The 144,179-nt window shown below is 37.6% G+C and overlaps 3 protein-coding genes and 1 non-coding gene across 5 annotated transcripts; 3 read left to right on the top strand and 1 right to left on the bottom strand.

Annotated features, from left to right (window-relative positions):
• Positions 1-79,139: 79,139 nt before the first annotated feature.
• LOC127108420 (secretory carrier-associated membrane protein 1) lies at positions 79,140-100,590 on the top strand. 2 transcript variants are annotated; one of them, XM_051045880.1, is made up of 13 exons: positions 79,141-79,455; positions 80,423-80,488; positions 82,799-82,900; positions 82,997-83,059; positions 83,501-83,534; positions 83,617-83,739; positions 84,776-84,838; positions 84,922-85,015; positions 99,227-99,272; positions 99,361-99,428; positions 99,837-99,885; positions 100,030-100,095; positions 100,195-100,590. In XM_051045880.1, exons 1-13 carry the CDS (start codon positions 79,396-79,398, stop codon positions 100,279-100,281), a joined length of 921 nt encoding a protein of 306 aa, XP_050901837.1. In that variant the 5' UTR covers positions 79,141-79,395; the 3' UTR covers positions 100,282-100,590. The 2 variants fall into 2 exon arrangements, with proteins under 2 accessions (XP_050901838.1, XP_050901837.1); XM_051045881.1 differs by lacking the exon at positions 82,799-82,900 and having other exon boundaries at positions 79,140-79,455.
• Positions 100,591-106,652: 6,062 nt separating this feature from the next.
• LOC127109499 (small nucleolar RNA R71) lies at positions 106,653-106,757 on the top strand. Its single transcript, XR_007796777.1, has one exon. It is a non-coding gene; the product is annotated as a small nucleolar RNA R71 (small nucleolar RNA).
• Positions 106,758-123,457: 16,700 nt separating this feature from the next.
• LOC127104093 (uncharacterized) lies at positions 123,458-124,095 on the top strand. The gene is made up of 2 exons (XM_051041306.1): positions 123,458-123,740; positions 123,820-124,095. Exons 1-2 carry the CDS (start codon positions 123,600-123,602, stop codon positions 124,093-124,095), a joined length of 417 nt encoding a protein of 138 aa, XP_050897263.1. The 5' UTR covers positions 123,458-123,599.
• Positions 124,096-124,709: 614 nt separating this feature from the next.
• LOC127107042 (uncharacterized) lies at positions 124,710-125,502 on the bottom strand. Its single transcript, XM_051044317.1, has 2 exons — positions 125,239-125,502; positions 124,710-125,131 (listed from the first exon to the last, which is right to left on the bottom strand). The coding sequence occupies exons 1-2, from the start codon at positions 125,452-125,454 to the stop codon at positions 124,760-124,762; spliced, it is 588 nt and encodes a 195-aa protein (XP_050900274.1). The 5' UTR covers positions 125,455-125,502; the 3' UTR covers positions 124,710-124,759.
• Positions 125,503-144,179: the final 18,677 nt, after the last annotated feature.

Genomic DNA, 144,179 nt, shown 5'->3' with positions numbered 1-144,179 from the left:
AAATCTAAGGCTGAAAGTAGTTACACTGGTTGCAAACCTCAAGCTAAATCTAAATGCAGCAATAGTAAGAGCAGTCATAAGATGTCACATCATATGTCACATCATCAGAAGAGAAAACAGCAGAAAGGCAAACACCAAAGATGGAGATGTCATTACTGTGGGAAATTTGGACACTCAAGGCCCTTCTGCTATAAGTTGTATGGTTATCCTACCCCTGTTCATCAACAGACTCACTATCAACCCAGACCCAAACAACACAGGCCTATCAACAAGAAGCAATGGGTTCCTAAGACTAATGTTACAAGTCTAATAGCTCACAAAGAAGAGTGGTATTTTGATAGTGGATGTTCTAGACACATGACTGGAAACTCAGACTTGATAACTGATCTTCACCCTCATGACCTAAGCTATGTAACCTTTGGTGATGGAGCAAAAGGTGAAATAAAGGGGATAGGCAAGCTTAAGTGTCCTAGAGCTCCTAAACTTGACAATATTCTACTGGTCAAGGGCTTGACTTCAAATCTGATAAGCATCAGTCAGCTAGGGGATCAAGGTCTGAATATCATCTTCACTAAAACTGAATGTCTGATTGTTAACAAAAACAGTGAACTGACTATGAAAGGAATCAGGACCAAAAACAACTACTACATATGGAGCTCTCAAATGGATGACCCCTCTAAGATGAGTACAGTTGCGAGAAGAACCTACAAGGGAAAGGAAAAATGTTAGACAAGGATGTTACACCAAAAGCTAAGACCTAACCTCAAGGAAGAGAAAGTCATGATGGCCCAAACACCTGAAAATGTGACTGGTGGTATGAAGTCTGAAGGTAGTGAGAGCTTTGCTGGAACTGAGACACAAGGGACTATGTGTGCAAAGAAAATTGAGATAGAAAAGATATCAGATAAAAGCAACAATGCTCAACCAGGTTGGATGAAATTACTGATAATTATATACAATGTCACACTCGATGCTATGACATTGTATTATGACAACCTGTATGGTACACCTATGTCCAAAGACCATATTCAGTACAGCTGGACCAAGTACATTATTTGATTTCATCACTCATGTAGAAAATATGTGGAAAACAAACTCATAGTTCTACAGCATGAAATGCAACTAACCAACAGGACTGCAAGGGATTTGTATGATGTCCAACTGAAATATGAAAAGGGAAAATTAGGGGCTTGGTTTCTTGAGAAAATATGGCAATTAATGTGGAGTGGAAAATGTAACAAAATATATTGTCTGCCCAATTAAAAGAAAAAGCCACATTAATAATGAATCATCTTCTAGTATTGGAAATAGTATCTATTTCATTTGCACGCTCTGCCTGAACACAATTCTTTCCATCTTCATCAAACTACTCAGAGAACCTCTGCTAGGGCAAAGAAAGTTTTCTCAAAAGTTCAACAACATGTCTCAACATCCATCAATATCTAGCTCAAAACCCTTTCATACTAGAACTTCCTCCATGGAATTTTTAGATGAAGATTTGATGGACGTAACTCCTCTGCGTATGATACCAGGTGACGTTCCAGGCTCCCCTTCCATGGCTGGAGCTAAGCAAGGTAACATTCCTGAAAAATCTCCTGATAAAGAGGACATGCACTCTACTGATCGCATCATAAGAAACCTAGTTACTAGGATACTGAATGAAGAGCATGGAGTCAAGGACATTTTTACCCCTCTGTCCAGAAGGGACCCCTCTCCTGAGGTGGAAACCCAAGCTGAGAAAGATGATGACTCATCTAAAACAGAAAAGGAAGTAGCTGTTGAGGGACTATGTTCTCTTGGAAAAAACTTACCTAGTATGTCCCCTGATACTGCTCAGGACATTGAGGAAGAAAGGTCTGAGGAAGAAGATGACACGTTGGTCAATCTTGTGAAAACAAGTGTAGCTAATAGACTGAGAAAAAGGAAGAGTATGGCTGAGATAAGGACAGGTAGGAAAGAGAAAAGGGTTGCTGGTATAGGTCCTTCCAAATCTTGGAGTAAAGTAGAGGTCAGGAAGAAGAAAGAAAGTGAGAGTTCTGAATCTGATGAGGATGTTGAATACGATGTCTTAGACATCCCCCCTGTTAAAAGGAAGTCTGTAAAGAAGTCTCTAAACAAAGTGGTTGCTGTTCATCTTGACAATATCTCTTTTCACGTAGAAGATGGTGCTGCCAAATGGAAGTTTGTGACTCAAAGAACGGTAGCAGTTGAAAGAGAATTGGGAAAAGAGGCAAGTGAAGTAAAGGAAGCCATGGAGTTAATTAAAGTTGTTGGTCTTATGAAAACTGTGACTGCTCTGCCCCAGTGCTATAAGGGCTTGGTCAAAGAATTCATTGTGAACATCCCTGAGGAGATTTATGAAAAAAATAGCAGGGAGGTCTGCAAAGTTTTTGTAAGGGGTAAGTGTGTGAAACTTTCACCTACCATCATCAACAAGTTCCTAGGGAGAGGAACTGATGAAGGAGTAGATCTAGAGACCACAGACAATGAGGTCTGTAGAATTATTACAGCTGGCCAAGTTAAGGAATGGCCTAGTAGGAAACACCTATCAGCTAGTAAGCTCACAGTTAAATATGCCATTCTGCACAAGATTGGTTCAGCAAATTGGGTACCTACTAATCATGTCTCTACCATCTCCATTGTCCTTGGAAGAATCATTCATGCTATTGGAACCAAGATAAACTATGATTTTGGCAAATTTATATTTGATCAAACCATCAGACATGCTTCTACAATTGCTGTGAAGTTACCTATTGCTTTCCCTTCCCTTATGTGTGGCATTATCCTGAGCCAACAACCAGGCATACTCAATACAAATGACATGCCAAGCAGAAGAAAAACCCCTCTATCCATTCATTATAAGTTGTTTGAGGGAAGTCATATAAATGATGTTGCTATGACATCTGACAGAAGAGAGCCTTCATCTCAAGGAAGCCTAATTGATCAATTGAAAGATACCTGCAAGGAATTGGAGAAGGGTATGAAGGTGGCCAAGGCAAGAAAAGAAGCTTTGGAAGCTCTTATTTATAGGCTGGAAAAAGAGGAGTTAGAGAAGACTGGTAAGGATGAAAAAGCACAATCTAGTGGCAGCTCTGGAAGCTCTGAGTGTTCTGAAGCTGAAGATGAAGGTGAAGGTGATACTTCTTCTTCTGATTAATGGTTCCTGCCTGAATTGAAGACTGGGAGGTGTGGTGGAAGTTGGGTTGCTATTTGGAAGGTTGTTGTCTTGATTTTTTTTATTCTGTATTTTGTGGCAGTCCTTATTGATGCCTGTTATGTAATATTTAGGGCTCTTAATGAGTTCCTTGAATTTGTTCATTATCTCAGCTTTCAGCTGTGTATAATGATGGTGTGTACTTCCTGAATATTTTATTTTAACATGCTTATGTAAGAACAAAAATAGTTCTACAATAGATTCCATGATTTTGATGATAACAAAGGATGAAACCAAAAGTGGTACCCTAACGAAAAGTTTCTAAGTGTGCAGGGTTCTAAAGAAAGAAGAAATAAATCTGATGATGTCATCAGATGCAAAACAAGATCAGATGCAAAATCTCAAGTATCAGAAGCATCTAAAGAGGAATCTCGTTTCAAGAAGCTCTGACTCTGGACAAAACTACAAAGTATCAGAAGCATCTGAACATGAAGCAAAGTCTAGAAGCTCTGACTCTGAACAAATGTCTTCTGTAAACTCTGGAAGTTATCAGCGACATCAGAAGCAAGAATTCTCCAGATACACAAAGACTCTAATCAGAATTGTTAATCATGATGAAGTAACGTTTAAGCCAAGTTAAAGTTCTGCAAATGGATTTCCTCAATTAGAAAGAGACGTTAATCTCCTCTTCCAAGAGAAAAGATACTAATTGTGGTAAGTAGTCACTTCCAAGTGAAAAAGTCTACTGCAGAAGCTATTAATGGAATGGCGTAATTACATCTCAATATCCAACAGACTCAATGCTACTTCAACTCTACTTCAACGCCTATAAATAGAGAAGAAATCTCATTCAGTACACACGAAGAAATCACTAGCCAAAACTATACTGAAATCATATCACGCTCAAGAAAATCATCTTTGTTCTTCAAAGATTTTCACTAAGCTGTTGCTTATCAAGTGAAAAATTTGTTCTTAAGTTTGTAATATTTGCTTTCTTAGAAGCACTCTAGATTACATATCTTGTATCTATTTTTATTTGATTTCCTCAAGTGACTCTTTGTAGTCTGTAGACTTGAGAGGACTAAGAGATTTTCTTCTCTCTTAGGGGTTGTTTGTAATCTTTCAAGATTAGTGGATTAAGTCCTTGTTGAAGGCGAAATCACCTTGGCCGGGTGGACTGGAGTAGCTTTGTGTTATAAGCGAACCAGTATAAAATCATTGTGTGATTTCATTTTGCAAAAGCGCTTATTTTTCAAACAATTCAAACCCCCCTTTCTTGTTTTTCTCACCTTCAATTGGTATCAGAGCTCCGGCTCTGTTATTGATTTTCAAATCAAACACTTAACCGTGTAGAGAGATCCAGTGCGAGAAAAACAAATGGCCCACTCAAATGAGAAAGATTCTTACAATGCCAAGCCTCCTGTTTTTGATGGAGAAAAGTTTGATTACTGGAAAGATAGAATCGAAAGTTTCTTTCTGGGTTATGATGCTGACCTCTGGGACATTGTCACAGATGGATACAAACCTTCAACCTTAAATGGAGCTGAAGTTCCCAGAAGCAAAATGTCAGAAGATCAGAAACGTGAGTTCAAAAATCACCACAAGGCCAGAACAATACTTCTAAATGCTATATCATACAACGAATACGAAAAGATCACCAACAGAGAGACGGCTAAAGATATACTTGACTCTCTGAAGATGACCCATGAAGGAAACTCCCAAGTCAAGGAGACGAAGGCTCTGGCGTTGATCCAGAAATATGAAGCCTTCAAGATGGAAGATGACGAAGCTATAGAAGCTATGTTTTCCAGATTCCAAACTCTTATTGCAGGTCTTAAAGTGCTAGACAAAGGATATACTACTGCAGATCATGTTAAGAAGATTGTCAGAAGTCTGCCAAAGAAATGGAGACCAATGGTTACTGCTCTGAAGTTATCAAAGGATCTGAACAACATCAGCCTTGAAGAACTTGTTAGCTCTCTCAGAAGTCATGAGATAGAACTAGAGGAGGATGAGCCTCAGAAAAGAAACAAGTCAGTGGCGCTGAAGTCCAGATCTGAAAGACGGAAGTCAGACAGAATCAAAGCTCTCCAGGCCGAAACTGCAGATACTGACGACTCTGAACCTGAAGACTCTGATGATGAAGAAGAACTGTCCTTACTAACCAGAAGAGTTAAGCAACTCTGGAAAAGAAGGAACAACAACAACTTCAGAAGATCAAGACCCAGAAGGGATAGATCAGAGTCAACTTCAAAAGGTAAACCTAATAAAGATATTACCTGTTTTGAATGTAAAGAAACAGGTCATTACAGAAATGAATGCCCCAAGCTGAAGAAAGATGACTCTAAGAAAGAAAGCTTCAAGAAAAATGCCTTCAGAACAAAGAAGGGATTAATGGCCACCTGGGACGATAGTGAATCAGGATCATCAGAATCTGACTCTGATGAACAAGCCAACGTAGCATTTATGGCTACCACATCCAGCAGCTCAGATGAAGAATCTGAAGAGGTATTTTCTGAACTTTCTAGATCTGACTTAGAATCATGTTTATCAGAAACTCTTACCTCTCTTCAGAAATTAAAACAAAAAGTTAAAAGCATTAAAGGCCTTCTTAAAGCAAAATCTGAAGAATGTAGTGAACTTGAGACAACAATTCTAGCACATGAAGATACAATCAAATCTTTAACGTTAGAAAGATATGGAGCTAAAACAAAAAGCTTAAAATTAGAAGAAGTGTTGTCTCAAGCACCACAAACTTCAAATGAAATTATTTATAAATATGAAGAAGCCTTTCAACAATTTCTGAAGAATGGGATAAATAGGAGTATTATGGCATCCATGATTTATGGAGTAGGTCAGAATAATAAAAGGGGAATTGGGTATGATTCTGATTCTGATAAAACTTCTATCAGTAACCAAATTAAATCACCTTTTTCATACCACTATACACACACACAAGAACACAAATTTAAAAATGCTAGAAGACCCAAAGTTGTAAGAAACTCTGGGAAGACTAATCTAAAAGGACCCAAGAGATTCTGGGTACCGAAAGATAAGATTATCTATGTTGCAGATATCCTATGCAGCAAAGTTCAGACACCAGTCATGGTACCTGGACTCTGGATGCTCGCGACATATGACGGGAAGAAAGTCTATGTTCCAAAGCCTGGAACTTAAAGACACTGGCTTTGTAGGCTTCGGAGGAGATCAGAAAGGAAGGATCAGAGGCTCCGGAACTATTGGTAATGGTACTCTTCCCTCTATATCTGATGTTCTTTATGTAGAAGGATTAATGCATAACTTGTTATCCATAAGTCAATTAAGTGATAACGGTTATGATGTAATCTTTAATCAAAAAACGTGTAAAGCCATTAGTCAGAACGATGGCTCTGTCCTTTTCACAGGCAAGAGGAAAAACAACATTTATAAAATAAATCTTTCTGATTTAAAAGATCAAAATGTTAAATGTTTAATGTCAGTTCACGAAGAGCAATGGGTATGGCATAGACGCTTAGGCCACATTAGCATGAGGAAACTTTCTCAGCTAACTAAACTTGAGTTAGTCAGAGGCCTACCTAAACTGAAGTTTTCTTCAGATGCTCTGTGTGAAGCTTGTCAGAAAGGAAAGTTTTCAAAAACATCTTTTAAAAAGAAAAATGTTGTTTCTACCTCCAAGCCTCTGGAGCTTCTTCACATTGACTTATTTGGTCCTGTGAAAACAGCATCAGTCAATGGAAAGAAGTATGGACTAGTAATCGTTGATGATTACAGCCGCTGGACATGGGTAAAATTCCTAAGGCACAAGAGTGAGTCTCACTCTGTATTCACCAGTTTCTGTTCTAAAGTGCAAAAAGAATTTGACTCTAAAATTGTTAGAGTCAGAAGTGATCATGGTGGAGAATTTGAAAATAAAGATTTTGAAGAATTATTTGATTCTAATGGAATATCCCATGATTTCTCCTGCCCTAGAACTCCACAACAAAATGGAGTTGTAGAGAGGAAGAATAGGACACTCCAAGAAATGGCCAGAACCATGATCAATGAAACAAATGTAGCAAAGCACTTTTGGGCAGAAGCTGTAAATACAGCGTGTTACATTCAGAATAGAATCTCTATTAGACCTATTCTGGATAAGACTCCCTATGAACTGTGTAAGGGAAGAAAACCCAACATTTCATATTTTCATCCTTTTGGATGCATTTGCTTTATATTAAATACTAAAGAACATCTGAACAAGTTTGATTCCAAAGCACAGAAAGGTATTATGTTAGGATACTCAGAACGCTCTAAAGGCTACAGAGTATACAACACAGAAACCAAAATTGTGGAGGAATCAATTCATGTTAGATTTGATGATAAGCTTGACCCTGAAAAGTCAAAGCTAGTTGAAAAGTTTGCAGATTTAGAGATCACTCTGGTAGAATCTGAGAAAACTCCAGAAGCAACTGTCACTCCAGACTCTGAAGAAATTAAATCTCCAGAAATTCCAAGGAAAGTCAAGAGTCGTAGCAACGTATCTGAAGATTTGATTCTGGGAAACAAAGATGAACCTGTTAGAACCAGATCTACCTTCAGAACTTCTGAAGATATTCCTCTGGGACTAGTGTCTCTGATTGAGCCTACGTCCTGTGATGAAGCTCTTCAAGATAATGATTGGGTGGCAGCTATGCAAGAAGAGTTAGATCAATTCTCCAAGAATGATGTCTGGGATCTTGTTCCTAAACCCAGAGGCACTCATGTCATTGGAACCAGATGGGTTTTCAGAAACAAACTGAACGAGAAAGGAGAAGTTGTCAGAAACAAAGCACGACTGGTAGCTCAAGGTTATAGTCAACAAGAAGGTATTGATTATAATGAAACTTTTGCTCCAGTCGCAAGGTTAGAGTCTATTCGTCTTCTTGTATCATTTGCTATTAATCACTCTATAAAATTATACCAAATGGATGTCAAGAGTGCATTTCTAAATGGTTATATTTCAGAAGAAGTGTATGTTAATCAACCTCCTGGTTTTGAAAACTCAAATTTTCCAGAACATGTTTTCAAACTTAAGAAATCCTTATATGGACTTAAACAAGCTCCCAGAGCTTGGTATGAACGCTTAAGTAATTTTCTTCTGGAACAAAATTTTATCAGAGGGAAAGTTGATTCTACACTCTTCTGTAAAAATCATAAAAATGATCTCATGATATGCCAAATTTATGTTGATGACATTATTTTTGGTTCTGCTAATATCTCTGTTTGCCAAGAATTTTCTAAGTTAATGCAGGCAGAATTTGAAATGAGTCTAATGCAAGAACTAAAGTTCTTTCTGGGAATTCAAATCAATCAAACTCCAGAAGTCACGTACATTCATCAAAGTAAGTACATTAAAGACGTTCTGAAGAAGTTTGATATGTCTGAATGCAATTCTGCAAAGACTCCCATGCATCCAACTTGCATTCTGGAAAAGGAAGAGGTAAGCAACAAGGTTTGTCAGAAGCTCTATCGAGGTATGATAGGCTCTCTTCTCTATCTGACTGCTACTCGTCCTGATATTCTCTTTAGCGTCTGTCTTTGTGCCAGATTCCAATCAGATCCTAGAGAATCTCATTTAACAGCTGTTAAGAGAATTCTTAAGTATCTGAAAGGAACTCCTAACCTGGGCCTGATGTATGAGAAAACATCAGAGTATAGGCTCTCTGGATATTGTGATGCAGATTATGCAGGAGATAGAATAGAACGAAAAGGCACATCTGGAAATTGCCAGCTTCTGGGAAACAACTTAATCTCCTGGGCTAGCAAAAGACAGTCAACAATTGCTCTATCAACTGCAGAAGCAGAATATATCTCAGCGTCACTATGCACAACTCAGATGCTCTGGATGAAACATCAGCTAGAAGATCTACAAATCTTTGAGAGTAACATTCCTATCTTTTGTGATAATACTGCTGCTATTTGTTTAAGTAAGAATCCCATTCTACATTCCAGAGCCAAACACATAGAAATAAAACATCATTTTATTAGAGACTATGTTCAGAAAGGGATAGTAACGCTGAAGTTCATTGATACAGAACATCAATGGGCAGACATCTTTACTAAGCCTCTAGCTGAAGATAGATTTCTTTTCATCTTAGAAAATCTGAACATTAAAAATTGTCCTGAGTAAAATCTGGCTCTGAACATGTAAAATGAGACTCTGATAAAAACAAATACACTTCTACCTCTGACTCTGATACTCCTACCAAGTTAAGAAGAAATCTGAGTTAGAAATCTTCAGAAATCCTTTGGTATTCCTGAAGATCAGATACATCAACACGTGGGGAACATGCGTCTAAACCTTAGAACTTCTAGACAGCTGTCAAGAGAAATCAAAGGTCAGAACGCTTGAAATCTCCTCGAGCAGTGTGCTTACTGTTGGGATTAGACATTCATTTATTAGCTATAATCATTTTTCCTCCCCTAGCGTGCAAATCTTGTGTTCTGTTCCAACGCAATTAAATGTGTCGTTTTGCATGTGTTTTTACCCTTAGTATATAAACACTTTTCTCACATTTCACACACTTATCACTCTCACTCACTCTTAAACCCTAAACCCTCTCTCGAAGTTTTCTCTGCAACCTTCTCAGTTCTTCATCATCTTCATCATGAATCCTCAAGAACAAGCAGTTTTTAACTTCTCCCAACAAATGGAAGCTGCTTCTAACCCCCAAACCTCAAACACTCAAACACCCATGGTTGTAGATGTCACCACGACCCCAGTTTACAAAGAACCTCACATTTTGGAACGCGAACAACACATAAACCTTTCAACTCCCTTTGAAGGTTTGGATGTTCTATGTGAATCGCTGGTAGATTTTGAGAATTTGAGAAGAAATGGCGTTGATTTAACTGAAGATCTTCGCAAGCAAGGTTGGGAAAACTACTTCAACAGATTGTATGGTCCAATCTATCCTCTTCTGGTGAAGGAGTTCTGGAGATGTGCAGATGCTGATGACCAGTTCATCGTTTCCTTTGTTCTGGGTGTGAAGATTGTCATCACTGAAGCATCAATTGCTTCCTTGCTAAACATGGAGAGAACTGGAGGTAAAAGGATTTACAACATTCCTCCAAGGTCCAAGCGCATCACAGAAGTCATTAACCCTACAATCTTCAAAGCAAATGTTGAAGGAAACCCCTCTAAGAACAAGGAGCTTCATCAGAACCTCCGAGTTTGGCTGAAGATTATTCTGGGAACAATCCATCATCGTCCAGCCTCCAACTCTTCAGATTATATCAACGCTGATCAGAAATGCATCCTCTACTGTATTCAGAAGGGTATTCCGATCAACCTCCCTGTTCTCCTCTTCAGATATCTGAGGGATTCAGTCAGAGAAACCAGGAATAATATGAAGCCCAGATCCTACGTTCCTCTGGGAAGATTGCTCTCTGACATCTTCATTGAGCATGGACTGGTAGATGCTCTGGAGAAGACCAGATGTATGGATGATCTGGCAATTGACGTTGGAAAGCCTCTGAATGCCAAAAATCTGAGGAGTATGGGAATCATCAAAGACATCAGAGTCAAGCCCACTATGAATGTGACCTGGGAAGCTCTGAAGGATCAGAGGAAGATGCCTCATGGCCTTGAAAGGTTCTTCAAGAATGAACCCAGAGATGCCATTGCCATCTACCTTCAGGATCGTCTGGATGAAGGCATTGATGTTTCTGATTTCCGCCTAGAAGACTGTCTGGACTCTGTAGAAGATCTGGTCAGATACAAAAGAGGCCTTTCTGAGAAGAAGATAGCTGAGGAAGCAAGGAAGGCAAAGAAACCCAGAATTGGAGAATCCTCTGGAACCAAAGCTCCTCTGAAAGTCTCTTCTTCTTCTGGTAAGTCCATTCCTCCTGTCTCTTCTGAATCTGTAATGGCTTCCTCTAACCCTCTCTCCTCTCAACCAATATATACCATCTCTGAAATACCACCCTCAATCACCAGAACCTCTCAACCTCCACCTGTTCTAAAAATTGCCCGTAACTTCACAACAACCTCTGACCCTAATCAACTATATCACCACAGCTCTTCATCATCCTCTGAGTATGAATCACCCCCTTACCTTTCCCTTCTTCTAACCAAGAGTCCTCTGATCATGAGTCCTCTGATCAAGAACACTCTGACCCAAACTCCCCAACAATAGCTGAAATTTATGCTAAAAATTTCGCCCCACAAACTCAAACACAAACTGAAGTAACCTCTCCCCTCCGAACTTCTATTCCACAACAAACAACCACCATTACCTCTGAAAATCAAACTTCCCTTCCACCACAAACAACCACCACACCCTCTGAAACTCAACCATCTGTAATTCGCCCATCTGAACCTTATATCACTCCACCATTAATTCCCGCTGTACCTAGCCCAGACTCTGACCCATTAGATGTAAACCCACTCTATGCTTCATCCCCCAGTCTTCAACCAGACCCAGATTCTGAACTTCAACCAGAAGCAGAATCTGAACCCCAGCCAGAACCAGAAACTGAACCTCAACCTCTAAATCTCAGCCCTCAAAACTCTCCACCTCATTCACCTGAACCTGAACCTAAAATTATCATACCTACCCTTGAGGAGGCCATTATACAGGTTGCAGAATCCTCAGTCCAGAAGATCAAGTCTCTGGCTAAAAATTCTGAAGTCAGTGATGATCCTAAATCTGTTAGGACACACTGGAACAGAGTTATTAGTTGGATGACCTCTGAGTCTTATAGGCTGAAGAGCATCTCTGAACAAGTCAGAAATGGCTACATCAGAGACTCTGAGGAAAGACTCCAAGAGAGATTGGCTAGAGAAGCTGAGGCCAAAAGATTAGAGGAAGAGAGACTGGCTAGAGAAGCTGAGGCCAAGAGATTAGAAGAAGAAAGGTTGGCTAAGGAAGCTGAAGAAGAAGCTAAGAGGTTGGAAGAAGAACGCCTGGCAAAGGAAGCAGAACTTCTGAGAATTCAGGAAGCTGAAGCCAAGGCTAAGGCAGATGCAGAAGCCCAAGCTGCTACTGAAGCTGAAACTCAGCAGGCTCTGATTCAGGGGGAGTCTTCCTCTGCGATCCCTCTGATTCTTAACACTCTGAAGGAGATCAAGCAAGATCAGAAAGAGATCAAGCAAGATCAGAGTGAGCTCCGGGCAAGGATGGACAAGCAAGACGCTCTGAATGAAAACCTCCAGAATATGTTTGCCATGCTACTACAGAGACTTCCTCCTCCTCCAAACCCTTAGGCACTTAGGATTTCTTTTGTTTGCCTAGTGTTATTGCTTCTGTCTTTTCTTTTTTAGCTCTGATATTTCTTTGAATCTGTTGTTTTTGACTGCTGTTTGCCTTTGTGTTTTTTTAATGAAGTGTTTTTCTCTCTATTATTCTTTTTATGTTTTATGCCTTTTTGATTATGCCAAAAAGGGGGAGAAATTATTAAATAGCTCTGATGAAAATTATTCTAAAACCTTAAGCATTCTGCAACAATTATAGAAATAGTTCTGATAAAATTAGCTCTGATTAAATAATAGCTCTGATTAAATAGTTCTAACATTAAATTAAGAAATTGCAGAAAGTTTTCAGAAACCTAATTACTTGGAAAGCTCTGGTAAGAACTTCTGAACTCCCTAGTACTAACTCAGGGGGAGCTTTTGTCTATCTGATCTAATATTTTTCATGTTTCATCTGATAATTTTTATTTGTTTTGTCATCATCAAAAAGGGGGAGATTGTAAGAACAAAAATAGTTCTACAATAGATTCCATGATTTTGATGATAACAAAGGATGAAACCAAAAGTGGTACCCTAACGAAAAGTTTCTAAGTGTGCAGGGTTCTAAAGAAAGAAGAAATAAATCTGATGATGTCATCAGATGCAAAACAAGATCAGATGCAAAATCTCAAGTATCAGAAGCATCTAAAGAGGAATCTCGTTTCAAGAAGCTCTGACTCTGGACAAAACTACAAAGTATCAGAAGCATCTGAACATGAAGCAAAGTCTAGAAGCTCTGACTCTGAACAAATGTCTTCTGTAAACTCTGGAAGTTATCAGCGACATCAGAAGCAAGAATTCTCCAGATACACAAAGACTCTAATCAGAATTGTTAATCATGATGAAGTAACGTTTAAGCCAAGTTAAAGTTCTGCAAATGGATTTCCTCAATTAGAAAGAGACGTTAATCTCCTCTTCCAAGAGAAAAGATACTAATTGTGGTAAGTAGTCACTTCCAAGTGAAAAAGTCTACTGCAGAAGCTATTAATGGAATGGCGTAATTACATCTCAATATCCAACAGACTCAATGCTACTTCAACTCTACTTCAACGCCTATAAATAGAGAAGAAATCTCATTCAGTACACACGAAGAAATCACTAGCCAAAACTATACTGAAATCATATCACGCTCAAGAAAATCATCTTTGTTCTTCAAAGATTTTCACTAAGCTGTTGCTTATCAAGTGAAAAATTTGTTCTTAAGTTTGTAATATTTGCTTTCTTAGAAGCACTCTAGATTACATATCTTGTATCTATTTTTATTTGATTTCCTCAAGTGACTCTTTGTAGTCTGTAGACTTGAGAGGACTAAGAGATTTTCTTCTCTCTTAGGGGTTGTTTGTAATCTTTCAAGATTAGTGGATTAAGTCCTTGTTGAAGGCGAAATCACCTTGGCCGGGTGGACTGGAGTAGCTTTGTGTTATAAGCGAACCAGTATAAAATCATTGTGTGATTTCATTTTGCAAAAGCGCTTATTTTTCAAACAATTCAAACCCCCCTTTCTTGTTTTTCTCACCTTCAGCTTAATGTTATAACATCTGATCTAATATTCTCTGCTAGGCTAATAGACATTTATTTTGTCTAATTGGTCACCTTTGGTCAATTTTGACTAAAAAGGGGGAGAAGTGCTGATGTGGAAGTTGTATGTGGCTGGAAAGAAGGACAACTATTATTGAAAGAAGTGCACAGGTGTTAAAACAGAATGGTATTCTGTTTACAGATGTCAAAGGGGATGTCTGATATATGGTGTACAGGTGCTGATGTTGAAGCAGATGTCAGAATGACATTCTGGCTGGTACAGGTGCTGGAGTTACAGTAGTTGTTATGTTTGTTATATGCACAAATTTAGGGGGAGAAGAAGTACCCTTGGGCATTGTGCATTTGTGTGTCTTACTAGTTGCATCCATAACTAGTAATTTTGTTGTTTGTGCATAGATTTAGGGGGGGGGAGAAGTACCCTTGTGCATGTGTGTATTACTAGTAGCCATAGCTAGTAATTGTTTTGCTTCTGCTACTGATTAAACTACTGTTATGTGGTTTAACTGCTGATAGTTTACCTTGTGAACAAAAAGGACAGATATATGTTTTAGCCAAAATTTGCCAAAGGGGGAGTTTGTTGATTCTGAGTGTTGGCAGCAATTTTGGTAAAACAAAGAGTGTTCACAAGATGTCATATGTGATGTCTTAACATGAGATATCCTATGTACCTGCTGGAGTTCAAGAACATGTGCAAGCAGGATTGTTTCAGAATGCCACATACAATGCCATGGCTTCTGATATTGGATGTACCTGCTGGAGCTTAAATGAAAGACATGTTCATGCAGGATTGTTTCAGATGACATACACAATATCATGACATCTGATATGGCTGTACCTGCTGGAAGTTATAAAAGGAATTATTGGATTATGCAGGATTTTTCCAGGATGTCAGACCCGATGTCATGACATCCTGTACACAGAACATTCAGTATGAATGTCTGGTGTTTTGTGATTGCACAATTAATGGCAATCTTTGGATGATTGAAGATATGGCTAGCTGGCGCATTCAATCATGGATTACAACCAGATTTACTTATTTTCCAAGGAGATCTATACAGCTGTTATAAAAAGATTTGATTGGAAAATAGATTTAGGGTTTTCAAGATGTCCAAGCCCAGCTGAAAGCTTCTATAAAAAGGGACTTAGAAAACCTGTTTGGACACACAACCAAGACTGAGCGAAATACATAGAGAGAGCTAAGGTTTGTGTCTGTTTAGTCGTAAGACTTGTAGGTCATTCAAGTCATCCATTGATGATTGAATTGGACTGATTTGTGGTTGTAATTTGTCACTCTAAAGCTGTTAAGCAAGAGTGTGTGTCTTCTTGATCAAAGCTGTGAAGCAAGATTAAGAGTGTGTCTTCTTGATTGAAACTGTGAAGTAAAATCAAGAGTGTGTAATTGAAAAGTATTTTCTTTTCTCAAGGGATTGTTGTTTAAAATCACTGGTGTGTGATTGTAAAGAAAGTTAGTGGGTTCTCATATCTAAGAGTGCTTAGGTAGAAGTTGCACGGGTAGAGATTAGGTGATAAAGACTGTAACTTGTTGAAGTGTACGGAGAGTCTTTGAACTAATTCTATTTTAGTGAATTTCCTTCCTGGCTTGGTATCCCCCAGACGTAGGTGAGTTGCACCGAACTGGGTTAACAATTGCTTGTGTTATTCGCTTTACCATTCTGTTTTGTTTATCCATTGTTTATTACCAGATATTAGTGTCGTGACATTACCTTCGACATCTTATATCTGATACCAGAATTTCAATATTATCTACCACTGGTTACTGGGTAGGAAGATAATATACTCAGACAGGGGGACATTCGTTATTGATTAGGGTAAACATATCAAGGATGACTCGCTGAGGAAACCGAGAATATTCATAACCAGTTACTGGGTAAGAATAGTCTGCTGGGGAAAAATGAAACTAAATAGGATTTACAACTACCTTTTCACTGGGTAGAAGACCGAAGAGAGAGTATCCGTCACCTGTTAAAGGGAACATATCAAGGAAAAACTCAAAGGGAAGAATATTTGTCACCGATTAAGATGAACATATCAAGGATAGACTGCCGGGAAAAAAATAGAAATTACAACTATCGGTTACTAGGTAGAATACCAAAGAGAGAGTATCCGTCATCGGTTAAGATGAACATATCAAGGATAGACTCATAGGGGAGAATATGTATATGTATATGTATATGTATGAGTATGTATCTGATTATGATGACAAACGAGTACAAAGGATACAAATATGATGATCTAAATCATCACAACTGGATACTCGGCTAATCTCAACAAGATGGAAACACCAAATGGAGAACCTGCTAGGGACGAAAATAAACCATTGAGAATATAAATCCTAACTCAAAATATATTTAATTCCCGGGGATGGCACACAGCCACAACTCAAGGGAGAATAAGGATACATTAATCCAAATCAAAGCTCAACTCTGGATGGGGAAAGGCATAGATAACATGCGTCCAACCTAAAATGTTGAGGATAAAGAGGGATCTGCTGAGGATCCTTATCAGAGAAATAAGTTATCACTGCGGGGAATTTTAAGTCAACACCATATCAAATGGGAGACAGCCCTGCAGGGGACATCATCAATACTGCTCAGAATTGAATACTTCCTGAAGAAAGAAATCTTCTATCAGAAAATGGAATTTTGTTGGGGTCTCAAGTCACAACAAGAGGTAAAAACTCTGAGTGGGGGAGAACCAGACAATCTACTGAGGATTCCATCCAGATACATCTTTGTGGGGCTTCATTGGGGATACAACAATCTACCAAGAAAAATCAAAGGCCACACGAGGATACAAAGATCAGTCACAACTTCCTCGAAAGGAAAATAATAGTCATCAAACTCTTCTTGGAGATTGAGATATTAAACCAATTCCAAGGTACAAAATATATCAATCGGATATACTGACTCGCATAGGGGAGAAATTGTCACGGCTATGCAATGCATAAATAAAGGCACCGGGGATTTGAAAACCAAATAAAGATTTCACAGAGATCCAGGGTTCATGCAAAGGTACAAAATGCAGACTGAGAATGAAAATCACAGAGTCTCAGTTAGAGACAAATGATGAACTACAAAGAGAATAACAAATCAGCTCTAATGGAGATAAAAAATGAACTATTTGGGGATCAACCCACCAACTCTATTGGGGATAATAAATTGCTTGGGGAGAAACTTATCAATCATGTTGAGGATGAATAGCAAACTGCTGTGGGGATAGAGTCTCCAAACAAACTGCTTGGGGAAAACAACAATGCTTCACACATCAAGACTTACCGCTCTTCAGATTGTTGTTGACATTCCTTTTTGAAATATGTTGTTCTTAAAGCAAATGCCTTATTATTTAATAAAAATGATTGTTCATTGATTTATTTATTTCAAAAATCATCATCATAAAAATACAATTTTAAAAGAGAAACAAATAAGAATATGAAACAATTAGATAAAAGCTCAACTTTATTTAATAGAATGGTAGTCCGCAAATGGAGGGACTCCATGGATCTTTACAAAGTTTGAAGAATGGTAATTTACATGGAAAAGGGTTACATTGAATACAATGACCACTACTCTCCCTACCAACTTTGAAATCCACTATGTACTTGTCTTAAGTTGAGAATGATGAATCATAATCAAATGACTATTCAAAACTGCTTCAAAAATCAGGATCGGTCGGATGTAGTTACTTGCCATAATCCATAATTCTTGCCTAGTTTCCCCAAGGTGGGGTACTCAATCTACCAGGATAATTTTTCTGTTTTATGTCTCTAACTTTTGCCTGGATCGCCCTTTCAGGTTTTCAATCCACCGAGAAGCTCATTTTTGCCTAAGTAGCCCTTTCGAGTTTTCAACTTAACGAGATATTCTTTTTCTTTTATAGGCGAAGTATTTCTTGACTGCATCGACATTCACAGGACGAGTGAACTCTTCACCATCCATAGTTGTAAGAATCAAAGCACCGCTTGAAAATGCTCTCTTAACAACATATGTGCCTTCATAATTACGAGTCCATTTGCCCCTAGAATCAGGTTTGAAAGATAAAATCTTCTACAGCACAAGGTCACCTTCTCGAAACACACGAGGCTTGGCCTTCTTACCAAAAGCTTTCTTCATTCTCTGTTGATATAACTGACCATGACATATGGCAACCAATCTCTTCTCTTCAATCAAATTGAGTTGGTCATATCTGGTTTGACACCATTCAGCTTCTGTCAACTTGACTTCCATCAACGCATGCAATGATGGGATCTCAACCTCTACGGGGAGCATAACTTCCATGCCATAAATAAGAGAGAAACGGGTTTCCCCTATTGAAGTGCAGACACATGTATGGTATCCATGCAAAGCATATATGAGCATCTATCTCATGCCAATCTTTATACGTCACAACCATCTTCTGGATAATCTTCTTGATATTCTTGTTCGCAACTTCAACAACCCCATTCTTCTTAGGTCTATAGGGAGAACAATTATGATGTGCAATCTTGAAGCCTTTGCAAAGAGCTTCCACCATATTATTGTTCAAGTTTGATCCATTATCACTAATGATCTTACCCGGCACACCATAACGGCATATAATTTGATTCTTGATAAACCTTACAACAACTTGCTTGATCACATTTGCATACGATGTCGCTTCAACCCACTTTGTGAAGTAATCAATAGCCACCAAAATGAAATAATGTATGTTCGAAGCTTTGGGCTCAATCATGACAACCATATCAATTCCCCACATGGAGAAGGGCCATGGAAAGGAAATGACGTTCAACAGTGTCAGAGGAAAATTAATATTATCTGCATAAATTTGACATTTATGGCATTTCTTCACAAACTTGCAACAGTGAGATTCCATTATCAGCCAATAGTAACCTGCTCTCAACATCTTCTTTTCCATAACATGTCCATTGGAATGAGTACCAAAGGAACCTTCATGGGCTTCAGTCATCAATAGGTTTGCTTCGTGTCTATCCACGCATCTGAGCAAAACCATATCAAAATTTCTCTTATAAAGCACATCACCATTCAAGTAGAAATTGCCATCTAATCTTCTCAAAGTCTTATTATATTTCAAAGATGCCCCGAACGGGTAAATTTGACTTTGGAGGAAACATTTGATATCATAATACCATGGCTTATCAGCCTTGACTTCTTTAATAAAAAACACATGGGCTGGCCTATCAAGACACATCACGGTCAAATTGGGAACTTCATTCTAATACTTCACCACAATCATGGAAGCTAATGTTGCAAGACCGTCTGCCATCCGGTTTTTATCTCGAGGAATATGATAAAACTTAACCTTTGTAAAGAAAGTTGATATCCTCCCCACATAATCTCTATATGGTATCAAACCGGGTTGATTCATCTCCTATTCACCTTTGATTTGATTCACAACCAAAGTTGAATCTCCATAGACGTCAAGATATTTAATTCTGAGATCAATTACCTCTTCAAGCCCCATAATGTAAGCTTCATACTCAGCTATATTGTTCGTACATTTGAAGGTCAATCTAGCTGTAAACGGAAAATGAGTGCCTCTAGCAGTAATAATCATTGCCCCAATGCCATTACCATACAAATTAACAGCTCCATCAAATAACATGCCCCAACAGGAACCAGGTTCTGGCCCTTCTTTAAGCAATGGTTCATCATAGTCTTTCATCTTCAAATACAATATCTCTTCATCGAGGAAATCAAACTATACTGACTGATAATCATCAATAGGTTGGTGAGCTAAATGGTCAGGCAAGACACTATCTTTAATAGCTTTTTGAGATCGGTATTCAATATCATACTCATATAACAACATCTGCCAACGGGCAATTCTCCCAGTTAAAGCAAGCTTCTCAAAAATGTACTTGATTAGATCCATTTTGGATATCGATCAAGTAGTATGATTCAACATATACTGGTGCAGACGCTTAGCAGCCCAAGTCAATGCACAACATGTCTTCTCAAGCATAAAATACTGAGTCTCACAGTCGGTGAATTTCTTACCGAGGTAGTAGATTGCATATTCTTTCTTTCCAGATTCATCTTGCTGACCAAGAACACAACACATACTCTCTTCAAGCACAATCAAATACATGATCAAAGGTCTTCATTCAACAAGCGGAGACAGAATCAGAGGTTCAAGCAGAAACTCTTTGATACTATCAAAAGCTTTATGGAAATCCTCGATCCAATCACAAGATTGATCTTTCCAAATAAGCTTGAATATTGGCGCACATGTGGCAGTCATATGCGATATAAATCTCGAAATATAGTTCAAGCGGCCGAGAAATCCTCTGACTTGCTTCTAAGTTTTGTGCATAGGAATCTCTTGTATTTCTTTGACCTTGGCAAGATCAACCTCAATACCTTTCTCGCTGACAATAAAGCACATTAACTAACCAGAGCGAACACCAAAAGTACACTTATTGGGATTCAAACGGAGTTTATATTTCCTCAAACGCATGAATAAATTCAATAAATATTCAACATGCTCTTCTTCAATCTTTGATTTGGCAATCATATCATCAACATAGACGTCAATTTATTTATGCATCATGTCATGGAAAAGAGTGGTCATGGCTCTTTGGTATGTTGCACCAGCATTCTTTAAACCAAAAGGCATCACTCGATAACAGAATGATCCCCAAGGTGTAATGAATGTGGTCTTCTCCATATCTTCGGGTTCCATCTTAATCTGATTATAACCGGAAAATTCGTCCATAAACGAAAAGACTTTGAATTTAGCTATATTGTCTACCAACATATTAATGTGTGGCAGAGGGAAATCATCTTTCGAATTGGATTTATTCAAATCTCTATAATCAACACACATACAGACTTTTCCATCTTTCTTAGGAACATGCACAATATTGGCCACCCATTGCGGATACTTTGAGGTAACAAGGAAACCAACATCAATTTGCTTTTTCACTTCCTCTTTGATCTTTACTGCCATATCAGGATGAGTTCTTCTCAACATCTGCTTGACCAACGGGCATTCTGGCTTCAAAGGCAATCTATGCTCCACAATCTCAGAATCCAAACCAGGCATATCTTTATAGGACCAAGCAAACACATCAGAATATTCTCGAAGAAGATCAATCAACCCCTTCACATCATCCTCGAAACCCAAGTTGACTAATTCAATTTGCTCTTCAAATGGCTGCATGGCTTTTTCCTCGTGCTCAAGCAAACGGGATAACTCATCAGACACTTGTTCATCATCATTCTCTTCCTTAGATTCAAACACATGGAAATAAAAGTTTGGAGAGGGAGTAGGATCATTATGTTCAATGGGTTTGAGAACCAACCTGCATAATGATTTGATATTTTAATTTTAGAGAAGTGAAATGCAAATAAATATTATGCAGATGGAAAGATTATTATTTATTTATGTTTTTGTTTTGTGATTACCATTTTCAAAAAAAGAAAAAAGTAAAAACAAATATCATAGATGTGGATGAATAAAATTGTATTTTTATTGATGATAATATTGAAAATGCCCAACAATGTTTCACTTCTCCCTTAGGCATAGGAGAAGGATTTTTCTTAAACAAATTACTTTGAACGGTGCATAACAGGAAGAACGTCTACAGCAATCCAATTGTTACAAGTCTGGCCGTGTGTCACAAAGTTGGAACAAGCTTCGTCTTCATCATTGTCTTCAATAATTGCAACTGAGTGTTGATCATCCTTGTGAATGAACCCTCCACTGCGGAAAACTTCTTGCATAGCCTTGACATTTTTATTGAACGACCCTTGCTGAAATCCCAGACCATCCTTATTCTTGTTCTCAATAATTTCTACAACGCGACCCCACTTGTCGGTGCCACCAGTCTGAATAACCTCTTTTGCATCTTTCAGAGAAGACATGGATGCCCCAGTCTTTCAGAGAAGACGGGTGAATATCCATTACTTGAAAATTACTCTGACCTATCTTAATCGGAAGGTTCACTTTTCTAATGACAATTTTTCAGGAACCGTCAAACGCTTTAACAATCACGCCATTGTACCTCATCGGGGTGCCTTGATAAGACAGTCTTGCTAGAGTTAAACGCTTTAACAATCACGCCAATGAGGAACCAATATCAACCAATACATTGGACAAAGCTTCCTTCTTGTATTTCATTGAAATGTGGAGTGCCAAGTTGTGATTTCTACCTTCCTCGGGAAGTTCTTCATCATAAAAGCTCAAATTATTACGAGAAGTGATATTGGCAACAATGTGGTTGAATTTATCCACAGTAACATTGTGCTCCACATAAGCTTGTTCCAACACTTTCTGCAAAGCCTCTCTATGTGCTTCAAAGTTCATCAACAACGAAAATATAGAAATCTTTGACGGCGTCTGAAGCAACTGCTCCATAACATTAAACTCACTTATCTTGATCAAATGAAGTACCTCATCATCATCATTAGCCTTCAACCCGCTGGATTCACCAGACTGATAAGTTGGAGCACTAACCGGATCAACTGTAGGAACTTCTTCTTTTTTACCAACTGAAATATCTTCCACAACTTTAGAAGATATAAGGCCAAACACATGACCACTACGGGTCACTTTCACGACATCGGCAATGCTCACCACTGAATTTGCAGCGGGAAGCGGAACCTCTTGCCCATTTTCAATCATGGTGGAATTTTACTTATAAGGCACAACTTTATCGGATGAATAGGGGACGGGGCCCGCTAACCGTATAACCAACAGCAATATCAATCTGTTGACATTTCTACTGCTGCTATCAAATTGAATAACCACCCGATTGGGGGTCTTGAATACTGGCACGATAACATTTACATCATTCCCCATATACTTGGATTGCTGAACTTTAATAACATTTTCATCCATCAGATTTTGAATATCCCTCTTAAAAATTACACATCCTCAAGGGTTGACGCTACAAATAACACAACCATCATGGTTATGTTCACAATCACTTACCAAGCACCATGTTCACAGAAGCATTGCCATGAGCAGGCAACGAGTTGGCTTTAACATTAGATGCTTGGTCCTCAAAGGACATCGTACCGCTCTTGATCAACTTTTGAACCTCATACTTCAAAGGATAACAGTTTTCAATGTCATGGCCGGGAGCTCCCTAATGAGAAGCACAGTGCAAATCTGGCTTGAACCACCATGGCAAAGGTTCGGGAGTTTGTGGAGGATTTCTTGGTTGAATCAGATTCTTGACAACCAAAGAAGGATATAATTCTGCATATCTCATAGGAATAGGGTCAAAAGAGACCTTCTTCCTCTCAAAATTCTGATGATGATTGTTGTTGTAGAAGTTGGTACGTTGTTGCAGCTATTGTTGTTGCTGAATAGGAACTGATTGATTTGTTGAATTATTGGTGAAAACGGGAATAACTGATGATACCTGATGATGTTGCTGACGTGGTCTAACATTCTTCCTCACATGAGGCCTCCTCTGCCTCCCTGTGGACACTGCATTAGTTTCTCCTTCCTTCTTTTTGGAGAAATTACCACCATACTTCTTTCTTGAAGACACTTCATCTTTGGACAGTCGACCTTCCCTAACACCTTCTTCCAATTGCATCCCCACGTTCACCATTTCGGTGAAATCATTAGGAGCACTAGCAATCATGTGTTCATAGTAAAATGAACTCAGGGTCTTCAAAAATATCTTGGTCATCTCTTTCTCCTCTAGGGGTGGACTAATTTGAGCAGCCAATTCCCCCCATCTTTGGGCGTACTCCTTGAATGTCTCTTTATCCTTATGGGACATTGATCTCAATTGATCCTGATCTGGAGCCATATCAATATTATACTTATATTTCTTGATGAAAGCCTCACCGAAGTCATTAAAAGTATGAACATTAGCATTGTCCAATCCCATATACCATCTGAGTGTAACACCAGTCTGACTGTCTTGGAAGTAGTGGATGTGCAGTTGATCATTGTCGGTCTGAGTAGACATCTTTTGAGCATACATGACAAGATTACTCGGAGGGCAGGTATTCCCCTTATACTTTTCAAAGTTTGGGACCTTGAACTTGATTGGAATCTTGACATTCGGTACCAAACACAACTCAGTAGCACTCTTACCAAACATATCTTTTCCTCTTCAGGTCTTCAACTCCTCTCTCAGCTCAAGGAATTGGTCTTTCATCTTGTCCGTCTTCTCATAAACACCGAGACCTTTAGACGACCCAGAGTGATAGATGGTATCCTCTACACGGGTCAAAGTATGCATAATGGGAGTAGGCATAGACAGGACCGAGCTAGATGCCGACATAGAAAGAAATGTTGGAGCATACACTTCAGGCACAAAGTTTGGTGGTATTCCCCACGGGAATCCGGCAGGCATGGTAGGCACCGACTGACTAGTAGTAACAACATGCACAGATGTTGAAGCAATCTCTGAAATAACAATTCTATGAGGATGAGAAGTTGCAGGAGGCGGAGATGGTTGGTTCTGAGCACCAATCATAAACTCCATCAAGGTAGTGAGTCTAGCAATCTCATCCTTAAGCTCTCTGTTCTTTTATTAAAGATGCTCCATTCTTCTTTGGCAATTAACTCGGGTGTTATAGTGATGAGTCAACTTGGCTTTTACACAGAAGAAGAACCAATAAGATATCTGGCTAAAGGAACCTGTTATGTAAATGATGCATGAAATGTAATGTTTTTTATTGTTTTTAATTTCAAGGAAAATATGAAGTCTTATTTGCAAATATTTTTAATTAATAATAATAATCAATAATAATAACAATTCAATTGACCACAAAAATCTCTTTTTATTCATAAAATATGGAAGGATTACACTTAGTACAATTTCAAAAACCAAAAATAAATACAAGAGGAAAGGAAACTATCATCCTAAGGATCCCTAGAAACCACATCAGATGAATTGGCCAGGGGAACGTACTTCCTTCAGATGCGTCAAATCTCTGACTTAAAAGTTGTCTACATCTGAGCTTTCTCGAGGACGAGTTGATCAACAATCTTCTTCCAAGCACCGGAAGGTTGAGGCATACTAGAGGAAAATAAATCCTCTTTGTCTCTTTGTCTCTTCATTCACGCTCCTCAAGAACCTAAATAAGTGCATCTTTGTCTTTTGACTCAAGTTGCAACTCCTCATGCTTTCGGTTTAAAGCATGTAACTGCTCTTCCCACAAGTCGCTCTCTTACTTCTTCTTGGCAAGTGCATCTTCCAGATCCTTTATATCTTGGTTAGGGAGAGTTAATGGCTCAACCATAACCATATATACAGGTCTCTCACAAGCGTACGAAATCATGAGCTTTAAAGCTCTCTTCCTCACCCAAATAGTGTAAGCTTCTAAAGCTACACAGTTGCATGGACTGAGCTTGGATCTCCCTTTCCTATGCACATTGTGCCAAGCACGCACCATTCTATTCTTAAAAAGTTGGGGATCTTTACCCTCATGATAGAATAGACCTTCTAACTGAATGTTATTAGGTTTATCTCTCAAGGGGAGCCCAAGCTGACGACGGGCCAATGTTGGGTTGTAGTTGATTCCTCCTTGTGTACCAATGAGAGGCACGTTAGAGAACTCACCACAAATGTCAATAATATCCATGCTACACAATGCATAATCATACCAAACAATATCATCATTAGTGAGAGACATAAGTCTTAGGGACCATCATAGACATTGTCGGTTCTCCAAGAAAGCAGGCGTTTGTGGCAAGTGCGAAATAAACCACTTGTACATAAGAGAAACACATCATACAACAATTCCACCACCTTTAAAATTCCTTAAATGCAAAGAGAAATACGTGTCACCCAACAAAGTCGGAACAAGATTCCTAATTAAGAAGATTCTAATGGTGTTAACATCAACAAAGTTGTCAATGTTAGGGAACAATGCTAAACCAAGATGAGCAAGACAAAGATGGCTTCAAAAGAATCCATACTACCAACTTGAGCAAAAGCGGTAGCTCTACCAATGAGAAACTCATAAGTTAACCCTTGGATTTCTCCTTTCTTCATCATATTAACATTTATCTCAGATTTCTTCAAATGAAGAGCTTCAGATATGACTTGAGATCTTGGGATCTTCTCCAATCCACTGAAGGGTGCCTTGTTAGACACGAGCATACCCAAGATGTGGGCATACTCCTCTAACATGGGCACATGCTGATAATCAGGAAAAGTGAAGCACCGATAGAGAGGGTCATAGAACTGCACCAAGACACTCAAAAGTCCTTCAACCATATCAGTAGATAATACGGACAAGAGCTTCCCATGATGTTGCTTGAAGTCCAAAGGATCTAATACAAAGGATGATAACTTCCTTAGCTCTTTCAAGTCGGAACATCTAAAATTGTACTTCTTAATGTTCCTTCGTCCATAATCCATGGTCTGAAAATATTTGCAAATATGACCTTAGTTCCTTGAAATTTTATTATTGTGATAAATGTTATGCATGAATGCAACAATCATACACAAGGCAAGCACAAACAAAGGTCAAGGGATGTATCAAGTCGTCATCAAGATCAATCATCCATTTTGGTGGGTTCTTCACCTTATCAACACCCAAGTTCCATTGATATTGACGAGACTGATCGGATCAATCAAGAATCAAAGGATTTGTTGCGAGTCACGAGCATGGAGTCGAGTTAAGAACCATCCCAAAGGAGAGTACTAAGGATTAAAACATGTAGACCATGTTCTAAAAAATGTTCCTAAAGTCTTTATCCCATTTATCAGATACTATAGGTTAGGATGACTGACTCATCAACCCATAGTATTCTCAAGAGAAACTCGTCTGAGTGTAGTATCGTGTAACAACTATTATCAAGTCTACACTTGAACAGTTTCCGCACTACGTCCTAAAACAGGCCAAGTTGGGTTAAATGTTCTACGGTCCTCAGCTTCTCGGACCCCCAAATTAGAGAAAGTAATGCATATCCACAACTTACTCGTGTGACATCAGTAACTCCAAAGAGGTTTCCACTGAGTGGGGGATCTCATGTCAACTCTTTTAGGACTACTCCTTCAAAGCCAACATGACTATACCACCCTCTTATCTTAGATTGCACTCAAGTTCGGGTTAGAACTTATCTCACCACACAGAGATCACCAAGCACAACAGGCAGAGTATCTCACAAGCAGTATATACAAACAAACATCAAATATACAAATATACACACAAATAAGTAGGCTAAACCCACTGAGGACTACTCCCCAACAGAGTCGCCACTTAATTTCGGTAGCGGTAAATTCATGACCATCAAGCTATGGATAAACTTGACGTCAATAAAACCAGAGTCGCTACCACGCTTTTATTGTTTCCAAAGGAAAAGGGCAAAAGTACGAATAAAACCCAAAGAAAAGAAGTTTTTAAATCAAAACTAATACAATTTCAGAGATTACAAGTAAGGGGATTGGTTATACAGAGGGAAGGTATTAGCACCCAAAGTGTCCTAGGTACTCCTAGGGAGCCCTTTTTTATGTGCAAGTGTTTTGGTCAAAATGATGTTTGATAAAAAAAAGAATGGGGGGATGAGAAAATAATTCATCAATTATATTTTTGTGTTTGACAAGACCTTCGGTCTTATGCCTACGTACCGACATAAAAAATGAGGGATCAAAACCATGTAGTTCGTGATAAAATTTCAAAGAAGTTTGTGAATTAGTTTTAACGAAAGTTTAAGAGAAAAGGCACCAAAGGCCAAAGACTTAAATGGGATTGTTAGTTATTTTTATCTTTTGAAATTAAAGTTAATATGGTTAAGTTTATTTACAAGTTTGATTTAAGAAAAAGTAAAATTCATTAGCATAAGGCCAAAGTTTCTACTCATTAAAATATGTCGAAGTTTGAAAACACAAGCAAAGAAGGGTTTGAAAATAGGGAGATATTTGAAATTAAAGAAGTGGGAGGAGATGGAGAGACTACCCTAAACAAAAATTAAAAGTTAAGAGTTGAAAAGATCTGACCAATGGGATGCAATCCACAAGACAATAATGTCATATAGAAACCCATTTCTTTTAGACTTTTGAGCAAGAAATAAGTATAAGAAAACATCTAAGAAAATCATATGAAGGCCAAGGCATCAAATAAAGATAGACATAACATCCAAGCAAGCGGTCCAATAGCTAGCAGTCTTCAATGTCTTCCAATGTATCAGATGAAAATATTTCTTCACAAATTCTCAGAAATAATCATCAGATATCAACAATAATAACAGTATGAACCAAGGGAACTCAAGGGTTGCATCAGAAAAAATGCTTAATCAAGGACAACTCAATCTCAGATAATGGCATTAGCCAAGTCCTCAAAGCATAGGGAAGGTTGCTTATGCTAAGTCCAAAAGTTCAGATCAAGCCCAACAGTCCACCAAGATATTTTTTAACCTTTTTTTGTTATTAAGTATTTTAAGGTCCTAAGACCACAAACAGAAAAAAATCACAAACACGCAATATATACAATCATAAGATATGGCTCAAGTGAGCAAAGTGAAAATGACTGAAACATAAATAAGTTGCATGAAATGTAAATGGCAATCAATGATAAAGGTACTGAAATTTAAATCGCATTAAGTAAATAACTTGAAAGTAAAGCAATATTAATAAGAAGTTAGTTAATGTTAGTGAATACTTTAAATTGTTTAAGTCATTCTTTGGAGAACACTCAATCATTCATTCACAAGTATGAATACATGAACCAAGACATCGTCCATGAGAAGGGCTCCAACCATGATAAATTAACAAGTATGCCACTAGCTCTCATGAATGGAAAAAGGTCAAGTTTCCACACAATTCCATGATGAATGGGAGACTTACAATCTCACTTACAAGAATATTATGCCTTATGGGACAGATTTAGCTCTATGTTAAGCAATCGTAATTGGACTTATGTAAAAGTCACAACTATCTGAGGTCGGGCAATAAAGATATTGGTTTTGACGCATGTTATAGACTTGTTATAAAGAACCAAACTCCTAAAACATACCACATACAAAAATAAAGTGGAAGGACCTATCTCAGCCAGGCTCATGTTGATTCATCTGACACAAGGTCATTGATGAATCAACTAGCATTTGACTTGAAGAGAATTCACTGGTCAATGAGGAATTCCTGAAGAATAGGGATGAAGATGGAGATGGAAGGGGGAATAGAAATCCAAATTGATCATAGGAGGAATTTCATCTAATCAATATTATCCATTCATTTTGGGGGATGAAATGTACATTTCATCAATCCCCCTAAATCCAATAGTATTGATCAAATGGAAGTTCAAATCAACCATGATCAAGGCCAAACAGAAAGTCAAACATCACAAAGTCAATCAAATGACTCAATAATATTTTTAAATAATTAATCAATTAAAAATCAAATTAAAAATGAATTAAAATGCATTTGTCAAAAGTAAAAACCTCAAATCCCTTCAAATCACCAAATAAATGGCCAAGGGATTTATCCTAGGTCAAACAAGGTCAAAGAATCTTAAACAAAAAAATTCATAATTTTTGGAAAGTCAGAAGTATTTTAAAATATTTAAAAACAAGTCCAGAATCAATTAATTCACAAAAAAAAATCAAAATTATTCCAAAAAATGATTTTAACTCAAAATATGAAAGAGAAAATTATTTAAAGATTTTTGGTGAATGTCCCATATTTGTTTGATTAAAAATGAATTTATTGTAAATTAATCAAAATAAGTGGATTAAAAGAAAAATCAAAAATTAAAATAGAGAGTGAAAAAACAAGGCCCATCAGATCTCCCTCATTAATTGAGGTGGCAGATCTGATGGCCAAGCATTTAGGATCCATGATGTGCTTCAGTCAACGCGTGGCAAAAGGATTAATCAAAACCAATGGACCTGATTAGAACGTTGGGACATGATCAGATGATTGAGACGTTGCCAACACACCACCGGAGCTAGGGCTCCGGTCATCTTCTCCGGTGGACCTGATTAGAACGCTAAGACATGATTAGATGATTGAGACATTGTCAATACACCACCGGAGCTAGGGCTTCGGTCATCTTGATGCCAACATTATAGTTGTTAATGTCATAAATAATAATTTTTATCTTGGAATCTTTTTCATATGACAAAAATTGTAGGAGATAGGGTCTAGGGAACCCTAAATTTGACCAGTTGACTTTTATGGTCAACCTCCTTGAACCAACTTGCAAACTTGAGGCTCATTTGATCTTTGGGGCTCATGGAGGATCATATATGCTTGTGATGATGTATAATGGAGTATCCCTTGACATCTTTGACCAATTGATAAAGAAACTTGTTGAGGAAGTCATACAAGATACCTAGATGAATTAGGGTTTCCAAGGCACACAAGCTTCAAACTCTTGATGAATTCTTGATCAAAATGACAATTAAAGAGCATGGGGATCCATATATGATGCTTAGAACCAATGTGAACCTTTTCTTGATTGATCTCTTGCACTGAGGGTTTTAAACCTTAGTTATGAACTTGGTGGGGGCACAGATGGACACACACACAAACACCTACAAAAGAAACAAAGATGTACATAGACATATTTTTGGTATTTTTGTAGTAAACAAAAGAAAAAAAGTATGATACAATCAAAAGTGCTTGGTGATCTTTCCCAATGCAAACCCAATGAATGAGGGGTGAAGAGGATACCAAGGTGTGATCCCAAAGCTAATGCAAATGATGAGATGTCATGAGGGATCTTAGGGTCAAAATTAAGGTCTTATAGCTGCCCCTATTTAAGGACATTCTAGTCGAGGATGTGAAGGTTAAAATATTTGTATCAACTCGGTAGAATGAACTTAAATAACAACATCAAGAAATAAATTTTGGTCCCTAAGAGACCTCGTGATGCATATGATATGAATGTAAATATAATATTTGTGGAGAATATATTGCCACAAAGGAAAAGAATCCGGAGAGACTAAAAGTCCACAGGAGCACAATGTATTCCATAAGTAAGAACTCACTGGGGGGCAGAGACTCCGGGGATAAAAGTTATGCGTAGGTCAGGCTACAACTTGAAGACTACTGGAGACACGAGGGGATTTTCCATAAAAATAAATAAATGGAAAGACTCGGACTGGAGGAGAAAGGAATCTACAGGGGACGAGAGTAGATGAGAACAAAACTAAAATACTCAAGCCAAAAGGAAATTCGATTTCACACAGAAATACGAACCCAAAATCAACTGGGGAAGAAAATCTTTGACACATGAGTAAAAGAGATATATTATCTACCACCGGTTATGGGGTAGGAAGATAATATACTCGGACAGGGGGACATCCGTTACCGATTAGGGTAAACATATCAAGCATGACTCGCTGAGGAAACTGAGGCATATTCATTACCGGTTATTGGGTAAGAATAGCCTATAAATGAAAGCAAATAGGATTTACAACTACCTTTTTACTAGGTAGAAGACCGAAGAGAGAGTATTTGTCACCGGTTAAAGTGAACATGTCAAGGATAAACTCAAAGGGAAGAATATTCGTCACCATTTAAGATGAACATATCTAGGATAGACTGCCGGAAAAAAAATAGGAATTACAACTACCGATTACTGGGTAAAATACCAAAGAGAGAGTATTTGTCACCGATTAAGATGAACATATCAAGGATGGACTTAGAGGGGAGAATATGATTTATATATACCTTTTACTGGGAAGAACACCGCAAATAGGAATTACAACTACCAATTATTGGGTAGAATACAACAAAAAGAGAAAATCTGTCACCGGTTAAAGTGAACATATCTAGGATAAAGTCTCTGGGGAAAGAAGGAATTACAACTACCTTTTCATTGGGTAGAATACCAAACAGGAAGAATATATGTCATCGGTTAAAATGAACATATCAATGATAGACTTGCTGGGTAAATTAAAAAACAAATCCCCTGGAGAAAAAAGAAGAAGTAAATTACCTTTTACCAGTTACTGGGTAAATTAACATAGGTAAAATGCTCAATCATCAAGAAGGATATTACCAGTTACTAGGTAATAAACTCTTAGGGATATTCCTGATGTGCTTCTGAAGATCATCGAGGAAATGAAATTTGAGAATACCTTGGTCAAAGAACGTCTAGACAGGCAGGAAATGATGTTTTAGTTGATATTATCCAGACATCTGTCTCCTCTTCCTCATAACCCTTAACACTTTTTCAAAAATATTTTGTATTTTTTGAAGTGTTTTTATGTTTCTATCTTGATTGTATCTTTTCTGCCTTCTCGCATACTTAATGAAAATCTTCTTGTTTCTTTCAATATCTTATTTACTTTTTATCTTTGAATTTTTTATTGATGACAAAGGGGGAGAAACGTATTTAATGGTAATAATCATAATTGATTTTGATATATACTTACATTCTTGAATAAGAAGCCCAAACATTTGTTAATGTTTATGATAACAACTACTTCAAAGAAAGTTTGTTAATTATTTTGTAGGTTTAAGTTGAAAACATAAAAAGCTCTTGAAGTTTTTAAGATCAGAATGTAAGTTACCGGTTTGTGAAGAAATGGTCTACTATCTGAGTCTGAAAAACTTTCACATTGCTAATTGAGAAAGATCTCAACCAGGAATCATAACCAAGCATCAAGTCTTCAAGGTTTTGAAAACCATGATCTAAACTTGGCATCAAGATTTGAATTCCATGGTAATTAGGCTCTGGAAAAAAATTCAAAGAGAACCAAGCTTATGAAGTGAAGTTCATCAAAATATTGAGTTTGACATCAAGTGCTTTGGATAAGTTCAAGCAACTTCTGAAGATAAACCAAATTTTGATGGAAGATTACTATGGTACTTTAAAAGGTTAATCAAGAGAGTGTTCTTTCATTCTGATTTTATCTTTTTAGAATTATACATCTCAGGGGGAGCTTTGTACTTCTGTAAGATGTATCCTTATGTGATTATCCTGTACAAAACTTTCATCAAAATACATGTTTTTGTCATCATCAAAAAGGGGAAGATTGTTAGAGCAAGATTTGGTTATGCATCTATACCTTGAGTTTGGATGATGACAATGTTGTATTTGTATGAGAACAATTTTGGTACCCTGATGGGTTGTTATTGTGTAGCCTTAACAACCAGTTATGATTCTGAGTATATGACGTGCAACGTCATCAATTTCTGAATATTGTGTTCCAAATTTGGCTTCTGCGTTAATCCTGAAAAGTTCTGAAAGATATCAAGTTATTATTGCAATGTTTTTTTTTGCTTTTATGCTGATTAACTCCTAAGAAGTTTTTGAAGATGCTACAACATCCTCTCCATTTCTGCTTCTGAGCGTGACTCTGATTATCAAGCTTCTGAATTTTTGTTACTAAGTTGAAGATTCTGAAGATCTAAAGCCAGACGTTGAAGTTATCAAGGTTCTGACTGTAGGTTCTAAAGACTCTGAAGATTATGAAGATACTGAAGATCTCAAGCTAGACTGTTGATGTTGTCAAGGTTCTGACCGAAGATTATGAAGTTTCTGAATCCATCTATATGCTTCTTCATTTCATGATTCATCAAATTTCATCAGAAACCAATAAACTTGATGATAAGATCAAATGGGTACGTGATCAAATAGTACATAGTACAAATCAAATGTTATTTCCACTACCTAATATCATAGGGAAGGACAGTACTATTCATCACACCTATCACTGAATTTGTGGGAGAATGACAGTAGTATCACTCATTTTACTTATCCAACCATGGACAACCACTCTATTTGGTATCCCTATTTTTCCCTCCAACAGTCTCTTTTCTTATGCTATATAAGTGGGACTTGGAGACTTAAAGAATTGTTGAAGCGCTACAACATTTGACAAGTATATTTCTTTGTACAACACTATCAATTTTTGTACACAGTTTTTTTAAGTGTTTGTATTTCATTTGTGTAAAATTTGCTTGTGTAGAAGCATCTTGTAAACACACAAACTTTTATTTAAATGATTTGTTTGATTTTCCTTAAGGATACTAAGGTATAGTTGGATCCTTAATAATACAAAGAAGGGTATTCTTTGTGATTATTGTAATTAGTTGATTATAATGGATTAAGTCCTTGTGTATAAGGAAAAATCACTTTGGCGGGTGGACTAGAGTATCTTTGAGTTTCAAGCGAACCAGGATAAAAATACTTGTGTTTTTATCTCTTTGTTATTAACATTTGAGTGGTGTTCTTAAGTTGAGTAAAAGCTTTTGTTTTTAAAACCCAATTCAAACCCCTATTTCTTGGATTTTTCACACATTCAATAACCACCATAGTTAATAATGCTAACTAATAATCCTAACGTCTAGCAAGAATATAGCACTAGCATAACAGTTCCAAAACTAATTCAATTAACACTAGGTCCTTGACACTGCCATTATTGATCATAGCTTAAACATTCAGTTGTTTTGACATAACTAATCTATTAATCAACAATTCAAATTGAATACTAAACTAACTAATACCTAGTTCTAACACATAATTAATTAACCTATTTACTCGCTAACAGTTGTATCAATCAAGCTAACTTCACAATTCTATCACAATTCACTAACATTAGCATAACACAGTTGTTCCATTACATATTACTAATTGTTCCAAATTCATCCATAATTCTAATAAGTTCTCATGATTATGGAAGTCCAGAATTTCATCACAAGTTCAACCAAGCATCAAACCTATTTGATAAATTTCAATTTCATAACACCAAGTGTTGCATCTCGGAGAAACACGCACACGAAAACAGAGTCCCCACTAATGCTATTTATCCAAAGGGAGGGAAAGGAAACACTAGGAAAACCTATAAAAGGATGAATCTAAAGGTCTCACAACCAACATATGGGTAAGGGAGTCGATTACACAAGGGAAACGTATTAGCACCCCTCACGTATGTAGTACCCTACAAGATCCACTCTTGTTGTTCTAATCAAAGGGTGTGTTGGGTCTAAAACTAGGTTGCAAAGGGAATGCATGAAAGTGAATTATTAACAGATGAAAAGAAAAGGTTTTTATTATTGTGCTCGCTTAGGTTTTGTAGCCCAATGCCTACGTATCAAAAAGAATCAAAGCACCGTAGTTTTTCTCAAAAAAACTTTGGTGTGTTGGTGTTTTTTATGGGTAACAACCCTTATTGAAAATTTTCATAAGAAAAGTCAAGTGGCAAAAGGAGTTTTGATTTGTTGAGTATTTTTGTTGAAAGGATACATCAAATGGTCCCTCAGAAGGTGGGGGTATCTGTGTATTTCTCTCTTAATTATGAAAGAGTTTCAATAGTATTAGTGTGTTTTTGAATTTGATTAAGAAAAAGATTTTATTTTTAAGATGCAAAAGATCAAAATGACTAACTAAAGGGGAGTCTTAATCCTACTTGTTGTCATGCAATATGGACCTAAAGTTAGGATCAAGGATACCTCTACCTAATGTTATCATACATGGGTACCAACCTAAGGTCTACTTAGTTATATCTTGATCGTGAAAGAACTGAATGATCCTATGAGGAGCATGCAATCAAACACTTAAACAAAGCAATAAAAACAAGCAAGTATCACATGGACATGTAATTAGGTAAACACCTAGGTAACAGTTAGGCATCTAAATAGAGCACCTAAAGCATACGTACTTAATCAATCAAGTACCAAAGAAAGAATATGCCACTAGGTAAACACCCAAGTAAGTAACAAACCAAGACCATAGATAACACAAAGAGAACTTAAACAAGTAGAATTCATGTCATCAAGGTAAAATAAGAGAAGAGATGGAAATTAAACAATCACATATTAAATGAGAAGTGAACACTTACTCTCAAATAGGCACTTAAGCAAGATACCTAAAGCAATACCTACTTAAACAAGCAAGCATCAGAGATGAAAGAACATGCAATTAGGTGAATGTCGCAACGCGAAAAACAACCGGCGGAAAATACAGAGCCGCCACCGACACTATTCATTATATGACGGAAAGGGAGCGCATGACTAACCTAAGAAAGGGAAAGGAACGGTCTTACGACCAGAGATTACAAGGTACGAGAGTCGGTTACGCAAGGGGAAGGTATTAGCACCCCTCACATCCGCCGTACTCGACGGGATCCATGCTCAAAAGATAGCTCAAAGGAAAAGAAAAGGGTTGCTAATAAACTGCTCAAAGAAATTGCACAAACTGGAATAATAAACAGGTGAAAGAAGAAAGAAGACGGAGGAAATGGACTCGGCAGAATGTCACATCGTGGGCCTACGTAGTTTGTCAGAAACAAACATCAGAGTCAACGTAGTTCGGGGAAGGGAGACATGCTCGCTAAGACATCGCATCCTATGCCTACGTATCTTCTCTATCCAGAGGAGAATCAGAGCACTCGTAGCTCGGCTAACGCACACTGAAACAAGACACCAAAAAGAGACGCTGAGACGTCAAAAGAAACACTTAAAAGGAAACGGGATGCCAATACATGGACTTACACCCGACTCCTAACAATAAAAAACAGGAAACAAAATGTCAATACATGGACTTACACCCGACTCCTAACAATAACAAACAGGAAACAGAATGCCAATACATGGACTTACACCCGACTCCTAACAATAACAAACGACAGGAAACAGAATGTCAATACATGGACTTATATCTGACTCCTAACAATAGCAAACGCTAACCAGCGAACACCAAAGATGAACCCCAAATGAATAACAAGTAGCCAGAGTGAACCCCAAAGATGAACCTCAATATGAATAACAATCAACACAAGTGAACCCCGAATGTGAACCCCAATGTGAATAACAACCACCACAAATGAACCCCAATATGAACCCCAAATGATACAGGTAAACCCCAATATGAATCCCAAATGATAACAGAAGAAATCCCCCAAGGTATAAACATACCACCACACACACGTTGAACAAACGAATACTCACACCAAATAAAGAAAAGGGTGAACACACACACACACAACACAACAAAAAAGAAAAAGGGTGTCCGGAGAGATTGCTCACAACCTCCTGCCTACGTATCTCATCTAGTATGAGAATCAGGGCAATGTAGTTCCCCTTAACAGGGGTAAAACACTCTCCTAACCAGAGACCAGGGAAACAACAAACTAATAGGGAGACTAAGACTCGAGCCTAATAGTTATCATGAAATCAATATCCCTAAGTTAAGGTCTCTAACATGCATTCAACTTCCTCATAAATCAATCATACAACTCCTACAGAAATGGAGATGAGAAGAGGAAAGCAGATAAACACACCAACACGAGTAAACAAACATCACACTCTATATCCATACAAGAGGCCCAAACAATGGGTAGGCTTTAGTCAAGAGGGGTCATATCAACCTCGACAAATAAGCCAAACTGTAAGGGTAATCAACTGGGCTCTTAACCACTGACATTGAACGTCAGGGTGAGCAGATCAAAATGGTAATGAGGATGAGACCTCATAGCTCTTAACCCTGGCCAGGGTGAGCTCATGACAAAGAAAGTGTGGGGATCCAGAAAGTGGGATCCTATTCCACTCGACAGACTCTGGACAAAAGATCTGGGGCACATGTTCAGAAGCATCAGCACGTAGTGCGAGCATAAAGAACGACACACAGAATAACGGAGGATTGACTGCTAATCCCTTTCATCCATCAATTTCCTCTTCTCTTGGAGGTCTTATCAAATATCACATGCCTCTCGTTGGAGGTCTTTGGGCACAATGTTAAACAAATACAAACAGAGCCTCTGAAAGAGGACTTGCCAGCAAAATGCCTGCCAAAAATGCGACAGGACTTCCAGACTACATGAAGTAAGAAGCTAACTACCTAAGTGGTGTATCAACCACAATCCAATGCTCAAGCAAGAGAAAAAGCTAGCAAGAAACTAAGGTACCTGTACAAAGACTAAACAGTTAGTACTTTAGTCATACAATCAGAAAACAAACAGTGAAACCCTTTAACAGTTACACAATTCAATGAATAAGTGCCCTAGCACTCAAAGGCTCATGAGTTCACCACATCAATTAAAACCCTACAAAACAACAATAGGTCAGTACTCAAATGCATTTTGTATTCCACAATATCATCAATGAGTATCCACACCTGAAACAAGTGACAGAGTTAGTTTATGTACACAACAAAACACCAACAAACAAAGGAATAAGAGATGAATTCAAAACCTAATCAAATGACCAAAACAGAACCCAATCTTCTACACATTACACATTCAAACACTCCATAAAATGTCCTCAAAAGGACCAGCATCAAATCAATAAGCAAGTGCCTCAAATGGCCTATGCCATGCAATGACCAAAAATATGCACACAATGAACTTCCAACTTAGAAAATTCAAATCAAATCAGAAATGCATGCAATGACTTTGAGATTTTTTGTACAAGTTTCTCATGTCATGAACAATCAATATGCAAAAGATCAAATCCAGAAAGGTTCAAATGATATATGAACAAAAATGCAACAGTTCAATGTCAAAAATGTGACACAAATTGTCACATTATTCTCTATGTGTCAAAAACAATGATAACATGTGAGGAAAATTCCAAACCAGTGACCAATAATTCACATCATGTATGAATGTCAAGCATGCAAAAAATTGGATCAAATGGCTCAACATAGAGAATTTCACAACACATTGAATACACCATATCAATTTGGTACCACATGGATTCAAAAATCTCCAAATAAAAATCCAGACATCCAAAAATCATGAAATCAGCACCATAAAAATGTAGACATCAATACAAATCTATGAAAAAAAATTGGGACTCATTTGGACCATTTTTGATTTCTTTATGGATTTTATAAAATGACTAAAATAATTGAATTATTAAATGGAATGGAGAGAAACAATTAATTTGAAATAAAGCCAGAAAAAATAGGAGCCATCAGATATGGTGCGCTTCGATGATCAACGGTCCATATTTGAAACGTGAAGCGCACCGTTTCACTTAACACACTCAGCATCCTCGTCATCATTCAGCGCGTGCGTGGCTCAGTTCAACCAAACCACATCCAATCAAATTGCCACGCAATGCTCACATGGCAACACAGTCATCAAAACCCTAGCAATTACAGACGCCGGAGCTACAACTCCGGTCGTCTTCTCCGACGACAAGCACGGAGGCGCCACCACAAAATTTTGCAGAAACTCACGAGGCCTATACCATTCGAACCGTCCTTCCATGCTGATTCTAAATATGCACTTAGTTTTCTCTAATTCCTCATGGATTTTTCAGATCAAAGGCAAACATAATCTAGATCTAAACTTATAATTAACACTACATACTCAATACTCAACCAAATTCAATTCTAAGCACATGCTCGTGCTCTACACCACAAGATCTACACATCTATGACTTAAAAACAGCAAAAGATCAAGATGAAATTCGACCTACCTGAAATTGAAGCTTCTTGAAATCGTGCTCTCTCAAGCTCTAATGCTCCAGATCCACTCCTATACACTTGCCTTGAAGCTTTATGCAAGAAGAAACAATTGAAACCTCTTGAATCCACTTCAATTTCAAAATTCCATCAACATGATATTGCTCTTGCACTGCTCGAAATCTGGCTGAATTGCTCCAATCAATGGATGAATCTTGCTCAGTGAAGGATGAGGATCAAGATTATGCAAAGATCTTTGAGCTTTGTGTGAATAAAAATGCAAATCAAAGAGAGAGAATTTTTGGAGAGTTTCTTGAATTTTGATCTCAAAAGTTAGTTGTGACAGTTACAATTAGGGTTTGGCTATTTATATCCCATGCTAATCTAAATGCTAATCATATTTTCCATGTACTAATCATGATTAGTGAGATATGAAGTCATTTGCAAAAACGCAAAATGAACTCTCCTTGCCATAATGCACGTGTACATCCTCATGTTAAGTTTCCAATCCACTTAAGAACATCCAATGGTCATGATTTGAGTATTATTTTGCTTATATCTTAAGCCAAAAATGAATGGTGAATATTTTCTTCAATTTGCACATGTGTCAAATAATGAGCACACAACCTTTTCCCATGCATGGCAAAGCTCATTTTGAGATGTCTAGATCATGAGAGGCATTTTGCAAAAAGAATGGACCAATTTGGAGCATTGTATCAAAAGTTATGCCATTTTGAATTTCCATGCACACTTTGTGATCAAATGACCATAACGCCTCAACCTTTCATCATATGGACATGAACTAGAACTTTTTGGAAAGGTGAGATAAAGATCTACAACTTTCATATTCACCAAAAATCCATTTGAAACTTATTTGATATTTCAAAGTCAAGTTGAAAATGGACCAAAAACTTGCCAAATTTGGAAACTTTGAATTATAGGTCACTTTCCATTTTTAGTAACTTTTGCCATGACCTTTGAATCTTCAAGATGGATGTTTAAAATGATGCATGGACCCTATTTGAACATGATTTAGGTGTCTCAACTCATTTCCCCACCTCATAGCCCTCAGTTGACTGCACAGTTGACTTTTTGGTCCTCAGATGACCTTGAAATGCCTTGATCCACTTGAGCCTCTACCACTTGGGGAAATTGCTCAAAAATGAAACCCCAACTCATGTAAGCCCCTTATGATAACCATGTGATCCTCATCCCAAGAAAATACCTCATCTCTTTGAGAAACCCTAGTTGGAAGAATGGCATTGATTAAGGTTGACCAGAGGTCATAACCCTAATCCAAAGGAAATTGAGAATGAACTATGAAACCCTTGATGATGATAGAACCATGATGATGGTAATATATCCTTGCAAACAAGATGATGCTCAAGACCTTTGAAGAATCAAGAAACCCTAACTGAAGCTCATACCCTCAGATGGTTGATAATCAATTCATAGAGACCCCCATGCTTGAATCATGTAACTTCTCCATCTTTTGAAAAGATTTTGAAGGATGACCTTTCTTAATTTCATATGAGATGCAAAATGCAATGCCTAAAGCTCTAAAATATGAAATGCAATGTGTCAAACTAGTCTCAAGAAGAGGAGGGCAAATTTTGAGGTGTTACAGTTGCCCCTATTCAATCCACTGTGAACCTGTCGATATGAACAGCCTCGGCTTTCAGATGATCAGGATGAAGAGTGGTTGAATACAATAAAAGCCTAAAAATTTGCACCGGAGTGAAGTAAAGTAACAATGCCTGTCAGAATCGGCAAAGAGATGGTCTTGAAAGAAGAATCCGTCTGGTACGGTGAGAGTTGGTCTGAATACCGGAAAAAAATGTTAACCTGGACCTCAAAATAAATGGTACACGTAAATAACCATGGCCTGAATGCTCCTCGGTCTGAATACTGGAAATGATTTCGATCTGAGCATCGGACGATATGAGATTATTAATATCGGTCTGAACACCGAGAGACTGACCTGAATGCCACTTCGGTCTAATTACCGGAAACCTGGCCTGAATGCCACAAGTTGCATCGACCTGAATGTCGGGAACTTCTTTGATCTGAACATCGGAAAATTGGCTTGAGTGCCACTTCGGTCTGAATACCGGAAAAACTGGCTTGAATACCACAAGTTACATCGACCTGAACGTCGGAAACTTCTTCGATCTGAACATCGGGAAAAACTGGCCTGAATGCCGCTTCGGTCTGAATACCGGAAACCTAGCCTGAATGCCACAAGTTGCGTCGACCTGAACGTCGAAAACTTCTTCGATCTGAACATCGAAAAATTGGCCTGAGTGCCACTTCGGTCTGAATACCGGAAAGCTGGCCTCAATGCCACAAGTTGCATCGACCTGAATATCGGAAACTTCCTTGATCTGAACATCGGAAAATTGGCCTGAATGCCACTTCGGTCTGAATACCGGAAAGCTGGCCTGAATGCCACAAGTTACATCGACCTGAACGTCGGAAACTTCTTCGATCTGAACATCGGAAAATCTGGCATGAATGCCACTTCGGTCTGAATACCGGAAAACTGACATGAATGCCACTTCGGTCTGAATACCAGAAAATTGGCATGAATGCCACTTCGGTCTGAATACCGAAAACTGGCCTGAATACCACTTCTGCTGGGGATTTTCTCTTTGTTATTATTATTATTATTATTATTTTCTTGAACCCACGAAACTTCTTTGATTTTCTTTCTTGGACCCCTACACAAATATTTTCCTTTTGCACGGATGATCCCTGATCACCGCATTTGAACCCCGACAACTTCATGTCACTCTTGCTACCAAACAATGAACCCCGTTCTCCAGAAGACACTCTGCGTCTCCTTTTCTCCTGATGGACCCCGATCTCCGCGCTGATCGCGTAACATTCTCCAATCTTCACTTCCATCTCCGAACGACAGAAATTTTTCCCCCAATATCGCGCTACTGGGAAATACTTTGTTGCTTCAAAATCACGATGCCAAACTCCTCAGAGTAACATCTTCTTCAACCAGTCAAACCAATTCTCAAACGGTAACCACGGCTCGAGACTAGTTTATGCTTGCAATGCCGATGCATGAACCTTACAGCGTAATGCTCCATAACCATGGAAATGATACGCCATTAATTATGCAATATGCTATTCTTCTCTAAATGATGAATGCATAAAATATATCCCCCTCAGGGGACGACACGAGCAACTCTGCTGAGGAACTCGATATCACTCCAATCTCCAACCCTGCTTGGGAAAACACTGATACCGAGGAAAGAGTAACCCTTACTAGGGATGACCTCCACTGAACTCGATCCGCTTGGGGACTTTATTGGGGAAAAACTACCAACGCACACCCCTGCCGGGGAAACAACAACCTTCAGACCTGCTGGGGAAATAACAATCTCAACCCTGCTAGGGGAAACAGCAAACTTTCAGACTTGGCTGCCGAGGAAACACCGACCTCGAACCCGCTGGGGAGATACGAAATATTTGACACGGAACACCTGTCGACTCGTCGAACACTGGCATTCACCATCTAACCACAGTGTCAACTTTCCACTTCCTCTGACTTTGAAGAGTCTTCTTGATTAACCCTCTAGGATCGTCGCAACTTTTTCGTCGTCTTTACACCATTCCTCAACTCCTTGTCCCTGATTGGACCTCAAAGGAATATTTTGTCAAAAAGAAACGCTTCATATCACAACCTGTAAGTGAATGAAAATAAACCAACAACACCTGCAAAAGAGATCGTTAGATAAAACGTGCCCCAGGCGTGCCAAAATTTCAACACCAAGGTCACCCAACCTTCCGAATAAGACTTCAAGTTTTCAATCCTATAAACATACATTGGAAGGGACCCCTATGTCTCAAAATGCAAAGATTCTTTATCAAAATAAACAGATGTTTTTGCAATCAAAGCGGTAATGAAAACAAAAACACAATTATTTGACTGAATATGCATTTTATTGAATGAAAAAGGTGGCTCGTAACTGAGCAATACACAGGAAGCAATCCCTGAAAAGAGGTAATTGCACACAAAAGGAAAATCTATCCTAATGGCAATGTGAACCCGTGATCTCATCAAATTCCAACCCGGTTACAACCCATATGTCCTCAAGACTCTCCGCGCTTTCTGCCTTCCGGAACAAGATGCTTTCGACCGATCTCCGCTTTCAGATTATCCATGTGTCATTGTAGTACCTCAAATTTTCACCCCCCACTCATGCATTCATTTCATTTTTTTAGGTCACTAACATTACATTAACATTACATTAACATAACATATTGCATTGCATCATTGCATTCAGCATTGGCATCAAGAAGATTCACTAGTGCAAGAGACAAAGTATTTCCTTGAGATGAAGGCCCTATGGTTGTTCTAGAAAGCTTATGTGAACCCAAGGTTCATTTTGAAGCATTGTACCAAGTGTTGAAGGCTCAAAAGTCATCAGTACATGTCCAAGTCATCTGGGGCCCATAAAAGTCAACTGCAAGTCAACTGAGGGCTAGGAGGTGGAGAAATGGTTTGAGACACTTCATACATGTCCAAAAGAGGTTTATTCATCATGTCAAAATCATACCTTGAAGATTTTGAAGCTAGATCAAAAGTTTCCAAAAATGGAAAGTGACATGTAATTTCAAGTTTCCAAAAATGGCAAGTTTTTGGACCACTTTCAACTTGACTTTCCAACATCAAAGAAGCTTCAAATGAAATTTTGTCCAACATGAAAGTTGAATATCTTTCTCTCCCATTTCAAAAAGTCCAAGATCATGAGCATCTGATGAATGGTTAAAGAGTTATGATCAAATCATTGCCAAGTGTGCATGGAACTTCCAAGTCCCATAACTTTTGATCTAAAACTCAAAATTGAGTGCCTCTTTTTTCATAATGCTTGTCATGACTCATATTTTCCAAATCCATCAAGGTATTGCATGAAATTTCATCACATGACCATTTGCTCCTTCATGCTCATTTTGGAGGGAAAATCATGAATTTGAATTTGGTGCATCATATGAGTTTTTTTACCATTCTATCATGTTCATAAGATGATTTTAAGTGTAATTGCATGGTCATGTGGTACTGTTCACGTTCATGTTGCATGCATAAGGTGAAAATTCAAATTTGGCATTACACCTCATATCTCATTAAAATCTCATTAGCCATGCCTAAGTGTAATTAGCAAAGTGATTAGGCAAGCATATAAAAGGCTAATCCTAACAGAATTTCTCACAATTCATCATTCTAGATCTAGATTCAAACTTTCCCTCCAAAATTTCTCTCCACCATAATTCAAAATTTCTCCACATAGCACTTGAGTTTTCTTGCATATTTGTGTTCTCTGATCATCATTTAGTACAGAACAAGGTGTGGATCGAAGGTTTTAGTGAAGAATTAAGCATATGAAGCTCAAGAACATGGCAATGGAGATTCAAATCTGAGCTAGATCCAAGCCATCTCAAGCTTCAATTTCAACTTCAGACTTCATAACAAGGTTGATAGAGTGAATCTGGAGCTTGCAAGGCCTTGAACACGCTGCTGCCATTGATTGAGCTTCAAGAGGTTAGGTTTTCGAGTCTCTTAATTTTTCACCTTATGCATATAATCTTGTAGTTCTTTGCTTGCTGATCACACTGACGTAAATTTTGTGGAATTTGGTTGAGAAATGACTAAGTTATGGTGAATTGAAAGTTTGAGTGCAAATATGTTTTCGATCGATTCTCATTATTCATTGATTGTTAGGATGAAATGATGCTTCATTTGTGCTCTACGTGTGATAACGGTTCCATTGATGTATAGTTTTCGTATTTCTGCAAAAAAAAAATCACGTGTCACTGTTCATCCACCGTCTTCATGAAGAAGACGGTGGTTTCCGCCGTGCCTGGCCGTGCGCACCACCATTTAGGGTTTTGCTGGTTCAGTTCTGATTTTCCACTGTAGAAGCGCCTATAACATTTGCTGCGCGCGTTCGATCCTTTCCTTCAACATTTGTTTGTTTAATTCATTTCCTTGTCACTGCTTGCGTGGCGTCCTAGTGTCCAATCCATAGGCTATAGTTTCTTTGACCAAGCCTTGTGTACCTTGACCCGATGACTGGGATGCCACGTCAATTATTGATACGCAGGCGTTTTGATGCGTACACGGTTCGAACCATGGCTGTAGCAGCATCTTTCTCATTTCATTTTTTATATCATTTCCAATTATTTCACATTTTATTTCATATTTTCTTCCAACTTCAAAAAATCATATAAAATAGTATAGGGATCCAATTAATTCCCAATTTTTTGCTACATGATCCTTGAGATGTCTAGTATTTTTGTGGAGTGATTTCATGATTTTACCACTTCTGGATTTTTGATTGTGTGGAATTCTTTGAACATGTATGCAAATGTGACATGCTTGATTCAAATTGATGTGGAATTCTCATACATTGTCCAAATGCCATGAAATTTTATATGCTGACTCCTAACATCTCACATGATTTTTGAGGCTTGGTTGTGCATTTTTAGCATTTTTCATCTCTGTTTTAGGCACGTGAACTTATGGTGTGACAATGTGTGTCACACAATTTGGTGGTGATCTTATTCATTTTCATTTCCATATCAATTGAGCTCTATTGATTCTAATTTTTGGCATGATGATTATGTTTGACATGTTGTATGCTCATAAAAAATTTCATGATTGTTTGAGTCATTTCTGTTTTAATATGGAATTTTGATTCTTGATGACCAATTGTGTGCCTTGAAATTGCCTTTGCCATATTTTGCTCATGAGATGACTTTGCTTAATGCTTTTGACTTGGTCCTTTTTAGGACATGTTCATGATAGATTAAATGTGCTACATGTTGAGTATTGGTTGCTGTTTTGACTTTTTGCCTTACCTTTGACCCTAGCCTCGGTGCTAGTGGTTTGTACTCACTTTCTAAGCTTTGTATTTCAGGTTCAAGCTTCTAATCCTAATGATTGATGTAATCTCACTTCATGAGATGCAAACTACTTTGTGCACTAACCCTTTGTGTTGTAGGTTCATGGAGTGTGGTGGAATCACTTGAATTCTTGAGTCATAAAGCTTGACTTGTGTGCATATTGGGTTGTAACATTGTTGACTGTCTGTTGGTGGTTTGTCTGAACATAGTACTGATTGTTTTGACTTTCTTACAGGTACTTTAGCCGCTTTAACTCATTGCTTAAGTTTCTTTTCTTGTGGTTGGCATACCACCTAGGTAAATATTCTTGTACTCCATGTAGTCTGGAAGCCCTGTCGTTTTCTTTTGGCAGGCATTTGGCTGAAGTCCTCCTTAAGAGGCAATGACTGTGTTTGTTTACTTTTGTGCCATGTACTTAAAGTCCTCCTAAGTGAAGAGGCATTGGCAGATAGAAGGGATGTGCAATCCATCCCCTGCTATTCAGTTGAGTATTTCATCTTGCTCGCACTACGTGCTGATGCATTTTGAATAAACACCCAAAATCTTGTTGTGTCAGTCATTGTGGAATAGAGTTCCTCATTCTGGACTCCCACACCTTCATTGATTCAAGCTCACCCAGGCCCGAGTTAAGAGCTATGAGGACCAATCCTCATTACCTTTCATCTGCTCACCCTGACGGTCAATGTCAGTGGTTAAGAGCCTTCATACCCTATAGTTGGCTTGTTTGTCGAGGTTGATATGACCCCTTGACTAAAGCCCGACTTGTTTGTCGAGGTTGATATGACCCCTTGACTAAAGCCCAGCCTTGTATGAGCCACTTGTTTGCATATAGCGTGTGTTGCTTGATTGCTTGTTTACTTAGCATGTTTGTTTGCTTGTGGAGTCAGATGTAAGACCAGTGATTGGCTATCTGTTTCCCGTCTGTTTTTGGAGTTGGATGTAAGCCCAGCGATTGGCATTCCATTTCCAATTTTTGGTCTCTCTTAAGACTTGCTTGTTGTATCCCCTTAGGATTGCTAGACTTCGCATAGTCTCTCGTTTGCATGTCAATTAAGGTAGCACGGTTCCTTCGTCTAGGACTTCCTTTCTTACGTGAGCTTTCCTAAAACACAAACAAACATTATCCCCTCTTAAGGACACGTTAACTCCTTCTACTACAGGTGAGTAAGTCTCCAAAGGTCGAGCATCCGGTAGATTGTGTAGTAACGTCATCCATCTAAAAAACACAAAACAAATAGAAATAGTTTAGGGGAACTACGTCGCCCTGATCCTCATACCAGATGAGGTACGTATGCAGGAGATTGAGCTGATCTCTCCGGGCACCTTTTTTTCTTTTTCAACCCTTTTGTGTTGTGTTTGTTAGGAGATGGATGTAAGACCAGCGATTGGCATTCCGTATCCTATTTGCGTGTGTTTGTTCGAAGTCTGATGTAAGCCCATCTATTGGCATTCGGTTTCCCGTTTGTGTGTTGTTTGTTAGGAGATGGATGTAAGACCAGCGATTGGCATTCCGTATCCTATTTGCGTGTGTTTGTTCGGAGTCTGATGTAAGTCCATCTATTGGCATTCGTTTTCCCGTTTGTTTGTTGTTTGTTCGGAGTTGGATGTAAGACCAGCGATTGGCATTCTGTTTCCAGTTGTGTGTTTCGTTTGACGTTTCAGCGTCCCTGTTTCAGTGTTTTGTTTCGGCGTACGTTAGCCGAGCTACGAGTGCTCTGATTCTTACTCTGGTTAGAGAAGATACGTATGCATAGGATGCGATGTCCTAGCGAGCACGTTTCCCGTTTCCCCGAACTACGTCGACTCTGATGTTTGTGTCAGACAAACTACGTAGGCCCAGGATGCGACATCCTGCCGAGTCCGCTTCCGTCCTCTTTCATCTGTGCTTCATTCTAGTCCTGTGCAGTTTTTGAGCAGTTATTCAGCAACCTTATTCTATTCTTTCTGAGCGTGGATCCCGTCGAGTACGACGGATGCGTAGGGGTGCTAATACCTTCCTTTCGCATAACTGACTCCCGATCCTTGCAATCTCTGGTCGCAAGACCATTTCCTTTCCAGGTTTACTTCGAGCGTTTCCTTTCCCTCCTTTGGGATAAATAACGCACGGTGGTGGCTCTGTGTCTTTTCTCGCCGGTTGTTTTTTGCGTATGCGACAGCTGGCGACTCTGCTGGGGACATAAAGAGAAGTTGACCTCTTGCTGGTCCATCTTCCCTAAGCGAGTCAATCCTAGCGCTCGTTAGGGTAGTTTTGGTTGCTTTTACTGTTTTATTTATTGCATTTATAATGGTTATGCTGTGATTGTATTTGCATAGATGTTTGCATGCATCATACTATCATTGTGTTGGATCCTGTGCAGGTTGTTCCTCTGATTTGGGGTGGGTGTTCTGAGTGAGGCCCAATACCCAGGACGAGTATACACCTAGGATTAGTGTGGTCTCATGTTTCTGCACTTGTTGTATGACATGATGCGGAGACGTGATGCCACATCCGGACGAGGTTCAGTTGAGAGAATCCTTCCGTTTGGAGTATTCCACTCAGGTTGGGTTATCTCTTTTGAGCTGTTGACTTCGGTGACCGTTCTTTCCCGGATCTTTGGTTGAGATGATCTTATGAGAGCTACAACGGCACACCCGAAAGGGCAAACCCGCTGAGTATCTTGCCCAATTGTCGAGACCATTATCCGCCTTAGGATGACCTTGTTAGAATTCACCTGTGAGGGGAGGGTTTGATCCTTACAGATACAGTTTCTGCCAGTGATTCTGTGATGGTGACTTTGGGTCAGTGGGATTTATGGATTTATTTCTGACACGCCGAAGTGTTGTCCGCGGTATTTATCAGTGGGTTCCGTTTATTTCGGATCCCCGGGTTGAATTTGAGGGCACTTGTTCAGAGGATCTTGTTGTCGTCCGTTCAATGGATGTTCCTGTGATGATGGTGATGTATCCACCGGTTCCGTTTATTTCGGAACCTCATGAGTTGGATTTGTGGTTACATGGGCCCTCAGATGACTGTGACCGGTTCAGAGACTTAATGGGTGTTCAGATGACTTGGAGGATGGCATAGTGACTTGCATTCATGCATCTACATCATTCACATTTTGCATTCGTTTGCATCCAACCCATGTCTATCCGTACTCAGGGTCCATTTTTGATTGAGATCCTAGTCGAGAGACATCCTGATGTCAGAATATTATTGTCGAATTATTATCTGTCTCGATGAAGCCGGAATCAAAGGACATAATCTTCCTCATACGGATAGACATTGCATTCATGTGTGAGTCATATTAACCTGTTTTCTGTTTTGTAGGTGTCAGTATCTAACCTGTTTGGTTGACAGAAGAATCACTGCTCCCGCACACCAGATCTTCCTTCGCACATAGCTCGTTCGCTCAGATATCCTGCCAACAAATCCAAGCTGATGAATCCATCCAACGCCGACATTCTCAAAGAGATGATGAGGGAGTTGTTCAATGTCGTGCAAGGGCTCGCCTTGGGGCAGAAAGCAATTGCCGAAAGGTTGGAGAGGATTGAAAACTGGCTGAGAATGGAGAAAGTTCAGGGAGATGCTCCGTCATCTGGAGTGAAGAAGCCCTCTAGTAATGGTCAGCACGAGAAGGGGGTTGAATCAAGTGGTGTGAATGCCCGAAGAGAGCCTGGTAGAGATTGTTACCATCCGTATGCTGCTGCAGTGACTATTACTGCTGGTAATTCATCTGTACGACCGCAACAGCAGCCACCTCAACAGAAAGCACAGAAAGTTGGGTGCCAAGTGAAGAAGGGGACGACGGACCGTCAGTTTGATAAGCCACCCGTGACTTATACCCTTATGTTTAAGAGATTAAGGGATCTTGGGTTAGTTCAGCCGAGGATATTGGTTCCTGTAGAATTACATCGGAGGCCTGCAAATTACGATGAGAACGCCAGGTGCGAGTTCCATTATGGGGCACCCGGACATCATGTTGAGGGTTGTAGAGCTTTTAAGCATGTCATTTAAGATTTGGTGGATTCTAAAGCCATCAACTTTGCACCGACGCCGAATGTTGATGTTGACCCCGTGCCAATGCATGGTCCTGTGGAGATAAACGTGATGTCAAAGGACAAGAGAAAAATGGAGGAAACGAATAAGGATCAGTTAAAAACTCCAATGTCTGTGGTCCAGAGGCATCTGATGAAGAGTGGAGCTTTCCCAGGTTGTGATAATTATTGTGCGGCTGTCGCTACAAATGGGTGTGCAATGATGAGGGAAACGGCCCAGAGAATGATGGAGGTGGAAATGGACGGTGTAAAATGTGAAACACCAGGTCAGGCGTTTGAAACCGTCAAGGTGGAGAATGTCATTTTTGCTAAAGAAGAGAAAAGGCCGTCCATTTCTTCTTACAAACAGGCCATGGAAGTGGTGAAAAGTGGAGAAGCTCAAGGCTGGGGAAAAATGGTAGACGTTGCGATGAAAGCTGATAGGTTCGGGGTTGGTTATCAGGAAGGCCAAGACTCGTCTGGGCAACACATAGGACGTCGTCAACCGTTCACGTTCATCAGTGTTGGGATGCTGAATCCAGGTCACGCCTGTGCGGTGGGTGAAGAAATCGACAGTGACTGCGAGCTTGATTCGTGGATAAAATCGTGCGTACCAGGGAACTGGAAGGCCTCAAAGATCGCCACTGTCACTCATCATGAAGAGTAATATTTCTGTTTTTCAATTCTGTTTGCATGAAAGCCATACGTTTTGCCTGAAACGTAATGGTCCATTGTAAGGGCCACCTCATATGTTTCATTTTGCAACATTTTGCATCGTTAATAAATGGATGTTTTTGTAGTGAAAGCGGTGTTCCCTGTTTTTCATTTATTTTTGCAGTTTTAAAATAAAAATAAAAATGGCAATGTTTGTTTTCATTTTTCTTCCTTTTGATTTGTCTCATTCCAACCTCAAAAGCAATGCATGAATCCGCATTCATGTAGATGCGACTGTTCTCCTGATCTCATTGATAACAATTCGGTTACACCTTTGTATGACTTCGACAATCCGATCTATCATGCCGAAGAAGAAGGCGAAGAAAATTGTGATCTGCTGGAAGATTAGCCAGGTTGTTGAGACAAAAGGAGAAGGTGATTCAACCGCACGAGGAGCGAGTTGAAATCGGTAATCTGGGTACCGACGAGGTCAGAAAGAAGCGAAAGTTAGGGCTGCCTTGGAGGCGAGTGTCTAGAGCAGAGGTGATGTCATTCGGTCTCAAGAACGTCGGTGCTACCTACCAGAGGGCTATGGTGACTTTGGTTCATGATATGATTCATCATGAAATCAAATGCTATGTTGATGACATGATAGTAAAGTCCCAGGCAGAAGAGGGGCATTCGGTAGACTTGGTCAAGTTGTTTGACCGGTTGAGACAATTCAGGCTGAGGTTGAGTCCGAATCAGTGCACTTTTGGAGTGCGGTCCGGTAAGTTGCTGAGGCTTATTGTGAAAGAAAAGAGGAATCGAGGTCGATCCTGCTAAAAAAGAAAAAAAAAAGAAAAAAAGAGTAATACAAGAAATGCCTGAACCGAGAACAGAAAATGAGGTTCGTGGTTTATTAGATAGATTGAACTGCATTTCACGGTTCACATCTCATCTAACAGCCACGTGTGAACCCACTCAAGCTGTTGAAGAAAAGAGATCAAACGGTCAGGTGAAATAATGATTGCCAAGGGGCATTGAAAAATAAAAGAATATTCGCAGGAGCCTCTGATTCTGATGCCTCCCTGTGGAGGGAGACCTTCAATCCTATACTTGACAGTCCTCGAGGGGTCTATGAGGTGTGTACTGGGGCAGCATGACGAGTCTGGTCGAAAAGAGCATGCAATTTACCTTAGCAAAAAGTTTACCGACTGTGAAACAATATATTCACTACTCGAGAAAACTTGTTGTACTTTGGCATAGGCTGCTCGCCGACTGAGACAGTATATGCTGGTTCATACCACTTTGTGGATTTCCAAGATGGATCCGATCAAGTACACATTTGAGAAGCCAGCATTGACCGGACGGGTTGCGAGAGGGCAAATGATTTTGACTGAATATGATATTCAGTACACCTCTCAGAAAGCAATTAAAGGGAGTGTATTGTCTGATTACCTCGCCTAGCAACCCATTGAGGAGTATCAATCGATGAAGTTTGAATTCCCTGATGAGGACATCATGGTTCTCAAATCGAAAGATTGTGAGGAACCAATCCCGGAGGAGGGGCCTGACTCTGAATCCGAACGGATTCCGATGTTTGATGGGGTCGTTAACGTGAATGGAAACAGAGTTGGTGTTGCTTTGGTTACGCCAAAGGGGATCCCACGGTCCTTTTTTTTCCCGGACAACATTTGAATGCGCCAACAATGGTGGCTGAGTACGAAGCTGGTATCCTGGGTATCGATCTTCGGTGCGTACGTCTACTGGGGCAACGCCGTTCTCGCTCGTGTATGGGATAGAAGTGGTATTACCTATTGAGGTCCAGATCCCATCATGGAGAGCTCAGATGGATGAAAATTGAAAGAGGCTGACTGGATAAGGACTCGGTACGAGGCGTTGAGCCTAATTGAGAAAAAGAGACTGGCAACCGTTTGTCGTGGGCAGTTGTACCCAGTGAACGAAACGTGCTTTTGACCGAGAGGTGTGACCTCGTGGGTATCATGGGGGAGATATGGTGTTGAAAAGGATCCTTCCTCCTCAGAACGATCTTTGGGGCAAGTGGACACCCAATCAGGAATGCCCATTCGTGCTCAAGAAGGTTTTCTCTAGCAGAGCCTTGTTGTTGACGACCATGGATGGTGAGGGTTTCCTATCCCCTGTAAATGCGGACACAGTTAAAAGATACTTCGTAAAAATTGACCCGCTGAACGAAAAGAATAAAATGGTCCAGGCAAAAAAGGGGCATCCCGGTGAACCGAAAAAAAAATAAAAAAAATGAAAAGGTTCGGGAAAAAATTAGGGATAACAAGAAAAAACTGTACTCCCGGCAAGTCGAAAACCCCACAAGGGCGACTTGGGCAAAAAAGGGTATCCCGGTGGACTAAAACCCCGAAAGGGCGGTCCAGGCAAAAGATGGAATCAAACGAACAACTGCGTCTAGCATGATCGTTTGTACTTTGGTTAAAACACCATGGATAATCCCTGGCAAAGATCGATCGGAAGCGTCTTGTTCAGAAGGCAGAAAGCAAAGAGAGTCTCGAGGACATATGGGGTGTAACCGAGTTGGAACTCGATGAGATCACGGTTCCACATTGCCATCAGAATAGATTTTTTTCCTTTTGTACGCAATTACCTCTTTTTCAGGGATTGTTTCCTTTGTGCTGCTCTGTTACGAGCCACACCGTTTTTCCAGTCAATAAATGCATGTTCAGTCAAATAATTTTGTTTTTGTTTTCATGACCGCTTTGATTGCAAAAACATCCGTTTGTTTTGATAAAGAATCTTTGCATTTTGAGACATAGAGGTCCCCTCTGATGCATGCTTACAAGATTGAAAATGTGAAATCTTATTCGGAAGCCTGAGTGACCTAAGTGTTGGAATTTTAGCACGCCTGGGGCACGTTTTTATCTAACGATCTCTTTTGCAGGTGCTGTTGATTTGTTTTCACTCACTTGCAGGTTGTGATGTGAAGCATTTTTGACAAGAGATCCCCGCAGAGTCCAATCAGGGGCAAGGGATAGAAGAACAGTGAAAAGACGGCAAGAGAATGGCGACGATCCTAGAGGGTAATCAAGAAGACTCTTCAAAGTCTGAGGATTAGAGTTGGCCCGGATCTGAGGAGATCGATCGTCTCGAAGTAGAGAAAAACCGAGAATACAAGGAGATGAATAAGAAGTGACCAGATGAGATTGGGAGCTCTCAAAAGTGGAAAGTTGACACTGTGGTTGGATGGTGAATGCCAGTGTTCGACGAATCGACGGGCGGTCCGTGTCAAGTAGGTCGTATCTCCCCAGCGGGTTCGAGGTCGTTATCTCCCCAACGGATTTGAGATCAGTGTTTCCTCAGCAGCCAGGCCTGAAGTTTGCTGCAATCCCCAGCAGGGTCGAGAAGAGTATTTCCCCAGCAAGTCTGAGGACGGTCAGTGTCCCCAGCGAGCCTGAAGGTTGCCATTTCCCCAGTGGATGAGTCTGTGGGTAGTTTGTTCCTCAGCAGCCAGGTCTGAAGTGCTGTAATCCCCAGCAGGGTTGAGTTTGCAGTTCCCCCAGCCGGGTCTGGAGTTTATTGTAGTTCCTAGCAAGGTTGAGAGGGGCGTTTCCCCAGCAAGTCTGAAAGGTTGTTGTTTCCCCAGCAGGTGTGTGTTGGTTGTCTTCCCCAGCAAAGTCCCCAAACGGATCGGGTTCAGTGGAGATCATCCCCTGTGAGGATTATCCTCTACCTAGCTGCAACGCTATTCCCCAGCAGGGTGGAGATTGGAGTAATATTGAGTTTCTCAGCAGAGTTCCTCGAGCTCCCCAGTGTTGTCCCTAGAGGGGACATGTTTTTATGCATTCATCATTTAGATAAGCATAGCATATTGCATCATTAATTGCGTAGCATTTCCATGAGTATGGAGCATTACGCTGTAAAATTCATGCATCAGCATTGCAAGCATAAACTAGCCCTAAGCCGTGGTTACCATTCAAGAATTGGTTGGGCTGGTCGGTGATGTTATTCTGAGGAGTTTAGCATCGTGACGTTGGGTCGTCTGGGTTGATTGCAGAATTGGTTTCCCCAACATGGTTGGAAGGTTGTTGTGTCCCCAACAAGTGACTCCCTAGTTGAGTTGGTTACTTTGCCGTTCCGAGAATGTCAGATCAGTAAGCATCCCCGGCAGTGCTACCCCCCACAGAGAAGGAAGACCAGATCAAGAACTGTGTGCTCAGCAAAGTGATCGTTCGCTTCCCAGCAGGAGCTTTCCTCCCTTGCATCTTGCAGATTGGATCATATCCCAGTGGGTCATTGTTCAACATTTGTATGGCACATTTGCTGCAATTGCTCTTGACAGCGTTCAGGATTGGCAATCCCCAGAGAGGTTTATTTCCTCACCCGTCCATGGAAGGAAAGCTTGACTCCCCAATGTAGTCCCCGGCAAGTGTCTGCCTTGTCTTGACATAGGTAGATGTCATCCTTGTGATACTAGTAGGTGTCGTGTTGATCCCCGTGTGGGTCTCCTTTTTTGGGTGTCAGTAGACATCATCTTTCGATGTCCGTAACATTGAGTCTCTTCCCATTCGTCCATTGGCGTCTGGTCGTGGTTTCTTTTCCCATTCGTCCGTTGGCGTCTGGTCGTGGTTTCTTTTCCCATTCGTCCGTTGGCGTCTGGTCGTGGTTTCTCTTCCCATTCATCTGTTGATGTCTGGTCGTGGTTTCTCTTCCCATTCATCATCTTTCGATGTATGGTCGTGGTTTCTTTCTCCCATTCATCCGTTGATGTCTGGTTGAGTCTTTCCCATTCGTCCGTTGGCGTCTGGTCGTGGTTTCTCTTCCCATTCATCATCTTTCGATGTATGGTTGTGGTTTCTTTCTCCCATTCATCCGTTGATGTCTGGTTGAGTCTTTCCCATTCGTTCGTTGGCGTCTGGTCATGGTTTCTCTTCCCATTCATCATCTTTCGATGTATGGTCGTGGTTTCTTTCTCCCATTCATCCGTTGATGTCTGGTTGAGTCTTTCCCATTCGTCCGTTGGCGTCTGGTCGTGGTTTCTCTTCCCATTCATCATCTTTCGATGTCTGGTCGTGGTTTCTTTCTCCCATTCATCCGTTGATGTCTGGTTGAGTCTTTCCCATTCGTCCGTTGGCGTCTGGTCGTGGTTTCTCTTCTCATTCATCATCTTTCGATGTATGGTCGTGGTTTCTTTCTCCCATTCATCCGTTGATGTCTGGTTGAGTCTTTCCCATTCGTCATTTGGCGTCTGGTCGTAGTTTCTCTTCCCATTCATCATCTTTCGATGTCTGGTCGTGGTTTCTTTCTCCCATTCATCCGTTGATGTCTGGTTGAGTCTTTCACATTCGTCCGTTGGCGTCTGGTCGTGGTTTCTCTTCCCATTCATCATCTTTCGATGTCTGGTCGTGGTTTCTTTCTCCCATTCATCCGTTGATGTCTGGTTGAGTCTTTCACATTCGTCCGTTGGCGTCTGGTCGTGGTTTCTCTTCCCATTCATCATCTTTCGATGTCTGGTCGTGGTTTCTTTCTCCCATTCATCCGTTGATGTCTGGTTGAGTCTTTCCCATTCCTCCGTTGACGTCTGGTCGTGGTTTCTCTTCCCATTCATCATTTTTCGATGTCTGGTCGTAGTTTCTTTCTCCCATTCATCCGTTGATGTCTGGTTGAGTCCTTCCCATTCATCCGTTGGCGTCTGGTCGTGGTTTCTTTATTCCCATTCATCCGTGGATGTCTGGTCGTGGTTCCTTTCTCCGATAAATATCAAATCCCCAGTAGAGTCGTCGATAAACGTCTTGTCTGGTTCCAGTTGTAAATATCTTGTCCCCCCATTCGAAGTCGCCATCGGTAAATGGCCTCGTGTTCCTTGATATCAGTGTATATCAAGTCGACTGTTTTTGTTCATCCCCTGCAGAGGGCAAATTTCTACGGTTCTTTTGGTATTCAATCCCTATGTACCTTGAAGGTCTGACAGCCGTTGCTCTCATCCGTTCAGGTTCCCAGTTGATTGAATAGGGGCAGCTGTAGTACCTCAAATTTGCACCCCCCCCACTCATGCATTCATTTCATTTTTTAGGTCACTAACATTACATTAACATAGCATATTGCATTGCATCATTGCATTCAGCATTGGCATCAAGAAGATTCACCAATGCAAGAGACAAAGCATTTCCTTGAGATGAAGGCCCTATGGTTGTTCTAGAAAGCTTATGTGAACCATGGCTGTAGCATCTTTTTCATTTCATTTTTTATATCATTTCCAATTATTTCACATTTTATTTCATATTTTCTTCCAACTTCAAAAAATCATATAAAATAGTATAGGGATCCAATTAATTCCCAATTTTTTGCTACATGATCCTTGAGATGTCTAGTATTTTTGTGGAGTGATTTCATGATTTTACCACTTCTGGATTTTTGATTGTGTGGAATTCTTTGAACATGTATGCAAATGTGACATGCTTGATTCAAATTGATGTGGAATTCTCATACATTGTCCAAATGCCATGAAATTTTATATGCTGATTCCTAACATCTCACATGATTTTTGAGGCTTGGTTGTGCATTTTTAGCATTTTTCATCTCTGTTTTAGGCACGTGAACTTATGGTGTGACAATGTGGGTCACACAATTTGGTGGTGATCTTATTCATTTTCATTTCCATATCAATTGAGCTCTATTGATTCTAATTTTTGGCATGATGATTATGTTTGACATGTTGTATGCTCATAAAAATTTTCATGATTGTTTGAGTCATTTCTGTTTTAATATGGAATTTTGATTCTTGATGACCAATTGTGTGCCTTGAAATTGCCTTTGCCATATTTTGCTCATGAGATGACTTTGCTTAATGCTTTTGACTTGGTCCTTTTAGGACATGTTCATGATAGATTAAATATGCTACATGTTGAGTATTGGTTACTGTTTTGACTTTTTTCCTTACCTTTGACCCTAGCCTCGGTGCTAGTGGTTTGTACTCACTTTCTAAGCTTTGCATTTCAGGTTCAAGCTTCTAATCCTAATGATTGATGTAATCTCACTTCATGAGATGCAAACTACTTTGTGCACTAACCCTTTGTGTTGTAGGTTCATGGAGTGTGGTGGAATCACTTGAATTCTTGAGTCATAATATTCTTAAACCATTTCTCCACCTCCTGCCTACGTATCTCATCTGGTATGAGAATCAGGGCGACGTAGTTCCCCTTAACAAGGGTAAAACACTCTCCTAACCAGAGACCAGGGAAACAACAAACTAATAGGGAGACTAAGACTCGAGCCTAATAGTTGTCATGCAATCAATATCCCTAAGTTGAGGTCTCTAACATGCATTCAACTTCCTCAGAAATCAATCATACAACTCCTACAGAAATGGAGATGAGAAGAGGAAAGCAGATAAACACACCAACACGAGTAAACAAACATCACACTCTATATCCATACAAGAGGCCCAAACAATGGGTGGGCTTTAGTCAAGAGGGGTCATATCAACCTCGACAAACAAGCCAAACTGTAAGGGTAATCAACTGGGCTCTTAACCACTGACATTGAACATCAGGGTGAGCAGATCAAAATGGTAATGAGGATGAGATCTCATAGCTCTTAACCCTGGCCAGGGTGAGCTCATGACAAAGAAAGCGTGGGGATCCAGAAAGTGGGATCCTATTCCACTCGATAGACTCTGGACAAAAGATCTGGGGCACATGTTCAGAAGCATCAGCACGTAGTGCGAGCATAAAGAACGACACACAGAATAACGAGGGATTGGTTGTTAATCCCTTTCATCCGTCAATTGCCTCTTCTCTTGGAGGTCTTATCAAATATCACATGCCTCTCCTTGGAGGTCTTTGGTCACAATGTTAAACAAACACAAACAGAGCCTCTGAAGGAGGACTTGCCAGCAAAATGCCTGCCAAAAATGCGACAGGACTTCCAGACTACATGAAGTAAGAAGCTAACTACCTAAGTGGTGTATCAACCATAATCCAATGCTCAAGTAAGAGCAAAAGCAAGCAAGCAACTAAGGTACCTGTACAAAGACTAAACAATTAGTACTTTAGTCATACAATCAGAAAACAAACAGTGAAACCCTCTAACAGTTACACAATTCAATGAATAAGTGCCCTAACACTCAAAGGCTCATGAGTTCACCACATCAATTAAAACCCTACAAAACAACAATAGGTCAGTACTCAAATGCATTTTGTATTCCACAATATCATCAATGAGTATCCACACCTGAAACAAGTGACAGAGTTAGTTTATGTACACAACAAAACACCAACAAACAAAGGCATAAGAGATGAATTCAAAACCTAATCAAATGACCAAAGCAGAACCCAATCTTCTACACATTACACATTTAAACACTCCACAAAATGTCCTAAAAAGGACCAGCATCAAATCAATAAGCAAGTGCCTCAAATGGCCCATGCCATGCAATGACCAAAAATATGCACACAATGAACTTCCAACTTCGAAAATTCAAATCAAATCAGAAATGCATGCAATGACTTTGATATTTTTTGTACAAGTTTCTCATGTCATGAAAAATCAATATGCAAAAGATCAAATCCAGAAAGGTTCAAATGATATATGAACAAAAATGCAACAATTCAATGTAAAAAATGTGACACAAATTGTCACATTATTCTCTATGTGTCAAAAACAATGATAACATGTGAGGAAAATTCCAAACCAGTGACCAATAATTCACATCATATATGAATGTTAAGCATGCAAAAAATTGGATCAAATGGATCAACATAGATAATTTCACAACACATTGAATACACCATATCAATTTGGCACCACATGGATTCAAAAATCTCCAAATAAAAATCCAGACATCCAAAAATCATGAAATCTACACCAAAAAAATTAGACATCAATACAAATCTATGAAAAAAAATTGGGACTCATTTGGACCATTTTTTATTTTTTTATGGATTTTACAAAATGACTAAAATAATTGAATTATTAAATGGAATGGAGGGAAACAATTAATTTGAAATAAAGCCAGAAAAAACAGGAGCCATCAGATATGGCGCGCTTCAATGATCAACGGTCCACATTTGAAACGTGAAGCGCACCGTTTCACGTAACACACTCAGCATCCTCGTCATCATTCAGCGCGTGCGTGGCTCCGGTCAACCAAACCACATCCAACCAAATTGCCACGCAATACTCACATGGCAACACAGTCATCAAAACCCTAGCAATTACAGACGCCGGAGCTACAGCTCCGGTCGTCTTCTCCAACGACAAGCACGGAGGCGCCGCCACAAAATTGTGCAGAAACTCACGAGGCCTATACCATTCGAACCGTCCTTCCATGCTGATTCTAAATATGCACTTAGTTTTCTCTAATTCCTCATGGATTTTTCAGATCGAAGGCAAACATAATCTAGATCTAAACTTATAATCAACACTACATACTCAATACTCAACCAAATTCAATTCTAAATACATGCTCGTGCTCTACACCACAAGATCTACACATCTATGACTTAAAAACAGCAAAAGATCAAGATGAAATTCGACCTACCTGAAATTGAAGCTTCTTGAAATCGTGCTCTCTCAAGCTCTAATGCTCCAGATCCACTCCTATACACTTGCCTTGAAGCTTTATGCAAGAAGAAACAGTTAAAACCTCTTGAATCCACTTTAATTTCCAAATTCCATCAACATGATATTGCTCTTGCACTGCTCGAAATCTTGCTGAATTGCTCCAATCAATGGATGAATCTTGCTCAGTGAAGGATGAGGATCAAGATTATGCAAAGATCTTTGAGCTTTGTGTGAAGAAAAATGCAAATCGAAGAGAGAGAATTTTTGGAGAGTTTCTTGAATTTTGATCTTAAAAGTTAGTTATGGCAGTTACAATTAGGGTTTGGCTATTTATATCCCATGCTAATCACAATGCTAATCATATTTTCCATGTACTAATCATGATTAGTGAGATATGAAGCCATTTGCAAAAATTAAAAATAAGCTCTCCTTGCCATAATGGACGTGTACATCCTCATGTTAAGTTTCCAATCCACTTAAGAACATCCAATGGTCATGATTTGAGTATTATTTTGCTTATATCTTAAGCCAAAAATGAATGGTGAATATTTTCTTCAATTTGCACATGTGTGAAATAATGAGCATAAAACCTTTTCCCATGCATGGCAAAGCTCATTTTTAGATGTTTTGATCATGAGAGGCATTTTGCAAAAAGAATGGACCAATTTGGAGCATTGTATCAAAAGTTATGCCATTTTGAATTTCCATGCACACTTTGTGATCAAATGATCATAACTCCTCAACCATTCATCATATGGACATGAATTAGAACTTTTTGGAAAGGTGAGACAAAGATCTACAACTTTCATGTTCACCAAAAATACATTTGAAACTTCTTTGATATTGCAAAGTTAAGTTGAAAGTGGACCAAAAACTTGCCAAATTTGGAAACTTTGAATTATAGGTCACTTTCCATTTTTAGTAACTTTTGCCATGACCTTTGAATCTTCAAGATGGATGTTTAAAATGATGCATGGACCCCATTTGAACATGATTGAGGTGTCTCAACTCATTTCCCCACCTCATAGCCTTCAGTTGACTGCACAATTGACTTTTTGGTCCTCAGATAACCTTGAAATGCCTTGATCCACTTGAGCCTCTACCACTTGGGGAAATTGCTCAAAAATGAAACCCCGGCTCATGTAAGACCCTTATGATAACCATGTGATCCTCATCCCAATAAAATACCTCATCTCTTTGAGAAACCCTAGTTGGAAGAATGGCATTGATTAAGGTTGACCAGAGGTCACAACCCTAATCCAAAGGAACTTGAGAATGAACTATGAAACCCTTGATGATGATAGAACCATGATGATGGTAATATATCCTTGCAAACAAGATGATGCTCAAGACCTTTGAAGAATCAAGAAACCCTAACTGAAGCTCATACCCTCAGATGATTGATAATCAATTCATAGAGACCCTCAAGCTTGAATCATGTAACTTCTCCATCTTTTGAAAAGATTTTGAAGGATGAACTTTCTTAATTTCATATGAGATGCAAAATGCAATGCCTAAAGCTCTAAAATATGAAATGCAATGTGTCAAACTAGTCTCAAGAAGAGGAGGGCAAATTTTGAGGTGTTACAGTGAACACCCAAGCAAGCAATAAGGTAGAAGGAAAGAGGTTAGTTGAACAATCACACATCAAAACATGAAGAGAAAGAGTTAAGGCATACAAGAGATGAACATCTCCTAACCTAAGAACTATCCTACTTGAACAAGTAAGGAAGAAAAGAATACAAACAAAAAGTGAACCAACCAAAAGAGCAAGTTATTAAGCATTTATAGGGTAACAACTTATCATAAAATTAAGAATTTAGACATGTTAATCAAATCCCTAAGGGTCATACACAAGAGGTTTTGGCATTAGAAAAAGAAGCAAACACTTAAACAAGTTAGCATGCAAAGCTACAAATGTGGAGTGCTTAATTTAGCATGGTGTGAGAATGTGAATTAAAGTAAGAGAGATGATAAGACATAAAAGTCAACAACTAAGGCACTATAAATTCATTATCATCAATCAATCATTCTTGGAAAAGAAGTGTCACAAACATACATAAAGGTGAGGCCACAAACAAACCTAATTGGAAGTTAGTCCTCTAATTTAGGTGTTAATAAGCAAGGGCAAAATAGAAGGGAAATGCTGACTTAGAAAGGGACAAACATGAACAAGATAATCAACTCAAACATGTCTTTATGGCGTATCAAAATTCCAAACAAGAATTGAATTCATGGCATGAGCACTTAAGTAAGCAAGCATTCATTCAAGTCAACAATTCTTAGATAAGGAGTAAGGGCACAAGGTAATTAGACAAGAGGAGACAATAGGTTGAACATTGTATTCACATATAATAGATATATCATCATCACCAAAGTATCATATCAAACCACATTCAAATAGGGAAGCAAAGGGTGAACATGGTAAAACCTAAGCATGCTTCTAAATGAAAACAAGCATCATGTTAAGCAAACGTGAAGGTGAACATGGAAATTAAGTGTCAAAATCTACAAGTCAAAAACAAATAGCATGTTATATCAATCATGTAGATCACTCAGGAATTGAGGAGTCATGGCATAAGGTACACTTAAGAAAGGATCACAAAGTGAGCAAACAACATCATGGGCAAAACTCAATTGTAACTTCAAACAAAAGGCAAGGAAGGACCTATAAGAAGGAGTAAAGGGTATCTACCTCATGGTATCTCAATCAAGAACAAAATATAACATTAAACCCTAAATGGTTGCACAGGTGCATTCCCTAAACAAACAAGCAAAACACACAAGGGCCAACCAAGAGGCATGTGTTGTATTTCTCAAAAAAAAAGTTTATGAGGCTCCAAAGACAAGTGAAAAATGGTCAAGACAACAAGAAGTCAGCAACTCAAGAGTGTCCTAACACGTGTCTAAAAGTAAGGCCAAGAAAAAGTTCAACATGGTAATAAATATCAAGCATTACAATCCATCATTGATCATACAATTCAATCATTAAAAGGAGATCAAACATGAACCAAATTGAATGGCTAAATCACCAAAATAAAAATCCAAATGTCCTACATATATGTGTCTAAGTGTGTACAAAAAAAAAGGGTCAAAAGGCCAAAGGAATCATCAAGATCAAAACCCTAATACCAAAACTATGTCAAACCAAACACATTTTATAATATATTTAAAATAAAATATTAAAATAATTAGAAAAATAAAATAAAAATATGGAAAAATAAATAACATGCCAAAGTATAATTATGAATTTTTGGGGTATTGGAAATAATAAAACAAAATCAGAATTAAAAAATGAAATAAAATAAATAAAAAGAAAACACTTGGCAAATGGGGGGTGAACAAGTAAAATGAAATAAATTACAATCCAGTTGAACAAGTGCATGACCCCAAAACTGGGGGGTGGGAATAGCGAAGCATGCAGTCCCATGATCCAAACCCAATATTCTGAATTAAAAAGGGTGTGACATATTTAAATGGAAGAAAATAACATGTGAACATGCATCAATTGGGCACGGTGACTCAAGTCAGAAAAGACAAAAAAATGAGCCACCCAATCACAAAGCCACACACATCATCTTCAACCTCGGTCCAAAATGAAATACGAGTTAAATCCTTAATCCTATGCAAACTCAATCAACATCTTCACACTCATACAACTTCATCCACAGTTCCTGAAATTAATTAAAATCAAAGGCAAAAATGTAGGTCTCATGGAGTAGAACAACATCATGTCAAGAAAATCTCAAAAAGATGGTTTAATCATGGACAAAAATAGCTCGAAAGTCAAGCAAAACAAACTGTTTCAAAAAGTTTCAGCAACCCAATCATCCAATATTCAAACAATCAACTAAAACCAACATGTTAAACCAACTATATGCACCATATTCAAGTTATTCATGGCATGTGTAGATAAAAAATGGGGGAGATGAAGTGGGAAGAAACTTACCGGGTGGAGAAGATCCACTGCCTCTTGAGCTTGTTTAAGCTTCAGAAATCCTTCCAACAAAGCTTGGTAATCTTCTAATAGAAGGGATGAAGCAGAACAAATGGTGAAGGAAAGATTCCAAATGAGAAAATGTTTTCAAGCTCCAAAGTTGCAGATTCAGGTTCTCTCTCTTCACCACTTATATATGGTGTATGTGATAAGGTGTGATTGCTTGCCAATGTGAAAGAACCGTTGGAGGGCACGATCAGAAGTTTGTGTAGAAAATGTGAAGTGGCGTGCAAGGTTGCATTTCATGCTGATTTTATGGATTGTTTTGTGTGTTTTGGGACCAAAGGAATGAGGTGAAGAAGGTATGGGTAGGCTGGCACGTGAGGAAGAGTAGAGTCGGAATGTGCACACTTGACCATTTCCCTTTTTTTGCCAAATGCACGGGAACAAAAGCATGCATGAGAAACTCTTGTTTGGGACATTTAAGGAAAGAAAAAGGGTGGTGCGTGTGATAGTGGTGGAGAATGCTTGGCCATTTAGAGCAAAAATATGCAAAACATGGTTGATTGCATGATTTCTTGAGCACCAACATGGCCATGCAACCAACTTGACACGAGTGTAACTTGGTGTGTGCTTAACCAAAATTCACAAGATTGATACCAATGGAAAGAGGGACGACCAAGGAACATTTCTCATGTTGAAAGTAAATTGAAATGAAGCCTCTAACATTCCTTAAAATTTCCATGAATATGCTTGGAAATCCTGACCTGAAACACTTAGAAATTTTCCAAGTGTTGGGCATTTGATGAATTTGAAATACCAATCTTCCAATGATCATAACTTGAACCATAATACTCCAAATGCTTCAAACTTGATATATCCTTAAAGCTTGGAGAAAGGAGAACAATTTTCATGTTAAGGCCAATTTGATTTGGAGTCTGGATCATAGGGAACATATGCCATGGAGGTAGCTGCTCATTAACACCAAACTTGCCAAAAGTAACAAGTTTCTAAAACCCTAATTTCCAAATTAGGCAATTTTAGAATAAACTCTTGATTTTATTGATTCTTGTTATTCCACTTGGACAAATCTAAACCATTGGCCATATTTGACTTATGAGACACCAGTTTAACCTTAAAAAGTTAGGAGTTGACTTTTGGGTTGCATAATTGACTTTTGTTCTACACAATCGATTCTTCTTCCATCTTGATCAATTGACCTTCTTTTGATTACATCCAATGACCAATACTTCACTCATGAATATACTGCCAATACTGCCAATAATGCTTTTCTCCAACTGTGTCGATCTCTATCCATTTTTATTAAAAAGAAAATAACACGAGATAATATAAATTAAAGAAAGATAAATTTATTCATCCATACACTCTTTAGGTTAATCCATACACTCTTTAGGTTAATCACATTCCATTGGTTAATCACCTCCTATATGGGCTAATCACATTCTCATGGTTAAAACACCCATTTCTGAACCATACCCATCTCTTTGGGTTAATCATATTCTTATGGTTAAAATCGTCCTCATGCATGATTGACTTGTTAGTCCCATGCTTAGGCAAGCCCCCTCATGCATGTTTGCCTTGTTAGTCCCATGCTTATGCAAACCTCTAATTCTCATGCATGTCTTCCTTATTAGTCCCATGCTTAGGTAGACCCTCTTTTCTTTTATGTTTGTCTTGTCAGACCTATTATTTAGACAAACCCTTTTCATACGTGTCTGTCATGTTAGTCCCATGTTTAGGCTGACCATTTCATGATGTTTGCCTTATTAGTCTCATGCTTAGGCAAACCCCTTCATGCATGTTTGCATTGTTAGACCTAATACTTAGGAAAATCCTCATCTCTTGCTTTCCTTGTTAGTCTCATGCTTAGACAGGCCACCTCTTTCATGTTTTCCTTGTTAGTCCCATGCTTAGGCAAACGCCCATTTTTGCAGGACTTGATCCCCGGATCTAGGCAAAACCCTATAATTATGCATTGAATAATCACCATTTATTGGTTAAACGCCACACTCTTGGTTCAGATACACTTCTATATGGGTTCAAACAACACTTTTGGTCCAAACAATACTTTCACCATACCAAACAACAACTTCAATTTCACAAATCTTTTCCAGCTCATTCACAAACTCGTTTTCAATTTAATTCAATCATAAAATATTTACAAAATAAAACAACCTTCTTTATTTTCATAAAGAACTGTTATAATATGTTCCTTAGCAGTCAGACTAAAAGCTTAGAGCATTTGAACTAGGATCAAATCAACTAACATCAAAGAACTTCCATGATACGATTATACCATCATTCCCTAAAATAAACCAACAAATTCATAGTCTTTTACCACGAACTACAAATCTCTTGTTTTCTCATTCCAATATGAGAATATGTAGGCATAAGGGTTCAAATCCTTGGCGAGCACATTAATTAATAAAATTATTCCCCCTTCCCCCCATTTATTAAAATCAATCGCAAGTAATCTTTAGATGGTAACACACATTCATGCAAAGAACAATCAAAATGGTTCTTGTTGAGTACAATGGATGTGAGAGGTGCTAATACCTTCCCATTACATAATCGAATTCCTTACCTTTTTTCTCTATCCCTTGGATTTTATCGATATTTTCCCTTTCCTTTGGAATAAATAAAGTTCAGTGGCGACTCAGTTGTATTTGAGTGTGCGATGCACTCAGGTAGTTTTCGCGGTGCGACACCATCCTATGTTAGAATTGGGGTTGTTTTGATGCAAGAAGGCCATCCAATTGCTTATTTTAGTCACAAGTTAAAATGTGTTTACTTAATTACTCTACTTATGATAAGGAATTATATGTCGTAGTTAGGGCATTATAAACTTGACAACATTACCTACTGCCCAAAGAATTTATCATTCATAATGAACTATGAATCTTTGAAACATTTAAAGGGGTAAAGTAAGTTAAATAAGATACATTCCAAATGGGTTGAGTTACTTGAATAATTGCCATATGCGATAAAACACAATAAAGGTAAGGCTAATGTGGTTGCAGATGGACTTTCACGAAGGTACGTTTTACTTTCTACTCTTGAAACAAAAGTGTCTGGTCTTGACTATCTTAAAGAATTATATGAAAGTGATTCTGATTTTTCTTCTAAATATGTTTTTTGTGAACATGCTTCCCAAAATGGATACTTTAGGCATAATTATTTTTTATTTAAAGAAAAGAGACTATGTGTACCTAAAAGCTCCATTAGAGTATTACTTGTGAAAGAGGTGCACAAATAGGGTTTAATGGGACATTTTAGGGTTTCAAAAACTTTAGAAATGTCAAAAGAACACTTTTATTGGCCTCATATTAAAATTGATGTGCATAAATTTTGTGATAGGTGCATTGTATGTAAAAATTAAAAATCCAAAATTATGTCTCATGGTCTCTATACTCCTTTGCCAACTCCTGTTTTTCCCTGGATTGACATTGCCATCGACTTTGTTTTAGGACTGCCTAGAACAAATAATGGAAAAGATTCGTTTGTTGTGGTTGATATCTAAGATGGCACACTTTTCATACCTTACGAAAAGGTGGATGATGTTTGTCATGTTGCTGATTTGTTCTTTAAAGAAATTGTGCACCTCCACGACCTACCAAGGAACATAGTTTCCGATTATGATACCCAATTTCTAAGCCATTTTTGGAGAACCTTGTGGGGGTAATGTGGGAAAAAAATAATTTTCTCCACCACTTGCTATCCCCAAATGGATGGACAAACTAATGTAGTAAATATGACACTTTCTACTCTTCTTAGAGGTATTCTTAAAAAGAACTTAAAAATGTGGGAAGTGTGTTTACCTAATGTGAAGTTTGCATACAATAAGGATGTTCATAGTACTACTCAATATTCACCTTTTTAAATTGTGTATGACTTTAATCCTTTAACCCCTCTTATTTTATTACCATTTCCTAACACTTCTCTTTTGAAGCATAATGATAGGGAGTCTAAGACCGGTTTTGTGAGGAAAATGCATGAGAAAGTAAAGATGCAAATTGAAAAGAAAAATGAGGACTAAGTTAAATATGCCAACAAGGGAAGAAATAGGATGATTTTTGAACTCAAAGATTGAGGTTGAGTGAATTTTAGGAAAGAAAAGTTTCCATTACAAAGGAAATACAAAATTCAACCAAGACGAGATGGTACCTTTCAAGTGTTATCTAGCATAAATGATAATGCTTATAAGATAACACTTCCTGGTGAGTATGATGTAAGTGCTACTTTTAATGTAGTTGATTTCTCTCTTTTTGATATGGGTGACAAAGATTTCAATTCGAGGTCAAATTCACTACAAGAGGGAGAGGATGATGAGGACATACCTAGTGAGGACATGAGTGAAGTACTCCAAGGACTAGGAGGACCAATGACAAGGGCATGTGGTAGCAAATCTAAGGAAGCCTTGGATTAAATAGTGTTCATTACTGATGACACTCTATCATTGCATGTTTTCGATCGAAGAAATTGATCTAAACATGTTAAAGAGGAGACACTACAAAAAAGTGCATAAATTGTCGCGGGTAATTTAAGAATATTGTGGCGGTTTCAACCGCTACAATTTACAAATACGACGTTTTCGAAAACGCCGGGAAAACCGTCGTATTACACATAATTTAAAATGTCGGTTTTTATTTGAAAATAATGGCGGTTTCATATGTTTCGTATAATAAACAAATATCTTCAAATTATACGTCAGTTGAAACCGCCCTAACTTACTAGAAATCACATCCTTATTTATGTATGATATTAGCCAAAATAATATTTTCTAAACCGCCACAATTTTCAAATTAATTTCAAAAAGATCTTATTGAAATATGCTAAAATATATTTAAATTTTTTGTCACAATTTAACGACCACTAAAAATAAATTATAATATATATATATAATAAATTTACACTTATGCATTTTTATAAAACAAAATACATTAAAAGACCCAAAATTTTATAAGTATCGCAAACTATTACCAAAATACTAAATCATAAAAATGACCCATAATTTTTTATCCATTAACTTAAGCTATTCTCAAAATAAAAAAGTCTTAGAATATAAAATGCCATAAAAAATTATATGTCATTTGAAAGACTCTGGTGATTTTCTTCATGTGAATCACTTGCATTCAAAGACCTTGTTATGTCATAAGATAATGAAGGTTCACTTCCTGCTTCAGAAGCCTACAAAAAACAGAACAATTATTATATTGCAACAAATCACTATGAAAATATAGAACACATATATGTTTTGAGTTTTCATATCACGCTCTCATAACTAAATATTTGGTGCCAATTTTCCTATCACACTTTCAAACTAATAGTACACAAGTCTATAATTACTCTAAACAAAATTGTATCAATTGAACATAATTATTCCAACATGTCATTATTCCAACTAAAAAAAAACGTAATTGTATCAATGTGACATAATTTCATAACACACGTTTACAATCTTGTTGAGTGAGAATATGAACCCAAATTAAGATCATACTCTATACATGTAGATAGATAAATATACATATAATGTTTTTTTCATAAGTGATGCATTCATATGTAAATAAGATATATACAAATGTTTGGTTAGATGTATTATAAAAGAGACCAGGGTTAGATGTTTTCCAAACAGTGTGTGTAGTGTATTGACAGCATCCAGTTTACCCTTAGTTTTGACTAAAAGAAAACAAAGAGCACCACCAACACCAACAACTCCGATGCAAACTCAGTTTCTCGTGTCAAATATCATCAGTGAATTTTCCAAAACAATTTATGTGTAGTGTATTAGCTAACTATGTAAGGAGTGTACCACCTTCTTTCGTACTAATGTAGCCAACAACCGCAAGGAAGAACTTCCAAGAAAGTTGAAGTATATATTTAGAGAAACATCAAAATCATAACGTGAAGTGTATATTTATAGAAACATCAAAGTATAGCAGCAACATAAGGATCCCGTGCTAGCTATATCATGAGTGTTATATGTGGATCTCATTAGTGTTACCAAATAGACTTTTTAATCAAAATTTTTATCTCATGAAATTTGTTTATATTTAGACATCAGCGTACAAAACAACGTCAGACAATCACCATAAAGAAAATAAATCTATGAGACAAAGGGAAATGACCCTGTTAAGTTGGTTAACCATTAATTACATTACTGAGACAACTTGATGCATTTTCTCCTTTAAATTCCCTCAATTTCACTTAATTATGATGAAAATGATACAATTTCAAGTGTCATTCATAACTCATTAATGTTCCTTAAAAAAAAAGTAATGTCATTTTAATTTGGTGGCTTTTGACAAACCAAACTGTTCACCCATTTTAAGACCATAATTGCTACATTTGTAACTTTTGATATCATAATCACTACGCCAAAAACTGGAATAGACAGCGCCCCTTAGAGGGCGCTTTATTACAAAAGCGCACTCTAAAGTGAAGAGAAAAAATAAGGAGCATACTATTGGAATAGACAGCGCACTTTAGAGGGCGCTTTTGTAACAAAGCGCACTCTAAAGTGAAGCGAAAAAATAATGAGGAAATGGAGGGACACCAATAGAGGACGCTTTATTGAAAGCGCCCTCTAAGGGTAACCTTAGAGGGCGCTTTTTAAAAAGCGCTCTCTATGTACATGTACATTTCCAGTTTATAAGGCGCTTTTGGAAAGCCTTAGAGAGCGCTTTTAGAAGCGCCCTCTTAGGCCCCCTTTAGAGGGCGCTTTTGTAACAAAGCGCCCTCTAAAGTGAAGCCAAAAAAAAAATAATGAGGAAATGGAGGGACAACAATAGAGGGCGCTTTAGTGAAAGTGCCCTCTAAGGTTACCCTTAGAGGGCGCTTTTAAAAAAGCGCTCTCTAAGTCCATGTACATTTCCAGTTTAGAAAGCGCTTTTGGAAAGCCTTAGAGAGCGCTTTCAGAAGCGCCCTCTTAGGCCCCCTTTAGAGGGCGCATTTTTTACAAAAGCGCCCTCTAAGGTCCCCTTTAGTAAACATTAAAATTATAACATATATTGCATGTCTCTTTATTTTCCCTCTCTATAAGCTATTTCGTTTACGTAACTGGGTTTTCTCTCTACTGCGATTACTCTCGTCCTCCGTTCGTTCTCCCTCCCTCACCGTCATCGTCGCCGTCGCCTTTTTCTGCTGCTGCGTTCACGTTCACTGAGTTATCTGCGTCCACCGTCACTGTTCACTTTCTTCTCCATCGTTACCGTCACCTTGAAGGTATTTCTCTTCTCCATCGTTACCGTTCACTTTCTTCATGTGTTTGATTAGGGCATTTTCTAAACTTAGTTTTACATTTTGTGCATTATGTTGATTAATGTTGTTTAGGGCAAACTGAGTTTTTTATTTCTGATTGAAAACTGATATCATTTGAAGTGTGTTTGAGCTTGTGCTTGGAAGTTTGATGATTATGGATGCAAGTTTGTTCATGTTCCAAACACCATAAGTTTGCATTGGTCTTTTGCATGCAGTAGGTGTGTGTGAGTTTGTATTCAATAATGATAAAAAAAAAGAGTTTAGATTGTTGTAACATGAGAGAAATGGAAGGTATATGAATGTGTTCACGTATTGAATCATTGTCTTACTTGGGTCTTATTGAATCATTTCTATATTACAGATAAAATGGCTAACCAAGACGATACCCATGACGCGAATGGATCACGTAACAATGTTGAAAAAGAAATCAAACGAGGATTGACTGTTATGAAGTCAATCATTCGTGCAAGAGACAAGGGTGTAAAATTTGAAGTACATTGGAGTGCTGAAGACCAACTAATTGAGCCTAACGGTTCAATGTTGGCAAGTTACATTGGTTTCCTTGTTCGACAACATATTCCGATTACATGTGATAATTGGAGAAGTCCGGACTTGAAGGTTGACAAAGAAAAAATATGGTCGGAGATACAGGTACTTACCATATATTGTTATATGTTTTTTTTGTTGACTATTTGTTGACCATATATTGTTATAATATTACTTTATAATAACACACTCCATGTGTATGTTTTTTAGAGATCCTTTCACATCGATGAAAGCCGGCAAAAATATTGTATTCAATTGGCCGAAAAAAGACTCCGAGGATTTTGATCCTTTTTGTCCAACAAATTTCTCAAGGATGAGGAAGGAAAATTTGTTGAAGCAGAACGGCCAATGAAGTATGCCGAGATTATTTCAGCCGATGAATGGGATAACTTTGTCGCCAAACGAAGAAACGAAAAATTCCATGTAATGTCTATTAATTATGGTATTATACAATTGTTAAGTTACTTGGTTCTAATATGCCTTAAACTTTTTTATCCAGGAAGTAAGCGACAAAAATCGGAAAAGGGCATCAAAACCCGTGTATCCGTACAAAAAAGGGCGTACGGGATATGCACGGTTACAACAAAGAATTGTGAGTATATTCAAATGCTATGAGCTTATACATTGTCACAATATGTTATAATTGATGATCTTATAATCTAATTCAATGTGTAGCTAGCCGAGGAGAAAAGTGACGCAACATCTCTTCCGGAGCACGTATTATGGAAGGCTGCTCGGGTTGGGAAGGATGGGGATGTCGTTGAAGCGGTCCAAAATGTTTATGACGAATGTGTAAGTATATGTAACATTATTTCTTTAATTATATCGAAAATTTTGTTAGACATATAATTCATTTTTAATCTCCTCTAATAATATTTCAGGAGACTTTATCCCAAACCTTACCTTCAACCGAGGTCCAGGATTGCAGGAGCGTACTTAGTCGAGTACTAAATGTTCCTGAGTATTCCGGTCGTGTGAGAGGTAAGGGTTTTGGTGTGACTCCGTCGTCATTTTATAAAAAACCAAAAACAAAAAATCCTACCAACAAAGAGGTGATGGAGACCTTGGCGGAGTTAAGGGCACAAGTACTCCAACTGCAAAACGAGAATGCAAGGTATAGAGAGGAAAGGTGCGCTTCCGAGGCAAAAGATACTAGTGACCGAGCTAGTATCAATTGTCAACCGAAATTTCCCGAGGTAATTATATATGTTATTATGAAATTAAAATAGCACTTTTTTACTTGACACATATACACGTTAACAATAACATTTATTATTGGTTTAGGGCATTTCACCTTGTCAGCTGTATCTATCGTCACCAACTTATCGCATAGTTGGCAAGGGAAAAGTGCACAATACTTCGGGTGAATTACTTCACCATAATCCCCTCCCGGTGGGATATATGAAAGTTTCGGTTGACCTTGTATTAGATACGAACGCCCTTCTACCATTACCTGACGTTGTTTCAGAGACAACGTTGATGCGAGATGCAGTCGGATCCTTTGTTGGTTGGCCGTCAGATCTAATTTTCCCTGATGCTGAGGTATATATGTTCTAAATGATTATGAATATTTAGTATTCACATTTCAATTCAGCTACAATTATGATATTTAATCAATCCTTATTACATGGTAATGTTAGACTCCTACAAGACCCACACATAAAGTTGGTAAAGGGATTTCAAGACGCATCGAGTCGGTTGCATCTCAAAAAGAGGTACAAATATATATACCCATTGAATTATATACGCAACGATTCTGTTGCATCACAAAAAGTCATGATTTATTTTATATGAATTTTTAGGTTCCCGGTCGAAAGTTGAAAAGCGCTGCTAAGGATATTCCAACGACGTCCGGGACAAAATCTCAAATTATGATGCGTCTTGAGAAAATGGTGGATGAGTCCGATATTATGCACGGGGCCATTCGTAGTATAGATTTTGATGAAGGTGTTTTCGGAGCTGCTCATTTCGAAATAATTGCAAAGGAGGACATGCAACAACTTTTTGAACACGACGAATTGGGCATCGCTGTCATTCATACATACATATGGTACTCCGATCAATCTATAATTTACTTAGTTGAACAATTTATTTACACATTTCAATGAGTAGTCTAATGTTTATTATGTTTCTATTTAAGGTATATGTATGTAACATTGATGCGGGGAACTGAATTGTGTAACCGTTTCAATTTTATTGCTGCTTCCCGTATCAACGCAACGTTAATAACGAAAAATCCAACATTCGTAAAGAATGATCTAGTCGATAGATTCATGGCGGCCGGCGATAATACTACACCCAGTTTGTATTTTTTACCGTTTAATTCTGGCAACGGGTTAGATTTTCTTTCTAATAATTTCATTCTAATCTATGTATATCTTTTACGTAGAAAATTTTCATTCATCTAAATTTTTGTTTTATTTTACAGTGGTCACTGGGTGTTGGTTGCTATGGATCTTTCGAGACTAATAGTGTATTATCTCGATTCGTTATCGGGTGATTGGAGTAAATATCCGAGTATGAAGAAGACGGTTGACGCGTAAGTGAAATTCCCCTAAATATTCGTGTGTATTTGTATATTTAATTATGTCTGTCAGATTGATCTCAATATACGTTTTTATTTTGTTAGGGCAATAATAAAATTTAGATCGAAAAAGAATTATCGTAATAGGAAGGACATTACCTGGGTCAGAGTTCAGGTATATATTAAGTATCTTATTTTTGCTTATAATAGTGTTTGTTTTTTTGCTTATAATAGTGTTTGTAAGAAATTAACTATATATATATTGTTTGTTTTTCTGTGTAGTGTCCTCAGCAAAATAATTCGGTCGATTGCGGATTTTTTGTATTGAGATTTATGAGAGATATCATTGCATTGAATCGTATAGACATCCCAAAAATGGTATGGAATAATAACTTAGGGTTTATTTTAATATTATCGGATATTTTATCTAATTTGTTACTAAATCATGAATATGTTTTATTCTCTTAATTGTAGTACTTTGAGGAATACAAATCTTACTCAAGAGCTCATTTGGATGAAATGAAGGATGAATTGTGTCAATAAATTGTTGATCAAAGAATCATATAGCTAGGTTGTATATTGTTATACATATATGTATGGAATGTTGTTGTTGTATGTTGTTGTTGTATATATGTTGTATATTGTTGTTGTACTTTTACTAAATCATGAATATGTTGTTGTATATTGTTGATCAAAGAATCATATATTAATGTTGTATATATGGAGGATTAATGTTGTATATAAATGGATTCATGTTGTATATATCAATGGATTAATGGTGTATAACATTGGATTAAAGGATGAAATCAATATGAATTTTACACTTTTGCAGCATGCGAACAGGTTACCAATTAAATATCCACTGTTTTTCAAACAAATTTTTTTAAAATAACTAACACTTTAGAGGGCGCTTTGTCCAGAAAACGCCCTCTAAACACTTTACATTGACAACTTTAGAGGGCGCTTTTTCCTGAAAGCGCCCTCTAAACACTTTACATTGACAACTTTAGAGGGCGCTTTTTCCTGAAAGCGCCCTCTAAACACTTTACATTGACAACTTTAGAGGACGCTTTTTCCAGAAAGCGCCCTCTAAGGTGTCCCTTTATGGACCACTCAAGAGGGCTCTTTTTTCTGAAAGCGCACTATAATGTGGCCACTTTAGACAGCGCTTTCTCCAGGAAAACAAAGCGCTGTCTTTACCTATGCCAGCGCCACTTTAGAGGGCGCTTAAAAGCGCTGTTATAGGCCAAAATAAGCGCCCTCTTTTCCCTTATTTGGCGTAGTGAATTGCTACATTATATCACTTTGATCAAATTGTATTCTAAAAATGCATTTGGATTTGTATCTTACCCATTCAAATAAAGCCATATCATACTTTTGGTTTATACATACAAGTCAAATTTATCTACAACACAATACACTAAAAGAATCATTTACTTTATGATACATACTCAACATAGTCCATAAGATCAAATATAATAATTTTAAATTGAGATAAAATTTTGGAAAATGTTTCTCATATTTTATAGTATTGATCACATGTCAACTCTAACCACAAAATGGTGACTAGGAATGTTGAGTTTAGATTATTAACAAAGGTTTCTAGCCGATAATTTTAACTAAAATTACCAACTTAGATTTATAACAACTTGTATCAATACCTAGTTCTCCCTTATGAGTGATGACAATTTACTGAGTCATGAGTCAGATAATGGAAAATATTCCAAAAATAATCAGATTTTTACACTATAAATAAATATCAAGAGTAATAAAATTATTTAATATCTAGAAAGATAAAAAAAAAATTAACATAATCATTTCTTTTTCTTCTCTGTCCAAAACAGAGTTCATAGTTCATACAAATTTTCTATGTTCGCATCCAACTCAAAGACTCATTTCTTTTACTTAAATTCTTTTATTTCTCATTGATGTTTCCTTGTAGAATATACCTATTTATTTGTTTTCCATTTATTTTCAAATTCTGCTACTAGTTTTTGTTCCTTCTCTTCAGCTTTACCTGGAACATGCACTATTAATTGAGGAAGTTAATCACAACCTTTTGTTTTCATCATAAGTTATTCTTTTTTCTCCTCTTGTGCATATTATAGTAACACTCTTAGCTAGGGACATATAAAAAAACAAATAAGGAGGATAAAATTTAACAACATCATACTGAAGTTTTTTCCCCCAAAAGATAAATAAATCAAGAATATTCAAACACATGAGTGTCTACTAGAATAAACAATTTCTTATTAATTATTCAATAAAAAACAACAATTAGTTATTTCATTGGGCATAGGTGACTTCTATCAACATTAATTCATGTATATAGTCATTCATTTTTTGGTCCTGTTAGATAATCATAAATTTATGAGCCCGAAAACTTCAAATTTCAATAATAAACCCTAAACCCTAAACCCTAAAGTATATAGTTCAAAGTTGAAATAGAATACCACCTCATACAATACTACCCAACTAATTCATTCCAAAGCATATAGTTTCAAATCCAGAATCACCCAAACAGAAAGAAAAGTTAAACAATAAGAAGTGTTGAAGAATTGTGACAAAGGAAATCACATTATCTGCTATATCTCAGAATGCATAACATTTCAGTTAATATCAAAAAGTATGTTGTGAAAAAAGAAAGCACATTATTACCTTGAAGCTGATCGATTGTGGGACTACGAAATGCCGAATAACAAAATAGAGGAGCATAATGATTGATTGCATAACTGTGGAATGCAGAGTAGCAGAACAAAGCAGCAGACCACCTGATTGCGGAACTATGGATAATGGATTTGAGATAGAGCAAAGCGAAAATGAAGGTTCAAATGATTGTTAGGGTTCCATATTGATAGCGATATTGAAATACTAACTTCAAATCATTGTTAGGGTTTCAACTTGAATGATTTACATTTGGATATCAATTGAAAACGAATAAAATTAAAATTAAACGATCGAATGATGGGGAAGAAGGGTTTAGTTTTTTTGAAAAGGAACAGTTTTTTTAGAAGAAGGAGAAGAGTTGAAATTAGGTTTTGTACGTTTTCTCTTTAATTCACATAGGATATTTTTTATTTATTTATTATTAATAATTTTTATTTAATATTAATTAAAATTTATATAATTTGTAAATAAAAAATATGACAAACAAACAAAAAGAAAAAAGAGGAGAGAGAGTAGTTTCTTAAAATATGACAAAGCAACACATTTGGATACTGATTTGTTAGATGATAATTCAAGAGGTCAAGGTATACACCTTTCACGCCTTAAGTCATATTATAACAGTTTAAATTTAGATGAGCATTTTACCGAAGATGCTCGAATAATAAAAACTAAGTGTTACATTATGCTTTTAATTGGTTCTTTTTTATTTCCCGAAGGTAGTGATTCTAGTATGCATATTATGTATTTACCTTTAATAAGACATGTAGATAAAATAGGAAGTTACAATTGGGGATCCGCTTGTCTGACCTATCTTTATAGCTCTTTGTGTAAAAACTCATACAAAGACACATCTACCTTTTCTGGATGTGCTGCTTTGCTCCAAGCATGTGGTTGGTCAAGACTACCGTCCATAGCACCCGTCAACAACAACCTTTTCACCTTCCCGTATGCACAAAAGTAAGTTGTTTAAATTGCTATATATTTACTTACTTCTTTAACGATTATTATCTCAAACTAATATTTTTACCTTTTTGGTGCAGATGGTCGGCACGTGGTATGTGTTATAACATATGTTCTAGACACTGTATTACCCAGTATCGCAATCTGTTGGATCACCTTCGACCGACAGACGTAAGGATAATAACCTCATTATTTCGTTATAAATTGTTAACTTCTTCTACCAACTTTATAATCCAAGTTACTTTCACATTTCAGTTCATTTGGCGTCCATACCTAAATTTGGACCATGACTATGAAGTCAACACAGAAGATGCAGCCGTATGGACTGCATGCACACCGATAATAAGATTCACAACTGTGGAGATGCACAACAGTGATTGTGTAAAGTTGCAGTTCAGTATGCTTCAACACATCCCAGATCCCCCAACAAACCTAGGAGAATGACATTTGCGCAAAGTTAACGACCAATGGAACTTCAATCCATGGCAAAGTTTCGCAAGATCTGAGTGTCACAAATGGAAGCATCGCCATGACCATGTCTTAACTGACGCAGTGATGCCAAATGAAGAAAAACCAAGTCGTACTTATATGACTTGGTATAAATCGATTGATTTTCAATTCATCGTCGGGATATATACCTATACGACCCACGCCAACAAACTTACACACCAGACACCTCAATATCTACCCCCAACAACAATGTCAGACCGAATATACACACCCCCTGTCTAAATTTTCCGTTCCACAAACACACAAACATGCCGTCCAAACATGTAAAAAAATTTCCAAAAGTCTCTATCCCTTGGATTATAGATAAATATATCAAATATTTAATATTAAAATAATCTTAATAAAAGTAAAAAAAGTACTTCGAAACGTGAAGCGGTGGTTATAAGAGGGAATGCATGAAGCTTTTCCGTTTCGCTTGAGAGTGTTGTGAGCAGTTTCGGCTAAGGAAGAGACAAAATCGGAAAGCGAAAAACCCGTAGATTCTATCGCCCTTTCTCTCTGTGTGTTTGTGTGCATTGTGTACGGGCACACAAAATCACACACAAAACCACTGTAACAACCGCACTATCTCCGTTTTCTCTTTCATTCCGATTCCGAAGATCCTTTCATTCTCTCAGAATGAGCCGCTACGATCCAAACCCTTTCGAAGAAGAAGAGTCTCATGTCAATCCCTTTGCGGTTAGTTCATTTTTTTTTTGTTTTACTTTACTTCATTTTCTGTTCTTCCTTTTTCACGTTTCCCTATTGCGTAAAGATGTGGATAATCGCTTTTCGGTTTATCTTCGGAGTTGGATTGAATTTTGATAATCCTTTTGGAACGCTCAATATTTCTAAGTGATGAACAAATGTAAGTGTTTGAAAACATGAATTCACAATTTCTTCAGTGACTGCTCTTCAATTGATATACCTAACAATTTGCAACTTTGGTAGCCTGCAAGATTATGATATTAGATGTAAGATATTGAAAAAATCCTTTTATACTTGTGCTGCTGATCTGATGCCAAGGGATCTGATTTTGTTTTCTAGAGACTAAGTATATTGTTGATATCAGTGAGTGGCATTGAATAAGATATGGCTTGAAAATGTGTCTATATAAGTGTGAGACATCCATTATTTTAAAAGCTATTTTTGTATGGTTAAATTAGGGGCAATTATATTTTAAGATAGTATTAGACTCTATCCAAGATCTATTGGACCATCTGCAGTTTGGCCGCTCAAGTCATTCAAGTCATGTTGGATGAGATATGACTTGGAGATACGTCTAAAGCTGAAATGAAACATCCATCACCTTACTGGCCGGATCGGATTTGTAATGCTGAGTTACTCCTAGCTTACGATTTAAGAAGCATGCATGAAAATTAGCATGCGTTTGATGAGTCATTAACAGGAATGGATCTTGTTTTTCCAATTAGACATTTCCTTGATGAATATACAGAGATTGACATCTCACAGAATTCTTATATTTCTCACGTTGGATCATTGAATTCTTGGAAGACGGGTTTCGTGATTATTAAATGACAATTGATAATGTAATTATGCCTTTGTTGATTTGAAACTGCAGATATTTAGTTCTTTTTGGTTTGCTTTCGTATTTGAATATTATTTTAAGGACCAAAATAATAAGCATTTTTGTTGATAATATTAGGATGGGACAGCTAAAGGAAAAGGATCTGGGCAATCAAGTTATGGTGGAGGGGCATTTTACACTACCGTAAGCTTTCCCCTTTCTCTAATTGATACCATCATACATTAATATACAATACTTTGCAGGATATATTTTGACAAAGGAATCAACGATTGTTTTAGCTTTTTGATACACATCCTCTATATTTTGATTGTGCAATTGTGCAAGGGCTTTAACCGTAATAAGTGTTACTAGAATTTGAATTTTAGGTTTTGTAGGATTTCTCCCTTTGTAATAAATCTTTAGATTTATATTTACTTGATATGCTGGGAAGTACTCATTAGTAAGGTTCCACCTAAGGAAAAGGTTTTGTGCAAATTGTCTGAGAGAGGTTTTAGCTTATTATAGTTAATGACACATGCTGGTAGTTGTTGATTTGTGTTATTCAATTGTTGAAGTTGATTGCTTGTTGCTAAGTGTCAAAATGTTAGAAGGATTCTCTCTCTTTTTTGTTTGTGGGTCGAGTCTAATTAAGTTTGCAGCACAAGAACTAATGTATTTTTTTTATATCAATATTAAGTAGGAGTAAGCATGGTAGCAAACAATAACCATTAATACCTATGCAATGCTTAATTAAATATTAACTTGATTGAAGTTTTGACCCCTTTACCTTAGTTCACGGAATTGGTTCCCCCATTTTAAAATCCTCAAATTTTGGTCCTTTTCTCGTATATTTGTACTGAAAAATAGTAATGTGATACGTTGTAAATGATATGATGTACAACTGGTGATGCACAGTCATCCAATTTGACTAATTATTTGTATGTCTTTAATTAAAATTAAAAAGATGAAAAATTTATAAATTTGAAACTGGAGCTTTTAGGGGGTTATCGTGCAATTTCATGGATATTGATCATTCCACACCATTTAGCGTTTTTTAGTTTAAAAATTTGAGGAGGACCAAAATCGGAGGATTTTAAAATGAGGGACCAATTCCGTGAGCGGGTGAAAATAGGGGGACCAGAACCGCGGTTAAGCCTAAATTATTTGGAGTAATTTCTAAAAGGTTGGTTGTAGACTTATACATGGAAGGCAATTTCTAAAAGATTGGTTGTAGACTTATACATGGAAGGCAGTTATGTGCTCCTATATGGGTGCTTTTCGTGGGAGATTATAATAGGAGGAGAGTTCCTGTAGAGAGAAAGTGTGCTATTAGGTTTCACTTGGTTAGCTGTCGTCCCCTACTCTGCTGGGAAAACTAGAATGTGAAACTCTTGAGGTCTCGAGATAAAACTTCATTCTGAATGGTCACAGAGTCGTTCATTTATTCCCTTGAAACTGATGATCGTGGAGGCAGTTTGTAGAAATAATGATGTTTTCCTACCATGGAGTGACACGCCATCCGGTTTCTTTAGAGAATAGGGCTTTTGTAATCAATAAGTTGGGTCTAGATCAGGTTCAGCTGTTTCATCAGAAACATAGTACAACGTGAGGTAGGGTTTACTTATTGAAGGATAGATGGTATACACACAACACATTTGCTTTCAATAAAGCCCATGAAATGAAAGTATATGGATAATAAGAATGGTTCTATTTGTTTGTTAGTTTGATCGAGAGTGTATTGGTGGTGGGGTAGTTGGAAGACACCTGTAAGTCCCTTTCCACAGCCAATTGTTAATTTAATTTAGGAGCTGCATAAGGGTTTTATTAAGGTGGAGAATGGCAAAGATGCACCCTCACTGTGAAGTTTGTACTGGGGGCTAAGTAGTGAAGTACGCCCAGTTTCAATGGAGGGTTTCTTAAGGCATTGTTGGTTTTGTATTGGAGGCAATAAAAGATAAAATTTGGTCAGAACATAATTTTAATGAGTGGAGGCTGAGAGGCAGCTGATGCTCTATTTACACTTGTCTCATAATTTCATCAGTTAATTGCTTGCATAATTTTTTTTATTAAATATATTTTGATTACATAGTAAGTAGAGCTGGACGAGTTTGCTACCAAAATGTCGAGTAGTTAAATTTTGGACTGACAAATTGTTATGCTGCTTTGTGCTTCGTAATGCAAAGAGCCGGTTTGTGGAAATAATTTTTACGATGGTTTCTTTATTTTCTTGGTACTTTTTGTTTCTTTCTTTTATCAGATGTTGATTTGGGAGGTCTAGTGTAAATGTTTGGTTGTGATTCAGACCATTTTTTTCCTGATGATGTGTCAACTTTATAAAGAGAGCAATTATGTTAAATAATACTATAAGGGAGCAGTTAGCAACTATAATTATCTGGTGTCCCTTTTTTCTCTTCTCTTTTGGTCTCATTTCCTAAAACTTTGTTTCTTTTCAAACATGAAACATAAAGAAAAAAATTATTTATAAATTTACTATGTAATTGTTTGAACTTGAAGAACCCTGGAAGTGTTCCTTCTGTGACCTCAAGGCTTTCACCCCTTCCTCCCGAGCCTTATGATCGTGGGGCAACTATCGACATCCCTCTCGATAGCTCAAAGGTAGCCTGGGTGTGAAAATGTTGAACTATAATAATATCAAATCTCTCTGTCTCAATGCTGTTATTGCCCCAAGACTTAATATGTTCTTATTTTTAGGATGTCAAAGCAAAGGAGAAGGAACTTCAAGCTAGAGAGTCTGAATTGAAAAGAAGGGAACAGGTGATACATCCTGATATACTACTTGATTTTTGTTGTTGTTGATACTGATGATATATTTTCAGAACACAAGTAGTACACATGCAAGTTAGCAACTTGGTTAGTCATATTCAATATAATTTTTACTGGTTTATATAGGCGCTGATAAATTATTGCTGTTGATTAATATTAATGACGTAACTGGTAACATGTGGAGTTTATGTTAATTCTTTGATGCATGGCCACTAGCCACTTGTTCTTCTATTAAATGTATTAGCATTTGTATATTGATAAACCTTCTATTGAGTATTTAGTTCTGTATACAAACTATCTTTACCTCTACCTTTCATATTAGGATTTTAATACCACACCTACTTACTTTGACCTACTATAAAAGTTTATTTGGCCATAGGAATATACTATCATTAGTGCTAGGAAATTGATGTATCTCATGATATGTTGTAGGAACTAAAAAGAAGAGAGGACGCCATATCCCGAGGTAATTTTAGTTCATCTATTCACAAAGAAACCACCAAAAACAATTTCTTTATTTTGGTGTTTTACAATTTCTTTTTTTGCAGCTGGTATTGTAATAGAGGAAAAAAATTGGCCACCTTTTTTCCCCATCATTCATCATGACATTGGAAATGAAATACCAATACATCTTCAAAGGATGCAGTATGTTGCATTTACAACATGGTTAGGTATGTTGAACTCCAGAACTGTTGTCTAGAATGTTTCAGGTCATAACTATCTACTTTCTTGCTGATGATTATTATTATTAAAACAATCAAACCTTATCCTACTAAGTGTAGTCTACTACATGGATCAAACTATGCCGTAAAGTTTTATCAAATACCATGCTTCTAGTTCTATCCAACTCATTAATCTCGAGATATTTCTTAATAGTTTTTTTTATAAGTACGATTGACATTTAGACATACTATGGCTAATGCTAGGGTGGATCAATCCACCATGTGGTCCATCATGGACCATGGCCTCTTGGAATTAAAAATATATTGTTATAAAGTCCTTCAATTTTCAAATTTACAATTTTCCCCACAAGAAATCCTAATTGTATCTTTCTTCCCCCATCCGCCCTCTCCCCTTTATGTTTCACTGTGTTTTACGAAGTCATTTTCACCATAGATGAGAACAACGGAAGTCCAGTTCTTAGCCCACCATCTGCATTGTTGGAGAATGTATCGTCAACAAAGTTTAGTAAAAAAAATTGAGAAGGAAAGGAGGAACGAGTTTTATTTTAGTAGATATTTTATCTGCGAAATGCATTATTTCTGTGTGTGGCCACGGATAATGTTTTTTATTTTATTTTCCTTTAGGTGGGGAGGTTTGATCTTCCTTTTTCCCCTTACAACCCATTCAAAGTACCCCGCCTCCATTTCACTAGAAGTGTATTATACATATTTTTATAACAATCGTCATTGTATTCTAAACACTTTAGATTATCTTGGATAATATTTTAGGAAGGATTTCTATATTTTTATTTTATTCTATTTCATGATTTGTTTCCTAATATAATTAGAATTGAACTTAGTAATTGTAAAAATCAGTGTTAGTATAGTATCACATCAAATAAATATCAATTGAGATCATTCATTACGTCATGCTCTCTTTCCCCACCACTATCTAAATCACTAATTTCAACAGCATAATTTTTCTTATTATCATTGACTATTGTTGTATTGTATCTTAGTTTTACAACTTTGTAATAATCTGCAGGTTTGGTTCTGTGTCTTTTGTGGAATATAGTGGCAGTTACCACTGCTTGGATCAAAGGAGAAGGTTTGTCTTTCAACGGAAAATTGGACCATCAATCTGGTTAGGTCATCATGCTTCATTTACAAGAGTTTTTTCTTGCCGTGCAGGTCCAACCATCTGGTTTCTTGCTATCATATATTTTATTTCTGGTGCTCCAGGTTCCTATGTAATGTGGTATCGCCCACTTTATCGTGCTATGAGGTAGTGTTCAATCTGATTTAGTATTTTTATTTTAGTTTTGCTTTGAGATATTCATTCAAGATTTTTTCAGCCTACTTGTTTAGCTTTAAAAGAAAATGTAAAAATTGATATATATATATATATATATATATATATATATATATATATATATATATATATATATTTTATTTTAGTTTTGCTTTGAGATATTCATTCAAGATTTTTTCAGCCTACTTGTTTAGCTTTAAAAGAAAATGTAAAAATTGATATATATATATATATATATATATATATATATATATATATATATATATATATATATATATATATAGTATCCTCTAGCTAAGCTTCAGTCAATTATGAAACACGATACATTACTGTAAAAGTAGTTTCTATACCTGGATGATATGCGGGAAGAATGCGAGCCTTCTAAGGCAACTGTAATTGTAAATATTGAAAAGCCAGTCGGTACAAAATTACCTTGATCTGATCTTTTGTGGGAGGGAACACCAAAAGAAGAGGGGAAAAAAGAAAAGGGTTGGCAGAGTGGGTGATTTTTATTGATGGTTAACCTTCTACCAATTTGTGAATAAATGATGCATAAATGAATTTTTAGAAATATTTATATTGTGAATATAACCCCTCTATTATCTAGGTTGGATTCTAGTATTTTAACGAAGAGATAAATCTTAAGTTAATAGGTTTATTTAATTGATCTCATACTAATAAAATAAAACAACTATAAATGTTACTTAGGGTCTACTATTTACAACACTCCCCTTCAAGTTGGTGAATGGATATCTATTATTTCAAGATTGTAACTAAGTCTGGTTGAATATTTCAAGATTGCAACTAAGTCTGGTTGAATGGTTCTGTTAGTATATCCTTTGTTAACACATCTGTTAGCTGATGCCCAGATGGTAGGAAGGGTTGTTCATGGAATATGGGTACGACAGAAAACCAAACTGAATTGAACCATAATAAAAAATTTAAAGAATTGAATTGAGCCGTTTTAGTTACTCCTGAACCAAATTGAGCCAAAGTATTGGTTTGGTATACCGGTTCTTAATTTCAAACCGAAATGTTTGTAGTATTTTTTTAATCAAATTGTTGTACTTTTGAATTTTTGTTATGATTCAATTCGGTTTGGATTAGTTTCTCGGCTGAACTGTACCATACAACAACAACCAAGTATTATCCCACTTAATGGGGTTGGCTACATGGATCACGTTTAGCCATAATGTTCTACAAAATACTATGTTTTTATCCAATTCGATAAACTTGATTTTTTTCATAATAGTTTATGTTATAGTTTTTCTAGGTCTTCCTCTACTTCTAGTTATTTGACTCGTCTCCGTCTGATCTATTCTCCTTACAATAAAATCTAAAGTTGTTCTATCTACATGTCCAAACCACTTAAGTTTATTTTTCACCATCTTTTGTATTATAGGTGCTATTCTAACACTCTCTCATATTGTCATTTCAAATTTATCTCGTCTACTCATACTACACATCTAACACAACTTCCTCATCTGCTACACTTATTTTCTTCTGGTGTTGATTCTTATGATTAAAGTAGGGTTTGAGATGTGAATAACAAGTACATCCAAACTCCTTAAGGAATTTGTAGGCAAAGTTTTTTTTTGAGAGCACGAAGAAGGGAGACTTCATGTCTAAAAATGATCTAGGCATTCTATTAATTAGAAAGGTTGAAGTTAAGCAAAGCATATTCCCAGAATTTTAGAGGTATATCGGTCTGCGCAAGAAGTGTTAGGCCTGTTTCAACCACATGCCTGGGCTTGCGCTTTACTAAGCCATTCTGGTGATGTGTGAGAGCATGTAAGTCTATGAGCAATGCTTTTAGTGTGAAGCAAAGAGGTGAGAGCTTGAAATTCTCCACCCATATCTATTTGCACTGCTTTTGCTTTTATTCTAGTACTGATTTGTACTTCTACAAGTGGTGAAGTGGGTGAAGGTGAGTAACACATCAGACTTAAATTTGAAAGGGTAAAAGCATGTGTGCTTTGTGCAAGCATCAACACAAGCAAGAAGATATTTATATCTTGAGGTAGAGATCATGGGAGCTAGTCCCATACATCATCATACAATAAATCAAAATGAGTCTGCTAAACTGAGTGAGATAAAGTGCTAGGCAGTCTATGAACTTATGAGGGATATGAATATTGCATATAGTTAGAGTAACTTTTAAAGCTTTACTTTGTGGATGACCAAGTCTGTTGTGCCAAACAATGTACAAAGTAGGTTCAATAGCATTATTTTTAGCCAGAGTGTTGAGAGAGGGAGATGTTGTAGTGTTGAAGAAACCACCAAAGGTGCAGAGACCATATGAGCCTAGAGGGCCTTGCAAGAGAACTTCAGATTGAGCCTGGGACTTTACCAAACACTTGTCAACATGGAAATCAAAAAAGACATCATTATCCTTAGCAAATTTGTTAATAAATATGAGATTCTTTGTGATATCAGAATTAGTAATAGATTTTTAAGTTTCAGTTGTGTGTGTGCTTTGTGAGTTGAATGAAAGTTTGTGGAGCCAATAGAAGTTATGGGCAAACCTTAACCATTGCCAAGTAAAACTTGACCTAAACTTGATAGAATTACTCCATCATGAAAGAAGTTTGAATTATTGGTAACACGATGTCTTGCACCTTAATATGGATACTGTTGAAATACAAGAGACTAAGAGACATTTGAATAAACCGTGTGTTTTGAAAAGCACTACGTAGACTTTATTATATATAGAGATATTATAACTAATTACATGATATAGTCGATGTGGGACTATTCGATATACAAATATTCTTAATACTATATTTACAAATATCAACACTCCCCTTCAAGCTTGAGCATATAAGTCAAATGCACCAAGCTTGTTACATATATAATTAGTTCTGGGACTTCGCAGAGATTTTGTAAACACATCTGCCAATTGATCATTAGAGTTGACAAAGTTTGTGACGATGTCACCTGATTCAATTTTCTCTCTGATAAAGTGACAGTCTATCTCAATATGTTTGGTCCTCTCATGGAAGACTGGATTTGAAGCAATGTGCAATGCGGCTTGATTATCACAAATAAGTGTCATTGGTCTTGCTTCTTCAATTTGAAGTTCCTTGAGCAACTGTTTTAACCAAATAAGTTCACATGTTACCATGGCCATGACCCTGTACTCTGCCTCGACGCTTGATCTTGCAACTACGTTTTGTTTCTTACTTTTCCAGGATATAAGGTTTCCTCCAACAAGTACACAATACCCAGAGGTGGATCGTCTATCAATGGGTGACCCTGCCCAATCAGCATCGGAGTATCCAACTATCTGAGTATTTCCTTTGTTTTCATACACTAGACCTTTTCCTGGAGCACATTTGATGTATCTCAGAATCCGGATAACAGCATCCATGTGTTCCTGACAAGGGGAGTTTAAGAACTGACTTACGACACTAACTGCAAAAGAAATGTCTGGACGAGTGACTGTGAGATAATTCAACTTTCTAACCAATCTTCTATACCTTCCTGAGTCAGATAAAGGCTCCCCCTGATTGGGTAGTAGTTTGACACTTGGATCCATAGGAGTATCAGCTGGTTTAGCATTCAACAAACCTGTTTCTTCCAAAATATCCATAGCATATTTCCGCTGAGAAATCACCAAACCATCTTTAGATTGAGCTACCTCAATACCCAAGAAATAGCGAAGTTTACTAAGATCTTTTGTCTGAAATTGATTCGAGAGATGTTGCTTTAACTGGAATATACCCTGCTGATCACTACCAGTTATGACAATATCATCTACATACACAATAAGATAAATACACCCTTGGGCTGAGTGACGATAAAAAACAGAATGATCAGCTTCACTACGGATCATATCAAACTGTTGTACTACAGTGCTGAATCTGCCGAACCAAGCTCTCGGAGATTGCTTAAGACCATAAAGAGACCTGTGTAACCTACACACCATATTCGATGACTCCCCCTGAGCAACAAATCCAGGTGGTTGCTCCATATATACTTCCTCTTCAAGATCACCATGTAAAAAAGCATTTTTGATGTCAAGTTGATGAAGAGGCCAATCTCGAATGGCTGCAATGGCTAGAAGAAGTCTAACAGATGCCATCTTGGCTACAGGCGAGAAGGTATCACTATAATCCAATCCAAAAATCTGAGTGTATCCTTTGGCTACCAAATGAGCTTTAAATCGATCAATCTTACCATCTGGACCAACCTTCACTGTATAAAGCCAACGACAACCTACTAAAGATTTCCCATGGGGTAGAGGAACCAGTTCCCAGGCACCACTACTTTGAAGAGCACACATTTCATCAATCATTGCTTGCCTCCACTCAGGGTGAGATAATGTTTCACCTGGAGTTTAGGAATAGAAACAGAAGACAAAGAAGACAAACAAGTATACTGCAAAGGGGAAAGACGATGATAACATAAATCAATATAATGTGGAGAAGGATTTCGTGTTTGACGTATACCTTTTCGAAGGGCAATCGGAAGATCGGACTCAGGTTGCAGGATCAGATCCGGTGATGACGGAGGCGTCGGAGGAGAGTTTTCAATGACCTCAGGGACAGGTATGACTTCAGGGACAGGGACGACAGGCTTTGGGTGACAACGCTGATATGTTTGAAGTGGTCGAGAAGTGGGCGGGTCAGGAGCCCTAGACTGATGGGGGATAATGGTAGGCGGGACATTAATAACTGCTGGAAAAGGTGTGGGAGTACTTTCTTGAATGAGTTCTGGAGTTACGTGACTGGACTCGAAATATGGAACCGACTCGAAGAAGGTAACATCGGCCGATACTAGGTATCGTTGTAAAGTATGTGAATAACAACGATAACCTTTTTGGGATCGATGATAACCAAGAAAGACACACTTTAGTGATCGAGCTGAGAGTTTATCAAGACCAGGAGAGAGATTGTGTACAAAACATGTGGACCCGAAGACTCGAGGAGGAATTGGGTGAAGTGGAGAATTGGGAAAAAGGATTGAACGAGAGATTTTATTGTTAAGGACAGATGAGGGCATGCGATTTATAAGGTAACATGCCGTTAGCACAGCATCCCCCCAAACCGAAGTGGAACATTACCATGGAGAAGTAGGGTTCGAGTGGTTTCTACAAGATGCCGATTTTTGCGTTCGGCTACCCCGTTTTGTTGAGGTGTGTGAGGGCAAGATGTTTGGTGGAGAATACCATTGCGTGACATAAAATTCTGAAATTGTTGGGATAAATATTCACGGGCATTGTCACTTCTTAAGGTACGGATAGACACACCGAATTGAGTTCTTATTTCTTGATAGAATTGTTCAAAAATAGAAAATAATTCAGACCTATTCTTCATTAAAAATAACCATGTGCAACGTGAAAAATCATCAATAAAGGTTACAAAATACCTAGACTCAAGAGTAGAGACAGTACGCGAGGGACCCCAAACATCGGTGTGAACTAAAGCAAAAGGGGACGAAGCTCGTTTATTGACTCGATTGGGAATCTGACCACGAGTGTGTTTCCCTAGCTGACACGACTCACAATGTAAATTAGATACCTTCGATAAATTTGGCACCAACTTATGTAGTTTGGAAAGACTGGGATGACCTAACTGAGCATGGATAGTGAGTGGAGAATCTTTGGCTGAGCATGTCTGAGATGACACTGAGAGGTAATAAAGGCCTTGAGACTCACATCCGACACCAATCGTCCGTCCCGAACTCCGATCCTGCAGGGTAACATTATTGTTAGTGAAGGTGACACTACAATCAAGAGAACGAGTTAAACGACTGACTGAAAGTAAATTAAATGGACAATTAGGTACATAGAGGACAGAAGTAACCGAGAGAGAAGGTAGAATTTGAACAACACCAATCCCTTCAAATCGGGTTTGAGAACCATTGGCAGAAGTTATAGTAGGTAAGAAACCGAATGTAGAAAGGGAAGAGAATTTTTTTTTATTACCGGTAACATGATCAGACGCACCAGAATCAAGGACCCAAGATCCAAGAGAAGATGATTGAGAGAGACAAGCAGATGAATTACCAGTGTGTGCTACCGAAGCAGTAGAATCTAAGTTCTGATAATTCTGATACCACCTGAGGAAATCATCGTAGTTTGGCGTAAAATTATGAGGAGTAGCCATGAGTATCGGATCTGAAACAATTGCCCTATGGAGAGTGGAGCGGTGGGAAAATTGTCGGGATCGACCGTCGGAGGTGTTGTCACGTGCGGAGCAATGAAAAGTGGGGAGCGGCTGGATCGGAAGAGGTGCTTTTGCTGGTTGGTTACCGGAGAATTTTGAAAAGTGAGAGGCACACCGGAGTGATGACACGGTTTGCAAAAAAAAAAAAAAAATTCACCGGAAGACAGTGGGTCAACCGGGTAAAGCACGGCGAAGAAGGAATTGCCTCTTAGCAGGCTCTAGATACCATGTTGAAATACAAGAGACTAAGAGACATTTGAATAAACCGTGTGTTTTGAAAAGCACTACGGAGACTTTATTATATATAGAGAGATTATAACTAATTACATGATATAGTCGATGTGGGACTATTCGATATACAAATATTCTTAATACTATATTTACAATTATCAACAGATACCATTACTTAGTAGAAGGACTGAGCTTGGCTTGAGTATCACTGCTAGTGCCTGTCAGATAAGCCTGAGGTTGAGGTTGTCTTGCTTGAGGAATTTGAGCTAACTTAGGTGTAAGAATATGTGATGTTCAATTAGCTGAGAGTTGCCACTGATTTGTATTAGGTATCCACTAATTTTGATTTGAGGTCCATTGATTTTGATTATTAGTCCACTGATTCCATCTTGGTGATAGAGCTTCATTCCATGTCTGAGAATTATTCTAAGATGCAGGTGCAAGCATCATCAGTATCATGCATGAGTGTCTGTGATAATAGATACTGGAATCCTGCCCTGGCTTAGAGCAGATATGATGTGGCTTTACCTGCAAAACGACCTCCTTTACCACGATTAAAGGAACGACCACCACGATAGGCTCGACTACCACTTGTTGAGAATTGAGATCCATTTCACTGTTGAAACTGTGATGGAAGTGTTGAATTGGATTGAGGTATGATCTCAGGTGTAGAGACATTAACCGTTCCTTGAGTAATGTTAACTCAGAGGTTTAGTTAAAATGATTTTCTTTACATTTAGAGTTAGTTACACGTCTCTATTTTTGAGACTGACTATCTGTAATACTCTATTAGTTGGTTTGGTTTGGGTTTGACCAGGAAATTACGGGCTAGACAATGTATTGAAATTTGAACGAGTATGGGAATGAGTTAGTCAAACTTGGTCAAATCCAACCTGTGTACATCCTTGCAATTGTCTGAACATAACCTTTTGCCACTAGACTTGTCATTTAATGATCAGGGGTGCCATATGATTTGTGCTTTGCATTATAGATCCACTGCATCCAAATTGCTTCTTGTCTCCCTACCTCTCAACAATTTTTCAAGTACCATTTTTCTCAAGAGATTTGATTTCATCGATCATAGCTCGAGCCCAGTTTTTACATTTCAATGCTTCTTCAGTAGATCATTGCTTGAGTCTAATTTTTACATATCAATGCTTCTTCAACAAATGATTGGAGTCTCACATAATCAATAACTGCAATAAAACTCTGATATTGCGTGAAAAGATGTTTATATTAGAAATAGTATTTCTTCCTGCACCTTATGGCATAATAGGCTGGGCCATCCCAATCATGAAGCCTTGAAAGCTATTCTTCAGCTTTACAACACTTCTGTTCCCCACAAGTCCATGCTAGATTTTTGTAGACCATGTTGTTTGGACAAAATCCACATATTACTTAGCACACCATCACACACTACATACAGAGTCATTTGACTTGTTATTTGCTGATGTACTGGGACTTGCCGTTATGATTTCTACTTGTGGTTATAAATACTTATTGATTTGTGTTGATGCTTATTCTAAATATACTTGGGTATTTCCTATATAGCTTAAATCTGATGTGCACACCTTCACACACTTTATCACAACAATTGAAATTCGATTTTCCATTGAAGTTCAATTTTCCACTAAGGTCAAGGCAGTTCAAACAGATAGCGGAGGAGAGTTTCAAGCTCTCACATCCCTGTTTAGCACAAAAGGAATTGCTTATAATAGGTTAACTTGCCGTCACACACACATCACCAAAATGGTTTTGTGGAAAGGAAGCTAAGCATGTGGTAGAAACATGCCTAACTTTGCTTGCTGAAGGAAACATTCCCTTGAAATTTTGGGACCATGCGTGCCTCACTGCCACTTATTTGATAAAGAGGATGCCAACCCCTCTATTGGGCATGCAATCTTCCTACTATATGCTCTATCACCCAATTCCTGACTATAAATTCCTCTAGGCCTTTGGTTGTGCTTGTCCTTATTCACCTCACAAGTTTAACTTTCACTCTATGAGTGCATCTTCCTAGGTACTCATCAATCCACAAAGGTTACAAATGTCTAGCTTCCAATGAAAGAATCTTATATCTCAAAAGATGTTGTTTTTCATGAATCTAAATTTCCCTATCCTCACCTATTTTCCACTTAGCCCTCTCCTTCCACACCCAATACTAACACATCCTCAATTTTGCCCATGGTGTCTCTCATACCTCATACTCCTGTATCCTCTTCACCTATCCTATTGTCTCACCTTCATTATCATCCACTAGCACACCTCATACTACCTCACCTACCAATTTATCACCTCAAAATGAATCACCTCCATCATCTCCAATCACCTCTCGTTATGCCTCACCTTCACATGATTCCTCTACTAATTCCCTGCCAGAACCACAAAATTCCTCTACTAATTCTTTGCCCGAACTAGTAACTTTCTTTCCTCCTCATCCCAAATTTCCTCTTTTTCACCAATATTCTCACTTGTACCTTCTTCTTCTTCTTCTCATAACCTTTCCTTTCTACACCCTCAAAACACTCATGCTATGGCCACAAGAAGGAAATGTGGCATAGTCCAACCTAGACTGCATCCAACGCTCCTTCTCACTGAACTTGAATCATCATCTTACAAAGTGGCTCTCAAGGACCCTAAGTGGCTGGCAACCATGAATGATGAATATTTAGCATTAATAAGGAATCAAACCCGAACTCTTACTCATCTACCACCCAATAGGCATGCAATTTGGTGTAAATGGGTGTTTAGGATTAAGCAAAATTCTGATATAACTGTCAATAAGTACAAAGCTAGGTTGGTGGCAAGGGGTTTCCACCAACATGATCGACTTTAGTGAGACTTTTTTCCCAGTGGTTAAACCTGTGACTGTCAGAGTTGTTCTAATCATTGCCATCTCTAAAGGTTGACACATCACTCGGCTTGATATAAATAATGCCTTCCTCAATGGCATTTTGGAAGAGGAAATCTATATGCAGCAGTCCCCTGGGCTAGAAAGTGCTGGCACAACTACGGTATTCAAATTAGACAAGATCCTCTATGGGCTAAAGCAGGCACCCATGGCCTGCTTTGAGAGATTAAATCAGGCTCTCAAAGGTTTTGGATTTGTGTCCAGTAGGTGTGACCTTTCTCTCTTCACTCTTGTTACTCCTACATACACCATCTTCATGCTAGTGTATGTAGATGACATTATTGTCACTGGAAATTCCTCCACTCACATTCAGCAAATCATCAACAAACTCAACTCTCTATTTGCTCTCAAGCAGCTTGGTAGTCTTGGGAATTTGATAGAAATGGGGCTGGGCCTGTTAACAGGGAAAAGGATGTATTTATTAGAGATGTATATAGAATAATACTTGATATATGTTCTATTCTATACAGTAACAAACTAGCTTAGCTGGCAATTAGTTTGTTACGTGCGCCTTATATATACCTATTGTACTATCAATATTCAAGGAATACAAACAAAATTCTTTCATCTTTTTTTTCTTTCCTTTATTCTAACATGGTATCTAGAGCTCTTTTCTCGATCTAGCGCTTCGATGACGTCTCCGTTCAATTCTGAGGGTGTGTTTCCCTCGTCTCACGTCAAACTCTCACATCTCATCTCAGTTAAACTGGATGATAAGAATTTCAAACAATGGAAACAACAAATAGATGGCGTAATTCGCGGCCGCAAACTTCAGTGCTTTGTTACGACGCCTCTTGTTCCTTCGCGCCTTCTTCTCGGTGCCGATCCCGTTGTCGGTGGTGAGAATCCAACGTTTCTTGACTGGGAGCAACAAGATGCGCTCATCTACACCTGGCTTCTCTCTACGATCTCTGATTCTCTTCTTCCGAAACTCGTCGATTGCACGTATTCATGGCAAGTGGTCTGAAGTTCACCGTTACTTCAACACCCTGCTCACCACCAAGGCGAGACAACTCCGATCTGAGTTACAAAGTTTGACGAAAGGATCGCGCACGATTGCTGAGTTTATTGTCCGTGTTCGCGAAATCAGTGAATCTTTGGTTTCGATTGGAGATCTGATTCCTCTTCGTAACCTAATTGAAGTTGTTCTCGATGCTCTCCCCGAGGAATATGATCCAATTGTTGCTGCAATGAACAGTAAAGAGGATTTGTATTCGCTGGATGAACTCGAATCAAGTCTAATTGCACATGAATCGAGACTTGAGAAGAATCGCAAAGCTCTACTCACTGAACCTGTGTCCGTGAATCTTACACAAGCTCCGCCGTCATTTGCACCGCTCTCGACTGAGTTCTCAAGTGCTGATTCGAACCCTAATTTTCCTGTTGGAACAAGTCTTGTGACTGTAAACGCTGAAAATCATGGTTATGGTTCACGCGGTGGTCGATCTGGTCGGGGTGGTGACCGTTTTGGTCGTGGCGGTGGCTGCTTTGGGAAGGTTTCATGTCAGATTTGCCATAAGTCTGGACATGATGCTTCTGTATGCTATCACAGATAAACAACTACCAAAATTGCATCACCTCAATATGATTTTGGGACATATATTTGAAAGAGAAGAGTTCAAGCGACTTCAAGTAAATGGCGATTTTTCCTTTATGTGACACTATTTTGTGTGGGGTGTCGACACATGTGAATTCATGGATGATGCACTGTTTAATGGTAAAGCTGGAAAAATTATAATTGACATATTCTTTACCATTGTCAGAGCATATTCTTTTAAAACCTTTCTCAAATTGTGTTTGCACCATATTGTAAAATTGAATAAACAATTTGGTATTTCTAATTTATTATTCATAAAAAAAATCGATGTTACTCAAGAACAATCAATAATAGAAGAGACAAACCATCTCGCACCAAAAACGTTAGAAACATGGGCAAATGTTAGAAACAGGGGCGTGTCCCCAACCACCAGAATGAATAAAAATATTTCTATATTTTTAGTAAGACTCGAATGAAAAGTAATTTAGTTATGTTTAGAAAATTGACTTATGTCACATTTAAGAAACTCAACCGATTATTTTGAAAATGGAGATGGAAACATATACTGCATTAATGAAAAAAGAGTGACCAATGAAGGTGTGAAAAACACAAGAAAGGGGAGTTTGAATTGGATTTTACAAAACAAAAGCTTTTTAACAACTCAAGAACAAACACAAGATTTTTATCCTGTTCTGCTTGAAACTCAAAGCTACTCCAGTCCACCCGCCAATGTGGTTTTGCCTTATACACAAGGATTTAATCCACTATAATCAAATGATTATAATAATCACAAAGAATAACCTTCTTTGTCTTCTCAAGGATCCGACTATACCCTAGTCTCCTTAAGGACTCAGAAGGAATAAGCTTATTTGTCTTCTCAAGGATCCGACTATACTCAGTCCCCTTAAGGAATCAAACAAACAGTTTGAAAAATATTTTGTGTGTTACAAATTGCTTCTATATAAACAAATTTTACACAAATGATAAACAAATACTTAAAGAAGAACTGTGTACAAAAAATTGATAGCTTTTCACAAGGAAACAAACTTGTCAAGTTGTTGCAGCACAACGTTTTCTTCAAGTCTCAAAGTCTCACTTATATAGTACAAGAAAAGAGATCGGTGGATGGCAAAATGAGAAAGTCAAATAGAGCGGTTGTCCACTGTTGGATGGTGAAAGGAGTGATACTGCGTATTGTCCTTTGTCCACAGATTCAGTGACATGTGTGATGTAGAGTACTGTCCTTGCCCACGATATCAGGTAGTGGGAAGGATATTTGATTTGTACTATGTACTATTTGATCACGTCTCCATTTGATCTTATCTTTAAGTTCATTGGTTTCTGATGAAAGTTGATGAAACATGAAATGAAGGACCATAAAGCTGGATTCAGAAACTTCAGAACCTTTGGTCAGAACCTTGACAGCGTCAGTAGTCTGCCTTATCTTCAGAATCTTCAGAGTCTACAGTCAGAACCTTGATAACCTCAATGTCTGGTTTGAGGTCTTCAGAATCTTTAGCTAAGTAACATAACTTCAGAAGCTTAGTGATCAGAGTCACGTGCAGAAGCACGGACTGAGAGAACGTTGCAGCAGAAGCTGAAAGATCATTGCAGCAACAACTTTGAACATCTTCCAGAACTTCTTATGACTGGCGCAGAAGCGGAATCAGAACTCATCGTTCAGAAACTGATGACGTAGCACGACATATACTCAGAATCAGAACTGACTATTAAAGCTACACAATAACAAACCATTTGGGTATCAAAATTGTTCTCACAAATACAACATTGTTATCATCAAAACTCAAGGTATAGATGCAGAACCAAATCTTATTCTAACAACCAAGACGTGTTGTTGAAACCATATTTGGGAGGTAGGAGCAGACCGACTCAGATTGAAGTTTAGAAGACAACACATTTTTATCAAATCATACATCAGAGAGATAGTATAACCCTCCATGTTCCTTAGAAACTCCAATCGTCTTTCCCGTTTCAAGATCCTGAAAAGTACAATGAAAATTAAAAAAATATAACTACACAATTATTATCCTCTATAAGCTTACAAATAGAGATAAGGTTGTGCTATAGAAGAAGAACGCGAAACACATTTATTAATTTAAAAGATTGAAGATCAATGTCTACATAACCATCAACTCGAGTATGAGAACTATATGAGAACTATCTGCAACAACAATATACGCAATGCAGGAAGGAGAAATACTCTTCAAAAAATTTTGAGAGACAAATGTCATGTGATGAGGGACTCCAGAATCAAAGATCCAAGCATTCTTAGAGCAAGTATCATCAACTTTAAAGCCATAAATTACAATAGATTAATTTTCAGCCATATTGCTGGTTACTGGATAAGTGTCTTCTCAAGATAACAACAGTTTTTTTTTTCCAGCAAGTAGTAGCAAAGAGATCTGCAAGCCCCGTTCCAAATTTTTTTAGAAAAAAAAAGAATGAACAGTACTTGCGTGTGAACAATGCACATGAAATAGATAGTATCCTCGAGATGAACAATGCGTGTGGAATGAACAGTTCATTCAAAATGAACGGTGCACGCTGGATGAACAATGTTTGCACTGAACAATCTTTCTGATAAATAGTGTTTCTGGATTTCAATGAGTCCGCAATGAAGGCAGGCAAACAAAATAAACCGCAATTAAGGTGTAAAAAATCAAAGATCCAAGCATTCTTGGAGCCAATATCGACAACTTTAAAGGCATAAATTATAGTAGATTTATTTTTCCGCCATATTGGTCCATAATGAAAAAATGTCTTCTGAAGAGAAAAAGAAATTCAGCAAATAGTATCAAAGAGACCTGCAAACTCCGTTCCAATTTTTTTAATGAAAAAAATGAATGTGCCGGCGCGTGAAGTGTGCATGCGAAATGGATAGTATCTTTGAGATTAACAGTGTGTGAGGCATGAACAGAGCACACTGGATAATTAATGTTTGCACTGAACAGTCTTTCTGGTAAATAGTGTTTCTGGATTTCGAAGAGTCCGCAATGAAGGCAAACAAACAAAATAATCTGCAATTAAGGAGGAAAAAAATAAACCCCAATGATGATGGTAGGAGATTAAGTCAAAGCAAAACCTCTAAAATAGGAAGCTCGCGATACCGTGTAAAAAAAGTATTTCAATATATTTCAAAGGTGTAATTTTCAATACTAAAATTAACTTATTTAAGCAAAGATAAATCTAAACCTAATTGACTTACTTAATAGACTTCATACTAATACTACTAATAAAATAACTTTTATTGTCTTAATATTTACAATACATATTGTTGTTTCTCTTTATAAATTGTGTACCATCTCTCTTTACAGGACAGACAGTGCTCTGAAGTTTGGCTGGTTTTTTGTCTCTTACATGGCAAGTTTATATATTTTTTCACTCTACTGATTTATTCTACACTTATACTGTGAAGTGCTCATCTTCTTTTTCCGATTTATACAAGCAGTTGCACATTGGCTTTTGCATTTTTGCTGCAGTTGCTCCACCCATTATCTTTAAAGGAAAATCTCTCACGTGAGTTCCTTCTAATATTGCATTTTATGTTTCTATCTTGGAAACTGATATTAATTTGTGACTAATCTTTAACTGATTTGATCTACTGGAGGCAAGGAAAACACTAAGGGTTGCTGAAGGATTTTGTGATTGAACTTATGATTCTCGACCGGGGAATGGATAAACTATTAACCAAAAGGGCATAAGTTGGAAATAATTTCCTGTGCATAATTTCCATGTACTAAAACATAATAATAACTTCCTGATAACAATCAGTTTAATGTATTGCTGTGTTAGGTTTGTTTGTATGTTTTCCATGATTTTGACGTAACTTAGCAATATGATAAAAAAAGTCTTTTATTTTATTTTTGTTATTTCTATTTCTGCTCAAACTAATGGCTGTAATATATACTGTTACAATATAAACAGAGGTATTTTGGCTGCGATTGATGTGATAGGCGGCAGTGCACTGGTTGGGGTATGTTCCAATTATGTATTTCTTAACTTCTATAGTTCCCAAGTTTCATGGATAATTCAATATTTGTATATTGTTCCAGATAGGTATATTTTGAAGTTATGATTTCACGTTGAAATGATGTTTGATACTTGTGCTGAATTGCAGGTATTCTACTTTATTGGGTTTGGATTTTTCTGTCTTGAATCACTGATGAGTGTCTGGGTTTTTCAGGTTCTTATAATCTCAGCACTGTAACAGCAGTAACTTGGTATTCTTTTGAATCTTCTTTGTGGCATTTTGTTTGACTTTTGATTTTATATTTGTTTGCAGCAAGTATTGATGTACTTCCGTGGAAGTGGCAAGGCTGCAGAGCTGAAGCGAGAAGCAGCCAGAGGAACGATGATGGCGGCTCTATGACTTGGCATTACCAATGTTTTCACCAGTGTTAAACCCAAAAGATTTATTTTCTCAGTTACCAGTTCCTTGCACCTTGTGCGTCTTTCTTAATACTTGAACGTTTTTTTTTTCCTTTCTGGCTGTTGGGCTAGGGCTGAGTTAAACCACATAACTAAAGAAAGAACTCACAGCTGTTGTGCATATATAGAGAACATTGTTTGAGATTGCTCTCTTGACACATGACTAGTCCCATAGAATATTGTTTATATTTTTTTAACAAATGGTTCACCAACTAAGTTTGATTCGACTCCCAATCAGGTTAAGGTACTACGCGTAACTCTTTTTTATTCATATGCTTTCGGGGTAAATGGTATTACAATATGCATCATCTTCATCTGACTGTTCATCAATTTGTTGTTCTTCAGTTTGGAGGGATTTTGATTTCGAAGCTTCTTTGCTTTTGATCTTTAGAACAACAAATTTGTTTTTCTTTGAAAGTTCATCTTCATTGATAGCAATATGCATCATCTTCATCTGACTGTTCATCAATTTGCTGTTCTTCAGTTTGGAGGGATTTTGATTTCGAAGCTTCTTTGCTTTTGATCTTTAGAACAACAAATTTGTTTTTCTTTGAAAGTTCATCTTCATTGATATCAATTGCATAAACTCTTGTGAAACCAAGTAGTTTCCCATCTTTATAGCATTAAGTTCCATTACTTCAGCTTTTCAATTATTCTTTTGTTGAAATCACTTAACATTTACTCAATGTTTTGTAGTCTTTCATTTTAAAAAGTTCACACCTTTGAACAAATATGTTGACTTTTGCCTCTTTAAAATGCTGTGGTTGGCACAGGAAATAGTTAGATTGTTGCCCAGTTCCTTTGTAATTTTTCATACACAATTTGGTCAGAGGTGCATATATTAACCGGTTATTTGGATTGTTCATATTTATGTTTAAATCTTTTATTAAAATCAGTTAATAATTAATATAGTTATAATCAAATTCATATATTTTAGACATATTATTAATATGATTTTAACTAAATCAATACTTTGAACATTAATATTTAAATAAAAATTAAATTAATCTATTTTTTGAAAATTACAAAAAAAATCTTAAAATTTTTTTTCTTTCTAAAAACAAATTTTCAAAATGAGTTTTTTTAATTTTTTTTATATAACAAAAAAGTTTTTAGTAAAAAATATTTTTTCTGATATATATTTTTTTTGAATTTGGAATCCCAAAAATTATATTTTTAAAGTATATATTTTCAAAAGTAAAAATCCCAAAAATTATAACAAATATATATTTTTCAAAAAACACAATACGAGTTTTCAGGAAAAGTTTTTCTTAGAAAAAATGTTTTTTTCTGAAGAAGAGTTTGATTTTTTTTTGTTAAAAATAAAAAAGGCAGATTTTTTTTTTCTTCTGAATTTTTTTTTTTGAAAAACTGTTTTTACAATAATTTAAATCAAAACTAATGATAAAATTGATTGTAATCGGTTAACAACTGTTTTATAACTATTTTAAGAAAATAAAATTGGATTATGACAATTGATTTTGACAAATCGATTATTACATATAAATTATATATGGTTATGTGAATTAACTGTCCATATGTTCGGTTTATTTTCTTTTTCAAATTATTTTCTTTTTATTTTATTATTATGAGTCTTTACATTTCAATTGGAGAGATGCATACATTTTGATGAAACCCTTTTATAATATGATTTGAGTTTAAGGCTATTATAGTTTATTGATTTTAATTATATTTCTATTTTTAAAGCTTGTTTTTTATGGACAATTGATTGAATAATTGATGGTATCTCTGATGATCTTAGAACTCAAGAGAATTTGGCTTAGATGGAGTTGGAAAAAGTTTTGGTCATGGACGAGGCTTTTTGGCACCAAAAAATCTAGAGTAAATGGCATCTCAAGGGAGATAGAAACATTGTTTTCTATCACTAAATTGCCAAAATAAAAAGTTCTAGAAACCTTAACTTATCTGAGACAGGATGTTCCCAGCCTTTGATGACAAATTTCCATGTCTTGCTATCCATAGATTTTAGGAATGCCACCATACTTGCTTTCCAATAGTCATAGTTAGAGTCATCTAAGATGGGGGATTTGTTAAAAAATCCTCATTCCTTGTGCATGGTACCAGAAAGTATCTTCCCTGGATCTCACCCAAAAACATAGCAGGATACCTGCTCTGATACCAATTGAAATTCTAGTATGCAGGTCCTGGATGTCGTACACGATGTCACGACACCAGGGTTAACACATTATCACACCACAAACAATGTTAATATTTAAATAACAACACAACACCAGTAGTTGTTAACCCAGTTCGGTGCAACGTCACCTACATCTAGGGGCTACCAAGCCAGGAAGGAAATCTACTATCATATAATTAGTTTGAAATTTTGAACAACCTCAGGTTTTACAAACTTCTCACCTAATCTCTACCCGTGGATGTTTTTATCTAAGACTCTCCTAGATATAAGACCCCTCTAACTTCCTTTCAAACATACAACAACTTATAACAAAAAAATACAATCCACCCTTGCTTAAAAGCTTCAGAGGGATTGACAAATACAACTCAATAATCCAGGTCCAATTCAAGTATCGAGGAGATACTCGAATGACTCACACAATAGAAAGACACGAAACCCTAATTTAGACAATATTTTGCACTACTTTGATGCCTTCTTAGGTTTAAAAATGATCTATAAATAGCAGTGGAAAGACATGGCTTCAGGCTTAATTCACATCAGATCCAAGGACTCTGCACAATCTTCTGCAGATTTGATTTCAATAAGATCAGATGTTTCCTAAAATGTTTTGACATATTTGCTTCATAAACAAGTCAACACAAAATAGTCTTTTTCTTTTTAGAAAATGTTCTACATGATTCCGGAACTAAATCTTCAGAGTATCTTCAAATATATCATAAAAGGAAACAAATCTCACAAGATACTAAAATAGGTTACACTCCAATGTTGAACCAACATGTCAGAACATCTTGTTCAACATCTGACAATAATACTTGTTTTTCCAAAATGCATCTAATCACTACATATCAGATCTAACATACATGAATATACAAAGTAACCAAGCAAGAAAGTAAAGAGTTTCATTGTAAGGTAGCCTAAGAGAAAGCCTTGTGTGTGCAAAAGTGACCTAAGCTAACAAGTGGATAATGGTCTTACATACATATCTCTCTAAGGTAGTGCCATGATGACATTCTTATAATAGGATTGTAAGTTATAGATGAAATCCAAGGTAGGGAAAAGTGTCAAAAGATTAGGGTAAGGTCTCTAAGAAAGAGTCCTAAATGAAATCTTCCAAGTCTAATGATTGATTACAAATGAATTACATCCTTTTGGTCTTATAATTTTATCATGTTTTTGTTATTTTTGATTATATGATGACAATAAGTAAATAAAAATGATAAACATGCATGAGGAATATATACAATGATGATGATGATGATGATGAGTACCTGAAAGTAAATTACAATGCAATGAAGTTGACATAAAATAAATCACAAGATGATAATAAAGAAACCTTATCTTATCCGAGAAATGGAGATAACACCATAAGTGATTCATTAGAGTTGACCAACCATGTAATAGTAACAATTTCTTTTTTTAAAGACAACGGTCAAATATCAGAGGAGCTTATGGAGGCCATTACTGATATGGTAGATGCAAACATGAACACAATGCTCACAATGGTTCTTTCAATTGAGGAGATTTTAAATGATGTGTTCAACCTCAACCTGAATAATGCCTCTAGATCATATGGTTTAAGTGGATTCTTCTACCAAACTTATTGAAAGATTATTGAAAAGGATGTATGCAGGATCATTTTTTCAAATTTTCAATACATGATAGATTATGCCTAATTACAATGCCAACACTGTCATTCTTATTCCAAAAACTAATAAGGTCGACTAAATGGATCAATTTAGGCTCATAGCCCTAACTAACTTCAAATTGGATCAATGATATTCTCTCTCCTGCTCATGTTCCTTTGCCAACACTATCATTCTTATTCCAAAAGCTAATGAGGATGACTAAATGGATCAATTTAGGCCCATAGCCCTAACTAACTTCAAATTGGATCAATGATATTCTCTCTCCTGCTCACGCTCCTCTGAATATTTGGCGTGGGCAACCTCTTCATTTGGAAACTAGCTTGGAGTTTCTTGATTCCCAGGGAATTAACCCATATAGCAAAGTCTCTGTCATCATTGTGGATGGTCAATGTAATTTGCCTCTTAATTGGAAGAATATGTTTCCTTTTCTTCCGATTAGGATAACCCAGGCTTGTTTAGATAACAATGATGATGAAGATCAGTTGATTTGGCCTCATGAAGCTTCATACACCTTGAGCTTGAAAGAGACATACCTATTCAAAATAGTCCCCTCAACTAGATTGGAACGAGGACATCCCTCCCTCCAAAGCAATGACTGTCTGGAAATTGATGCTTAGGAAGCTCTCCACAGGTGAACATATGACATCTTCATCTTTTGCATAGGTAAAACTTCAAATATCCAAGCCCCAACTGAGATTTTGACCTCTTATTCTCTAGCCTCTAGTTAGGTCTTTAGCACTACTAAATCAACAATATATAATGATTCTCTATCTGCTGATAGGATGGATATACTCTCCAGGATGACCAGATTTTCTATTGGAACCTTGTTGTGTTCCAACCTGGGTGTACCTATCTTTGAGTGAAAGCCACTTACTTGCAATCTATCTTTTACATAATTATCTCCAAGTTATCTTCTTGGAAATGCTCCTTGCATTACATGGTTGGTAGAGTTATGTTAGTGAAATATGTTATTCAAAGTATGATTATACACTCCATCACTATATATCCCTGGTCTGTTTCTCTTATTGGAAAGGCTCATTGCTTTCCATGGTTGGAGTGTTAATGTTAACAATAGAGAAATGGTGATGGTATCTTGGAAAGAAATTTTTACCCCTTATGCTAATGGGGACTAGGCATTAGACCCTTCATAACTCTAAATGAAGCAACTGACTTGAAGCTAGGCTGGAACATGTTTGTTAGTGATGATCTTGGGGCTAAGATTCTTAAAACAAGAACCATGAGATCTTTTGGTAGCATAAAGTATCACATTTTCTCATCAGTATGGTCTGGAATCAAATCTGAGATGAATCTTCTAAATAGTCAGTGCAATTGGATTTTGGGTAAAGTGCATTAAATTCCATGGAAGGAGTCATAAGGAAAGTGGGTTACGTTCCTTTGAATATCAAAAAATAAACTATCCACTTATTGAGTGGTTGCTATTTACGAGGAGGTATTAGGTCTAGGCTTAAAGCATCTGACAACTTTTGATTAATAAGGGATGCCACACATTTGCACTTTTAACAAGTACATATAATAATTGGAGGGGCCCCTAAAGTTAAAAAGACATAAACAAGAGTTTCAAGTTAGTGTGAGCAGAACAACATATACATTACCCATATATAGCAGTTGAAGAATCTGATCGATATTCAACTTGATTGCGGTTGCCTAACGAGACTAATTACAAAATGAGGCATGGGATTATTACATTATATTACCTTTTGGGTTTGGTTCAGGTTGTCCTGAAAAGGTACTGGTGGGGGACAATGATGAAACTTGTGGTTTTGATATATGAGAGATTTATGTCTCTAGCATTTTTTTGTGGGTAGACATAACTTCAAACTTAGGCGCGAGTTGCATAAGCCCTTCGTTAGTATGCAAGTTTTGGTTATGAAAATCCTTTTTTTGCTAGGTTTGTGTCATAATCAAATTTTGCATTATCATCTCGAGAATGGGCTTTCTGGGAGAAAGATCAACCTTTTGTCTTTAGAAGCTTGGTGGAGCAGCTGATAGAGGTTTTGTTAAAAATTGGGGAGAGTTATTCTTATATGCAAATTTAGGGTGGTTTTCCTCAACTAGGATTGTAGGTGTTCGAGTATGAGTTTCCCCGTTGGGAATTGTTCATAAAATTTTCCATCTCTTGACATGGTTCACCTGCGGCCATCACTTGACATGAAATACCAATGTGGGCGGCTACTATGTAGATTTCTCATGTTGGGGTGGGAAGGGCTACAAATTAAACGTCAATGTTATCAAACTTTTGAAACAAGGAATCTACCGTAGTGTTTATGTGGTCCATAACACTCATTTTGTATAAGCCTCCTTTTCAAGGGGCTTTCTTAACATGGGCATGTTTTCTTCCCCGCTGATAATGGTTTCACACCAGGTCCTCTATGAATGCACAAGCGTTATCAAAGTCTTTATTCATCAAGTCCCACTGGTAGTAGCGTCTATAGTCATTCTTATCGAATAAAGAAAACTTAAAACATATGAACTATTAACCATTTTTCAAGTTCGTGTTGGGGATAAAGCCTAATCATCTCTTTAAACCTTTCTCTAGCCTCATACAGTGACTCTCCATCATTTTCTTAAAACAAGTAATTTGATTTCTGAGCTAAGCAATTTTGCTCTAAGGGGAATATCAGCTTAGAAATTCCATTTTAAGCTCATTCCATGTTGTAATAGAATTTACGGGTAAGGTTGAATCCACGCTCTAGCTCTATCCCTCGGGGGAAATGGAAATAATCTCAGTTGAATTGCGTAGGGTCAACACCATCCATTTTATGGTGTCACATAAATCGACAAAAATAGACATATACAAATTAGGATAATTCATCGGTGAACTTGAGAACTAGCTTTGTTGTACCATAACAAAGAAGGCCTTAACTTGAAATTGTTTACCTCAATTTATGGGCACACAATACTCGAGTGTGGCTCCTCATTCAACCGAAAACGAGAAAAATGAGGGGTTGCCATTGCATGTAATTGTTGTTGTTGTTGTCGACGCCTTTCGTGGAAATAGAATTTGACTTTGTTTATCGCTTCAACGATATTCTCAAGGCTTCGGGTCCTTCGCATTCAACCGAAAATGAGAAAAATTACAAAAAAAGTAATTGAGGTGTGTTAGTCTAAACAAAAGAAGGATATAATTCAATATAAAAAACGATGCCCGACAACGACGCTAAAAACTTGACATGCCGAAGTAGTAAAAAGATTGTCATTCCTCAGAGACTGTTATGATTATTGAATTTTAATATCCCTATGTTTATCTGATACGATCGTTCAATGTTGGTTTGAGAATGATTACGATATGTTTTAACAATTTTTAAAAAGGGATTTAGGACTATGAATCCTATCCTAGACTTACTCACATATGTTGTAAACTTTAGTTAATTACTAGAAGTTTACTTGAAAAAACAAATAGAAGATGTCAATAATGACTACTTTTGTCAGCACGTTACATTATGCTAAACTAACGAGCTATCTGCTTTCACAACACAGTTCCTTTGTTTAGGATCCTTTTAGACTCTGTTATTTTTAAAATGATGAAGCTTTTCCAAGTTAAGCTTGAGACACTTCCGTTGGCTCAAGTTCAACTATTCATATTTTCTAATTCAGACATCAATCATACCATTTCACTATATGATTGATGTCTAAGACATTTTTGCTTTCATAGAGAAATTGAGTGTTTAAAATAGAAAATCAAACAAATGATACTTCTCATTATTTAAGTTTAAACATAAAACCTGCACGGGTATGTCATTTGGATAATCCGTATGTCATAAATCCTAAACTAAAGCATGAAAATGTTAAAAACATATGTAATTTTGAATGAAAATAATAACATGATTAACAAAATGTAAAACAAAGAGATAACTTGGATCTGCAGTGAAATAAAGTGACAATTTCTCCTGAGAGACTTCAGCAACAACAAAGAAAACAACAAAATGAAGAAAAACTAACTCAGTACAGAGACAATTCTAAAAATATACAAAACGTGAAGTGTACAAGCCAATGTATACCTATGGCCATTAATTTTGTACTAGAAATTCTTAATCATGAAGAAAAGTGAGTGGGGAGTCCACAAGTTTCCAAAGAAAACATCTAAACTTGAAAAGCCAAAACCGTTACTAGATTATTACGTATGTAACCGTAATAATCATTATGGTATTAATTCTTTTTACATGCAAGTCGTAATTCTTTATGTTTCGCCTATAATGCGATCCATTTCTGAGGAGAAATTACGATCCTAATTTACATTACACCCTGGCCATAATTTCTTATGTTGTAGGCAATTTCTTTTGTTTTTGCATCCTAAGCATTGTTAATTGACCTTAGAACTTTAGAATACCTGAAACATATATAGACAAAATATAAGTACAAAAGTAAAAGCGAACAAAACATACTATAATTATAACTTTCTAAGAACCAATGATGATAGCGCACCAGTAAAAATGGTAAAAGCACTACTAATCAAGTAGTACCTAATGTCCGGAGGTCATGTATAAAAATGATGAGATTCGTAGGTTCCCTTTATACCAGACAAGTGAGCCCCTTTCCATAATGAGCTATGATCCAACCAAGTTGAGTGAGACAAAGAGACATGTGGTCGATATTCTAGATCAATTTGCACTATGAAGGTGTGAGACATGTTTCGGCTTGAGGAAGACCCCCTAACAATGATGAAATTTTTGAATAAGATGCTTTCTTGGTATTCTACTTTTGTATTTTGTTACTAATTATTTCTAACTTGTCGTTTTTGTTTTCTCTTCATTTTTCACAGAGAGAATGACACCTTTATCTTTATAGGAGAAGAAACTGATGATGGTAAAGGTCAAAGCTCGCTGGGCCGATATGGAACTTCTTAATTAGAGTGGTCCCTTTGGCTTCTAAGCTCGTGCGTCTAACATGATAAAGTCGTCCACAAAGGGGAAAGTCATCAAGGTCATACCCATATTCATTATCTTTCCACCTCCTTATGAGAGTACTAGATCTCCTTGGGGTTGATGTGGATGATGTTTCCTCAATAGATATAGAGATGGAGAACTTTATGGAAGGTGGTGGCGTTGGCTCTTAATAAGACGAGCCTTCTACCACTCCTAGTGAAGAATGGTTTCGTTATTAGGATGGTAGTATTAATGGGATAAAATTAACCTATGATCATCTTCATTCCACTGGTGACATGGAGAGGGAAAAGTCATTGGGATCTTAGAAGACATCCGAGCTTCTCAACACTTACCTAATGAGAAACATGGTTTAAGGTGGGGCCCTATTCGAAGATTCTAACGCTCTGTCAAAGAAGGAGGGAAAATGAAAGCTGAAATTAAAAATGGGAAAGAAGGCTATCAATTAATCATACCATGCTAACTTATTCTAATGAGGGCATAACCTCTCTTGAAAGGGAGTTAGGTAGAGTCAATTCTGCCTTAGAAAAGGCCAGATAGAAGAAGGATAAGTTGTTGGAAGAGAACAAAACTCTCAATGAAAACCATCAGACTCAAAGTAATAAACTCGTCGAAGTGAAATCTAAGTTGAGCAATCTAAAGGTGGACCATGAGGAGGCCCCTATGGATGGCCTCTTCTCGGAGACAAATGAATTGAAAAGGTGAGGGAGTAGGCACATTGTCTGTACCCCGAGCTTGACTTCGATGAACTGGATTAATTTAAGGTGATAGTGGATGGTCGTATATTAAAAGAAATTGACCCAATAGATAACCAACATCTAAAAGTAGAGATAAACACCCTACAAATAACCAACTTCTAGAAGAAGAGAAAGAAACCACCTTCTCTCCCAAGTAAAAGGCTCATATTGGTGCAGGTATTAGCAAGGCAAAAACTGTTTCAATAGAGGTCTCATCTGTAAATGTAACCCCTTTTAGATTATTGTCTAACTAATGTTTTAGGATATATTATGATGATTGATCAGTCACCATTTGCACTTAGTTTTCATCATCCGTCCAGCATGAATCTTCAAGAATCGGTAACACGTTGTTCTTTCTTTTAGTTGATTTGCTAAGTTTTATCGCATTTCATAATTTCCTTCTTGTCTTACGTTTTATTAGTGGTTCATCTCTTTCTGTCGCATTTTATGTGTTTCCGTGGTAGTTCTACTTGGTTTCCAGGTCCAGCAATAAGCCCGAAAGATGCGTAAGGGAAGAACGAGAGTAAAAAATGGCGTGTAAAGTGAAATATGCGCAAAACAGGTGCCTGAAACGGGTGCCCGTGTCAGCTTATACAGAAGGTGGAAAACTTGAAAGCAAAAACAGGGGGCTGACACGGGTGCCCATGTCAGCTAACACGACCCGTGTCAGCTGACACGACCCGTGTCAGCCTGTGTAGAGGTGGAAAGCAAGGAAGCAGATAACAGGGGGCTGACACGGCCCATGTCAGCAAAGTCTGAATGAAAAAGTTAACAGGGAGTCAACACGGGCGCCCGTGTCAGCTGACACGGCCCGTGTTGGCCAATTCGCTCCTTTTGCTGATTTTTAGTTTTCAAGTCTCTTTGTAATCCCGGAGGGCAGTCTTGGTATTTCACGATGCTTTTGGATGATTTGGAACTATTTAGCCTACTATTGATGAAGAAAAAAGGGACTTTGGATGGTACGAAGAATAGACAGAAAAGAGAAGAGATCATTCAAAGGGTTTGGAGAAGAAGAGATTTTCAAGATCGGAAGAGATTGAAGATCAACCTTCATCACCAAAGAATTGTAATGTCTCTATTTTGTAATTTTCTTTCTTTGAATACTATGAGAAGCTAAACCCCCCAATGCTAGGGGTTGTCCCTGAATTGCTTATGTATGAACAATATTTCTATGTTTTTATGATCACCAACGTTGTTCTTAACTCAAATTATTATACAAAGTTCTTAATGCCTTTTTCTATCGGACAAATAGAATTTTGATCTATGGTTAGGGTTTAGGTCAGACAAACCACCTTATCACTTTTTGTATAATAATACTTCGGTATAATCGCTTAGGAATAAGGATCAAACTGTAGTACCCGTAAATTCTTGTTACAACTGCGTTTTTCCTAAAGTCATTTTGAATAGCTAATGAATTAGGATGAAAATGACTGTTAATGGTTTTTGGCTAAGGAATTAAAGAAAATAAATCTTGAGAATCGACGTTGAATAATTACAACGTAGATATTATATAATATGGAAGTAGTGTAGTACAAAGCAATTCATACATCTTGCCCTAGCATACTTTCTTATATCGATTAACAAATTTTTTTTACGCTTTGTGTAATTTATTCTCGTAATTATCATTTAGAAAACAATCAACAAACCCCCTTTGATCTTTTGTTCAATGGAATTATTGTAAAGGTTTGTACTTAATACGCAATCCTCGAGGTTGATACTCGGGATAACCCCCATTTTACTACTACATCGATGCAAATAGTACACTTGCTATTTTACCGATCAAGTTTTTGGCGCCGTTGCCGGGGACTTCCAAAGTATAAGTTGAATAATAATTAAATTGAAATTTTGTTGCTCTGCAACCAAAAGTTTATTTCTCTGTACTATTGTTTCGTTTTATAAATTCTAATAATTGTCTAATCTTTGTATACGAGGTAAGACCTCAGCTGAATTTCTTTTTGACGCAGAACTAGAAAGATTATTGCGTGCAAGACACCGAAAAGCTAGACTGGAACTATCAGAAGTGACCCTCATTGTTTCTGAGTCTGAAAAAGAAGAAGTTGTTTCCGTTTATTCGGAAGACTCCGACGCCGTATCTGAAACAATGGTTGAAGCTCCACCTCCCGGGGAAAGACTTCTAGGTGACTATGGAGGTGCAAATGTTCCGACTAGAATGTTAACAATAGTAAACCAACCGGTGAATGTTGATCATTTTCAGCTACACCCTTCAACGATTCGTCAACTCGAAAGGAGACCGTTCTCCGTAAAAATCAATGAAGATGCCAACAAGCATTTACAGAGATTTATGACCATGACGACATCGTTGAAAATTGAGGGACACTCAGAAGAAGCTAAAAAGTTGGTGATGTTTCCGTTTACATTATCGGAAGATGTCGAAGAGTGGTTTTACTCTTTGCCCGCGGGAAGCATTACAGCTTGGCAACAAATGGAGACAACATTTTTGAATGAGTACTTCCCTGCTTCTGTTTATATCCGTAAGAGATATGACATATTTAATTTCAAACAGAAGGAAGGAGAGTCTGTTGGTGTAAGCCCTAGAGGCCAATACTTTTGGTACTTGCATCGAATTATTTAAAAGCTTTTTCTTTATTACGTTTGTTTAATAAAGTCCCTAGAATAGCTAGTCCGTTTAATGTATCAAGTGTGACTTAGATCACATTAAACATAAGGACACTATTCTTAAAGTATCCGTAGTCGAGCTTTATTGTGAAGTGGGATAACACTAAAGCATTAAGACTATTATGTATATAGACTGATGATCACATCTCATGGATCATGGATAAGGAGTTATCAAGTCTTATACATAGGTATGAATATTAAGAGTAATATTTATACTGGATTGACCCGCTATGAGAATACTATATAGAAAGTTATGAAAAGTGTCATAAGTTATTCTCATGGTGATAATGGTGTATACCACCCTCCGACCTGAAACCACTATGGACCCTAGATGTAGAGTCGAGTGCTTTATTACTGATCAAACATTGTCCGTAACTAGATAACCATAAAGACAGTTGATGGGCACTCCACGAAGCATGCTGAGGGACATGAGTGACCTAGATGGAATTTGCCCATCCTGCATAACAGGATAAATGTCTATGTGCCCAATATTGAACTGGACAAGGATGACACGGTCTATGCCTTGTGTTCAATATAGACATAAGGGCAAAAGGGTAATTCTACACATAAGTATTATCACAGAAGGTTTTGTCAGATCACATGACATTTTCGTGTCTTGGGTAGCAGTGATGTGTTGCTAGATACCGCTCACTGTTTATTATGTTAAATATGTGATTTAATATAATTGCCAATGCCGCGAAAACCTACAGGGTCACACACAAAGGACGAATTGATGAGAGATAGAGTAACTAAGGAACACCGTAAGGTACGGTGCCCTTAAGTGAATTGTAGAACATCGTAACGTACGGTGTACTTAAGTAAAATACGAAATATGGTAAGGTACCATGGGCTTAAGTGATTTTGGGCATATTATAAGATATGGGCCAAAATACACTTAAGTGGGCTTTTTAGCTTGAAGCCCACACAAGTGGTTCTATAAATAGAACCCTTGTGTGCAGAAGCATTCATTGCGGTTGCATTATTTTCGTTTTCTCTCTCTCTCTCTCTCTCTCTCTCTCTCTCTCTCTCTCTCTCACACACACACACACACACACACACACACACACACACTCAAAGCCTTCATTCATAGCAGCTAGCACTGAGATTGAAGGAATCCGTTCGTGTGGGCTGAGTAGAGACGTTGTCATCGTTCAACGTTCGTGATCGCTCCGTAGATCTGCATCAAAGGTTTTGATCGTCACAAGAGATCTGCACCAAAGGTTTCAATCGTCACAAGAGGTAAATATTCTATCATTGATCATGACCATTCGTAAGGATCTCTAAAGGAGAAAATTTTAATTTCCGCTGCGTTTTGGATCGCACTTCTCCTTCAGAGTCACTCGGAGACGCTTACAAGAGGTTCAAGCGATTGTTGGTTGCATGCCCTACTCATAACATGGATGCAATTGAACAGATGCAAAATTTTGTGAATGGCCTTAGAATGAAAACTAAGCAACTCATAGACATGGCTGCCGGTGGCTCAACAAATTTTACAACAGCCACTGAAATAAAGAAAATCATCAAAGCCATTGCAGCAAATGTGCATCTGGAGCTCTATGACCATAGTGTAAGTCAACCTGAAGGTATCATTGATCTCAAGCTAGCAAATCAAGTTGTGAAGATGGAATATCAAATAACAGCTGAAGTAGAGCGAAGACTCAAGAAAATGGCTCTTGACACTCAAACGGTGGCACAAGTTCAACCAGTTCAACCAATTCAAGCGGTTAGTTGTGAAATTTGTGGGGGACCTCACTTGCCATGCATTGTGTGGAAACTGCACAACAGGTAGAAGAGATTAATTTTCTGAAGCAGAACAACCCTTACTCAAATACATATAATCCTGGATGGAAAAATGATCCAAATTTCTCCTGGAAGAACCATCAAGGAAATGTTCAGAAGCAAACGCCTAATCAATATCAAAGCCAACCACAACAACAATATTGACCACAACAACAACAACCATACCAACATCAGTTTCAACAACTCCAACAACAATTTCAACAATAGGTACCAATAAAAGCAGATTGGGAAATTTCCATTGAAAAAATGGCGGCTCAAAGTTCCCAATTTCAAGAGGAGACTAGAAGTAATCTAAGAAACACGGGCGCTTCGATAAAGAATCTGGAAATGCAAATGAGTCAGATTGCTCAACAACTTGCGGGTTCTCAAGCATCGGATGCATTACAAGTGCTACAATTACAAATCCAAGAGAGCATAATAATGTGAGTGTTGTAACCACAAGGAGTGGTAAATCGAAAGAAGTCCCTGAGAAAGATGATGAAGAGGAAGACCAATTGCTTGAAGTTGAGTTGGAAATAAAAGAAAATGAGGTTGTGAGTGAAGAGGTGATGGTGCCTAAACTGGTGGTAAAAGAAAAAGTTAGTGAACCAAAGTCGGTTGTCAGACTCCCTTTCCCCATAATAAATAAGAAGAAAGCACAACATGAGAAGAACTTCGAGAAATTCTTAGAGATATTCAAAAAGCTTGAGATTAACATTCCGTTCTTGGAGGCACTTGAATAAATGCCCTTTTATGCCAATTTATGAAGGATATTATTTCAAAGAAGAGGAGCATCGATACTGACCCTATTGTACTAACCGAAACTTGTAGTGCAATTTTGCAGGGTATGAAGATTTCGGTGAAGAAGAAAGATCGAGGCTCGGTAACTATCCCTTGCACTATTGGGGATAGATCTTTCAAAAAGGCCCTTATAGACTTGGGGGCAAGTGTGAGTCTCATGCCGTTATCCATTTACAAGAGGTTAGGGATCGGAAAAGTGCAAGATACCAGAATGACACTTCAATTTGCTGACCACTCTATGAAGAGACCCTATGGAGTAGTGGAAGGTGTTCTTGGGAAGATTGATAAGTTTGTGTTTCCGGTGGACTTTGTCATCTTAGAAATGCCGGAAGATGAAGAGATACCGCTCATTCTTGGTAGACCATTTTGGAGACAAGAAGATGTTTGATAGAAATAGAAGAAGGCACCATGACTCTAAAAGTTTATGATGAAGAGTTAAAAATTGATGTGCGAAACACCATGAGATATAAAGATGATGTGGCCACCAGTCAACACATAGAGGTGATTGATCAAGTGGTTTTGCAAGACAATCCTTTAGGTGAACCACAATTGCCCTTGGAGAGAGTTCTAAGTCTATCAATTTCTGAAGACACTCAAGAAGTTGATGAAAAGGAGAGGGAAGTGTTAGCCATAATGGAAACACAACCATCCTTTAAAGGATCCCGATCACTCCGGTGGGAAAACTTGAGGGAACCTCAGTTGGAGGAAAAGAAAGATAAGACCAAGAAAATAGCTGAACTGAAACAACTGCCTGAAAATCTCAAGTATGTTTTTCTAGATTCTGAAAGGAGATGCCCAACTATTATAAGCTCTAGTTTAGAAGATTCCCAAGAAGACAAGCTCGTCGAGGTTCTGAAGAAGCACAAAAGTGCAATGGATGGGCAATAGAAGACTTGAAGGGGATTAGTCCTATGGTATGTATGCCTAAAATCCTCATGGAGGATGGTCACAAACCAGTGGTGCAACCCCAAAGAAGACTAAATCCCTCAATGAAGAAAGTGGTTAGGAAAGAGGTTGTTAAACTATTAGATGCGGGGTTAATTTATCCCATATCCGATAGCTCTTGGGTAAGTACTGTTCATGTGGTTCCAAAGAAAGGAGGGACTACCGTGATAAAGAATGAGAAAAATGAGTTGCTCCCTACAAGGACAGTCACGGGGTGGCGTGTTTGCATCGATTACAGAAGGTTGAACTTGGAGACAAGAAAGGATCACTTTCCTTTACCATTCATCGATCAGATGTTGGAAAGGTTGGCTGGTCATGACTACTATTGTTTCCTTGATGGCTACTCTGTATATAATCAGATAGCGGTTGCACCAGAAGATCAAGAGAAGACAACTTTTACATGCCCTTATGGTATTTTTGCTTACAGAAGAATGCCATTTGGGTTATGTAATGCGCCAACCACATTTCAAAGATGCATGACTTCCATTTTTGCTGACATGCTTGAAAAGCATATGGAGGTCTTCATGGATGACTTCTCGGTATTTGGTTTCTCTTTTGTTAATTGTTTGACTAACCTTTCCCTTGTCTTAGAAAGATGCCAACAGACCAATTTGATTCTCAATTGGGAGAAGTGCCACTTCATGGTGCGAGAAGGCATAGTCTTGGGTCACAAAATTTCCCATAAGGGAATAGAAGTGGACCAAGCCAAGGTCGAGGTGATAGCAAAACTGCCCCCTCCAGTAAACGAAAAAGGTATAAGAAGTTTCTTGGGGCATGCAGGTTTCTACCGCAGGTTTATAAGAGACTTTTCTAAGATAACTAAACCTTTAACTACCCTTTTGGTTAAGGACAAGGCTTTTATTTTTGATAAAGAGTGTGTCGTTGCATTTGAAACTATAAAAAATAAATTGGTGACGACACCAATTGTCATTGCCCCAGATTGGTCTCTACCGTTTGAGATCATGTATGATGCGAGTGACATTGCAGTGGGAGCAGTTCTTGGGCAACATAGAGATAAACTGTTGCATGTCATATATTATGCTAGTCATGTGTTTGAACCCTGCACAGATGAACTATGCGACTACCGAGAAAGAGTTGCTAGTGGTGGTCTATGCCTTCGATAAATTCAGGCAAAATCTTTTGGGTTCTAGAGTCATTGTTTATACTGACCATGCTGCCTTGAAGTATTTATTTGCTAAGCAGGACTCTAAGCCAAGACTATTGAGATGGATCTTACTCCTCCAAGAGTTTGATGTGGAAATTCGTGACAAGAGAGGGTGTGAAAATACTGTGGCCGATCACCTCTCTCGGATGTCCCCTATAGAGGAGAATGAGGAAAAGGGTCCAATGAAGGATGAGTTTGGTGACGAACACATCCTTGATGTTATTGGAATGCCATGGTTCGAAGACTACGCGAACCACCTAGTAGGTGGGGTGATCCCTAGCGATTTTGACTCTAACAAAAAGAAAAAGTTTGTGCATGATTGCAAGTTTTATTTGTGGGATGACCCATTCTTGTACAAGAAAGGAGTAGATGGGTTGGTTAGAAGATGTGTTCCCGAAGAAGAACAGAGAGATATCCTGAAAGCATGCCATGACTCTGACTATGGTGGACACTTTAGTGGTGATAGAACCGCAGCCAAAGTCCTCCAGTCAGGCTTATACTGGCCTACACTTTTCAAAGATGCTCAGAAATTAATCAAAGAGTACGATAAGTGTCAAAGGATGGGTAACATCTCAAAAAGAAATCAGATGCCTCAGAACCCCATTTTGGAAGTTGAACTTTTTGATGTTTGGGGTATCGACTTTATGGGACCATTTCCACCTTTGTTTGGAAAGAACTATATTTTGGTGGCGGTGGATTATGTATCCAAGTGGGTAGAAGCAGTTGCTCTACCAACGAATGATGCAAAAGTGGTAGTCAATTTTCTAAAGGAGAACATATTTGTCAGGTTTGGAGTGCCAAGAGCTCTAATAAGTGATGAGGGAACTCATTTCTTAAATCACCTAATGGAGAAGTTACTCTTGAATTATAATGTAAAACATCGTATAACCACTCTGTACCATCCGCAAATAAGTGGTCAAGTTGAAGTGTCGAATAGGCAGCTGAAACAAATTCTTTAGAAGACGGTTAACTCATCTCGCAAAGATTAGGCAAGTAAGCTTGATGATGCGCTTTGGGCATACCGAACTGCTTTCAAAACACCGATTGGTATGTCTCCTTATCAATTGGTATATGGTAAGGCCTGTCACTTACCCTTAAAACTTGAACACAAAGCTTTGTGGGCTTCAAAATTCCTTAATTTGGATCTTTCCAAAGCGGGAGAGTCCCGAATTATTCAACTCCATGAGTTAGAAGAATTTAGGAACCAAGCATATGAAAATGCCAAAATTTACAAAGATCAAACAAAAAAATGGCATGATAGAAGGATCCAAAAGAAGGAATTTTGGGAAGGACAAATGGTTTTATTGTTTAATTAGAGGATGAAGTTGTTCTCGAGAAAGCTGATATCAAAATGGTCAGGACCGTTTATGGTACACAAGGTATATCCCCATGGAGCAATTGAAATAAAAAAATCAATCCAATGGGGACATTTTTAAAGTTAATGGCCAAAGGTTAAAACCTTACAATGTGGAGCAAGAAGTTGGTCAAATTGATGTTGTTCATCTTGTCTGATAAGATGAACAACCGTCGAGCCAGGCGACGTTAAACGAATCGCTACGTGGGAGGCAACCCACGCTTTCGTGTCTAATTATTTTCTTTGTTTTGTTGTGTGTTATTGACTTGTAGGTTTGAACAAGGTTTGCTAGAGGAGCCAAAATTCATGTGCGAAAAGTCTGTGGAAAATCGGAAGCAGAAGCCCAGTTACGAAGCTTGAAACAAAGAATGAATTAAAAGGGAAAACAGGGACCTGACACGGTCGCCCGTGTCAGGTAGAGAGTGGAGATGAAAAAAATTTCCAGGGGTCTGACACGGTCGCCCGTGTCAGCCCCTACTGAAGCAAATTTTGAAGAAAAAAAGGGAAGAGCGCTGACACGACCGCCCGTGTCAGCTGACACGGCTGTGTCAGCAAGCGCGTTTTCAAAAATTTTGAATTTTTTTGACCGTTTTGACATGGGGCCCACCTTCAATTACACCCACTAATTATCTTTTATCACTCATTCACACCTTATAAACACTTTTTCTTACCTATTCTCTCACCTTCATCTCTCTTCCTCTCAAGAAAACCTAAGAGCCTCCATTTAAGCTTCACAAAAAGCTTCAACCTTTCCCCTCAAAACTCCATCAAATCTCCAACCACCTTCACAAAAGCTTCTCCATTTTCCATCCTCTACCTTCCTACGGTGATATTTTTTCCTAATCTTTAGTTTCAATTTCAAGTTTTTTTGTGTGTGCAGGTAATAACATGTCTCACCGAGTAGACAGAAGCACGAACGTGGCGGAATCATCCCGACCACGTCAAAGGGCAAGAAGGACTCTGAATGAGCACAATATTATGTTTAAAGACTTAGAGAACCAAAAAAGGTATATTGCTCACCTTAAGAGAAAATTGACACCCACTAGATACATGTGTGATAACACTTTACAGGAATTAGGATTGCAGGTTCAAATCCACCGAATGTTCCATAGCTTAGGTATGTTGGAATTCATGCAGTTAGAAGCGCCAACTTTTGCGCGTATTACTCTTGAATTTTTAAGTACCATTGAATTTAAATTCAAAAATAGGTGGAATGGAACATAGAAAGAGTACTATGGTACTTTACATTTTCGTTTGTTTAATACTAATCTGGAATTGTCTGTGGATGAATTGGGGAGTATCCTAAAACTCCCAATAGTAGGCCCTGGAACGGTGCCCGATACTTTTGTTCCGGCTGAATTCTGGACATCTATAACAGGTAATGCTAAATATATCTCCAAGGGGGAAAAATCATCGGGTATCCATAACCATTGTTTCAGGTACGCTCAGAAGGCTTTGGTGTACACCATGTTCAGTCGCGGTGATAGCACTGGTGTCGCCACCCAAAGGGAGATTTTCTTTTTGTATAGTATGGCAGCACAAACACCTATCAATGTAGCAGCATTTGCAGCTGACTACCTAGACAGAGTTGGTCGCGCTACTTCAGGCGACATTTCGGTTGGCGGAATGATCACCCAGATTGCCGACCATTTTGAGTTTGGTGTTGCGCTTGCTGAATTTCCACAGGTGCCAAGTAAGAATAAACTGGACATGGCCGCGTTGATTCAACAAGGCATGATTGAGGTAAAGCAATATCACTATTCTCTTGTCTGCCAAAAAGTTCATATTCTTGCTTTACCCGCTTATGATTTCATTAGTATTACTAACAAAGCCAACTGGCTTTATGAGTGTCCCGACCTGGATGAGGGGGACGAAGATTTTCTTGATTCCTTTCCCGCAGATGGGCATATGGAGGGTGCACCTAGCACTTAGGAGCAGTTTTACCAACAACCACAAGGAACGACCCAAGCTTCAGGGTCCTACTCCATGCCACAAGACCAATGGGGTTGGACTCAAAATGAGATCGGTCACCTTCGCACAGAGCAATCTAAGCAAGGTGAGGAGCTCACAAGGTTCGGATTTGAACAATGCTGCCAAAGGACGATTTTGATGAAATGAATGCGATGATGCAACACATGATGTTGCATTATCTGTATCCTCCTCCACGTCCTCAGTAGACACTGTGAGTACCCCTCTTATCTTGACAATGAACATTACAAACAATGTTTGGTTCAAGTGTGTGTGTGTGTGTGTGTGTGGGGGGGGGGTTGTTGTTTTGTATTTTGTTTAAGTTGTGTTTGTTTGTTTTGTTACTTTGTTTTTTTTTGTGTTTGTTTTATTTCCATGTGTTACAGATAAAAGTGGATTCTACTGGATAAATGATGGACTAGTGACCAGTGAGGGAAAGATGCAACCCCGGATTTTCTCCCGAGGCAACCTGGAAGTTGATACAGCTGAGAAAGAAAATGTTGGATACAACTTGGCGACTCTAGACCGAAATAGGGGATGGTAGACCCAAGCTGAAAAAGAAGCTGCTTGACATGAAGAGTGGTTTGGAGCCTTCAAGCTTATCCAACATGGTGAGAGTTCAAAAAAACCAAACACAAAAGAGTGCATTCAGGTATGACTTTATCACTCTGATTTTGTGTAAGTTCTACTGATACAATATAACACAAAGATGCACACTAAGGCACGTTGTTTGTTTTCGCCCTTTAGCCTTTCTAGCCATCCGTAGTGTTGTATTTATCCATTGTTAACCCCGTTGAGCCTGTGCCCCCCTTGTTTGTGAAAACCATTATGTTAACCATAAGCCAAACACTTCCTACCTTCGTTCGGTATGACTGTTGTAGTTCCAAATTCAAGCAAAAAGATAAGTTTGGGGTGGTGATCCTTAGAAAAATTGAAAAAGGGCAAGTGCAACAAAAGAAAAAATTTGTGAAAACATATACTTCTACCGAAAAGAAAAAAAGAGAGAAAAGAAATGAAAAATAGAGATGAGATAAAAGCACTTGCCTAAGTCAAAGACTCGTACCATAATGAGATACTCAAAGAAAGAAAAAAAAATAAGTGAAAAAAAAAGAGTCAAGTTGGGCAACACCCCATGAAATAATTTGTGCATAAAGAAAAGCAAAAACATGAATGCCGAGTTTTAAACCTTCGCCATCCATTTCCTTGTCTATCCCCACCGTAACTAAGCCCAGTTACAACCCGAAAGACCTCTAAAAATTTGTGAATTTGGTTTGTGTAGTGAACGTAGAATTTATTCAAAAATTAAGAGTTGATATTGCATACCTTGATATTATGAGTGCTAAACACTTTAACCCCGATAGATTTGGTGAATGGTGTGAAGAAGTTTGCAGGTGCAGAAACACTCTGGTATGGTAATGCGGTGGATAGTTCGAATGGGTGAACCAGATGCTTAATCGGGAAGGAGGAAGATAAGTTGCAAATAGCATCAGTTGTATTGTGGAAAGAAGAAAATCCATGGTTGACCTCTGTGTTGTCTCTTACATCACTTGAGGACAAGCAATGAGATAAGTTTGGGGTTGTGATCGGTCACCATTTGCACTTAGTTTTCATCATCCATCCAGCATGAATCTTCAAGAATCGCTAACACTTTGTTCTTTCTTTTAGTTGATTTCCATAGTTTTATCGCATTTCATAATTTCCTTCTTATCTTACGTTTTATTAGTGGTTCATCTCTTTTTGTCGCATTTTATGCATTTCCGTGGTAGTTCTATTTAGTTTCCAGGTCCAACAATAAGCCCGAAAGATGCGTAAGGGAAGAACGAGAGTAAAAATTGGTGTGGAAAGTGAAATATGCGCAAAACAGGTGCCTGGCACGGGTGCCCGTGTCAGCTTATGCAGAAGGTGGAAAACTTGAAGGCAAAAATAGGGGGCTGACACGGGTGCCCGTGTCAGCCTGTGCAGAGGTGGAAAGCAAGGAAGCAGATAACAGGGGGCTGACACAGGTGCCCGTGTCAGCTGACACGGCCCGTGTCAGCAAAGTCTGAATGAAAAAGTTAACAGGGAGCCAACACGGGTGCCCGTGTCAACTGACACGGCCCGTGTTGGCCAATTAGCTCATTTTGCTGATTTTTAGTTTTCAAGTCTCTTTGTAATCTCGGAGGGCAGTCTTGGTATTTCACGATGCTTTTGGATGATTTGGAACTATTTAGTCTACTATTGATGAAGAGAAAAAGGACTTTGGATAGTACGAAGAATAGACAGAAAAGAGAAGAAAGCATTCAAAGGGTTTGGAGAAGAAGAGATTTTCAAGATCGAAAGAGATTGAAGATCAACCTTCATCACCAAAGAATTGTAATGTCTCTATTTTGTAATTTGCTTTCTTTGAATACTATGAGAAGCTAAACCCCCCAATGCTATGGGGGTGTCCCTGAATTGCTTATGTATGAACAATATTTCTATGTTTTTATGATCATCAACGTTGTTCTTAATTCAAATTATTATACAAAGTTCTTAATGCCTTTTTCTATTGGACGAAAAGAGTTTTGATCTATGGTTAGGGTTTAGGTCAGATAAACCACCTTATCGCTTTTTGTATAATAATACTTCAGTATAATCGCTTAGGAATAAGGATCAAACTGTAGTAGCCATAAATTCTTGCTACAATTGCGTTTTTCTTAACTTCATTTTGAATAGCTAAGGAATTAGGATGAAAATGACTGTTAATAGTTTTCGGATAAGGAATTAGAGAAAACAATTCTTGAGAATCGGCGTTGAATAATTACAACGTAGATATTATATAGGGTTAAATACACTTTACCCCCCTGTAATGTTAGCGAGTTTAGGGTTACCCCCCTGGTAAAGTTATTTTTTCAATACCCCCTTTATGTTATGTAGATTCCTTCATAGAACCCCCTAATATCCAGGTGGCATGGAATCTTGGTTTTTTATTTCAGACGTGGCTTTTTAATTTTTTTATTTTCACATGTGAATCTTCATTAGGTCTCCAACATGGCATAAACTAGAAATTAGGGTTCCAAATCCATCCCTCTCTCTCTTCGTGAAATCCATCCCTATCCCAAATCCATCCCTCTCTCTCTTCGTGAAATCCATCCCTACCCCAAATCCATCCCTCTCTTCATCTTCGTCCGTGTCCCCTTCATCTGGGTTATGGGTGGCAGCAAGGCATCTTCCACGAGTGAAGTTGGAAACGGCTTACCAAGATGTGGATGCAATGAAACCATGAAGTTGTTGGTCTCCAAGTCAATTGAAAACCCCGGTCGCAAATTTTGGAAATGCAGGAATTATATGGTGAGCAATTTTGAAGCATTTTATTATTTTGAGTTTGATTTCGAAATTAATTGTTGGTGGTGTTTGTCTCAAATTGCAGAATGGGTGCGGTTTATTTTTGTGGGATGATTTGGTCAGTGAGTTTGCAGTGAAAGAAACCAATCCGTCCGGATGCCGCCAATGTGAAGTCAACAAGGCTTATTTGATTGAATTTGCTAAAGAGATTGTTGAGGAGATAGATTGCAGAGTCGGAAAGCTTAACAAGTTAGAAAAACTGAAGAAAAAGATTGCAATGGAAAAGAGGAAAAATTTATGGTTAATGTTTGTAATTGGTCTGTCATGGATGTTGATAGCAGCTATGGTTAAGTTAGTCTAATGAGTCTGTCATGTAATTGTTATGTCATTAGTGTTTTTCAGCAATGTAATGTTGAACTTGTAATGTGTTCATCAATGAAATGTAATCTGTTCATCAATCTTAAACTGTCAGTGCAGCATCATTATTTGATTAAACTTTCAGCATTCAATCTACCAATAATGACAGAAAAAAGTTATATCATAATGAAAGAGCAAAATTGCAAAATCATCAGAAAACTACAGAACAATTTTATAGTCAGTAATTCTAAAGAAAATATGACATAGTAAACATATAAATAAATTGAAATATATTAATGTAGTCTATCTCTTAAACTTTTTCAGTGCAGAATTCAAGGTGAATGTAATTAAATACTTTGGCTTTTTCTTTAGGTCCTGCAGAATTCATGGTTTTGTTGTAAGATTAGTGCACAGACTAGCCATGGCTCTCTGTAGAATTCATGGTTTATGAAAAACAAGAAAAAAATGTGACAGACTAGCCATTGTGTTTTATAGACAATACACACCAATAATGTTAAACTGATACATTAGAATTGATCATCACAGTAAGTGCATATGTTTGTTACAAAAGGATTACAAAATACATGTCTTCAAAGATCAGTTGGCATTACAAAAGAGTTTTCCAAAAGGATTACAAAATACATAGCAGAAACATAATAATCAGTCCCTCATTTTGAAGTGGGTATGTCTTCATTTTCTGGTAGGGTAATTGGTTTGTCACTAGATATTCCTTCACCTGTTATGGGTCTTTTAAACCAACTCAACTTGATCCTCTCACTTTGCCTTCTTTTGATGATAGGTTTTTTTTCAACCCTTTTTCTGGATTGTTTTGTGATTGAGGCAGCCACACTAGATCCTGTTTGACTCATAATAGTTGGAACAGGCATATCAGTTGGAGGCTGTGGATCAGTTGGAACAGGCACATTTGTTGGAACAGTCATATCAGTTGCAGTTGGGGCAGGCATATCAGATGCAGTTGGCATATCATTTGCAGTTGGCATATCAGTTGCAGTTGGCACATGTCCTTTTTTAGGTTTTCTCTACAATGTAAGACACAATGTATGGTTGTCATCACAATGCATATCACAATGAAGAATGTAAGACAGAATGTAGAATGTAAGACAAAATGTATATCACAATGAATTACCTTTCTTTTAAGTGCATTGGGATCCTGAGTGGTAGCCTTACAAGTCATAGCATTGTGACCAAAATTATCACATTTGGTGCACTTATATGCAACACCAGATCTTCTCTTCCTTGCACCATCCTCTCCACTTTCTCTTATCCTAATCTTCTTAGGTCTACCAGGACCATTTTTATATGCAGGTGGTAGAGGTGGTTCCATCTCAACTTCTGGCCACATATCTTGACCATTGATTGGACTTACTGAAAATCCATAACATAGTGCAAACTTTTCTCTTGTGTAACAAGCATCAACAAATTCATCAGGGTTTTTCTTTCTATAACTCAGAGCAGCTACAGCATGCCTACATGGAATTCCTACTAATTCCCAAAAATTACAACTACATGACCTTTTAGCAATGTCAACAATAAATTCATGTGTGTTGTAACTATGTGTAACCTGAAAAGTCTCAGCAATTGACCATGTTGGCAACCAATGACCACTATTGAACACCTCATTATCTAACCTTCTCCTAGGTATTGGCATCACCTTATGTGGCCAATTTTCTAGTTTACTTGCAGAGGTGGATAACCTATTCATCAGATATTTTCTTATCCACTCACACATTGTGAGTATAGGTTTGTCCCTAGCAGCTAGAATGGTAGCATTAAAAGACTCTGAGATATTATTCATCAATGTATCACATTTAGGGTAAAAAGAAAAGGCATGCTTACACCAGCTTTTGGTAGGAACAGCCATCAACCAAGTCCAAGCATTGGGATCTGCATTCTTCAATTCATTCATCTTTTGGACCCATGCCTGATAGTATGTGGCTTTAGCAGCTCCCATCATTAAATCTCTAATAAGGGCTCCTCCACCAAACCTTTTCTTGAAATTAGCATACAAGTGCCTAAGACATAGTCTATGCTCAATAGTATCAGACAATTCTTCAAATACAGCCACAAGTCCCTGATACAAAATAGAAATTTTTTCAACATTTAGAGAATAGAATAATTTGCAACAGAAAGATAGAGTTAAATACATACCTTCTGTTGATCAGAGATAAATACATATCTTCTATCCTGACCAATGTCCTCCATTAGTAGTTGTATAAACCATCTCCAACTCTCCTTTGTTTCATTTTCAACCACACCAAATGCCAAAGGGAAGTATTGATCATTAGCATCCCTGCCTACAGCAATAAGTAACTGTCCACCATACTTGGTCTCTAAGTGACATCCATCAACCCCCACAAATGGTCTGCATCCATGAATAAAGCCTTTCTTACAGCCATCAAAACAGAAATAAAATGACCCAAACCTTGGTTGTATGGATGGACTAGGTCTTTCTACATTTATCTTCACAGTGTTGCCATGGTTTACCCTTCTTAGTTCTTCTGCATACCTCCATATGGAAGCATACTGATTGTCAGCATCACCTTCAATTATCTTCTTGGCAATTAGCTTAGCCCTCCATGCTTTTGCAACAGTAATACCCACAGAATATGTTTGCCTCATATCTTGGATGATGTCTCTTATCCTGACTGTATCAGAAGTTTGCATCCTCTTTACCACATGCTTGGCCACCCACTTTGAGCTAGCAGACTTGTTGTTCAAAACCCTAGCACATGTGTGCTTATGTACAAGTGTTTTTATAGCAAAAGTCTCCTTGTGGCCCACCTTAGAGCATAAGACTAAAAACCCACATTTATGCTTACACACCACCCTTACCCTATCTCCCTCATTTTTCACAAAAGAAATTTCCCTCCCATTAAGCACTGACCACTCACGGATAGCTGCCCTAAAGTCATCAAGTGTGTTGAATTCCATACCCCACTTGAATATAAAGTCTTTGTTTAGATGCTCTTTCCTAAACCTAGCATACTTGGGCCTTTCTTCATCACAAGAATCATCTGGGTCAGAACTATTCAACTCATCACTATAGTATACATCATCTGAATCCATACTCTTATTGGGCTCCTCCATACTGTTATTGGGCTCCTCCCTAATAGGCTTAGTAACATCTATTCCTTCAAAACCATCAAAGTAAGCAGTAGCTCTTTCATCTTCACTGTCATCTAACCCCTCTACCTTCTCCTCATCTAACCCATCAATTCCATTATCAGGGGGGTGGTCATCATCATTCACACATTTAGGTTCCCTATCAGCAGGGTCCATGTTCCCAGTACTATGTTCAACATACAAATCTCCTTTCACATTCATTGCACTAAAGTATAGAGCAAAATCATCAACAGCATCATCATCTTTCCTAATCAGAAAAAAACCATCTTGAATTTCTAAAACTTTTGTCCATACCCTAACACAATCAGCCTTATACCCTAACCTACTCAACAACTTCTCAATGTTATCCATGTTCCAATTTGAAACATGTATCCCATTAACTGTCGTATCCGTACCCCCTCTGTATATAATTTCTTCTTCAAAAACCCTGTAAAATTCACCCCCATGGTGGAGTGTAACACTAAAGTGTTGTGAATCCTGTCAATATATTATACCCACATGTCAAAGATTGTTGATTTCAAAATTTTACCCTACGACATTGATGAACTTCAAATTTTTACTAACCTCGGACTTTGGACACTTCACTGAGCTCGTCTTCACTGAGCTGGATCGCTTCTTCGTATTCACTGAGGTTGTCTTCATCTTCGTCTTCACTGCGGTCGTCTTTCTCGTTTGCTTCGTTCCCTGCATTCTTCTTCTTCGTCTTCGTCTTCCCCTGGAAATTTCGTCTTCGTCTTCCCTGCTATGTTCAGAACCCTAATTTTCTAAGGGGGTATTTGAAATTAAAAAGTGTAAAATGACACATAATCACTTTAACAAAATTAAAAATATGCCAGGTGTAGGACCTCTTATTAGATTCCATGCCACCTGGATATTAGGGGGTTCTATGAAGGAATCTACATAACATAAGGGGGGGTTTACAAAAAATATTTTTACAGGGGGGTAATCCTAAACTCGCTAACATTACAGGGGGGGAAAGTGTATTTAACCCTATTATATAATATGGAAGTAGTGTAGTACAAAGCAATTCATACATCTTGCCCTAACATGCTTTCTTATATCGATTAACAGATTTTTTTAACGCTTTGTGTAATTTATTCTCGTAATTATCATTTCGAAAACAATCAACAAAACCCCTTTGATATTTTGTTCAATGGAATTATTGTAAAGGTTTGTACTTAATACGCAGTCCTCGAGGTCGATACTCGGGATAACCCCCATTTTATTACTACATCGGTGCAAATAGTACACTTGTTATTTTACCGATCAATGATATGAAAATATCTCTATGATAGTACTCATAATAACTCATAATATGATGTAAAGTATTAAAGATTTAAAATTCCTTATATTATACTCCTTTCGTCCGATAATGAGTGATCCAGTTGATCATTTCAAACATATTAAGAAAAATGTGTAAAAATGAAAGAGAGAAAAAGATGATTTTACCAAAGTATCCATTATTAAGTGTTTGGAGTGATGAAAGTAATAATGATTAAAATGTAGAATTAGAAAAAATAATTAATTTGCATTGTAAATTGAAATGGGTCATTCATTTTGTGACACTTTTTTTTTGAAAATTTCTTGGTCCCTTTTTAAAAATTATCTTGTTGACACTTTATTTTATGACATGTCATACCCCCAAATTTTCCCTACCTATTTTCATTTCATCTGGGTCATTTCCCATGATTCATCTGCATACACCTACCCTAATAATCCATTGCAAGACCATTCATCTGCACTTGCATTTACATGTAACATCATTGACTCAAAGGATTCAAATTATTTACGATACAAGATATTGAATTATGATAAGAATGCTTTCAATCTTCTTAGATTAGGGTTTTGTTATGGTGTGTGTGCTTGTGAAGCAAGATCGTGGGTCATTGTGCCAATTAGGCACAATTAACTTTCTAGCCACAATTAACTTTGAGTATTGACTTTTCTTGGCTTAAGTGTTGGGATTCTTAATTTTGGTCAAGAAACTTTGATTGTGTTGGAATACATAAAGAACAAAATAAGTTGGGAGTCATTAACACAAGTTTGACTTTTGGTCAAGAAACTTTGATTATGTTGGAATACATCATGAACAAAAGAAGTTCGGAGTCATTCACACAAGTTTGACTTTTGGTCAACAAAGTCAATCTTTCATGATTAACTTTTTGTTGACCAATTTATTATGAGACTTTTACATGGCTAGCTATGGATGTGACATTTTCTCTTGATTAATGCATTTCAATTCAAATTTCAAAGATTCAATATTCCAAAGTATTCAAATTATGTAAAGGGAGGGAAATGTCATTTCTTAAGGAACAAGTTATGCATAAGGCCAAAATCCATGTTCAAAATCACAAGAATATATTACAAAGGATCACAAATGCAAATTCCATAAAATCCTAAGTTTGACCTAAGGTTGACTTTTGGTCAACTATTGACTTTTGGTCAAATAGTTGACTTTTGGTCAAATAGTTGACCAAAGTCAAACTAAACCCTAAGACTACTTTTTCTTCACCCTTATGATCTTCCATTTGTGGCTCCAAATCTTCACCATATTCATGTTCAAGATTCACCATGCCAAGCTTTATGACTAAAGTCCATCTAAGCATTCACGCCATGCCATGACATGACATAGACTTTGTGCTTTCATCATGCCAAACTTGTAGCAGCCCTGCAAAATCTAAACAACATTAGCATTGATTCATATAATTCTATACACAATCACAAGCCATGCCATTCAAACATGTCATAAACATAACTCAATGCATAAATCTCAACTGCCATACACACATCAATAACTCACACAACCATAAATCTCAACTATCATCAACAATATCAACATACATATACATCCAAATATACCATTCCATTACACCTTTTATCCTACATGCTATCCAACCAAGTCATGATAGTCCATACATACATATACATAAAGTCCACATCATAAGACTCATCATGCATAAAACAAAAATCCAAGGCCTAACAACATATATACCATCATATCAATTCATTACACATACAATAAAAACATAGCAACACACAAGTCCAAAATGACCAATGTTATGCAAATGTGTATTTCAGCATACAATGCACACATGAACCACCCTTATCCAACAAGTTACCATAACCTAATTCGTCATATGTCAATACTAACCCATAAAAATATCCATTATTTATAATCTCTAACTACCCCTAAGTCATTTACAAGTCAGAAACCACATTGCCCTAACCTCAATTGTTAGGCTAACTGACCAAGTCAGTTAGCAACCATCCAGACAAACCTTCCAACCAACTGTTAACCAAAACCAGCAACTAACTAATTGACCTTAGCCAAGTGATAACACATCACCCTTAACCTACACGCCAGCTACAAAAGTTAACTAACAACTGAATCAATGTAAATGTCAAAACTAACATAAGACTAACTTGCATCCAACCTTTAACCCCTCCAATAATTGCCCTAACTGTCAAGCCATTAATCAATTTACATCAAGCTAACTTCTAACATCTAACACATCTAACCTTTTAATTTCTAGCTCTAACTATCATTAACATATTTTCTTCATTACCAAGTTAAACATCAATTAACATTTCCATGTTTAGCTAAGTTGTTCACTAACCTAAGACAACTAACTGTTAATTTGTTCTAACTACTACTAAGTGGTTCTAATTCAGTTAACTAACAATTAAGCTATTACTAATTCTAACTAACTAATTATCTAACAACTAAGTTGTTACTAATTCTAACTAACTAATTCTCTAACAGTTAAGCTAATTTCAAATTCGAACCAACAGATTCTAACATTTAACCTAACTACTAACTGTTAAAATCCTAACTGTAACACTGACTTTTTTTCCCGTTCCAACCAACACTAACTACCATTCAACATCCGAATTAACAGTGCCATAAAAGTTAACTAACTCCTGCCTTAAGCTACCCGAGTTGGTTACATAACTTTCCCTCCAATCATTCTTAAAGCTCCCATATTTAATCATCTCTTCAATCATCAAGGGACTCCACTCTCTTTCACTCACTCTTCCAAACTCTATGCAACTCTCTCAATTCACTCCCATCAATCACCATTAGAGATCCTTCGAAATACTCATAAGAGCTTCACATTGAAGCTATGAACGAGTAGAGATAAACCCCATTGCTCTCAATCTCTCAATTCCTAATTAAGTTACAATAATCACAAACTTCCCACATGCTAATTTCAATCGCAAAATCTCAAAGAAGGAAAAGAAGAAGAGGAAATAAGAAGGAATCACAAGGAGCAAGGGTTCGAGATTCATACCTGATTATGTATCTGGATTTCTTTGCTCAATTCTTCACCTCCAAATGCTTCAATAAGCACCATAGCCATTCTCTACTATGTAAGTAGGCCATGCTTAAAACATTTTTTCTTCATGCTCTCTTGTTACCATGTAGTAGTCTTTGCGCTTGGAAATCAAAGCCCTAAGGTATTAAATGAAGATTAAGAGCTTAAGCCATTTAATTTTGGATCAAATTTTTTAGGGTTCTTGAGGTTGTGTTTAGAAATAGGTTTTTTAGGTGACATCTGGGTGAAGTGAGTTTGAGAAATGGAAAGAGTGTAAAAAATGGAGTTAGGAGGTGGTGGCCTTGAGTAGCTTTAGGCTCTGCATCCGCCAAAGCGATTTTTGATGCGGCAAAGCGATTTCCGGCGCCCGTGTAAGTGGAGAGAAGGAGAAATGAGAGACATGGATGAATGAAAAGTCCAACTCTTTTTCCCACTCGAAGCCATCTCAATTGGGCTTTAGCAACCAATCCCATTAATTTACTTCCATGCACGCCTCATCTTTAATGATCTACCCCCTCTTTTTGAAACTCAAACAAAAACCACAACTTGGGCCTTTTCAGTCATGGGCATGCACCCCATGCACTAAACACGCATACTCTTCACTGACCCCCCCCCCTGGAAGATTAATTTACTCCTTAGTTATTACTAACAACTTCTTGTAATCATTTTTTCTAACACATTAAGAAAGGAAACATTTTAACAAGCAAAGTTAATTAGGCTGTGTAATTGTAATTAGGTTTAGTTTTGATTAGATTTAGTTCTTAATTCCCAAATTAATGGTAGATTAGGATTAATCGAAAATAGGGTTGTTTTTATTATTGAATTAAATATGTATCCCCTTTGATTCTTTTTCTTCATAATGCCATATGTTTGATGGGATAGCTTGAATCTTAGCACAATTCATTTGTTGGTTTGATTAGTTGATCAAACATGTTTTGATCAATTAATTATATTAGTAGCTTAGGAACTTTAACATGAATTTATAAATAAAATGCACGCTCCCTTAGGTTCATTCAATTAAGTGATCACAAGTCCCTTGATCACTTGAATTAGATCTTTAGACTTGCACCTACAATTGACCCCTTAAGTCAACCTTAATTCCATTCATCTTAAAAACCCTAGAAATAGGTAACCATCAAGACATAATCATACTAAGCTTCATCCCATTCTTTCAAACATATCCTTCCTCATCCATTTAAAACAAAAACTCTTTTTTTTTTAAACCACAAAACACTTAATAATTATGATGTGAATTGTGCGCCACGAGCCTTAAGAAGTGGAGAAGGAATAAGAGGGAGTATTCCTATCCTTATTCTGAGTATATTTGGATACAAGGTGCTTTACCCAGTTGTTCAAAGTATTCACATCTGCTCATAGACCAATCTCTTTGGACCTAACAGAATACCCTTTTGACACCCTGTTTACCAGCATTTTTGGTAAACAATCACGAGTTTGAAAGTCTATGAGATTAACTCAAAAAATCTCCAAAGCAATTTATGCAAATAACTTGTATGAACACACTTGCATGTGAATTGAATGCAGCGTAACAAAAGAATAGGAAAAGGAAAAGGTAAAATGCAGTAAATAACATTAAATAAAGAAAAGGAAAAAGTACATGTTCTGTTTAAAGAGAGAAAAAGACTAAGAAAAAAGGGTCGACGCAGACGCATACAAGTTTCTCGCTCAGCAGTTTCGCTCTTTGACTCGGGTACTCTAGTAGTATGAAGATCATGTATGAAATTTTGTGACCCTTGATCCCACGTATGAGTCTGCTATTTATTTTATTGACAAGGTAACCGTTGATGGAGGTTATGACCATTAGGAGATTTGTTGCATTTGTTCCATGTTAATTCCGTTAGGTTCCAACTAGTGGGCTTACATGTCTTCCAAGATGATATCTACTTGTAACCCACATTAAGTGGTAACTTCTTTTCCACTTCTTCATGATCATTCAATGATAAATGCTCAGACATACTGTCGACGATGCCTATCAAAGCTCTAAGACTTATAAAATTACTAAGTCTTTTATACCATGTTGCTTAGTCAACTGGTGCTTTTTGTGGAATGGGGGTTCCTGTCAATAGTCCTTCTCGATATTTTGGACATGTTTTCCCAGCGATCTGGGTCTTGGGGGTTTACCCTTGAGAGTCCTCCAAACCATATCTCATTGTGTCGATGGCTTAGTTGAGCCTTCATCGTTGGCCTATCGACGAATCACAATTAACGCTTCTCTTAAAGACTCTTCATTAATGTTTCTTCAGTAAAAGTCTTTTCATTGATATTCTTTGTTGACTTTTTAGTAGTTAAAAATCCAAGTGTAACAAATGTCCCCCCAAAAATGTCACTATCGACCCACATATGAAGGGAGAAAAGTGACATTGTTTGTAACTACTTTATCATTGTTCATATTCTATGCCACATCACTTCAATCATGATTGTTGTCAATCATTATGACTAACTTTCTTTCCAAATGTTACATCTTTGAAACGTGCAACGTCAACACATCATTACCCCGAATTCCAAGGTCGTTAACTAGCCACTAAACCAAGAGTTAAGGTTTTACTTTGATTTAATCATAATTTTTCCTTGCTTAGAGGTTGCCTACTGTCTCTAAACACACCATCTATCCATATTCCTGGGGGAAACCTTTATCACCTTTCTATTTAAACCCTTCTTATCTCTCACTTTTCTTTCTTACGGCGATCCCAACAATCCTACAGGGTGAAGGCTATTTCTAGTTTTCCTTCGGCCATTTCCACTCATTCTTCTTCCCTTGACTCACACGATTAATGGCACCTAACTTCTCTGCCTCACGTCACCCTCCTTTTTCTGCTTAGATTGCTGAACCAATATTGGTTGATAATCGATCTTACGTCCCTGAGCCTTCTCTGACAGAAAACATATGAAGGTTATGGTACTATGATAATTTGATTCCTTATTCCATTTTAGGTGATACATTTGCCTTCATAGGCCCTCTTCACGGGTTTTTCACGAAACCCATCCTTTCAGACATAATTTTTCCTAGCTACCGTGGGTGGGAACTTGTGGTTTTTAGTGATCAACCTTTCAATTTTCACTTCTTACAGAATCAAGTATATTTCCCCTCCTCTTGAGGCGCCTGACTCATAATACATAATCTCGTTAAATAGGGTAGAGAAGAATAAAAAGGCCATGTGGAAGTATTTTGGTACTTTTAACCTCATTTAGCTTTCGCGGGTTCACCTAAAATATAACACAACCATGTTACTTGCTGCTACATGATTTTGGGAGTCGATTATAATACTTTCCACCTCCCTTATGGGAAGCTGACTCCCACACTTTTTGACCTTGCTGCTATTGTTGGACTTCAAACAACTGAGGAAAGTTACGAACCGTCCCGACCTACACAGACCAACTCTGCTTTTGATTTCTCCGACGATCATTTTGATACTTTTATTCGGGATCACTGTGGTTCGAAGGTGTCATACCCTCAAATTTTCCCTACCCCATATCATCTTCCCAAGCCCTAATCCATAAGCATAAATCCCATATATATCATCTCATATGCATTTGTACTTAATGACCACAATAATCCATAAGCCCAAGGCATGGGATTCATCCGCAAAGCCCCAAGATCCTCTGATGATGTTAGGGAGTGCCTAAGCCACTTTAACCTCATCCTCAAGCATCCCACAAATCTTAGGGTATCACTCAAGACATCTCACTCACTCCTAAAACCCAATTTGAATGGCAAGTCCCCTTTGAAGAAGTTTCAAGATTCATCTGGTCACCCAAGGAGCAAACCCTAGTTCTTGACCCTCTTTTTGCTTGTAAAAGTCATGGTTCACCTTGGATCTTGACCATGCCATTGAGGACCCCTCAAATCCAAAGTTTTTTTATGCCTCTTACACTTTAAACATCTCAATTTGATCCTTGCATCTTAAACCCTAATTCATTTGGCTTTGGTTCTTGATGAAACTTGTGGCTTAAGAAACCCTAGTTTGAGGATCCCTTGATCATTGAAATTGCTAATTTTTGACCATACAATCACCCTACCATTCATTCAACATCATTTTATGTCCATGATACTCAAAATCCACTATTTAAACATCCATTCAATCCATGTTACAAGTAGTTGGTTTGTTCATGATTTTTCAACTTTCAATGCTTTGATCCACCCATCAACTTGACCTAAAATCATCCCACAAAGGTCCAAATCTTATTTCCCATCATGGTATGATAATATGAACTCAAAACATCCATCATTGTGTCTTGTAAATCAAGAAATAATAAAATCCCCAAATTAGGTCATGTTGGTTGGTCACATTTTGGCAAGGATGGCCTATGGGAAGTTCCAAAGACCATAACTTTCTCATTTCTCAAGCTTTTTGAATTCCATTTTGATCCAAATGTCCTAAATATCTTCCTCTCTAACTTTATTTCAAGGTCCAAGACCTAATTCATTGAGGAAGGGGTTCAATTTTGTTATTGGCTAAACTGATCCAACATGTCCACCATGCCCTAAAATCATGTCATGACCACTACTTTGATACATTTCCATTTCCAAACTACAAACCCTTTTGACCTAGTTATTTTTGCATTCAATCAAGATCATGTTAAGGAACAAATTACCCAAAACTGATACAAAATGCATGAGCCAATTTTATTTGGCATTGGTTCAAACATGGAGATTCATCCTGATGTGCAAGCCAAACCACACCAGTCAGGATTTGCAAATGGATGCACCAAGTCTCCAAACCAATCCAATCTTGATACCAATGGTCCCCAAACACATTGTGTAGCGGGGTATTCGTTACCTTTAGATTTATTGACTAAATCAAAAGTAAATCATACAATTCGAGTCGCCACCGCACTTCTATTTATCCAAAGGAAAGGTTAGAAAGCGAACAAAACTCGAGAAGTTTTATCAAATCAAAAACTAATAAAAATGTCAGAGATCTGGGTAAGGGGGTTGGTTATGTAATGAGAATGTTTTAAGCACCCAAAACATCCTTAGTACTCTAAGGGAGCCCTTTTTGCAAGTGTTGTATGGTAGGTTGGTATTTGTGAAAATATTTGTGCAAACATGATTGGGGAGATGAGAAAAGAATATACATTATTTACAATTTTGTTGTTTGAATGGATAAACCCATTGCCTATGTACCATCACAAAGGTAGGATCAAAACCTCGTAGTTCGGGGTAAAAATCTCAAAATAAGTTGGTGAATTGATTTGACAAAAGCCTTAAGGTCTTTTGTTATCAAAGGAAGAAAACTCGACCTAAACCATCAATCCACCATGTGAGGAGAGCTTCAACATACTAGTGAGGGATCCATCCTATAATAAGTATGGAAGACTTATAGTCTAATCACTAAGGATAAGGTGAGGGTTACATCAACCACTATGATAACTCAAACCTAATAGATAATGCTTTTGAAAAGCTTTGGCAAAGGTGGCCATTGGAACCACAAAAATATTTTTGAGTGAGTTGCATTTACTAATTAGAAGTATTCACAAAACTGAAGTCAAAGTTGACTTAAGATTCAATTCAAAATAAGTATTAATGAAAAGAGTTTGAAAAATCAAAGGCATAATGCCTAGGTTTCTAGTTTTGAAAACAATGTCAATGTTTGCACAAAAAGGAATTTGGATTGGGTTAGAGTGGAGAGAAGAAGAGAAGGGCTAGTCCTAAACATGCAAAGATGAGATAAGAGAGTAAAACCCTTGGAGTTCCTTTCTTGAGATCATAAAGATGATCCAAGTTGCTCATTTCCTTTGGACTTAGCAATCAACAAGCAAGTAACTCAAGCAATCAAACAAATATTCAATCAAGCTCCTAGGATCCTCCAATTGGACTTGTCCCTCTTAACTTGGATGCTCATGACAATGGTCCTTTTGACTAGCTCAAGTTTGGAATACCTATCACACAAGAACAAACAAATCAAAAAGTTCCACAATGCAATAATAGAAATGGACAAAGAAAGAGTTTAGATTAGGGGTCCTTTCAAGTCAATCTTCAAGATTAAGCATTCTAAAGGCATGAGGCCTAGTTGCTCTTCAACCATTTTAGAATTCTAAAGACATGAGGCCTGGTTGCTCTTGAACTTCATTAAGCATAGGTAAGATCCTAATTCTAAGTCCTTTCTCCTTCTTGCGTTGGTTCACACAAACAAAAAACAAAACAAGCACAAGGCAATAGTATATTTACACAATAATGTGCTCAAGTGAGCAAAAGGCAAATGGCATGAACATAAACATGAGCTCAAATGAGCAAAGGGAAAAAGACAATATAAATAAATGAGCAAGAAATTAAATTGCATTAAAGTAAATTGCAAGAATTAAAAGTTAGTAATTAGTAGTTAGTATTAGTGTGCCATAAGGCAATTTAGCGCTATGTTAAGCAATCGTAAGTGGACTAATGTAGTAGTCACACCTATCTGAGGCCGGTCAATAAAACTATAGGCAAATAAACACAAGTTAGAGATCATGACTAGTAAGCCAAGCTCCTAAAACTTGCCATGCCAAAAGAAAAGAAGGATGACCTTGTATGGGTTTCAGGTTCTTTGCTTGACCAAGAAGCAACCTATCTTGGACACAAAGCAATTCACTTGATCTTTGGTCAAGATGAATTTGATTTGGATCAAAGAAGGTTAAGCCTCTCATATGTCAAGGCTAACCACAAATCATTAACTCATTGGTCAAAAGAAAAAGAAGAAAATGAAAGATGAAGATGAAAGGTACAAAGTGAAATTCAAATGACATAACCAAAACACATTGATCAAACATGAATGGAATCAACATCAATCAATGGTAAATAGAAATGAAATGAAGATTAGAAGTCAAGAAAGGTCAAACATATTTTTGGTATTTTTTGGAATTAAAATAATGCATAAAATAAAATGGACAAATAAAGGTCAAACTTCAAATCCAATTCAAATCAACTTGGATAAGTCCAATTGGATCATTATAAGTCTAACATGGTCAAACAAGGTTTGACAATTTTTTTCAACAATTTTTGAAAACAGAAACTATTTTTTAACAATTAAAAAATGAAGAAAATTAACATAATTGGACTAAAATCTCAAATAAATCTCAAATCAATTAAGAAATTGATGAGAATATTTTTCATAGACTTATCATTATCCAAAGATGTTAAGAAAATATTTTTGGCATTTTTGAATATCAAATGGTATTTTAAATGAATTAAAAACAATCAGAAAATGAAATAACTCACAAAAAATATTAAATGGAATCGAAAAAATAACTAAAAATCATTTTATGAAACTAGAATTTAAGAGAAATTTTTTGCAATTGGTCCCATATTTTTGTGATTCCAAATAAAGAAGTTATTAATTTTTGAAAATAAATGGAATAAAAGAAAATAAAACAGAAATTAATAAAAGCTGGAAAATCCACAGGCGTCTGATCAAGATTCATTAATTGACGTGGCTGATCAGAAGGTCATGAGACGCGCGCGCATGGTATGGACAAGTCAACAACATCACATGTTTTATTTAAAAAAAGTAAATATAATGCAAGGCCAGGATTAGATCATAGCACTTGGATCCAATGGACACGAGGCTTCCACGTAAGGGACGGTGGTGGAAACCACCGTCTTCTCCGGCGAGCTCAATAATCCGGCCACCAGTTGCAGGTTTTACAACCTCAACCAAAACTCATGATCCCTATACCAAATTAAAGATGGGGTGATATACATCACCCCTGTAACCTTGGATTATACTCTATATCTCTATGGAAAGAGAAATCAGAGATGGAAAATCCAGGTACTTGATCTGAAGTTCAACAATTCACAAAATTAAAGCCACCATTGGCTTGCCTCTCACATGAGGACTTCAGAAAACCAAACCAACACAAGCAATGCATAATATCCAGTGAGATTCGAAGCAAAACAGTTGAGGTATAAACCTTTGTAGTGCAACTTTTATGAGCTTGATCCAACCAATCCTTTGCTTGCAGCTTGATCTTGATGTGTGATATGAGAGCTAGGCTTAGGAATTAGTGTTGATAATCAAATGATGTTGTTGAAAATCACACTTGAAAAATGAAATGGAAACTCAAAATTCCTTTGGTGTGAGGTTGGGAAATGAATTCAGCAGGGATTCAAGCGTCTTCAGGTTGAGATTTGAGTGAGGCAAGCATGCTATTTATAGCCACAGCTGCAAGGAATGTGTGAGCAAACTCGTGTGCATGAAATTGGGTCCTCCATGCATGGGCCTGTACAGGCGCATGTGAGGCCCAAAACCAATTTCAAATGAATACTGAACATCAACCAAGTTGAATTGGACGTGCAGTTTGCAAGGCAATGGCTTGTGTATGAAGATTTAACATGAAGTGCATAAATGGTCACAAAAGTTCATCTCTTCGAAAGTCCCAATTGGAAAATTCAAACATAAGCATGTGGGTAATGGTTTGAGAGGTCTTTAAATAGGTAACAAAAGTTATGTTGAACAAAAATCCATTTGAAGTTTGGAAAATTGTGAAAACTGGCCATGAAGTTCAAGGTACAAAACATGTATTTGAAAAAAATTGCCAAAAAGGACCAACTTCAAGCCCTTTTGTTTCATTGACTCAAGCCTCAAATGGAAAAACCGCCAACAAAAACGTTGTAGATATTTTTAAGGCAATCAATTTGGATTTAAAGTTTGAATCATTTGGATTTTTGATGAGAAAGTTATGGGCACTTGAAGTTGGACTTTTTCAAGATTCAATGGCTTTCGTCCAAAGTGACCTATAATGTTTTGTATTATCACATGTATTTCTTTTAGGATTATAAAATTTTGTCCAACACAACATTTGAAGTAGACATCTTAAAATTTCCAATTCACTTGGTATCACCTCAAAATAATAAAAAATGAAGGAGTTAGGTCCTTGGGAAGTTGACCCAAAATTAGGGTTTTAGTCAAAATAACCTATAATGTTTTGAAATGAATGATGACCTTCCAAGTTTCAAATGAAATTTTTATGAACATGAAAGTTGTTCATATGGTTCTTAATAACATTTAAGCTCTTGGGGTCATTATCATTTGACAAACACATCAAAAGTTAGGTCTCAGTGGATTTCAAAATAGTTAGATGATTTGACTGATCAACTTCTCAAAGCCAAACTTCAAATCTTGATGAATGGATGATTGAGGACACTCACATAGGAACATATATGCATAAAATGATGAATGAAATAACTTCCCTTGATTGTATTTTATCATAGGTTGAGGTTGCTTCATGAGCAAGGCACAGTCAATCCACAATTGAATTAGGGTTTCCTTGGGAAACAATCCTCAAGCCCTTTGGTTTATCTTGATCAAATTGACAAATTAAGATACTTGGGAGACATATATGACGATTGAGATATTTGGGAACCATTTTCATGCTTGATTTCATCTTCATCTAGCCATTTCTTTGAGTATAGTGGCCTCCTAGGAGCCTTGGATCACATGACTCCTTGAGCTTCAAAACAAAACAAGTTAGTGACATATTTTTGTGCTTTTGGTTAGTAGACAAAATAAAAAAAGCAATAATATACAATACAAGCATGCTTGGTGGTTTCAAACCAACTCACACAAAGCCCAACCCTAGGGTTAAGGAGCCAAGATGCCATGATCCTTGAGGCAAATGCAATGAGCAATGATATGATGCCATGAGGGATCTTAGGGTCAAAATTTGGGTCTTACATATGCCCCTATTTAAGGTCATTCTAACCGGAGATATGAAGGTTAAAATCTTCATCTCGACATGGTAGAATGGACTTAAATAATAACAAAGAGACGAATTTTGGTCCCTAAGAGACCTCATGATGCGAATGTATGTATGCAAAAGTTAATACTCTATGGGGATATATGACCACAAAGAAGAAAAGAAATCAGGAGAAACTGAAAGTCCGCGGGAGTATAATACATTCCATAAGAAAAACTCACTGGGAGACAGAGACTCTGGGGGGATAAAAGGGAAAATGCGTGAGCAGGTCACGACTTAAAACTTGCTGGGAGACACGAGGGATTCCATGAAAATAAATCAATGGAAAGACTCGAGCTGACGCAAAGATGCATGTATTGGGGAATATGCCAATACAGCAACACTATCCACAAAGGATACTTCGGATAAAAATCCGGACTTAAGTGGAGATGTCCACAAAGGACTCAGTTGAGGATAAAACAAGTGAGGTATTATCGGTTACTGGGTAATAAACTCAAAGAGACATATGATCAAAACATCGGCATAAGGGTGAGAGAACAACACACTTAAGGAGAAATAATATCTATAATCGGTATAAAGGTGAGAGATATCAATCATCCAAATATCTGAGGAAGACCTAAAAGGTATGTTTCAACTAAGGGAAATCTGACTCCACAGGGGACAAAAGTCATACTAGGGAGCAGAAGGAAGGAACACCAGGGATACCAGTTACTGGGCATATAATAGGTGACCAACTAGGCGTGAATTGGGGAATATTTCCAAGACACTCATCATTCGAAAGGAGGGCTGAAAAAGCAAACTCGATTACAGGATGAACATTCGTTTCCATAAGGATATACGAATCTTACTCGACTGGGGAAGAAAAAAGACTTCGACTGAAGAGCGCATGAGATATATTATCTATTACTGTCAGAACATAGATAACATACTCGCATGGAAGATTATCCACAATCGGTTACTGGGTTAATAAAGGATAAATTGACTGAAAAGAAAGGTCATCGAGATACCGACTACTGGGTATAAAATGATGACGAATCCAAAGGAGAAACGATCATTACCAAGCAAAGGGTAAATGAAAGATGACTTGCTGGGGATAAATTGCTGGATCAGAGCAATTATCCAAGAGATATATCACCGGTTACTGGGTGGTATACTCAAAAAATGAAGGAATATCAATACCGAATATTGGATAAAGATAACCAACAAAGAGGGGATTACATCTACCGGTTACTGGGTAGAAAACCAAAGGTGAGAGTATCCGTCATCGGTTAGGATGAACAATATCAAGGATTAACTCTGCAAGGGGACAAACTGGGGTTTACAACTACCGGTTACTGGGTAGAAAACCACAGAAATAGGACTTACAACTACCGGTTACTGGGTAGAAGGCCACAGAAATCCGCTAGGAGAGAATGAACAATTACCGTTTACTAAGCAATTGATCACCTGAACCACAGGGAAGTGCAGGGGAAATAACAGGAAAGGGGTCAATCTAGGAACAAACTAGAGAGACACAATGAAACAAAACTCAACCCAATGAGGATATAACTCAGGGGAGTAATTCCATCCCAATACATATTTTGGGAGGAAACTGAAACAATAATTATCTACGAGGACATAACTCAGTGGGGAATAATGAAGGAAAAATAGACACTTTCTGCCTATAGGGCTGACTCTATATGGGGAGATCAGACATAAACATCTGCTTGGGGAAGAACATTTCACCACTAGCAGGAGATAACAAGCAAAGATATATGGCAAAGAATGCAACATGAATACCTGGTATATGCGTGGTTTATGTATGATTAATGCTGACAAACAGACATATCTAACACAAACAGGTCCAAGAATCAATGGACAGACATCCGGTACAACATCTCACGAGAGAAAGCTAGGCCCACAGGAGAAAATCCAATCTGGCGGGGAGCAACAAATACCAGGAAACACCAAACACCGCTGAGGATCAAGCAGAGTCGCTGTCGGGGACAAAGACTACTGCTAGGGGAACAAGCATGGCCGCTGGGGATCAGAGACCGCTGTTGGGGATCATCAAAAGATCACAACTACCAAAGCTGGGGATTTTCCAACAATTCTCGGGAACTTGCAGAGATAACAAAAAGATCCATCATGGATGAACTCTCCTAGGGATTTCATCGGGGAATAATGAGAAATTCTGTGGGGAATAACCTCCTAACAGAAACACATCAAGCATTCTCTTCTCCACTGAAGGAACATCTCTGTTGCGGAGAAAGAACCAATCACTCCGCTGAGGAAGGAAACAACACATCTTCCTCGAAGTTCCGACGTCAAACTAGGATCAGGTAGAGTCTTCGCTGGGGAAGCTACAGAGCCAACGCCAGGGATTTGCTGTTGAACAGACAAAATATCCGATGCAGAGGAAACTCTATCGGGGAGCTCAACACGGATAAGATCCATCATAGAAGAGATTCTACTGGGGAACTTATCAGGGAATGATATGAAATCCTATGGGGAACAACCACCAAACAGAAATTCCAATAATCAACATATTTCCTCATATCTGCTGGAGAGACATCTCTGCTAGGAGGAGAGAGAACCACTGCTCCGCTGAGGAAGGGAATAAACATCTTCAACACCAGCTCTGCTAGGAGGAAACTATCCAATAAGAAGGGAAGTATAAATATCATGCTCTGATCCGGCAAATCCACTGGGGGAAGACTGCTGGTGATTGTACTGGGGATAACCTGTAGGCGACCCAACTGGGGGAAGTCTAAATGTGAGCAAACTTGCTGGGGAAAAACTGCAAGCTAATCTGCTGAGAATTTCCACTCATGCTGAGGATTTCCTGCTCACTCTGCAGGAGATTTCCAATCACAATGAGGGAAGACCAACTTCCTCGAAAAGATAGCATATCAATTTTTTTATCAATCTATAAGGGATTTTAGGTTAATCCACACAA

Source organism: Lathyrus oleraceus, chromosome 7 (assembly GCF_024323335.1).
Source record: "Lathyrus oleraceus cultivar Zhongwan6 chromosome 7, CAAS_Psat_ZW6_1.0, whole genome shotgun sequence".
NCBI lineage: Eukaryota > Viridiplantae > Streptophyta > Magnoliopsida > Fabales > Fabaceae > Lathyrus > Lathyrus oleraceus.
Note: the sequence above shows the minus strand (reverse complement) of the source record. Positions and strands in the feature narration are given on the sequence as shown.

What these genes read in the sequence shown, in the direction of transcription:
- LOC127108420 (XM_051045880.1), top strand. Translation starts at nt 79,396, where the DNA reads ATGAGCCGCTACGATCCAAACCCTTTCGAAGAAGAAGAGTCTCATGTC. An exon ending in AATTGAAAAGAAGGGAACAG is followed by an intron (nt 83,060 to 83,500) that starts GTGATACATCCT and finishes GATATGTTGTAG; the next exon opens with GAACTAAAAAGAAGAGAGGA. An exon ending in GCGGCAGTGCACTGGTTGGG is followed by an intron (nt 99,886 to 100,029) that starts GTATGTTCCAAT and finishes GCTGAATTGCAG; the next exon opens with GTATTCTACTTTATTGGGTT.
- LOC127104093 (XM_051041306.1), top strand. Translation starts at nt 123,600, where the DNA reads ATGGGTGGCAGCAAGGCATCTTCCACGAGTGAAGTTGGAAACGGCTTA. An exon ending in GGAAATGCAGGAATTATATG is followed by an intron (nt 123,741 to 123,819) that starts GTGAGCAATTTT and finishes CTCAAATTGCAG; the next exon opens with AATGGGTGCGGTTTATTTTT.
- LOC127107042 (XM_051044317.1), bottom strand. Translation starts at nt 125,454, where the DNA reads ATGTGGCCAGAAGTTGAGATGGAACCACCTCTACCACCTGCATATAAA. An exon ending in CCAATGCACTTAAAAGAAAG is followed by an intron (nt 125,132 to 125,238) that starts GTAATTCATTGT and finishes CTTACATTGTAG; the next exon opens with AGAAAACCTAAAAAAGGACA.